Raw genomic sequence first — 144,179 nt, forward strand, 5'->3', positions numbered from 1 at the left:
CTCCAAGGAGGATGAGCTATGTCAGAGGTTCAACCATACTGGACAGGTCTCATCAGAGGAGCCAGACGAAGAGTGTCTCTGCCATAAACAATATGGGGAGATGTAATTTACAGAAACCTATACCGTATCGGCCATCACCCGGGTCAACAAGGACTGCACCAGGTGTTCTAGTTCCTGGACATCTGGTGACAAGTGGGCTACAGGACTCAGGACTGTTGGCTGAGCAACCAGAGCCAGCAGCTGCAGGACAACTGGAAGAAAAGTTGTTTACCTGTCGCAAATATACAAAGACTGAAAACAAAGCAATAGTTATCTGCTATTACAAATCAAGCTGAACAAAAAGAGGATATCTAAAAAGAATGCATCAGTTCTGGAAAGAACAACATCCAGAATCAGAAATAACAAAACAGAGGTTAGCAAATCAACATCAATTTATAATGCAAAATAAAGTATTCACAGAAGTAGAATTGGAAGTACTGCAAAGGACTACCTAGGGCAAAGAAACTGAAGCCTTGCTAGAAGTAGCTCAGACTGGGGGGGTGGGGTAGTCAGCAGTAGAGAAAGCCAGCATAGCTACTGAATTGTGTTCATTCCCAAATCAGGCACCCTTTCCTCTGCCTTCTTCTCAGAAAGAACAAACTGCTCTAAGTAAAAAACAAGAGGAACAAACCAACTAATGTACAGCAAGGCTGCTGTTATAATTGAATACCTTGGATGCAAAATCAACAAGCAAGAAAAAAAGCCAAACAGTACATCACCAAAATGGAAGGTCAAGTTAGAAAATAAGATCAGCATGCTAAGATCAGATGCAAGCAAGCTAGAACAGATGAAAGAAAAGAAGCTGAAGAGCAAGAAGACTAAAGAATACCTGTACAAGAAATATCACCTAGAAACAAGGAAGATCAAGGAAGCACTGGAGATAATGCAGCAAATAACACCCATAGCCAAGACCAGCAGACTCGAATTTCACACTATAGGCAGAATCTCCAATTTCAGTCGAATCAGAAATGTTTCTACTAATCCATCAATGGAGACACTGCAATGAACCAGTCAACACCTGACAAAGAAGAAACAGTGCAGTTCTGGGCACAGCTATGGGACAACCCAAAGAAATACAACAAGAATGCAGCTTGGATAAAGGAGGTGGATAAGAATAAAAAAGAAGCTGAAATGAAAGAACTTGTAATAACAGCAGAAATTATGCTTTCTCTACTGGAGAAAAGGGCAAGGAAATCAAGAATTGGTCAGCATCCGATGAAGATGAACTGAATGGTTTGGTAGAAACATCTGACTGGTCTACACCCACTCATTGCCAAGCAGTTTAACACTATACTGCAAGGAGGTGAAATTGAAGATTGGTTAACATCTGGCAAAACCTACCTGATAATGAAAGATCCAACAAAAGGGGCAACAAAAAGACCCAACAAAAGGGGCAACTGGCTGACTGTGCGACCAACCATAATAAATAATGCTTTGTCTTCCATTTGGCACGTCATGCTCTCATAAGAGGCTATACAATCCTGCAAATTTAGCTCCATTCATGTTACTTTGAATGGAAAGCAGGCTACAAACTGATTACATTATTATATTGGTATTGCAAACTGATATTTTCTGGTTATAATTAATAGGGAAGCATGGGGGTTTGGAGTTTCGATTTAGGTTATGAGTCTAATATGAGCTTTCCCCCCCTTCAAATCACCTAATCAGGGTCAAACTTCTAATATGTAATACATTTTCTTGGATAACTGTATTGGTCTGGACATTTTGATTTCTTGCTAGTGAACTGTTTTGGTGTCATGAATAAGCTTTTGGGCTTCTGTCCTACTTACTGAATTCAACAGTAAATATTTATGAAGCATACTATACTTAATATTGTTGTATGTTTTTAAACTGTTTTTATTGTTTCTGGATTTTGTAAGTGACCCTGAGTCTACCCACTGAAGCAATGAGCATGAAACTGAGCAAACTCAGGAAGGCAGTGAAGGACAGGAAGGCCTGGCGCGATATGGTTCATGGGGTCACGAAGAGTCGGACACGACTTAATGACTGAACAACAACAAATGAGTCTACCAAAGTGGGCGGCTATAACAAATTTAAATAAACAAATAATATATAAATATATACAGTATAATCCTGGTCACATCCTATTAACAACTAATATCATACTTATTTGATACAAAATGAAGAAGTGAAAGTAAACTTTATTTACAGTGAAAAATGAAGAATAATGAAGCAGAAAGCCCCTTAATTTTGGCTCCTTCAATTCATAATAACGGAGATATTTGTGTAAATTCTCTGATGGTTAAAGATTTGTTTTTTAATTGCCAAGCAACCTTTTGGCACATCAAGAGAAAACTGATGCCAAAGTTGCATTTCAGTGACCGTATCTAAAATTAAAATCCAGGCAACCAACGGGGCAGAGAACAGAGAGCTGGTTTGTGGGTATCTTGATGGAGGGCTAGGGGTGAGATAGGCAAGCTGCTCCCCTACTTTGACCAATCCTGTCCTGCTGTATGTGTGCTGAGTCAGACACTTTCTATGGTCTAGGACAGTGTTTCTCAACCATGGGAACTTTAAGATGTGTGGATTTCAACTCCCAGAATTCCCCAGCCAGCCATGGAATTAAAAATTTTTATTGATAAAAAATGAAGAATTTTGTACAGAATGTGAAACTACAGAAACATAAAGAGAAAATTAGAAAAAGAGAAAAAGATATGAAAAGATAGAAGAAAAAGTGAGAAACAGTAAAAGTCAAAGAAAAATATTTAAATAAGTGACTTCCAATCTTCTTTGCAGCAGTTATAAACATGGTTAATACTGTTTTCTGTCCTTCCAAACTGCATAACATAGTTCCCTTCTTCCCATAAACAACCTTTTTTAATCAGTGAATCCTGAAATCACCAATTCATTTTTGTCCGTTTTCAGCAAGAAGTCCATAAAGAGTTTCCAGTCTTTGAATAAAGTAGTTATTGTTCCTTCTCTAATCAAATAGGTCAATTTAGCCATTTCAGCAAGTTCTACCATCTTGACAATCCACTCATCTGGTTGAGAGCCCCTCTTCAAGGAAGACACAAACTGTGTGTGTGATACTTGCTCTTTTACTAACAGGATTCTTAAGCTAAAAGTTTAATGGCAGGTTCATCTGTTGTGTATAATTTGATTTGGGCTTATCGTCTCTTTGATTCTTAGTCACTGTGATTTGTAATTTATGGCTTTTAATTATGGATAGTTAGATAAATTATTATTTTAAATACCTATGATTTATATTATTGCATGAAGCCAGCCTATATGTAAATTCTATAGATTTAGCAAGTCTTCCTTTCTTGTGCTTTAACCTTTTTAAAAAAAAATTAAACCTTCGTAAAACACTTGGGTAAAACTCAAACTAAACAGATAAAGGGTTTGTTTTTTTGTATGTGTGTCTTTGAGTCAGTTTTTGACTCCTGGTGACTGCCTCAACTAGTCCCCGCAGTTTTCTTGGCAAGGTTTCTCAGAAGTGGTTTGCCATTGCCTCCTTCTTAGGGCTGAGAGATAGTGACTGGCCCAAGGTTACCCAGTTGGCTTTGTGCCTCAGGCCAAAGAAACTCATGGTTTCCTGGTTTCTAGCCTGGTGCCTTAACCACTATACCAAATTGGCTCCTAAGTAATTTGGTGGAACGTAAAAATGCCATCCTGATACCATTAAAAAAAATGGAATATTATGCACTAAGGAAGTTGATCCATTCAACAATGATAACAGAGTACTAAATCTCTGGGCTGATGAAATACAATGAAATATTTTCATAATAGATATTTGCTGGAACAAAATGGTTATACCAAGGTTGTCACAATGCTGCTGTGAATGTACTGGAGCAAAAAATGTAATCACAATATTAATGTATTATCATCAGAAGAAAAAGAAAGTAGAATCAAACATGAAAAGGCTGGAATTTATCTGAAATCCTGAATTAAGATTAGGTTTTAGGGCCATCATTAATGTAATGTTACACTGGCAAAAGAAGTGCCTGCATTGTTAGCAGTATAAAGGCCATAACTAACAAACTGACATATTGTATTAAAGTGTTCTTATGTCACACAATTCACAATGATGGCACTCTATATGTTGAGAAGACATTAGCTGGATTTGCACAATATGCTAGCTGAAATGTTAAGTGGCTGGTTTGTAGCTCAGTGTGTTATGTGAAGCCAAATAGCTGGGTTAACTCACCATACCATAGTTCAATTAACCATGAGATAGTGAAGGAGAGAGCAAATACAATCATATTTATTTGTTTGTTTATAAAAGCATTTCTGTTACTTTTTAGCCATAAAAATATATTAAAACTGAGAAGAATTTAATGGTTTTCAGGTAGAATTAAAAAATTTTTTTTTTATCATGTTTCAATCATTGCCTCAGGGATAATTCCTATTTGGAGATTCTATGGCCATCTCCTTCAGAGAGATGCATCCCCTCTGGACTTCCCAACCTAAGGACTCTACAATAGGTCCATGGTAAAAAAAAAAAAAAGATACCCTTGAATCAAGGCTGACTCCTGGTATCTGCATCTATGCAATTTTCTTGACAGTATTTATAGAAATGATTTGCTATTGCCTTCTTCCAGGTTGATTTTTCAACTTCCTAATCTAGCTGAAATATACAGATGCAAAATCATCTAACAGATCCTAAGAAAGGCAAGTTTTTAAAGTAAGGAAAGCCATTTGAAAATACAGTAAAGCTTTGCCATCTTTTTAAGTCAGATTACTCTGTTTGTTGAGATGTTTTTCATTTTGATGATTTTGTTCTTGGTTTTAGTCCTATAATAGCTGCCCAGAGTCACAGTCTGCGAATTGGGTAGCCGTATCAATTTTCTAAACAAAATAAGTAAAAATGATCACGTTAACATGATGTGCTTAAGTTGTGTTGTAGTTAGGCTTATATTGTTGTTTGAATTGGGATCATTGGTAAAATTGTGATTAAGATAAACCATCATAATCACAATCTATAACCATGGTTTGGTTTGGGCTTACCATGCCAAAACAGTGTCCTTCAACTTTTCTATAAATAAATTAGATGACGGATGCTCAGCAATTTGCAGACAACACAAAACTGGGAAGGTATTGCTAACAGATCTTGATAGACTATGTCGATCAGTGGTAGAAATGTAAGGTGTAGGAAAAACCAGATTCACAGGTACTAAAAGGTAGTATTTGGATTAGTAGTAGTACTTTTGAGAAGGATCTGAGTGTCCTGTTAGACCAGAGATTATGGAAGAGTCATAAGGGTCTTGGATTGCATCAGCAGAGGTATAATGTCAAAGTCAGAGGAACTGATAGTTTTGCTTTATGCTGTAATGCTGTGCATTCCAGATGCTGAGGAACTGGAAAGAGTACAGAGAAAAGCAATAAAGATGATTAAGGGCTTAGAAGCTAAATCCCATGAAAAACATAAAAAAGTAAAAACAGAAGGAACCACAAAATGGAGCTGCTGATGCAAGATCACCAGGTTTTCTTTTATCTTCTTCCCCATAAGTACAAAGAAAATTATTCAAATTGAAAATAAAGGTATTGAGGGACAGATGATAAAAGTGCTGGCAAGAAACTGATGAGAAAAAAGGCATATTGGCAGGGACTCCAAACATCATGTTGCATACTCCAAGCTTAATGTTACAAAGCAGACACACCTAATTTTTACCTAACAATCAGACAATGGGGGTGGTAGGACTTATCCAGGGTTTTTGAAACACATTGTTACCATCTTACTATCAATTAGATTATCTTTATTTACTCCAACTAGTAATCTGATTGCCATCTCTTTCCTTGTTGGTTTCAGATAATTATGTAATGAGATATTGAAGCCTGTCCAGATTCCCTGGAGGAAATACCATCACTGTGGTGCTGTTTCAGAAAACACCCTGACCTATATTTCCATCCATGGGATATGCAGTGGGTCTTTGTAAGAGGATAGCCAATTTATTAGCAGGTTCATATGGGAGAAAGGTCAGTAAAACTGATGCAAAAGTAGTAATATTTTCTTTTTTAAGAAGAAAAAGCCAGAAAGCATTTGACATCAGTTTCATAGTCTATCCCAGAATTTTTTTCAAGGACAGTCCCATGTAGTGTTACAGGTAGTCCCTGACTTACACCCATTTGTTCAGTGACCATTCAAAGTTATGGTGGCACTGAAGGGACTTATGACCAGTCCCCAAAGTTATGGCTGTTGCAGTGCCCCTGGTCACGTGATCAAAATTCAGGCGCTTGGCATCCTGCCTGCACTTATGACCGTAGGGGCGCTTCAACTCCCCCCACCCACCTATCTCCCCTCCATCTATGCCCTTTTGGCCCCTTGCACTCTGCGGCCCCTGTCACCCTAGCTGACCTTTGCCATCTTCTTGCTCCAGCTGCTGACCAGCATGCCCAGCCTGGACCTTTGCGAGGCAACTACAAGGCTTTGCGAGGCAGCACAAGGCTTTCTTCCCAAGGTTGCACACAGCAGTTTCCTCATGAGATCTGGGGAAGTTGGCCTTGTGTGGTCAGCAGCTGCCTTGTGAACAGCCAGGGCAAGTACACCTTGTCACCAGCAGGAGCAAGAAGTCGGTGAAGGTCAGCTGGGGTGGCAGAGTGCAGGGCAGCAGGGACCTCAAAGTGCAGGGTGGTGAGGACAAGTGTGGCTGGTATTGGACTGGAGCAGCTGTGGCTTCCTGGGGCATTGCAGCTTCCTGCCATGCTGCTGGGGCTTCCCAGGGCACTGTGGCTTTGCGCCACACTGCTGGGGCTTCCTGGGGTGCTGTGGCTTCATGCTGCGCTGCTGGGCCAGGCTGGGACGGCTGAGGCTTCCAAGGGTGGCTGCAGCTTCACACTGGGGCTTCTCACTGTGGCTCAGGGGCTTCTGCAACCCCAGAGCTGTGGTGTGCCAAGAAGCCTCTGAGACACAGCATGGCAAGCAGCCGCAGAGCCATGCTGTTCTGGGGCTGCTTGCTGCCGCACAAGACAGGGGCAAAGGGGCAGAGATGGGTGGGGAGATAGGTGGGTGGGGGGAGGTGAAGAGGGGGCAGTCCCTTACCTTACCAGGGCTTGGGGCTGGGAGGGACCAAGCCCGGAATGGTTTGGATTGGGTTGGGTCCTTGGCTAATGACCAATGGAATTGGTTAATGACAGCAACGGGGAGTGCCAGGATTGCCACCCCTCTCAATCTCAATGGCTTTCTCATAAAGGTAGGCCTGGTGGCAACACCTGGGGCAAGTGGTTCTAACTCCGAGATCTTGAACCGAGTACGGAGTCTTTCCTGGTCGCCCACCTCCCCCTTCTCTTCCGCCCAGCCACTTGGCAATCATGACCATTTTGTCGCCGGGTCGGCCAAGACTTTCAGGTTTCCATTCTTCCTGTGCTCCTATTCGCGCGGAGGTGCAAACTCCCACAATGCACCGGGCTTCTGCCCACCATACCCCGGGAGCGCGAAGAATCCTCTCAGGGACGGGACGGGGCGCGGCTGCGGGGGGACCGGCTTCGTAAGAGCGGGGAGAAAGGCTTGGACTGACAGGAGGGCGAGGACGAGCTATGGCGGAAGGAGGCGAGATCTCCGATGCCGATAGCGATGAGACGATGGTTGAGGGGTCCGTGGTTGAGAGCGACGTGGAAGAAAAAGAGCTTCGTGCAAAAAGGTGACAACGGCCCACGCGGGGGTGTAGGCGACGGTGAAACCTGCCTGCGAAAGCGCCTTGCGAGGACTTCACTCTTTACATTAATGTCCCTCAACTCGGTGCCGTTTATACTGCGGCCTCCACCATTTCCAGCAAGGCCTGGGGGAGAGTTCAGCTCTGGTTGATGGGAGTTGTACGTCAAACGCTTTAGAATTCTGGGAGTTGAAGTCCAGACGTCTTAAAGTTGCCAGAGTTGAGAAGCGCTGCACTAGAGGCTTGGGCGACTGCATTACTCTTTGAGGCGAGATGTCATATATTAATATTTACAATCCTAAACAAACCTATCCACAGTACTGAGTGTGTTGGTTTTTAGTCCCAGGAGGATTGTGAGTTCTGAAGTGTTTGTACCAATGTAGAACCTGTAATAAGAGCCTTTTTGAAGGACTGTGCAGACTCCTATTTATTTATACATTTCAATTTCAGTACTGCTGGACTCCAATAGCTGGATGGCTCACAATATAAAACAAAATATCAATAAAATAAAAATATAATAATGGAAATAACAAAATAGCAATCCGGACAACTAACATTGAAACATATACAACACAGCATCAAACACCTCTAACAAGGGGTCCATCGATCTTACCTCAAGGCCTGGGAGAACATTCAGGTCTGTAAAAGCATCCCAAAATGCCAATAGGGTGAGAGCCATCCGTATCTCAAGAGGAACTTCATTCCAGAGGGCAGGTGCTGTGACAGAGAAGGTGTGCTTCCTTGTTCCCAACAGATGATACCGATTGAGACATCTCTTCCATATTTACGGCTTTCACAGACACAGCCATATAATACCCCGCTTCAGTTCCTCAGTTAACAGGAAGAAAGACTCTTAAGATAGTGGCTAAGCTCAGATGCTTGAGTAGAATATATTCTAGTGAATACAAATACAATATCACTGAGAATGTTCATTATCAACATGAGATTGTGGCAGTGGAAGGAATAGGTCTAGAGCATTCATTTTTATTTCCTTTCCACTGTTTGGATATCTAAACCTCTAAATAGGGCTTTGGGAATTAAAAATAATGCTTTATGCTAAGTATTTTATAGGAGTTATATATTAGCTAGACTAGTGGGAACACATCATATATCATTTGGAACAGGGAAATCCATGGGGAGGTCAACAATGTAAAAATGACAGGCACAACTTGGTAGTTGAAGTCCTGCTCCTTTCTAAAGTGTGTTGCATGCATCATACAAACATAAAAAGGGTGTGGGGTTATCACCCAGTTAGCCTGCCATTTTAACATTGTTGATCCCCTGTAGATGTTCCTGATTTGGATATTACCCTGATATGCGTAATTAACAGTAGCATTAGGTAATTACTGAATAAATGTTCTATTTATTACTTCAGTCTTTTTTACAGAAAGGACAAGATTACTTTGGTTAAGATACAAATAGGTGAAAAATTAACTGCTCCCTATGAAAAGAAGTATGAAAATTTCACTGCTGTATGTTTGTGAAACAAGGCTTGTCAAGACAGTATTTATTGACTGCTCTGGTTTTCATATTGTATCCATGTATCTTTTTAATAAAGTGGCTTGCAAAAGTTCTTCTGAATATTAAAAAAAAATACAGATGGAATGTTCATACATGAGTTCATTAATTAAAAGTTTTTTTTATCAGTCATAGTTTGGCTGGTCCAAGACATTTAGTTCCTGAGACAGAATAAGATGAAGTCTCTCTCTGCCCTCCATTCTGTGTTTAGAAACTAAGCAAACAAAGAGTTCAGTGTAATTCAAACATTGGGAGTTGAATAGTACTGTATCTTCCATCACACTTTTGAGTACAGGCAGTTCTCCAACATCCTTAAGTTGCTTAATGTCTGTGGAGTCCTTGGGGTTCTCTGAACTTGGTTGTTTTCTTGCAAAGGTTTCATTACCTGGGTAGATAACATCTTCAGTGCTAGAATGGAGTGGAGTTTGCTCTCTGTTTATATACAGTGCCTTGCCCTGCCTGTGTTGGTGGTTTTTTTTTCTTCTTCTGGTAGTTCCTGTTGTCAACAGGCACATAGAGATAAACAACATCTACACTCTACTCAAAAGAGACAATAATAAAAAGGAAACAAAAGACCACAGCATCTCCTCACCAGCAATCATCACCCAAATAAGCAGAGATTAACACCAAGATTAGCACCAGACATACAATCAAGCAGTAAACAATACCCTAATCAAGGAAGTACCAGGAAAAAAAAACACCAACACAGGCAGGGCAAGCCTATATAAACAAGCCTATATAAACTCCACTCCTTTCTAGCACTGAAGATCTTACTAGCCGGGTAACGAAATGTTTACAAGAACACAATCAAGCTCAGAGAACCCCAAGGACTCCACAGTTCAACCCTGAACTACACATCTTCTCTTCTATGGGTGCTTATTATCTACTCGAACCACCTCCATGCAGTAATAACTGTTTCCCAGCAGTTTTATATCTGATACTTATTAAAATGTATGGCCTGGACTATCTGTTTTTCCATCTGCTCATTTAGAGCATTTTGCATCACATGCTTAGCTTGGTTAATGTGAGTGCATAGTCTGTTATATTACCTTCCATCCTGTGTGGTTCTTTAATTGTGGCTCTACATGTACCAGAAGCAGTTACTGTTTCTGGTTAGCACAAAACCATGTTTGAAACCAAGGCTAACTAACTGGAAATTGTGGCTGCTCTGAGTTCACATGAAAAGTGAAGCCTGACATAAGCCCTGGAACATGATTAAAGGGTCCTTTCTGTAATGGAATGTCATCTACAGAATCCTTGTAGTTGTTCCTTCTCAATGATGGCCCCTTCTGTGGAACAGCTTACCCCCAGTTATCTGCACTGCTAACCCCCTTCCTGTTAGGCTTTAGAAGAACTGTGAAGACCTGGCTGTTCAGGAAGGTATTTGGAGACAATGAGAATTAAGCTATCCCGTGAAGGGAAAGAGTGAGATGGTTGCACTTGCAGACTGATTAATGTAAAGATACATAACTTTCTTATGACTAGGAGCCCCACTGTTTTTTTTTAATGGCTTTGGTTGGCTGTGGGAGGTATGACAGACAGAATAATGATGTTCATAGGAACAGAAACCATTTTTTTTAGCCTTATTGGGAAAAATAAGTCTGATTTTGGTGGCAGAGGTGTTCAGTCATCCCTTCCAGCTCCCCAGTTTAGCCCAGGCTCCTGGATGTGAGATTGCTGAAGACCTTGTTCTTGGATTGGTTCTTTGAATACCATGTCTGCTTGTAATAAAACCTTGTTCCTCTATGATAAATTGTCCTTTAACTATTTTGAAAGATATGCTTTGTACAAAGTACCTCTTTGATCGCCCAATTAAAGACTGCATCTGGTTGAGAACTGGTAAAAACTGGAGCTACCAGAGACAAGTTGTAGCTAGCAATAGCCTTTGCTGCCAGGCTTTATACCAGAACTCAGTAGTAAATCACAGCTCTCCAGACACTTAGTCCCCTTGTTCATTATTTGGCTTAACTAAGCATAAGTCTCTCAGACATGACTCAGCTAAATTAGAATATTTATTGCACATAAGAATGACACCTTAAATATAACAATTGCTTGCCTAGTGCAAGAAAAGGGAGTCAGAACCTCCAGCCTTTTTGACTTAATAGATTCTTGGTCAGTCTCTTGTATCTTGAGATACAACTGAGATACATTTACATAATAGTTCTCTCTAGCTTGGGAATCTCTGGTTTCTGCCTTGCCAGTCTCAGCCCTTATATGTGTGGTGGAAGCTAAAACTAAGACGTGTTCTATATTTTTAGATTCTCTTTAATGGATAAAGACATGGTATTAGCAAGAGAAACCAGCATTACTGCAAGAGTAGCTAATGCATATGGAGGTAAGAGAGTTTTTTTTCTTTTTTATATTTTAATCTATAATAAAAAGAAAAGAAAATGAAATACAAAATTGAATAAAAATACAAAAAAAAATTAAACAACAGGCAGAAAAATGGAAAGTAATACAGATTAGAATAAATCATATACAATGAAGCTTAAGTCTTAAAACAATAAATTATTTTTAATATAATTTTTATTGAAAGTTTTAAAAACGAGTAAAAATTAATACAAACTAGAGCAAGAAGGAGAAAAAGGAAGAAATAAGCTAAAGTGCAAAAAAAGAAAAAAGGTAGAAGAAAAATAGAAAAAGAAAAGATATAAAGAAGTGGCTTCCGATCTTCTTTACAGCAGTTATAATTATAGTACTGTGCAAAAGTTTTAGGCAGGTATGAAAAAATGCTGTAAAGTGAGAATACTTTCAAATTATATATTGTAATTTGTTTTCAAATTATATATTGTAATTGTTTATGTTTATCAATTTACAAAATGCAAAGTGAGCGAACAGAAGAGAAATCTAAATCAAATCAATATTTGGTGACTACCCTTTGGCCTCAAACCAGCATCAATTCTTACACTTGCACACTTTGTACACTTGCACAAAGTCAGGGATCTTGTAGGATTAGAGTCAGGTGTATGATTAATCAATTATACCAAGCAGGTCCTAAAGATCATCAATTTCATATGTAGGTTGAAACACAGTCATTAACTGAAACAGAAACAGCTATGTAGGAGGCTTAAAACTGGGCGAGGAACAGCCAAACTCTGCTATTAAGGTGAGGTTGTGGAAGACAGTTTCATGTCACAGGTCATACACCACGGCAAGACTAAGCATAGCAACAAGACACAAGGTATACTGCATCAGCAAGGTCTCTCCCAGGCAAAAATTTCAAAGCAGACTGGGGTTTCAAGATGTGCTGTTCCAGATCTTTTGAAGAAGCACAAAGAAACGGGCAACGTTGAGGACCGTAGACGCAGTGGTTGCCCAAGGAAACTTAATGCAGCAGATGGAAGACACATCATGCTTACTTCCCTTTGACATCAGAAGATGTCCAGCAGCGCCATCAGCACAGAACTGGCAGAAACCAGTGGGACCCAGGTACACCCATCTAGTGTCCGGAGAAGTCTGGCCAGAAGTGGTCTTCATGGAAGAATTGCGGCCAAAAAGCCATACCTCCGATGTGGAAACAAGGCTAAGCGACTCAACTATGCATGAAAACATAGGAATTGGGGTGCAGAAAAATGGCAGCAGGTGCTCTAGACTGATGACTCCAAGTTTGAAATATTTGGCTATAGCAGGAGGCAGTTTGTTCGCTGAAGGACTGGAGAGTGGTACAATAATGAGTGTCTGCAGGCAACAGTGAAGCATGGTGGAGGTTCCTTGCAAGTTTGGGGCTGCATTTCTGCAAATGGAGTTGGAGATTTGGTCAGGATCAATGGTGTCCTCAATGAGAAATACAGGCAGATACTTATCCATCATGCTGTACCATCAGGGAGGCGTGTGATTGGCCCCAAATTTATTCTGCAGCAGGACAACGACCCCAAACATACAGCCAATGTCATTAAGAACTATCTTAATGAAGAACAAGGAGTGCTGGAAGTGATGGTTTGGCCCCCACAGAGCCCTGATCTCAACATCATTGAGTCTGTCTGGGATTACATGAAGAGACCGAAGGATTTGAGGCACCCTACATCCACAGGAGATCTGTAGTTAGTTCTCCAAATGTTTGGAACAATTTACCTACCGAGTTCCTTCAAAAACTGTGTGCAAGTGTTGTTGTTGTTGTTGTTGTTTAGTCGTTAAGTCGTGTCCGACTCTTCGTGACCCCATGAACCATATTGCGCCAGGCCTTCCTGTCCTTCACTGCCTCCCTGAGTTTGCTCAGTTTCATGCTCATTGCTTCAGTGATGCTATCTAACCATCTCATCCTCTGCCGTCCTCTTCTCCTTTTGCCTTCAATCTTTCCCAGCATCAGGGTCTTCTCCAAAGAGATCTGTCTTCGCATTAGGTGACCAAAATATCTGAGCTTGAGCTTCATTATCGATCCTTCCAATGAGCAATCAGGGTTGATTTCCTTTAAGATTGACTGGTTTGACCTCCTAGCAGTCCAGGGGACTCTCAAGAGTCTTCTCCAGCACCACAGTTCAAAGGCATCAATTCTTCGGCGCTCGGCCTTTTTTATGGTCCAGTTCTCACAGCCATACATTACTACTGGAAAAACCATAGCTTTGACTATGCGGATCTTTGTTGGCAAGGTGACGTCTCTGCTTTTTAATATGCTATCTAGGCTTGCCATAGCTTTCCTCCCAAGGAGCAAGCGTCTTTTAATTTCATGGCTGCAGTCTCCGTCTGTGGTGATCTTGGAGCCCAAATAAATGAAGTCTGTTACTGCTTCCATTTCTACCCCTTCTATTTGCCAGGAATTGATGGGTCCAGATGCCATGATCTTAGTTTTTTTAATGTTGAGTTTCAAGCCAGCTTTTGCACTCTCCTCTTTCACCCTCATCAAGAGGCTCTTTAGTTCTTCTTCACTTTCTGCCATTAGGGTGGTATCGTCCGCATATCTGAGGTTGTTGATGATTCTCCCTGCAATCTTAATTCCGGCTTGTGATTCTTCCAGCCTGGCATTTCTCATGATATACTCTGCATATAGGTTAAATAAGCAGGGTGACAGTATACAGCCTTGTCGTACACCTTTCCCTATTTTGAACCAATCGGTTGTTCCATGACCGGTTCTGACTGTTGCTTCTTGGCCCGCATACAGATTTCTCAGGAGACAGGTAAGGTGGTCTGGTACTCCCATCTCTTTAAGAATTTGCCACAGTTTGTTGTGATCCACACAATCAAAGGCTTTTGCATAGTCAATGAAGCAGAAGTAGATATTTTTCTGGAACTCTCGTGCTTTCTCCATGATCCAGCGAATGTTGGCGATTTGATCTCTAGTTCCTCTGCCTCTTCGAAACCCAGCTTGTACATCCGGTAGTTCTCGGTTCATGTATTGCTGAAGCCTAGCTTGTAGGATTTTGAGCATAACCTTGCTAGCATGTGAAATGAGTGCAATTGTGCGATAGTTTGAGCATTCTTTGGCGTTGCCCTTCTTTGGAATTGGAACATAAACTGACCTTTTCCAATCCCGTGGCCACTGTTGCGTTTTCCAAACTTGCTGGCATATTGAGTGCAGCACTTTAACACCATCATCTTTTAGTATTTTAAATAACTCAGCTGGAATACTGTGATCTCCACTAGCTTTGTTGTTAGCAATGAGAATTGATGCTGTTTTGAAGGCAAAGGGTGATCACACCAAATATTGATTTGATTTGGATTTCTCTTCTGTTTGCTCACTTTGCATTTTGTAAATTGATAAACATAAACAATTACAATATATATTTTTGAAAGCATTCTTACTTTACAGCATTTTTCACACCTCCCTAAAACTTTTGCACAGTACTGTATATACAATTAAGATTTACCTCTTTCTCTAAAGTTACATTGTGACTCTCTTCTTTCTATAATCTATCCTATCTAATCATCAAAACCATAGATTATAAGTTCATTTTTTTCTGTTTTACGCAAAAAGTCCATAAGGGATTTTAGGTAAGCAATAAACACAGATGTTGTCTCTTCTGTAATCAAACAGGTCAATTTGTCCATCTCAGCAAGTTCTATCATCTTCAACCATTCCTCCATTGTAGATATTGCCAAATCTTTCCATCTTTGTGCCTACAATAATCTTGCTGCAGTTATCATATATAAAAACAAAGTTCCATGACTTTTTTTCCAACTGTTTATCCATCAGTCCCAAGAGCAAAAGTTCTGGTTTCAGTTGTACAGGTGGTCCTCAACTTAAAATGACAATTGGGACTGGAATTTCTGTCGCTAAGTGATGTGGTCATAAAAGCATGACCACATCACTTAGTGACAGCAATCCCTGCAGTCCCGGTTCCTATCATTAACTAAATCTCATGGTCATTAAGCGAGGCAACTTCCTGCTGGTTTCCCACAACCAAAGTATTGGGGAAGCCAGCAGGAAGTTGCAAGTCCCAGATAGGCAGGTAAGTGGCTGCTGCTGGGTGGGGGAGGGAGTAAGGGGGTGTGAGGGGGTGTGCAAGAGGTGTCACACAGGTTGGGAAGGGTGCATAGGGATGCATGAGAGGTGTTGCGAGGGTGTGGGGGTGTGGCATGGTCGGGAAGGGTGTGTGAGGAAGGATGTGCAGAGGTGTAGCATGGGTTGGGGACAGTGCGCAGGGGTGTGGCGCAGGTCAGGAAGGGTGCACAGGGGTACACAAGAGATGCTGTGTAAGTCAGGGAGGCACATGGTATGGCATGGGTTGGGAAGGATGCATAAGAGGTGCCATGTGAGTTTGGGAAGGCGCGTGGGGTGCAGCATGGGTCAGGAAGGGTGTTTGGGAGTGCATGAGTGGCGGACACAGCTCAAGCGCAGAGGGGCTGGGGAGGGTGTGCCAATGGGGGAGACTAACTCCAGTGACTTGGGACCTTCCCTGCCGGCTTCCCCATTGACTTTCTGGGGAAGCTGGCAGGGAAGGTTGCAAATGACGATTATGTGATCGTGGGGTGCTTGGCAACCAGTTGTAAGTGCAAATAGGTTGCCAAGTGCCCAGATTGTGATCACATGACTGCGGGGGTGCTGCAAAGGCTATAACTTTGGGGACCGGTCTTAAGTCCCTTTGTTCAGCACTGTCATAACTTCGAATGGTCACTGAACAAATGGTCATAAGTTGAGGAATGCCTGTATATTAATCTTTAAAATCCTCTGAATCAGTGTATGCATTTGAGCCCCAAATCTAGCTTTTTTTGTATGTCCACCAAGCATGATAAAATGTCCCTTCTTTTTGTTCACATTTCCAACATAGATTTGAAGAACCTTTATACATTCTAGATAATTTTTTTGGTATCATATATCAATGGTACATCATTTTATAAGTTCTCTTTAAGCTTATGACATAGTGTAAATTCAATCCTTTTAACCACATATTTTCCCATTGTTCCATCTGTATATTATAACCAAAATTTTTAGCCCACTTTATCATACGTTCTTGTACTAGTTCTTCTGTTTCAAATTTCATAAAAGTTTATACATTTTAGCAATCACATGTTCATCATTTGTACACAATTCCATTTCAAAATCAGTTTTAGAATATTCAATGCCATAAATTATTTTGTAGACTTTGAATCTTTCTGATAACTATAAGTAGGAAACCATTGAAACCATGTCCCTCTGCCGTCAGTTCTCTTGATTTATTTTGTATTTCCTTGACAGAATTCTAGAATCTCACAGTATGTTAATCATTTGTGTTTGCCTATTATTTCTTGTCTATAAATTGCCTCTTGTGCTGAGAGCCACAAAGGTGTTTTTGGGCACAACCTGGATTTGTAACTATTCCACATTCTCAATATGGCATGTCAACATAGTGATTTTTAAAATCTACATTAACCTTAATTTTATCATACCACAGATATCCATGTCACCCAAATCTCAAATCATGTACTTCTAATTCTAAAAGTCTTCTGTTTCTCAGCAACACTTATTCTTTCATCCAACCAAACAGCAAGCTGCAAAATACAATTTCAAATCAGGTAAACCCAATCCTCCTTTTTCCTTTGCATTTTGTAACACCTTATATTTAACTCGTTTTTTTCCCTTGCCATAAAAACTTAGATATATCCTTTTGCCACTTTTAAATGATGCATCAGTTGTCAAAACAAAATCAATGTTCTAGGCTAAACATTCACTTTTATCACAGAAATTCTCCCCAACAATGGCAATTGTAATTTCTCCCATGTTAACATATCTTTTTTAACTTCATTCCATGTTTTAACATATTTTGTTTTTGTTTTTAATTGTTTTAACTTTGCATTGGATTTTGTAAACTGCTCAGAGTCTGTTGGAGTGGGTAGCCATAATCAATTCGACAAAATCAATCAATCACACTTGCAGATAACCTGTGGCAGGATTGAGATAAGGGTAGTTCATATATCCTAGCCCTCAATCTTTTGATGTCCTTCAGTACCATCAATTGTAGTATCCTTCTGGACTGGCTCAGAGAGTTAGAGGCACAGTGTTACAGTGGTTCTGTTCCTTATTTCAGAGTCAGTTCAAGTCAGCGTTGATAGCAGAGAGAGCTCCAGCCTTCAGCCCTTGTTCTGAAGGGTGCCTCAGGACTTGATTCTCTCCCCATTCCTATCTACATGAGGCCGCTAGATGAAGTTATCTGTTGGCATGGGGTTTTTGTCAGGACGCTGATGATACTCAGTTATATATCTCAACTCTTGGCCACCCAAGCAGTGCCACTGAGGATCTGTCTTAGTGTCTGGAGGCTGTGGGGGGTCAGAATGATGGGGAATGATGGGGAATAGGCTCAGACTCAACTTAGTGAGATCTTGGATTTTGGATCCACCTGGAGTTTTCCAAGGCTTTTTTTTAGCATACATTTGAAAAACATAATTGTTCTGTTTTTAAATCTCTAATCAGTGTCTGAACTTATACAGTATGAGTTGAATCCAGCAGTGCCCTTCTGTTTGCAGAAGATCCTTCAGTTCATTGAAAAGTGTCTTCTAATAAATAGTAGGAGCAAGATTTGCTCATACCAGAGAATCCCTAAATCTTCTGGAGCAGATTTTCTTCAGAAAAAAAGGAAATTGCAAAAAAAGTCTCTCTTCCATTAGAGATATAGGAAGTGCCCTTTCTATAGGTAGATCTAACTCATAGGAGTTTGGTTCAGATGCATGTATATGGCAAAGGTTTCGCACATTCTTTTTTGTTTCAAGGTAGCAGCTTATTCCTGCATCAAATGTCCTTTTGACTGTGCTTCTCTCCATAATAACTTGAGAGATATTTATGCATCAGAAAGCTCTTTAGGACTGCAATCCTATGCAAACTTCATTGAGAGTAAGTCCCATTGAAAACAGGATTTTACTTATGAGACCGTACATAAGACCATACAGCCAGAACTTTAAAAACCTGCTTTATATATCCAGAAAAAGCTATGTGCTAAAGTCCAGAGATGCTGAGAATCTGGCAGCATATACATATAAATTATTATTCTTGTTAAAGTCTTAACTATATGTATCACTATTTACAACACTGAGTGGGTAAAGTGTAACATCATGTGTTCTATTTATTTTATTTATTTAATCAATTTATATGGCCACTTAACTCTGAGCTTGCATCTGCTGTATTGTAATTTCAGAATCAGGGTTTACAGAAGTAATTGTCATAATTGATTGACAACTTTTTCAGGTTATTAGAATTTTCTGTAAGATATTGCTTTATGTGAAAATGAAATCCATACTTCTATTAATTATCTTTACCTCTAATCATAGAAAATCTATCCCCAGAGATTCCATTTAACTGCATCAACTTCTATACCCAGAGTCATCCAGGGCTAATTAATCTGGTATGTACCATGTTCACATGTGTTGTGTTGATTATGATTTAAATTATATTTGAAAATCTTTAGATCAAGAATGATTTTTACCTAGTATTATGTAGGAACAATGAACAGTTAGTGATACAAAATAGATGCATTGTAGGATCTTGTCTGGATATCATATTTTTAGAAAATACCTTATATTAAATATAGAGGTAAAAGCGCAGTAATTTAATGAGGTTTCTAGCTTCTTATCTTGCCCCCATTATTGTGGTGAAAATGATAACCTTACTGATGAAGGAAAAAAGGTTACATCCATGTATGGCCTTACCTTTTTTTTAGTAGTTGTAGAATGAGAAAGTGTATTGTTTAGAATGAACAGACCATCCCACAAAATGTCTTTGAAAGAATGGAACAAATCTGTAGTACAGAAGTTAACCATATATGCTTTTTTCATATATATAAAAAAATAAGTCTATGATCTCTGAGTGCTGTTGCTGAAATGGTATGAAATAGATGTTTAAATACATGTATACATGAATAAAAAGGTTGCAGTGCATCAAAATAATCTGCTTGTTTTGTGTGGGAAATGAGTTTGCTGAATGTTTATCCATATTACAGCAATGTGTGAAATGTGGACTATGTGTACGCAATTTAAACACCTAAGCACATGTGTTTAAGGATTATGGTTTCTAGGCATGGATGCAGATCAAAGCATTTTTCTGGTTTAAATATTTGCTGCAACAGAATCACTGGAATAAGTATAGGGCTACCTTAAGTAGGAGTATTTAGATTAGTGGATTTATTCCAAGGGAACAAAACTTTCAGAATCATGTTATTTTCCTGATTTTAATTACTATTCAATTATTATGCAGTTGTCTATTTTGCTAAAACAAGTAGGAAGCTATGTCTGGTAGTAGATTTAGTAAGTATGTATCTGTCAACTAGACATACACTGTATTTGATCTTTGCTCATCATGATGTGCATGATACCAATAGAAGCAAATATGTGTAGCTCAGAGTTGAACTGTGGTGTCCTTGGGGTTCTCTGAGGTTGATTCTTTTCCTGCAAACGTTTCATTACCCAGCTAGGTAACATCTTCAGTGCTTCTTAGCACTGAAAATGTTCAGTGCTTCCTAGCACTGAAGATGCTATCTAGCCGGGTAACAAAACATTTGCAGGAAAAGAACCGAGCTCAGAGAATCCCAAGGACTCCACATGATGTGCATGCTAGTTCAACTGGAATATTTTTTACACCTTTTTGTGTAAATGAATGTTTTTTTTTGGTCATTACCACCACAGCAGCCATTCTGTGAGAGTGCCCATACAGCAACATTCTCAAAAGTCCAGAAATACTTATTGTCTTAAAAAGGTTGGGAACCCTGTCGTGGTTATTTTAGCTTCAACACTTCCTTAGTTTAAAATATATTTACATATAATTTTAACAGGTAAAAATTAAATTAATTAGACTAGAAATAAAATATTACAAAATATGTTATAAATGTTATATGTGCTACACTGAGGAAAGATATAAAGATCCTATTCAATAAATGTTAATAGTGTAGCTACACAACTGTTACACAGAAGATCTACATAAAAATATTTTTCCACTTTTATTGAAAGTAGAAAAAATGCAACACAAGAACACTGAAGATAGAATTATACTAGATATACATTTGGATATGTGAATATTACAATGTGAGATAATATAATTTTAAGTCTTTATAAGTGTGGCTTAAGTGGGAGTAGATTTATAGAACAGCCTGGATTCTGGTTTTTTAGAAAATATGCATAAAATTGTATGACTTATTTTAATATTCAGTTTTAGACAAGGTTTAACTTGTATTGCAGACATTATAACCTATAAAATACACAGATCAACAATTATTGCTTATACTAAAGTTGGAAAATGAGGTGACAATACATCCTTGTTTGGAATAACTATCATTCATTTCAGTATGACTTACTGTTACAAAAATGTGCTTGGGATTGCAGCCTTAATTATTGTTTTCTGAACCAATCTTGTTTTTTCTCTTCCAGTCATATCAAGAGATTACTGAAGAGGAAGAATCTCAATCTTTGCTCCCGTAAGTACAATATCTCTGATAATTGTAAGTGATTTTGCAAGTGCTAAGTTGCCATATATATTGTCAATGGGTTGCAGCATCCAACTGAAAAATAGCACCATTGATCTTTCTCTCTCCCTCTCTGTATATAGGATTTATGGTATATTCTCAGTGCTGTAATAATTTATTTTTTTTGCTTAAATATACCTTCATCCAATAGATTCTAATGTGACATGCAGTGCTTTATATCATGGAGCACTAAAAATTATATAAATCATAATATGAACAATAACATGAAATACAGCTAATACACATCTGTACACATGTCTGTGTATTCTGATATCCAAATCTATCTGGAAATAGAATATCCAGGGACAATTCCAGGTATGTTTTAAAATGGATATAGAAGAGTTGGGAGACAGAAAGGCTGGAAAAGTTCCTGTGGCCCATAAAATGTCCTACAGACAAGTTAATTTGCCATAAACTCATCTCAAGAACTCTGCTTTCATTTCCTTCTCTCATTACTCCTTCATTTACTGCTTGATCCTGCCTGCTTACAGCTGAATGCCTGAGATAAAAATGACACAAAATCAGTCAGTAGTTCAAGCTGCTTCATTCCTCAAAAGGAAGAAATTGTAATAGTGAAAGCAGCAACCTACAGGGAAGAGCAAAATATTTATTTATGTGCTTGTTTCACTTATTTAGTACAAGGCTTATATTCCCCTCAAATTGCAACCAACTCTGAGTGGTTAGATACCTAAATGCATAAAACATAAACCAACAAAACCCACATCATCACCTGCGCCATCCACCAAGGAACAGCCCAATTTAATTTCAAAGTTCCCCTGCAAAAGAGTCAGTTTTACCCACCAGACACCAAAAACTTGCTGGAGAAGCCAGGTCTTAATTCCTTTTTGAAAGCTCAAAAGGGTGGGGCCAACCTGATCTCTAGGAGAATGGTATCCTAGAGAAGGGAGGTTGTGATTGAGAAGACCTGACCCTGCAGATGGGACTCTTCAGGGATAAAGACCAGAGGGAGCACTCTCTTTAAAGGATAAGAAAAAGTTGCTGGAAGTAGCTGTTCCTAAAGATGCTCACGCCCTGAGCTATGTAGGGCTTTATTTGATTTGCTGGTATATTGTAGACATACAGATGTAGAAAAAGAGAACTCATTGTTCATCCATAGGACTATGTGACATCTCTTAATATTTCATCTATGCAGATGTCTGTTAGGAAATATTTCAATAGTTGTGAAGAAGTAGTACAGTCATTTGAATGAATGGGTAACTTCAGAATTCCTATCTTGTTTGTTTACCTAGACAGAATTAAAAAGAGGAATTTTAAATATTATCATTGCATGCTATTTGGAAAGAGAAAATTCTAACTTTTTAGAAGGTACACATATATATCCTGATTGCTATCTCAGAGTAAAATGGATTCTTGATTGCTGTCTATTCACATACTTTCAGATTGCCCTCAGGGCTTATCTTAAGTATTTGCCCTTTAGTTCCCCCCCTCCCAGAAAAAAAAGTCCTGTTTTGTTCAAGACTTTCTTTTTAAAAGCCAAACTCTTGTGATCTCCTGTTTATCAAATAATGTGGAAAAATATAGACAAATTATACCCATCATATTTGCATATTGAAATTTCTATCCTATCCAGGAGAGTAACCCCAAGCACAATTGATGTATGTGATTCCTTTGTTGTACTATCCACATTCAGTGTTGCTTTTGGATTATCTTTGTTTGATGTATTTGACTTCTTGAATCAAGAATATAAGAAGAGATCTGTTGAATTAGGTCAGCAGCCCATCTTATCTAGTGTTCTGTGTCATACATTGCCTAATCAAATATATCTGAACATGAACTGTGTAACTGTCTTTCACTATTGCTCTTCAGCAGCTGGTATCTAGCCTAGTATTCTGTTTTTAATAAAATAAAAAGTGAAACCAGAAGCTTCTGGGGTGTCCATAAGCAGGTGAGGAAAGCAACAAGTGTTTCCTGATATTTTTTTCCCCAGTACCTCAGATGCTGGCTGCTCTCGGTCATGGAAATTTAATTACTAGACGTTGCTTAATTTTATAATGGAGAAAATGTATCAACATTAAGTAAGAAAATAAATGTGGTTCCTATAACTGCATAACTATATCCATTGTGTATGTAATTAAGTGTAAATTCTTGAGCCTTAAGACCTAAATCATCCCAAAACATACTTTACTTTAATCAGAATATTTTTTCCTCTAGGATTGAGATAAACAATGCTGTCAATGCTACAAATATTTGCCAGCTTGATTGTCTGTCAGCTGCTACTGTACATGGAGAATATAAACTTTGTATTGGTATGTTTTTACAATGAAGTTTAACTTGGCTAAATGTAGATATTATGAATACACAGAAAATATTTAAAAGTGGGAATGTGTATTTGTATTGAAACATCATACAGGTAGTCCTCAACTTATAACCATAGTAGGGACTGGAAAATTTGTCATTAAGCGTTGCAGTCATTAAGTGCGGCATTATGTGACCACAACCAATTTTACAATTTTTTTTGCTGCGGTCATTAAGTGAATCACAGTGATTGTTAAGCAAGACATGTGACCCCAACTTGTGGCCTTCCCTGCTGGCTTCCCAATGACTTTGCTTGTCTGAAGCCAGCTGGGAAGGTTGCAAATGGTGATTGTGTGACCGTGGGGATGCTACAGTGGTCATAAGTGCGAGGACCAGTTGTAAGTCACTTTTTTCAGTGCTGTTGTAACTTCGAATGGTTGCTAAACGAATGGTCATAAGTCAAGGACTACCTGTATAACAAAATAAGGAACTGTGTTGTTTTGACAATTCAACTTTTTAGAAATTGTGTTATAGATGGTGTTCCATTATTCTGCTTTCAGAAGAATGAGAAGTTGTATTATATATTTAATTAGATTCAACTATGCATTATGCAGAAAGATCTTATGTTACAGTTGGGCTTGGACTTTCTGGATTAAAGGAACAATGTGCTCATTCTGTGAAAAATATAAAAGCCATACATTAAGGTTAGTTGAGAATTTATTTGAGAATTCTCATAGATAGTTCCTAAATATTTCTTATTTAAGAGAGGAGTTTCTTATTTGGATCAGGCTCATATTGAGGAATTAGATCTAATAATCGATTTGTGCAAACAATCCTGATCACTCTTCAAAAAAGTCTCATGAGCCTGAAGCTACTTATGTTTCCCCATGACTGCTGCTTATATCACATCTAATTTGATCATATGTTTATCTCTGCATGGCTAATAAGTTAAGGAGAGGACTATATTAAGTAGTCAAGTGGATAAGGGCAGATTCCTGGTTCAAAATGACTTTTATCCCTACCTATGACTGTTTTTTAAGGTAGGAAAAACCATATAGAGTTCCAATTGTTGCATTTTCACATAAGGTCTTATTTTGATCTCTCTGATTAAGAGCTATAGTAGTAGACTCCTTGTAAAGCAGTTCCTGTAAGGAGTTGGCTTCCTGATAATGTAAACAGCAAAAATAATGAAAAATATAGTAAAAATGGCTGCTCTTCCCTGTTCATCCCATAACAAATTAGAGAATATTACTTTGGTTACCTTGATTGAACCAACAATGGAGTTTCAGATGGGAAAGGAATTGGCTTACTAGGTTGCGAGGTTTTTGTTTGCTTTTATCTTTGTTTTACCGTTTAAAAGCTGCTAGCAGGTTTTGTTACACTTGCAGAATCCAAACTCTGGCTATCATTATTCTTTTTCAAAAATGGATTGAGAATGGCATTTCTGAGCATGTCTATTATAGGGCAGTCCCCAGCATGCATTGGGGAAGGACATTGTCAACCAGAGCATTACTCTGCCCTGCCCTGCCGAAGTCTCATCCTAATACTTGTATTTGGAGAGGTAGAAAATAATTTTAGTTGAATTAAGTGTAAAATTAGTAGACGCACATTGGTAATTTTACCAAATAGATGAAGGGTATGCTTTTTTTCATATGGAACATTCATTGGTGGATAGTAACAAATAATTTCATATTCACCCTGGATTTAGAATAATCCAGGTAGTAAATGTAATTCTCATGTTTTAAAGAATGTTTAAAATAATAAATATAATGATAAATTTAAAGTATACTTACAAAAGTTTAAAGTATACTTGTCTGTTATTGTTCTAGGTTTAGATTCTAAAGTGGCTGGAGTTCTAGAGATGTCAGACGGAAACGTAGGTTTAGTAATGGTTTTCTGTTTGTAAATACGTAGTTACCTTTTGCATTTTACTATATTTAATGAATGTGTGTATGTGTGTGTGTGTGCTGTAAAGATAACAGTTCTTCATATTTAAGGACCACTTAAAATGACGGCATTACAAACCTTTAGTTGAAGAATATTACTGTTTTTACACAGATCAGAGGCATCCTATGAATCATATAATGACATAGTATCTAGTGAGATAGAGGTTATTATAAAGCATTCTTCAAAAAGTTTTGTATAATGCTAAAACTTGTAATACATTGGACCCATCAGGTAATCCATATGGCCATTCAAATTATTCATTCAAGAATTCATCCACCCTTCCTTCAAATTCCAAGGATGAAAGACAGTACTGTTGTTTTTTTTTAATATGTAAGGCAGCAATTTTGTGTGTCATATTGTCATTCTAGGAGGCATTGAAGAAAAAGGAGTAAGGCTCTCTTCAAACATTCACTGCTGCTGCCACGCACCGGACTTATTAAAAGTTAAAAGAAGCTGCCAATGATATCTCATCCACTTTATATAGCTTCCTCTGACCCTGTTGATCTGATGATTTTTTTTTCAAATTTAAGAAAAAAACTGTCAAAAGAGTGCTAGACACAAAATTGTTCTGCCAAAAAGGACAGTAAAACAAAGTGGATTTTTGAGGTTACATACATCACTATTTAAGGAATGCCCAGATTTTTATTCCTAACGTATTGTACATGCTCCCCATTTTTTTCCCCAGAACTCTGGCATTGTCCAGTATATTATAGGGCCATCGGATGCTTTACCCTATTTGGAATTACATATTTAAATTAATTAAAATATTGATATTATAGGACTAGATGCACTTATCAAGCTGCGTTATGAGCATCACTCTATTTAGGAATAATTATATTAAGTATGAAATAATTATTTGTGTACGTGAAATAATTATTTGTGTACATATGGCTGATGAAATCTTATATTTGTCTATGATTTCCCAGAGAAGTCATATAAAGATCATAAATGCAAACCACTGAAGATTTTAGGTCAATGTGTTGTGGCAGCATAAAACTTTTTATAAAAAATCATCCTTAATTACCATTACATTAATTTGTATGTAGAAATATGTCTATTGTTAAAAATTGTTGTAATATAAATGATAAAATACCAAAAAGAATAATTAAAGTTATGCTACAGGAGTATCTTTATAGAAACAGTATGGGTTTTTTTTTATGTAAGCATGGCATTTTAATTTCGTTTTCACAGACATTAAACAAGGATGATTCTCCAGAAAAAAGTCTTCTCTCAGATATGGATGCAGTAAAGTCATTCCCAAATGATATGCCAAAATACACAGAAATGTCAGTGGCTTTCCAAAGTGTTGGGATGATCAGTGACAAGAATGATATGGCAGATAATGATCCATTTCCTGAAGCAGTAGCATCTAAGGAGATTATAAATAGTATCATAGCTAAAACGTTTGGAGTGAAACATGTAATAAAACCATTTGATGAATTTGAAACCACCCAAATGTCTGACATGTTAGAATATCAGGATAGTACTTTTTCTATGGATACATCTGTAAATGAGGAGAGCAATACCTTGCCAGAAGAACTTCTCACAGCACTGAACACCTTGACAGAATCTGTAGTGCCAGTGGAAAACAGAAGTGGATATAGCATAGCAGAGAAGCAGCTAACACAGGAACAGACAAATGATGATGCCACAGAAATAATAGATACAGATTTAAAATCTCAATGTCATTTGCAATGCCATGAAGAACCAAAAGCTTTAATGATGGCCACGATGTCATGCACTTCAGACGAACATGTATGTAAATATATATAGAGAGAGGGAGAGGGAGAGGGAGAGGGAGAGAGCACAGACAGACAGAGAAATATATACATACTGTACATTAATCCATTAAGAGATTAGGAAACATTTTCTTTTCAGCTATGTTCACAAGTCTATGTTATTCTAACATTAGCAGTGTATATTTTAATTGACATGTCCATTGTTATGTTTTTAAAAAATGTATAATATCTTTCGTTATTTCAGAGGTACTGGCTAAAAAATATATTTAGAGAAGATTCATTAGAGAGGATTAGCACAGGCTGTTTTTTTCAGCCCCCTCCTCAAGCTCCTCCAAAAGGTTTCTTGGGATTGGGAATTTAGTCTGCATCTTCTCTCATAAATTGAAGGGTTGAGGGGGGACTGAGTGAAGGAGGATGCATAAACAATATGTTAAACTGACCTGCCAGATCAATTCACATAGGTGTGCTAAAGTTATCCTATATGCTCTCGTTCCTCTTTATGAATTTGATCACGTAGTTGGTCCATATACAGGTAGTCCTCAAGTTACGACCACTCGTTCAGCGATTCTTCAGAATTATGATGGCGCTGGTCCATGAGGCTGCAGCTGTTGCAGTGGTCACATGATTGCCATTTGCAAACTTCCCTGCTGGCTTCCCACAAACAAAATCAATGGGGAAGCCAGCAGGGAAGGTTGCAAGTTGCTCCTGTAAGTTGCTCCCACCACTTTTTCTCCTGCGGACCCCCATTATGGAATATGAGATCCCAAAGATCTCTTACTCCATAGCACCTCCTGCCTGCCTGCCTGTCAGGTTCAGCCCAAAGAACTCCACAAGACAGTACAGTTACAGTTCTATTGCATTTATTAGCTTCCACCTACAAGACAATCTTGCCAGACTGAATCTAAACCTCCCAAGCCAGCAAGCAAACACTGTGAATTCCTTAGGGTGGTACCAGCCTCATCCTCTTCACCTTCCCACACTCATTCTGGGGGCTAAGGAAAAACTTATCTCCCCGAGTGCGGCCTTCGCCATACCATTCCATCACGCTGCCTTCCATACCATGCACCCACCCACAGCACTCTCTGCCTGCAGCCCCCACTGGCCTGCCTGTACTCCCCAGCACCCTCCTATGGCCCTTGCTGTCCTGTCCACACTCCCCAGTACCCACCCATGGCTGTTCCCAGCCTGTCTGTGCTTCCCAGCACTCACCTCTGGCCCTTGCCAACCTATCCATACTACCTAGCGCCTGCCTGCAGTACCCCTGGCACCTGCACCCCACCTGCCCTCCTTACCTGGGACTCCCACCTCTTCCTGCTTGACAATCCACATAGTCCTGGGGATACGGCAGCTGCTGGGATTGCTGTCACAAAGCAATTCAGTCATGTGATGTTGCCCTCTATGACCGCATCACTTAGCGATGGTAATCCCGATCCCAACTGCCGTCATAACCCGAGGACTATCTGTATTTAAAACTTGGCAAGGTCATATTTTAAAAATCTGTTACATATATACAATAGAAATCTAGTTTGAAATCAAACATGTTTTTAAAAACTTTTCCATCATATTAATTGATGTACTGAATCATTATACTTTCCTAATAAGCTTTGGTCTGACGTTTAATGTGGAGATCTCTAAAGTAGCGTAACAGCATAGTGAATTCTGCTGTATATCCCCTTGTTTTCCAAATCTAGAATATAGCTGGAATTGAAGAGGTTTTCTTTATAGGTCTAGAATTGTTCCATGTTGAAATGTTGGTCATTAGTGATATATTCTTAAAACAAAGCAAACCCAAACTTCTTCATGTTTATAACAGGAATATCAGGGGCAAGTCTATTTTAACAACTTTTTCCCCCACCTGTCAGTTTTCTGTGTGCAAGAAGTTTAACTGAAGGAGAGGAATCCCCCACTGCTATTATATACTGTATAATGTCATGTGTAATATATCTCCTTAAAAAAAAACTATCTGAAAAATACCACAGAAGTGCAAAAAAATTGGCCAAAGTTCAGTGGTTGGAAACTTGTTTTACGTTCTCAAGTTCAATTTCTGGCATCTCTGGCTAAAGAATCTCATATAAAGAAAGACTGTCCTTGAAACCATGTAAAGATACAGGCTCTTTCAAGTTGAGCTCAAATCCTGGTGACTTTATGAACAGATCTCTGCCTTTTTTTTTTTTTTGGAAACAGTATAAAAATAATTGCTGTGGCTTTCTTCAGATATGAATTTTGTCTTCCCAGTCTAGTACTGGGCCCAGATATTCTCTGGTAGATTCCTGTCTAATGAAAGGATCATCTAGTATCGACCTGATGTAGCTTCCAAGCCCAAACAAGGTTGGTTGGGTGCTCCCAGCTGCTGAGACATTCAGAACATGTGTTTATAGCAGACAGTACTGAGTTAAATAAATTGAAGTAAAAGACTGCTTAATGTTTGCATATGTTCAGTATTTATGAAAGAAATATTTGATTTCTAAAGGATCTCAGTACCATAGAATAATGTTTTTAGGACAAGGTTCACTCTATAATCAGAAGTTTGATTTGAGTCTGGTTGCTTAATTGAAGCACACTTTTGTACCAATGCCAGCAGAACTTCAGAAACAAATAATGAGTTTTTGGAAGGAAAGAAGCATGATTTGTGAAGATTTGATTTTCAGGGTATGAATTTATTTGAGTGGGTCCCACATAATCAGCCTGGATATTTCAGTGAATTCTGGATTTTCATTTATAAAAATTAACAGGATCTTTCAACAATAATTCCATTTCATTCCCCATATGTATTTCCTTATTTTCTCTCCTCTGCCAATAGATATTCAGCATTGAGAGACCACTTGGGCATCCAGTGTTCATTCATCTTTGTTTAGATTTACCGCCCCTTGGGAATCTCTTGCTTTCTTACATATATTCCAAGCCTACTGATTTTGTGTTTTATATGGATTTTGGATCCTTATAAGGATAATATATACATAATTTATATATATACATAGTATATATATATATATATATATATATACATATTTATATATATAATAATATATGTTACATATATTACATATAATTATTACATAATATATACATAGTATAAGTTAGCTCAGCTCTTTCTTAGACTTTTATAGTTGTTAAAAACAGAATCCTAAAAAATGTGGCTATAAACTGGGAAGGGTGGTGCTTCCGTTATTCTCACACCTTATATTTTTTAAACTTACGTTTCTACCCAATCCTCTTTCTACCTTAAGGAAATTAAATGGACAGATCTCAAATTCTGCATGAAACCCAATAAAAGCCATAATCTACTTTGCATCAACAAAGAGATGTTGTTAACTGTTGCATTCTAGGCCTGGCTCCATCTTGGAGATGTGACCCAGAGTGAAGAATATGTAGCCTGCCCTGTGCTGCTCAGTGCACACAAACACAAAAAGATGCAAATGAGGGGAGAACAGGCATACACAAACAGTTCTAACATGTTATTTTGTTACGCAGAAAAAATACAGGTGTTTCCTATAATCACTGCTAGTAAAGAGGTTAGGAAGAATTCCAAAAGCCATGTTCTGCATGTTTTTTCTACCTTGGGCGTTTTATTTGTTTGTTTCCAATGAAGAAAGATACCCTGTTTGACTTCATCTGCTAAACCATTGGTTTTCAACTTGCAGTATATGTACCACAGATACTCAGACTCAGATGTGGTTGAGATGAATATAGAAATTTTAGTTAAATCTTTAAACATTAATATTAATGATAAATATAAAAGTAGCATGTCTTAAGAAAAAGTGGTATTTTTATTTCTATAATGGTTGGGGCCCACGTTCTTCAATTGAGTAATGGTGATGTTTAAAACATAAAAGGTTGAGAATTACTTTGCTAAACTACCACTTGCAACATAACTTTAATGGAGATTTCCTCCATCTTGGTTTTTGTCTGGAGAACGAGGAAGAATGGTAACAGCAAAGACTCCCCTAACTGTTGTTACTGACATAACTTACAAATGTGAAATTAATAACTGGTTTTGTGCAGGTTTCTAGGCAAAGTTCTGCTCTTCAAAATTGTTTTAAAAACTGGACAAACTAGCTGATTATGTTACTTTGCTTAAATTGGTCAATAAAAGTGATGTGTCTAGTACTAGGGATATGCAGCTATTCAAATCTGACCTGGGAAGGTGCTCTGGATTCTTCACAGGTGTGCTTGCTGTACCTTCAGCAGCCTGAGCCCAGAAGAAAGTACAACTTCTTTAAGATGGCACTGACAGGAACAGCAGATGTGCCCACACTGGATCCAAAATCCTTTTTCTTTGTGGATCCAAATAGCTACAAATCCCTATTGGTAACATAGTCAGGATAAAGGAACATTGAGCCAATATAAGTTGTTGACTTTCCATTTCACAAACAGCATTGTAATAACATATTTTGATTTTAGTCAGTTTTTGCAACTTGTAGTTACATGGATTTAAATGCATGGATGAGTTTCAAGAGTAAGTTCATTTAGTAATCTTTTAAAATCAGCTGTAATGTCATATCCTGATCTATATGCATAAGACTGAGAACCTTGTTAATAACTGGAGGTTGAGTCATGGCCCATCATGTCAGTGAGAAACGCAGCCACCCTGGAAGACATTTATGGGGTCCCCCCTAACCAACTTTCTAGACTGAACAAGCTGCTTGGACAAGCAGCAAAACGTATCAAGCCAAAAGAAAAGAAGTCCAGTTGCCATGACTCAACCTCCAGATAATTCCACCTGGATGACTGAGAATCTTCATCAACTTGTTAATAACTGCAAAAAAGATAGCTATAAGGCTAGCTTCTTTTGTAAAGTTGTTTTCCTTAGTGATTCTATAGCTTTCTATAGTTATAGAAAAAAATAATTTTAGGAAGAATCCTGGTTTTTTAAAAAGGTGAAATAATAATCTGCAACTGAAATTCTAGGTGTGCAGAAAGGTAAAAAAATTCATCATAATAAATATTTATCATTCTAACATAATCAGAGATATAAAGGAATTATTTTAAGCCCTTTCCTCAATTTTCCTAAATGAATAGATTATTTAACTAGACAAAAACCCAGCCCATATGCAGTATGAAGTTGTTTTCAGAATGTACATTATGTATAGAAGTATCAATATTTTCTACCCTTATGAATATGCCTTTTGAAGCATTTTGCAATTGATTTTTCATAGATTGATTATGACCAGTGTATGCATCCACTGTGCCATTCAGATCCTCAAAAAACTGCTTGTCATGATAGACCACCTAAAAAAGGAAATTCCATTTTAAAAGACATTTGTTCATGTGAGCAACTTTTCCAAGGAACTTCATGTATGTTAACAAAATCAGCCCACCAAAGAAAGAGCTTTGCTATAAATGATGTAGATGCTAATTCTAACTGCCAACAATTTCTAGAAGGAACGCATCAGAAGATGCACAGGTATAACTATCAGCTAAAGATATTGAATAGAGTATTATGTATTTTTACTTTGGGGAAGGCAATTTTAATTTTATATATCCAGTTTAGGGTATTTAAAAATGTACAGTTCCAGTTTAAAATTTAGACAAGATTAAACCTTATATTGGGCGAGTCTAATTAATTTCCAGAGGGAGTCCCATTTTAGTCAGTTACAGAAAAATCAGGGAAAAGTTTTAAGGTACTTTCAAAATGCATTTTGTAATTTCACACCATTTATTTGTCAGCAGATTTAATTATAAAGAGTACGAATCTTCGCAACTGGGAATTTGCACATGCCATTGCTCATTTTCAGATGCAAATACCAAAATTGAGCAAGTGAGGAAAAGCCAAAGAATTGCCAGGAAAACAAGTAAGTATTGTTTTTGATGGTCTGTTTATAGTTAGAAGGCAATTTACTTTTTTTTCTAAATAAGTTACTGTGGCAAAGTGTATGAGTTCATATTACAACATAGAAACCTGTACTAAAATGTTTAACTGGACTTCCCGTTAAGATGACGGAAGGAACAGGAGCCATGGATGGACTGTCCTCATTTTAGACATTTAGCATTTGAGTTGAATGTGTTGTGTGTCTGTATTGAATGTATGCACGTATGAGCGTTTGGGTCAGCGCTTGCTGGGCTCAGTGCTGGGAGGAGTGAGCTGGGAGACGGGCTGTGCTTGTTGTGCTGGCCACATTTGGAGAACTTGCTGCCAGTGCGTTTTGCCATTTCCTGACTGCTTGCTGCCTGCTGTTTGCTTGCCTGCCGTTGGCTTAGCTGCTGCTTGCTGTTTGTCACTTGCTGCTGTTTGCTGCCTGCCACTTGTTGAATGCTACCTCCCACTTGTTGCTTGCCTATGTTTGCAGCTGCCTGCCATAGGCCTGCCGCTTGTTGCCTGCTGTTTGCTTGCCTGCTCCTTGCTTATCTGCTGCTTGCTGTGTGTTGCCTGCTGCTGTTTGTTACCTGCTGCTTGCTTGCTGCTTACTTGCATTTGGAGGCAACCATTGGAGGCAGGCTTGTCTACATTTGCCTGCTGCCTGCTGTTGGCCTGCTGCTTGCTGCCTTCCACCTGCCTGCGTTTGGAGGGGAGAATTGGAGGCAGGCTTGCCTGCGTTTACCTACTGCCTGCCTCCGGCTTGCCACCTGCCGCTTGCCTGCTGTTTACTGCCGCTTGCCTGCATTTGGAGAGCGTCAGTACTTTTCTGCCCTTATTGCATCTGCGGATTGCCATCCCGCAGCCTTGTTTCATTTCATTTGGGCAAAGAAAGGTTTACTTTTCCAGAATGAGGTGCAGAAGCAACCAGCATAAATGCTTCCAGACTGCAGTGTACTTTGATATGTCATCTTCCATCAAATCTGAATGGTAAATTCTCACGATCTGGATTTAATCCCTATTTATCCATGGGCATGCAAGACCAATGTAGATAATTTATATGATTAGATAAAAAGTCTACCAGTATTGGTGTGGGATGGGGTATGGCCCTCTATAGACCTAGTTATGATCTCGGAAGCTTACCATAATGATACAATTATGCTGAGAGTGTTCTTGCCAGCACTAAGCTCTAAAATAGCCATAGGCATGATATATGGAAGCTTGGACCTATTGCATCCCATGTTCCTTCAGTGGCAAGGAGCTTCAAGATTAGCCCTGTCTCCAGTTCACTTCTTTGAGAGAAATGGAAGGGAGTTAAAAACACAGCATTAACAAAAGTATTTATTTATTTATTTATTTATTTATTTATTTATTATTAAATTTGTATGCCGCCCATCTCTCCCCAACGGGTGACTGGGTGGCTCACAGTTAAAATCAGAAACCCCATCAACAATTAAAAATCCCCCATAAATAGTTAAAATAAATTAATCCATTAAAAATCAAATATAGACAGCAAACCCCGCACATAAATAGTAAAAACATTCAAGATGACGGGGGGCATGGTCAATCATCCCACAAGCCACATCCACTGGTGCGAGCCCCCATCCAGACCCCAGGCCTTCTGGCACAGCCAGGATTTCACTCCTTTCCTGAAGGCCATGAAAGTGGGGGCACACCGGACCTCGGGAAGAAGATTCTGCCACAGCAGAAAAGGCCCTCTGCCTAGACCCCAGGGTCTGCAACATGCCCCTCCTGCTGGACTGAGTGGGGCGGGCTGAAGTAACCGGGGCGAGACAGCTCCTCAGATAACCTGGTTCTGTGCCATGAAGGGCTTTAAAGGTGATGACCAACACCTTGAATTGGACCCGGAAGCAGACTGGCAACCAATGCAGCTCGCATAACAGCAGTGTTATATGTGCCCTCCTAGGGGCATTCAGAACTGGCTGCGCCGTTGCATTCTGCACCAGCTGTAGCTTCTGGATATTCTTCAAGAGTAGCCCCATGTAGAACGTGTTACACTAATCCAACCAGGAGGTGACCAGGGCATGAGTGACCGTGCGGAGGGCCCCCTGATCGAGGAAGGGGCATAACTGCCGCACAACACAGAGTTGCGCAAAGGCCCTCCTAGCCACGACTGCCACCTGCTCTTCGAACAGGAGTCATGAGTCCAGGAAGACCCCCAGATTACGCACCGGGTCTGTCTGGGGTAGTGCAACCCCATCAAGAACCAAAGATGATAAACTCCTAAATCTTGAGGCTCCCCATACCCACAGCCACTCCGTCTTACCAGGGTTCAGTTGAAGCCTGTGGTCCCCCATCCAGGCCCCTATAGCCTCCAGGGACTGCGAGAGGGTAGTCACAGCATCACTTAGGTCATCTGGGATGAAGATGTATAATTGGGTATCATCAGCATACTAATGATACCTCATTCCACGGTGCCGGATGATCTCACCCAACGGTTTCATGTAGATGTTAAATAGGAGCGGCGAAAGCACCGAACCCTGAGGCACCCCACAGAGTAGGGGCCCTGGGTTGGACCTCTTGCTCCCTATCAACACTGATTGGGTTCGGCCTTGGAGAAAGGAGATGAACCAGCAGAACACTGTGCCACCCAGTCCCAACTCCTGCAGCCGACCCAAACAGATACCATGGTCGATCATATCGAAAGCTGCCGAGAGGTCAAGAAGAGCAAGGATGGATGCACTACTCCCATCCCGCTCTCACCAGAGATCATCCAAAAGTGCGACCAATGCTGTTTCTGTCCCATAACCGGGCCTGAACCCTGACTGATAGGGGTCCAGATAATCCGTTTCCTCCATGATCCTCTGAAGGTGCCACATGACTACCTTTTCCACCACCTTTCCTAGAAAGGGAAGGTGGGAGACTGGACGAAAATTGTCCAGAAGGGTGGGATCTAGTGATGGTTTCTTGAGGAGGGGGTGGACCAAAGCCTCCTTGAAAGGCTTCGAGAACAGCCCTTCCTGCAAGGATGAATTGACCACTGCCAGCATCCACCCTAAGGTCACCTCCTTGGTGGCTTTAACTAACCAGGAGGGACAAGGATCTAAGATTTAGGTAGCCGCACTAACAGCCCCGAGGACCCTGTCCACTTCCTCAGCCCAACAGGATCAAACCGTTTCCATAAAGCTGCTACAGAAGATGACCTAGATGGTATACGTGCAATGATAAAAGCTGGTGCAGAAGTTAACTTTTCATTCCAACTTATATATTCCTCTGGGCTCCTGTAAGCTTCACTTAGCATATTATCAGATATATGAATACCATCAATTGACATTTTATTTTGATAGTTAGTATACAGTATGTCTTCTTTTAACTTTATATATTAATATCCTGTCAATGACAATTTATCAGTGTGCAAATAATCAAGCAATTTGTTTCTAATTCCCTTACAGATGGAAAGTCAGTAAAAGTTATTCCAGAAGTACTCTTAGTGCTATCTAACAGAGTTATTCCATAAGACCTTTTGGGGACAAAATATGAAGTAATGAAAAACATGGCAAGGTTCCAAATAGAAAACAATGTTGTTTGTTTCTTCTTTAAAATGCATTAAGGAGGCAGGGTGATTACACAATAAAAGCTTTGTTTGGAAGTACCACAATCTCCACTAAGTAGCATGAGTTGTGTTTCCTAATCATCTATGCAATATGTTCATTATATTTCCTGCTACAGTATACATAAAAGATAATTAGAAACATGAAAACTGTTACATCTTTATATATTTCTAAAACAAAAATACACGGTGTTATGATTCATGCCATTTAAAGAATTTCATTTGTTTCATTTTTATTTTCTTTCTCAGGAAAGCAGACCATTTTTAATTGTTGTTCCAATGACTCCTCATGTAATTACATTCCACTGTCTGTAATCAACAGAAGAGACACTTTTGGTCAGACATTGTTGCATAGAGCTGCTACAGAAGATGACCTAGATGGTATACGTGCAATGATAAAAGCTGGTGCAGATGTTAATGTCCAGGACTATGCAGGTAAGCATAATATCCAACATAAAATTTGTTTTATAAAAATGATAGGATCGATCTTACTTAATTGAAGCAAGAATAATATATTGTACTGCATAGTCTATACAGGTTCAAAATTACCAGATTTCATTTTGTTCAATGAAACTCAGGTGTTCAGCTTTCAAATTGAATAATAGTTTCTGTAGATGTAAATTTTCCTGCAGGGCTTTAAAAGTTAATATAAGTGAAGACAGAATATAGACATACAGGCAAGCAAGCAGATTGTTCTCCACGTAATACATTCTGACATGTTTTGGAATAAGTGGGAATATCATTCACAACTTGCTAAAATTTAAAACTTGCTTTTGTTCAAAATGAATGAACAAGTTGAGTGGCTAAGTAGAACTTGGTCTTCCTAACAATACTTAAATGAGTCTAATGTGATAATATTAAGCAGACATTTTTGAAATTGGTGGGAATATTTAGATATCTGAATTGTACCGGAATGGAAATTAAAAGTCAGTAGAAAATAATTATGTAATGTTTGTGCTGGACTTCGTTCTATTAAAGAAAAATAATGTATTTTGGAGAAAATAATGTACTTTTCAATTCTATAGGGTGGACTCCATTACATGAGTCCAGTTTGGCTGGTTGTTTTGAAATATCAAATGAACTTCTAAAAGCAGGAGCAGATGTTAATTGTAAAGGATATGAGCAAGTAACACCATTACATGATGCTGTTAAAGATGGTCACTACAAGGTATAATTTATGTCCCTGAAAGTATTCTACAAAATGTTTTGCATGATGTTCAGGCAAATCACCTTGCTTGTTTCCTTATTATATTCACAGCAATTAAAAACTGTCATCCCGAATCTAGTGTTTTCCAGTTAGGTTGGGCATATATTAATTCCCTGTCAACATGTATTTCTCTCTGCTGTAGGATTCAGCTTCCAATTTGCAGGAACCTTAAGAATGCATCAGGTTTTGGGCTTCTCTGTTGCATCAAGTTGGAGTGCAGTACTCTGATATCTGTGGCTGCTGCATTATGTTTTGTAAATGGGCTATATTTCACTCCAAGTAATAGATGTCTTAGTGATCTTTTTCCTGTCAGATTAGAGGCTGTGTTGTAGAGTAACAGAAAGGGACATGTCATGTATCTTCTGTCTGTGATTATAGTATCTGATTGAAGAAGAGGTCATGTCTTGAGCTATCAGCTAGTTTGGGTCTTTGAAGTGCATTGTTAAGTCATACTAGCTAGATTAATAATGATTGCCTGATAAAGAACCTTAATTTTCTTCAGTTTTGAGTTCTTCTTTGCACCATCTAGGGGAGAAATAGAGAAATAATTCAACCATCCTGGAGCTCCATCTTGACGCAGGAAGCCTAAATTCTCCTGTGCAGCTCATCTCCTCCAAGTCTTGCTACAAGTTCTGTGCAATGCAACTGCTACAAGTACGACTTTCTTATATTAGAGAGTCTATTCAGCAGGGGGAGCCCTAAAGCTACTGTATTCCTGAATATGGCAGGGTTTGTTTGTTTTTTTTGGCCTCCAGATACCTAGCAAATTTTGCTTTAATCTATTTCCAGTTACTTGGGAATTAATTAAAATATGAATGTAGACATATATTCCCTAAATGTGATGGTATATTTCTTCTGAATATTTGTCATTTTTCTTATTAATCATTCTGACTTGTTGATTTATAAAGTGATTTTGTTCTAAAAATAATTAATTTTTCTCACTAACCACCAGTTTTGTAAATTCCTAAAGTAATTTATTGCTCCCATCTTGCTCCCTACATATTTGTATTCGACTTCTTACACATAGTATTAGAGATGCAAATCAAACTTTGGTTTTTAATTTTTTGTAAAAATGTTGTAGTACAGTCAAAAGGAGGTAGTTATCTCTCCTCTGTTATAGAAGGGTTTTTCTTTGATGTGTCCTCCAGAATATATTTCAGGATTCAATTCTAAACATATCTACTTCACTTAATGAGATTTCTTCGAGGCAGATAGATTTGTTTGTTTTCTTTTGGACAAGTCTTTTTTAATATAATGACAGTGGTAAAGCTGCCATACTGACATTTACCAACTCATAAAAGTGTAAAATTAAGCACAAATTAGATCTGCTAATTTATTGTGTTCTTTTTGCAAGTTCAAAATTAGGATAACTTTGTATTCATGGGTTTCTTGGTAGGATTTTTTCCCTATTTTCAGTATTATTCAGTGTTCTCACCATGCAGCTGCTTCTGTCATCTTTTATTCATAGAACTGTAGGATTGGAAAAGGTGTTAACTGAATATAACTCAGTTCTTCATTAATGAGGCTTACTATGATGTCACTATTGTTCACTCGAATGGGAACTGATTCATGCATAAGCTGAGCTTTAAATCCAAAACTAATACAGACTAGGCTTATCTAATTTAAAAATGAATATTTTAAATACTTTATTGGTTTCTTTTATTTCAATTTTTAGGCTTTTATTTGTTGACAGTTCCATAAGTCAGTGGAGTAATTGTTTATTTATCAATCAAATTTATATGGCCATCACACAAAGTTACAATTTAGTTTAAAATGCTAATTAGAAGACAGCACATACTTGGTGGCTTTGGAGCACAGCCAGAGACCTTCTTCCTTCTAAATATATAGTAATAATGCTGAATTCCGAGGTTAGCCAGTGGTATATAGTAAACCACGGAAAAGTTTCATGATGCTGGGACCAAAAAAATGAAATATCAGCTCAGTTCAATGCTCTTATTCCAGACTGCCTAGTGAATATACAGTAGCATTTTGTGTAGAATCATCCTTGCTTACTTACTTACTTAATTAATTCATCAAATTTTTATGGCTGCCCAAAAGTGACTCTGGGTGGCGAACAATGAGAATTTACATCTACCAGTAGGAAATTGCAATGCACACAAAAACTTTTGCTTTTATCTGCTCAGCTATCATAAAATTTTAAAGTGTGTCTTACAGAATGGCAATTCTGTATCATAAGAAATGGAAAGTATTGAAATCAAAATTTAGCAGATTTATATTTACTTCTAGGTAGCTGAATTATTGCTTTGGTATGGAGCTGACCCACTGTTCAAGAATGAAAGAGGAAAGAATGCCTTAGAAGAAGCTACTGACAAACGTATGAGGAAACTAGTGAAAAGTTATATAGTTCAATCTGGTAAAACATCAGCATCAGGTAGGAAAGCACTATGACATTCATTCTTTTCATACCGAACTGCAAAAGAGGTTTTGAAGAGTACATGTAAGTATGGGTTTTGTTCTGCCATGATCCCATATATTTCAGATCAATTATAAGTTATTAATTGCCAGAGGCAATTCATTTTCAGTTTTTGACTCCTGTAATGTCTTCAGAGTTCTAAAGGAAAAATATCAGACAAATATATTGATTGACTGAGTTTCACAATATTTATGTCCTCCTACACCAATCCTGACAAACTGGGCAGCAAACAATAGAAACAGAAAATTTAAATAAACAGTAAATAATTAAAAAGGTGTAAAAACTGAAGTATCCAAAATTCCTCTGATGGCCACTCACAGCTGATCAACTAGGGCCAAAAGCACACTGGAGTAACACCAATTTTAGATGCTTTTGGAAAGCAATAAAAGTTGAATATTTGGGGAAATGTGTTCCAAAATACAGAGCTACCACCAAGAAGGCTTGTTATCTAGGCCATACTCCATGTACCTCTTGAGCAGGGAGGCTCTCAACAGTCCCACTCTAAATGATAAGAGCTATGACATTAATTCTTTTCATTCAGAAATGCAAAAGAGGTTTTGAAGAGTACATGTAAGTATGGGTTTTGTTCTGCCATGACCCCATGTATTTCAGATCAATTATAAGTTATTAATTGCCAGAGGCAATTCATTTTAGTTTGCCAGACAGGCAAATTAAATTCTGGCAAGGTATTGCATGATATATCCCAGGGTGTGCCATAAGCAACTTTAACTGATCAGCACTTTGAATTTGGTCTGAAACCTACTGGCAACCAGTATAGTGACTGGGTATGCTTAAAAATTGATTAAATAAATAAATAAATTCAGCAGTCTAGTTACCTCATTTTGTACCAGCTATAGTTTCTACATCATTTCCAGAGGTAGCTGTAAATAATAATTATCATTATCATAATAATAATGATTTCCTCCAGTGAGGCACTACCTTGACATGGTTGTGGGGCTTGAGTGCTCCAAGGAGGATGAGAGCTATGCCAGAGGTACAACCATACTGTACAGGTCTCATCAGAGGAGCCAGACAAAGAGTGCCTCTCTGGTAAACAATATGGTGACACGTAATTTACAGAAACCTATATCGGATTGGTCATCATCCGGGTCATCAAGGACCATGCTAAGTGTTCTAGTTACTGGACATTTGATGACGTGGGCTATAGGACTCAGGACTATTGGCTGAGCAACCAGGGCCAGCAGGACTACTGGAAGAAAAGTTGTTTATCTGTCGCAAATATGACTGAAGACTGAAAGACTGAAAACAAAGAAATAATAATCTGCTATTACAAATCAAGTCCAATAAGAAGAGGATATCTGAAAAGAATGCACCAGATTTGGAAAGAACAACATCCAGAATCAGAAATAACAGAATAGAGGCTAGCAGATCAATGTCGATTTATATTATGAAATAAAGCATTCACAGAAGTAGAATTGGAAGAACTACAAAGGTCTACCCAGGGCAAAGAAACCAAAGACTTGCCAGAAGTAGCTCAGACTGTAGAGCCAAACCAAGGGGAGTTGGCAGTAAGCTATTGAATAGTTTTCATTCCCAAACCAGGCACCCTCTCCTCTGTTTTTACCTCAGAAAAAACAAAGCCCTCTAACTAAAAAACAAGAGGAATTGAAACAAAGAATAACTGAGCATCTAGAACAGCACAAAAGAACCGAATAAGGTTGCCTGCATTGAAGCCTGTTACAAAGAAACAGCTACCACAAGTATTAAAAGATGCCAATACTGTAATATCAAATATAAGCACCAGCTCACAGCAAGAAACAAACCCTCATATATAAGCACCAGCTCACTGTTCAGCGAGTGCAGCAGTGGGCAGGAGGTCTCACCTGATGGGTAGGGAGGCAGGGAGCTATTCAGCTGCTGCTCCTGGCGCTGTCCAGTGCCCTCCTGGTAAAGTGCTGGCTGGGCTTTGGGATCATGGGGCTTGGCTGGCCCTGCTCCATGCACTTGCCAGTGACGTTAGTGCTGTGGCCACCCCGCACCCCACCACAAGGAGTTGCCACCAGGCATTCAAACCTCACTTGGCCACACACGGGAGGCACTGCAGAAACATTCGCACCTTGCTGCCTGGCGGATTGCCCTCACTGGCAGTGGTGTCTGGCACAGAGAACTCATGACCCTGGCCCCTTCCCAGCAGAATGGCAGGGTCTGGGGTGGCACTGTCCAGATAACTCCCTCCTTTGTGCAAGGTGGCTACAGTGGAGGAACTTCTTTGTGTGGAGTACGAATCCATAGAGCATGCAGAGCCTCCCAGCCAGCAGTGGGCTGAGAGTACTGAAGGTGGGGAGGCCCTCCAGGAACCTGGCAGCTAGGGAGGCCAGGTGAAGAAGATGATGAAGGTCAGCTGGGGGCAGCAGCAGGGGGGCGGCAGTGGAGAGGCAATGACGGTGGAATGCAGCAGCGTCTTTATCTCAGCCATGCTGTGCAGGGTGGCCAAAAGGGCAGAGATGGGGAGAGGGAGATAGGTGGTTGGGGGAGTTGAGGCAGAGGCAGTTCAGGCAGGACAGGAGAAGCATGAGGTCCTCACCTAATGACCACGTGGTCCTTGCCTAACAACCGCAACTGGGATTGCCATTCCTAAGTGCCATGGTCACATGAGATTTCACTTAACAGCTGCTTCACTTAGTGACGGAAATTCCGGTCCCAATTAGAATAGTAACCAGAGGACTGCTTCTATATCTGGCTGAGTAGGAGATACAATAATGGACCTGACCCAGTGTCTAGAAGCTGTTAGGGTCTGGATGGGAAAAAGACTCAGAGTGCACCTTAGAAAGATGGAGTGATTGTGGGTTTGAAGGCCAACTGTGGGTTGGAAGGCAGATATTCCATCTTTAGCTGTGGGAGAGTCATATTCCCCTGAACAGAGCTGGCTTTGGGTTGTCCTGGACTCATGGCTACTGTTTGAAAAGCTGATCAAGGTCATAGCCAGGAAGGCCTTTACACAATTATATCTTGTTCACCAATTGTAGCATTCCTGGATCAGGATGTGTTGTGCACACTTGCTCATGCCCTTGTTACTTCAAGGCTGGACTATTGAAGTTCGCTCCAAATAGAGTGGCCTTTGAAGACGCATTTCCTACATTCACTACACAAAGTAAAAACAAGCTTAGCTGAAAACTTCCTCATTCATATATTGATGCAGTGTACAACTATAACAAATTAAGAGAAAAGGCAATCCAATATAATTCTATCTCCAAGAATTAAAATACTGTTAAGACATTAAATGCAACAATATTAAAAGAAAAACGTCATGTTTCTGGTAGTGAAAGAAAGACCATTTTCTTTGGATGATGAAACAAGGATAAATGACCAAAGGGGAAAAAAAATCCAGTTAACTCCATTCATGCAAGTAGCTTTTCTTTCTTCAAAGCAATACTGTAGTTTGAAGTATTTTCCATATACTTCAGACTGAACTTGTGAAATGACAGAATAGCATAGCATACTTATATAATTGGAAATATAGAAAGAGACTCTATTATCAGTAATAATAATAATAATTTATTTAAATTTATTGGCCACCCAACTTCAATGGACTCTGCCTCGTCAGAATGCTGCCTCATCAGAAAAGAAAGGTCAATATACTATTTCACATATATCATTAAACCCTATTATAAGCTTTATCTTTTGTAACTGATTAATAAATTAGCCTAATTTTCATTAAACCCATCTTTTGTATAAATATATCAGTTTGTTACAGCAGGGAGAAGAACTATGTGGTATGAAACACAGTGATGGGTTTCCTTGTATTAAAGTTGATACTATAAATGACAACATTCAGACTGATGAAAAATATATCTGTCTGGACAGATGGAGAAACTATTAATCCTACTAATGAAAAAATAGATTACCAGAAAAATACATGCATTGTTCAACTGTATACATATAACCATATACTGGCACAAAGACATAGACAATGAGCAGGCTCTGAAAGAATGTTTACAACTGAAAAGTGTTATTTATTTAAAATAAAATTTAGTACACTCAAAAAGGAATTGCACATGTAAGTGATTCAGACTGTACAATTCTTTTAGAACAATATACTTTAAATGCAGCCCAAAACTCAGATAAAAATACCTCAAAAGCTGTTGGAATCTGTCATGAACAAACAGCTCAAGTTAGCATGGAAATATCTTCAACTTGTGCATTTTCTCAGGATATTAATAGAGGTGAAATTTCTGAAAGCTCTGACATTCACAGCTCCAATGAAAAGTCACGGTAAGACTTTGCACTCCTGTTATGCATGAGGATATAATGCTAGATCCAAGAGGAGAAGAAAATGTGAGAACATGTTGCTTTTAGAGGACAGAAAATGATAGTAAGACGGAGAATAATATCGTTCTGATTTTACCTGTGCTAGACAAGAACAACTCAAGGTAATCCATTTGTCTATACACACACATGCGCGCGCGCACACACACGTGTGCACAAAGTGTGCGTCCTGAAGTTATACAAAGGGGCTTTATTTATTTACTGTTTTGTTACTTGATCTTTTCTGTTCTTTCTGGATTTGCTGTAAACCACCTTGAGAATTTTTTAATTGAGGGCAATATGGATATATTTGAAGTAAATACATAAATTAAAATAGACACCTGATTTAACTGCAAAACAGTCTTCTTCAGAAAACGGACATTCCACCAGTTACCTGGTTAAAAGGTTAAGAATGCAGGAGAAAAGGAAGTAAATCCAGTTTCTACCTTTTCCCAATTCTCATCTCTGAATAGCTGCTAGTTACAGTCATTACTTGTTTAAGATTTGTCTATTTGAGGGTTCTTACTAATGAAACAGAGAGAAAAAATTGTACACATGGCAACTTCCATATTTATAGTTCTTTATTTAGCTAGAGATGAATGCTGAAGACTGCTTCCACTTAAGTTTGATTTTCAGAGATGGTCTTGTATGATCATATATGTAGAATTAGTTATTATGCTAAGTGAAATTCACAGCTAGTTTACTGATTTTTTTCATAAGATCTTTGTGATAAAATAATGTACCAGTAAAATTTATGAGTCTTTATATACTTTTTTTATTATTATTTGAGTCAGTCTTGACTATCGGCGACTGCCTGGACAAGTTCCTGCAGTTTTCTTGGCAAGATTTCAGAAGTGGTTTACCATTGCCTGCTTCCTAGGGCTGAGAGAGAGTACTGCCCAAGATCACCCAGTTGGCTTTTTACCTAAGGCGGGACTAGGACTCACAATCTTCTGGTTTCTAGCTTGATGCCTTAACCACTACACCAAACTGGCTGTCTCTTTATATACTTACTAGGGTTTTTTTTTTTCTGTTTTCTCTTTTAGAGATGGTTGCAATAAAAGAAGTATTAACCCCATAAAGTTATTATTGCCCCAGTATTTGTTTTCATAAATTCCAGTAGGGTACTGAATATTTCAAATCTATTTTTTCCTTTCAGGGGAGGCAAAGAAAAGTTAATTACTTTTTACAGAAGTATTTTCTAATATTTAAACTTAGGATTTGTAAATATTTTAGAAATATGCTAATTATTTTCATGTTGATATGTATAGTAGTTCTATAGATATTGTTTCTTTCTTTTGAGAAAAGCATAATAATTCTATCACTTTTTAATTTAATAAACACTGAAAACAGAGAATCTGGGAAGATGTCACAATAAGGCAAAAGAAGAAGAAAATTCAAATAATACATCAAATGTACCTTTCCTGTCAGTTAAATTAAAAACTTTTCAAACTGAATATAATGGGAATTGTCAAAATGACCATCTGGGTTCCAGCAGTAATGTGAAGGAAGTTTCTTCGAGTCATACAAAGTTCAGTCAAACTGAAGAACGACAAATACCACAAATCCTAGGTAAGCAGTTAATAAATACATGAGGGCTGACAAACTGAAGTTCAAGCTAGATAAAACATGGCTATTATTAATCTAGCTTGATTAATTTATCTAGCTTGAACTTCCACTTATTAATGATCCCCAGTTCACAAAAATACATTCTGCTTTCCTGGAGGACATTGTATTTTGTCAGAGGTCTAAATTCATAGCTTGAGGATCATCCTTGAAGCAGTCATTTACAGTAAAGACCCAGATGATTTCTGTGAGATGGAGCATCTTTTATCAACTTAAGCTGGAGCTCCAGCTGTGGTTCTTGGAGACTTGACTGTAATAATCTATGTTCATATACTTACCATCAGGATTACTGTAATGCACTGTACATCAGGTTGCCACTAAAGACATATTGGAAACTAAAGCTGATGCAAAATAATGCATCAAGAATTGTGAAGAGTTGGTTTAAACATATTCAGCACTCTTCCCCTGCTTGGACTGGTTCCCACTTCATTTCTGAGCCCAACTGAAAGTGCTAGTTTTGACCTATAAAAGTCTTCATGGTTTATCACTTTGATAATTGATGGAACAACACTTCTGAGTTTTATGCCCAGCCATGACCTATGGTCATTTTAGAGTCCATCTCCACGATACATCCTTATTTTACTGTGAAAGGTGAAAGATAGTTACTAGACCAGAGGGCTTTTTAAATGTGATGCTTTTTCAATAGAAAGTTGCCTGGTACCCACCATTTTGTTAACAGAAAGACTTTTCTGTTCTCCACACATTTTAATTCATTAGTAAAATGTGTGTAAGTTTATAACATTAATCTAATTTTTGTTGATAGCTGTTGGATTGTAGCTGGTTTTTAGTTCTTTTTTAAAAACAATTTTATGAAGCTGATGTGATATTTTCAACACTTTATTATTATATGTTGGTCTTCGTGTTGTACAGTGGAACCTCAGTTTACGAACTTAATTCGTTCCGTGACTCTGGCCGCAACCCGAATTGGTCGCAACCCAAAGGAAATTTCCCCATAAGGTTCAATGTAATTACCGTTAATCCGTTCTGGCGTGGAGGACAGGGAGGTGGCTATTGCTTGGAGGGAGAGTCCCCCTCCCTACAACCATGTGTCAGGGGTGGAAAATGGCCGCAGACCACGTGTCAGGGGCGGAAAAATGGCCACGGACCACGTGTCGGGCAGAAAAATGGCCGCGGACCACGTGTCAGGCGGAAAAATGGCCGCGGACCACGTGTCAGGGACGGAAAATGGCCACGGACCACGTGTCAGGGGCAGAAAAATGGCTGCGGACCACGTGTCAGGGGCAGAAAAATGGCTGCGGACCACGTGTCTGGGGCGGAAAAATGGCCGCGGACCACATGTCAGGGGCGGAAAATGGCCGCGGACCACGTGTCAGGGGCGGAAAAATGGCCGTGGACTGTGTCACGGCAGGGAAAATGGCCGCGTATCCTGCTCGTACCCCGAGGCGGAGTTCGCAAACCGAGGTAAATTTTTGCGGCCAGAGCTGGTCATAACCTGAAAAGTTAGTTAACAGAGGAGTTCGTAACCCAAGGTACCACTGTATTTTAAATATTTATATTTGACTATTTAATTTGAATGGATGTTATTTAAATAGTATTTGAATGGATGTTATTTGCTTTTATAGCTGCCATATAAATGTAAATAACAAATAATGGCCATTCAAATGCAAAATCAGGAAAATAGTACTATGCTTGAACTTTGATAAACAGCAGGATCATAGCAGGAACATAATTACAGAGCAAGCTTTCAAACTCAGGTTCTCATCCCTTCATCACATATTTTTTATTTTATATAAACTGTTTTATGTTTATGTCACATATACAAATATGGAATCTCATTGAACTTTGTTTTTTATGTATAATTACAGATGTGATTTGTAGAAGTCTTTATTATTCTTATCTTAAATTTGTAGAATAACATTACTTGTAGTTGCATAAAACTCTATGCAACGTTATTTTTTATATAATAGTAAGCCTTTCTGAGTTCAATGGGATGCACACTCAGGTTAGAGTTGCGTGCAGGATTGCAGTTTCTTTCAACCATAGTATTGAAGGGGGCCTTTAGACTCCTTAATCTAAATTAAAGCATTCCAGATTGATGCTGCATAGCTTCTAGTTGAACAAATCCAATAAAGAGGAGCCCATCACCACTCTAGGTCACTGTCAAACTGTTTTTACTGATAGGAAGTTTTTTCTAATATTCAACTGGAAAATGCTTCCCTGAAACTTAAATCCATTCATTTGTGTTATGGACTCTGGAATGAAAGAGCAGGGATGTTAGTTTTCTTCGATGTCATGTTATTTCAGTGTGTGAAGAATACTATTACACATTCCTCAGTCAGCTTTTCCCTCTTCAGAACATATCCAATTTACTGAAAAATATCAGGATAAATTGGTAGAAAGCAGCATCCTGAGAAGTTAGAGGAAACGGCAGGCAATAACTTCATCAGTTTGTATTCTGGTAGATAGATGAATGGGTCATAGGCACCAAAAGACATTTTGTGAATGGGCAAGGTCCCTCCATGGCCACCATTTCTCAGAGTCATATAAGATCTCCCACAATTTTAAACATGCCTACCAGTTCAAAAAGATTGAGGACCTCTCATGCAGTACATCTATGAAAATACTTTCCATAGCTCCTAGTAACTGTTTAATATTTCTGTTATTCCTTCAGATTCTTCACAATCTAGGAAAAAGTCAAAAACAACTTGTAGTCAGCTGCAAAGAACTACAGCACCTAGAACAAACAAGAGAAATGCTAAAGGAGAAACTCATTTGCATTTAGCTTGTAAAAAAGGAAAATTATCTTTAGTGAAATCTTTGATAGCATCTGGGGCATGTGTAAATCAAAAAGATAATGCAGGTCTGGCATTTTAACTCACAGTTTGAACTTTTTCTATTGTATTGTACCCCATAAATGATTTAACTTATTTCTAACTGCAGCTGCTTTTCCTTGCTGCTATCTACTTAATTTAACAATGTCTAACAAAAGGATTAGTTAATTTGGGGCTCTGTTGTTATACTTATTTGATCAATATATTTGGATGTACAGGTAGTCCTCATTTAACTACTGCCCTGTTTAGTGACCATTCGAAGTTATAACAGCACTGAAAAAGTGACTTTTTTTTGGTATATAATTTTTATTCAGCCTTTTGATTACAATAGTAAAAACTAATGCAAACTAAACTTAAAGAAAAAAAGAATGGTAAAAAATAAAAAGTGCAAAAAAAAAAGAGAAAGAGAAAAGAGAAAAGAATATGATAAAGAAATATATGAAGAAGTGACTTACAACCTTCATTACAACAAGTATAGACAAATTTAGTAACTCTTTATCCCCTATAAGATTAGAAACAGATATCTTTTCATCCCACATCCCATCCCTTATCTATAAGCAAATCCACAGAACATCAACTTTTCAATCCTGGTGTCAGCAAAAAGTTCATAAAGGGTTGCCAGAACTTTACAAATAAATGTCTTATTTTAACCTTGATCAAATATTAACCTTGACCAACTTTATATTCCTTCCTTTTACTTCTAACAGTCTTAATCTTTAGTTCATTCAAATATTGTCGTAGGATTTGATTTCTCTTCAATTCAATCGCACAGACTTCTTCAAAGATTTAACAAGCCTCTTGTAGATCTAATAAGAAAACATTTTCCAGGTCATTCTCTTGGTTTGTCATTTATATTACCTCTTTAATTTTAAAACTTCAGCCAGTTTCTTTTGTCTATCCAATAAAGCGTCCTTTTCCAAATCATTCTCTTGGCCTGTCATTTAAAGTTTCACTTTTGGTACTTTTTCTGTATTGTCAGATAAAATTTGCTCCACGTCTGTCATTCCCTCACTGACATCTTTTGGACATAATCTATCCATAGAATCAGACATCATTACTGACACTACTGATACTGTAGTTACTAATTTTGGCTCCATTCTTCAGAGATCTCCTATATTTCCAATGTTATGACATTTTGTAAGTCCCAGTTAACTGACACCAAAAGTTGTTTTGTATTTTTTTTTTCTACTTAGAATCTTTAGTCCCCTCTAGTGTCCAGTTTCTAAAATCATAAAGTTGCTTATTTTTGTTATGAACCAAGATATCCAAAATAACACTGGTTCCCATGAGAAGCTGTTTTTTTTATAGTTAATTCCAACATCTTATAGTAAAAGTCAATATTCCAAATTTAACTGGACCCTTAATCCAATTGTAACTTTCTTAGATCAAAACCTTATTTAGCCTTTTGCTGTTTATTTCAAATTCTTTAAGTTCTTAAGCTTGTAATTAATTTTTCTTTTGTTCAGAACTGAAACTAAACTCACTCGGCGACTTTTCAAATTTGTTTTCCGAAGGTCTCTAATAGCTTTAAGATGGTTAATAGGCAATTTCCGAAAGTGATTAGAAAGTGAGGCTTGTGAATTTAGTGTCCTTTAAAAGACTCTGCCTTGGTCTTGCAAGATGGCTAATCCCTTCATTTCCTGGCACTCAGACCCATGGAAGACCTCTGTCCTATGGTCTCCTCACAAGGAGCAGCTGTCTGGAGGACACATAGGCGATCTTCCATCCTCTCCTTATCCGGAGAGGTTCTGAAGAAGCAGTCTACTCACTGGTTCTTTGGTCTTTGCCACAGTCGTCAGCTGTACTTTTGCAGAGACATCTTCAGTTCGCCATGCCTCCTCCAGAAATCCTGAAAAAGTGACTTTATGACCAGTCCTTGAACTTACAGCTGTTGCAGCATCCCCACAGTCACATGATTGCCATTTGTGAGTTTCACAGCTGGCTTCCAACAAGCAAAATCAATGAAGAAACCAGCAGTGAAATCACAAGTTGTGGTTACATGGTGTCTCACCTAATGACCGTGTTGCTTAGTGATGGAGTTGGTGGTTCCAACTGTAGTCATTAAGTGAGGACTACCTATATACCTCTTATTTGTGAGCTGTCTAGAGTCACTTATATAGTGAGATAGGCATCATATAAATTTGATTTATATATAAATAAATAAATTCACTGTGCATATATGCAAAATGGCTAATATCCATATAGTTACTTTGGGTGGGATTGTTTTTTCTTAAGAACAGACTACAAATTGCGTTCAAAATTTCTTCCTGTTACAGATCACATAATCTCAGAACAAGTTATGCAGTTCTTTGAGTTCAAGCTAATACTGTATATGATACAATTTTTAAAATATTATCTATGTGATGGCTACATGTATGTGTGAGAAAAAGATGTGACTGAAACATAAATTCAGTGTCATGCCTGAATTTGATTTACTAGGTTGGACACCAATTCATGAAGCTTCTAACAGAGGGTTTACTGAGATTATTGCAGAACTACTAAAAGCCGGCGCTGATGTGAACAGTAAAAGCCTGGATGGTGTTTTGCCCATTCATGATGCTGTTTCAAGCAATCATTTTGAGGTAATATGGTGTTAACCAGGCTTTGTCTTGTGCAGGATTTGCTATCTAGTTTCAGACCCTGGTTTTATTCCCATTTTAAGAAGGACTTTGAATTAACAAACGTAGTGGAAGAAATATGTAGCAGATGGTATGCATAAATTATTCATAACCAAATAAGCAAGATGCTGCTTTCTAAAGCCTGGGAAAGTTGGCTTTTTGGGTAGCCCTTAGTAGAGTAAAAAAGTAAGGTACTCTGAGACACTTAATTTTGAGATTTGGATTCATTTACTTCTACAATATTAGTTCTATCTTTCATTCCAATTTATCTGTTACCTTTAATATTCTTCCTCAGTTTCCTCAGTGTTGTCATTACAAAATCTGTTTTATTTTGTTTTGTTTTAACTAAACACATTTTTCAGTCCACAACATTCATGCATAAATACATTGACTGGATTCACACAATGTGAAAGCAAAACTCAAACAATGTATGAAACCAGCACAGTGTTTTGTGAACCATGATTTATGGCATTGTGTGTGGGTATGAACCAATTTTTGGTTTATTCAATAATAGTGAACAATCTACCACTTTGCACAAAGTATGAACCTAAAGATTGAATGTTGGCTTCTCTATTTAGATTACATGCTTATCAATGGTTAACTTAACTGTAGTTTACTCAACCTAATTATCTGAGTTCACAGAATATATTAAATAATAAATGTGGACTAAATAGACACAACGTATTAGGCTAATGTATTCTTGCTGGTTTATAGTTCAGTGTGTCATGAGAACATAGTCAAAGTCTAGTGTGGTATAAATGCATAATTACGTGTAAAGATAGTAATGTACTCTATGTCCTTAGCAGTTTCTCAGCCAACTAGGTCACAGAGGAAATTGTTAAGAAATGTGTTGCAGGCAGTACAACTGCTGTTGCTCCATGGCGCAAACCCCAATGAAAGAAACAACAATGGGGAAAATGCCCTGGATGAAGCTACTTGTGACCAAATTAAAGAGCTTCTTAAATCTTATGGTGCTACTGAAGTCAAAAAGACTGTTTTGATGAGTCAAGATGCTGGTATGTTGATGTCTTCATACAAATTGCAAACTGTTATGTCCTTTACAATACTCTAAAGATGATTTTTTAAAAGTTGTTTGTTTTCCAGAGCGCCAGATTTATTTTAATTAACTACTTATTGAATCCCTTTGAAATAAAGGAAGTAAGCTTTATCACACAATCTGCTACTGTACATGTACACTATGTACTGTATTGTACATACCTATCATACAGTCTAAGCTACAAACCAGTGCTAATAAATACAAACAGCAGAAAGTGGAGGCTGCTGTGCAACTTTGGGCAAATAACTGCTTTTTTCCTTCTGCCCTGCCTCCCCATCGGGTGATACATGCATTCCAGCATATTTCTTTTGTGCCTGATTTTTTATTGGAGAGATTGTCTGTCTCCCATGTCCTTGCCTCTTAGTTTATATTTCATACTCACTAAACCTGCTGTAATGAGCTCTTGAAAATGTTTGCAATATGCAGTTGGTGAGGACTAATCAAAGGACAAGCAGGTTGGGTCTGTAGTGTGTTGGAAATGGCTTGCCAGTTGAATGGGATGTGGTATGGTAGCATATAATATATTTTTATGTTCATTTGGTTAGCAAAAAGTTATATTTAGCGAGAAGACCAATTGTTAAGTTTCCAGTACATACTCACATGTTGAATATTTTCCCAGCTACCTTATTCTACCAACAACAACTTTTAATTTTCCTAGAAGCTCAGATGCTTAATCTGGTTTGTCTTCTTTCATACTTTATGGTTCTGTGTAGTCTTTATGGCACAAGATGAGCCCTCTGGTATCTCTTGAATTCTCACATCAGAAAAATAATAATCTATGGTATAAAGCTGGAATTGACTGAAAGCCCAAATATATTGATTTGCCTTAAATAATTTCTGTATCTTTTGTATTGTAATTATGGTTTCTTAATTTAGAAAAAAGAGAGCTATGCACATCTAGGCTTAGGAGAAAACCTAGTTGTTATGGTTGCCGTGAAAAGGAGATCCTGGTTTTACAGCCTAGTTTAGCTGGACAGAAATATAGCACAGTAAGTAAAATAGCTGAGTAGTTCATAGTGCAGTAGAATCATGTTCTCTGATTTATACTAGTGGACGTGAATTAAGCACAAAGATTGTGTGATGTTATGTTTCTATGATGCCTTTCAACTCCCCCCCCCCAAGAAGCTCACGAAGGTTAATTGTATTACAAAAAAGCAAAGCAAAATTTTGTGCTTTTTCCTCCCTAATATTAAAAGAGAGCAGGAGTAGAGCTGCCATTTCCCAAGAGAGTTGCAGTCCCTTAAACAGCTGCTAAAGATAACTGTTATTGCAAAGCAACTCATTATAAGAGCAGGAGAAGCTTGTTAGATCCCAGTGATAGAGGCAGAAATAGGAACACATATTTATCTAAGCAAGTCTTCAGATACAACAGCAATCCCATGAGATCTAAAGCTAAAAATTAAGTTTAGTAGTTTAATTTAGTCTTTATTATAGTCACTGAGCAGAATTCTGCAGATTAACAAAGTAATTAAATAGTTTCTGTTCCAAGTAAAATAAAATACAAACACAAAATTGTAACTAGATCACTGAGGTGATCAAGGTGCATCAAATTTTACAAACAACATAAAGTTTTGCCATATTTGAAGGAACAGAATCATATAGGTTTGACAGGAGTAGTTGTACATAAAAGAAATCAGGTTGTCTGGGTACTTCATCAAATAAGTTATGAAACAGGTCTTTTTGTTCTTATAGAAAGACAGTATAATAGAACATGGGCTAGTTTCAATGGGTCTTTCTCACAAGGGCATAGTTGTAGCTTGTATGGAACTTGTTTATATTTACTCTTGAGAACAGCTGTTGGAAGGGTATTAAAATGTTACTGTTCTTCAGAGTTTGGGGACTGTTATTTGGTTTAAATATTTTCCTGGCATGAGAAAAGGGGCTTGACTACTCAGAAACACATTCCTAGATAAGACAGATTGGTCCAATTGGCTTTCCAAGGCTCAAGTGCATTGCCTGAATACAGTAAGTACTCAGTCATCAAAACAACCTCTCTTTAGAACCCATTCTGTTGTATCGTATTACTTTTTGTTTGCAAGGATTATCTTTCCATGTTGATTCATAATTTGTAAGTCTGCTACTATCCCCATATCCTTACAGGTCACCTGTATTCAGCTGGCTATAATTAAACTATAGAAAATCATAAAGATTGCTCACAACAGTTCAAATTTCTCCCTGAAATTTCCCAGGGACTGACTCTTTATAAGGGCTCCAAGTTGCAGATGGGAACAGTTCAACATATGAAAATGCTCTTCTAGATGTTATTTTACATTTATTTTGAGCACTACATGAAACATTAAATTAAGAGTTGCTGTTCTGCTTCTCTTTGTATTTGTGGAAACAAATACTCAAAAGAAATACACTTTATGATTATAGTGCTGCATTCACTAATCCTTCCATAAATATAGGTAAAACAGTATTGTTCTTTTGATCACATTTCCTGTCTTCATTGAACTATTATAATCAGAATTTCTGTATGTTGAGTTTGCTCAGATTTCTTAAGGAGTTGCAGACAGGTGCTTTATTCATGTCCCTGAGGACTTTCTTGCCTTCAAATCAGAAGTGTGTGTGTGTGTATTCTTTTTTAAATTCAATTGCAAACTGTCTTCCTTTAATAAAGTTAACAATGGCTTGCATTTGACAGCACGAATCAATCAATAGAGCATTGCAGGACATAGAAGATAAGCAGGATAGACTTTTGCTATTTGAATTGAAATGCCAAAGAGATGCAGGTATGGATGAATCATGGTTAACTCATGTACGATTTGTCATGTATAAGAACTGATGATAGACCTCACATTATAGAGACTAATGTGGCAAATAATGTCAATGGTGGGGAACATTGGCAGGGTGTTGGAAGAAAAGGTGTGGTGTGGGGAAGCAGTGTGCCACATGACCAATCCAGCATCCTCTATATTTCCCTCTGCGGCAGATGATGGTGTGCTATTTGTTGACAATGGAGGCTATGTTTTTTCCTATTATTCTTCTGTATTGTCAGAAAGCTCTGTTCCTCTGAGCTTTCCAAGAACACAGGAACAAGATGCTCAGCACATGCTGCAAGACAATGCTTGGACATCAAAAGCAGATCAAACTCATATATTACAGAGCAACTGAATCAGAGACAACTTCCATATAAGACAGGAATATACCCCATCTAGTTTCAGAATTTTGCTACTGTTCATCAGGAGTTCTTCAAACATGAACTGGAGGATCATCTTAAAACTTGATGCCATCCAAAATAAAGGACAATACCATCTCACTACAATGCTCAAAGCACTCTCAAACAATTTCTACTTTAGCAATAGCCACTGTTGTCTATAGAAGCCCACAATGACATTAAAATGATAATTCATGCTTCAGGATGTCATCACATAAAAGATACAACTTTGTACTAGCATATTAACACATAGTTGTCCTTTGTTCCCCTGTGGACAAGAAGGCAAATAAGGAAACATGCATGATGATATTATCATGCAAATATCATGACTTAATTACTTGTATCAAACATCGGGACACACGTATGTAATGGTTGCATTTGCATGATTGGCATCACTCTGTATCTGTCATCAGTTTGCTGCAGATGCCACTTCTCAAAACTCTTCCTTCCAAATTTTGAATCAGCTCAGATGTGAGAGGCACTAGCACATAATAAGGTCAAGCTAAGTTTAGATTTAGTTAACTAGGAAACTGGCAATGTTCATATGAATGAATATTGATTCAAAAGCAAAAGAAATAAAAGAAATTATGCCTTAAAGAGTTTTTAAAAAATTGAAAGCAATTTTTCAATAATGACTAATTCCTGTTATATTTAATTTGACACAGTTTTCATTGTCTTAGAGGAATTGATTCCTTTACAGGTAGTCCTCAACTTACAACCATTCGAAGTTACAACAGTGCTGAACAAAGGGACTTATAACCGGTCCCTGAAGTTACAGCCATTGCAGTGCTCATGTGGTCACATGATCATGGTCTGGGTGCTTGGCAACCCATTTACACGACGGTTGCCAGTCACCCAGGATCACATGATCACATTTGCAGTTGTCAATGTCCTTTTTAGACTGTGGTGCCCAAGACTGGACACAATATTCCAAGTAGGGCTTAATCAAGACTGAACACAGTAGGACAATTATTTTCTGTGATCTGGACTCTATGCTCCTGCTAATACAATTCAAAATAGCATTTGTCTTCACAGCAGTTCCCTCACACTGTTGTCTTAGGTTCAATCTGTGATCTACTAGAACCCTCAGATACTTTTCATACATGCTACTGCCAGGCTAGGTCTCTCTCATCCTATATTTTGTGTCTTTCATCCCCCCTCCCCTGATACAGATCTTTATATTTCTCCTTGTCAAATTCATTCTATTTTGATCCATGCTGAAGCTTGTCTAGATCTTTTTGAATCTTTTCTTTCTCTTCTAAAATGTTAGCCATTTTGTTTTGTGTAATCTGTCTATTTCATAATGATTCCTTCAACATCTTCATCCAGATAATTAATTAATTAATACAAATTTTGAACAGCAAAGGGCCCAGGTCTCTGTGGGGTTATGATCATTCATCTAGTTATGAATCCATCTAAAAGTGGTATCATCCAGTTCATATTTTACCATTATATTAATGAAGGTATCATTAGACTTTGTCAACTGCTTTGCTGCTAAAATATACTATGGCGGTGGCATTTACCTGGTCTACTATGGTTTTATTGACTCTAAAAATGAATTAAGATTACTTTGGATGATTTAGTTGTGAGAAGCCCATCCTGGTTCTTGTTAATTGTTGCATTCCTATCCAAGTGATCACAAGTAGTAATAATCTACTTGAAAAGCTTGGCTAGTATCCATGTCAAACTGACAGATTTATAATTTCTTCTTTTTCCTTTTTTGAAGTTGCTGATGTTTATTCTCTTCCAGTCTTCTGCAACCTTGCCAATTATCCACATGTTTTCAAGATTACAGTTCACAGTTTTACAGTCACCTCTATTACTTCCTTTAGTACTCTAGAATGTAATTCATCTGGTCCTGTATATAGGAATTCACTTAACTTAGCTATGTGCTCTTTTATCCTGCCCTTGTATATCCTAAGCTACAGCTCCTTCCCTCTACTAGTGGCACAATGGTCAGCTAGGCTCTGAATCTCTTTTAGGAAAAAACAAATATAAATATTTGTTACAATGTTCTGCCTTCTCACCATCGCCTATTATCAAGTCATCACTTTCTCCTTGCAACAGACCTGTAGCCTCTTTGCTTTATCTTTTGCTTCTGATAGGCCTTTTCTCCCTAAACTAGCAAATAGCATTGCCTTGTTACTCTATGCAGATGACTCTATAGTTCTTTCTAGAACACCCATAGGCCTCAAAAGAACTATGAAAACTCTGCCCCAGCACTGTGATAATGATAAACTGGAAATAAACTACCAGAAAACTAAGATAATGGCTTTTGCCAATAGGGCAAAACTTCGTTCATGGAGTATTCGTGACATAGACTGGGCAGGTGACCAGTTTCAAGTATTTAGGTGTCATCCATTTCCTCCGGCTCGAGGAAAGCCCACTGTGAATATGCTGCAGCCTCTGACAAAGATCTGCTACTGCCATCTTAAAATTTTTTCGTTGTAAGGGAGGATCTTACGTTCCAGCCACACTCAAACTCTTTCAGCCCAAATCATTAGCTCAGCTGCTCTATGAGACTCTAGTTGGCCCCCTATCCTCATGTTTCACACCTCTGGAAAGAGTGCAATCTAAATTCATCAGAGTAGCACTCCGGATGCCTTGACGTGTTTCAAATGCACATCTACGCCTAGAAACAAGCATGATAAAAGTTGAGTCGAGTGTATCTAGCCTCTCTAAACCTTTGGCTAAAGCTCAACTTTTACCCCAAAGGCCTAGCAGCTCTCATTCTTCAGGATAACACTCAGTCCACATGGATTAAGGCCATTGACTTTTAAAGTTAGGCTATTCCCCACCATATATCGTCACTGCTGCCAGTTATCTTACACAGCTCGAAACACCCAGCCACCGGAAAGCCTTTTCTTTAGCTTGATGCCATGCTCTCCCCTCTTCGGTACTGGAGGGCAAATAAAAAAAAATACCACTGGCCATAAGGCTTTGTCCTTGTGACTCCGGAGAGGTGGAAACCAGAGACTGTGTCCTTCTTCGCTCTGTTTTCTACAGAGATCTCCGAACCAGACTCATCTTATCTCTGATTAGTAAATATCCCGGTCGCCCAGATTCAGACTATACACAAACGCTGCTCATAGATGAAAAGCCTATTGTCACAGCGTAGGTAGCCGGGTTTTGTGCTGCAGCAATGGAGATTCGCCAGACCCTGATGGGGTAATTTGTGTAATGTGTTTTATGTAACAGTAATTCATTTAAATTTTTATATATTAACATAATGGTAATTTTAGATACTTACATTTTACATTTTATATTTAACATAATCTTAGTGATTATATTTTCACCTAGTATAGGCTGCACCTTAGATTGCACCCATAGAGTTTAGTTAGTTTAATAAATGTATTTTAATTTAATTTTAACTTTTAATTTTATTTTGTCCTAGGTTGTATCATTTTAAGATAGACTATGTATACTTTCACAGAGCATCATCCTTGTACTGGTCCAAGACCACAATAAACTTTGATTGATTGATTGATTGATTGATTGATAGGCCTTTTTTGTTTGCCATTTTGGGTATTTCTCACAAGCCTTAGCTCATTCTGCACTTTAGCCTTTCTAAAACAATCCCTTTAGTTTTGAACTGTCTTGTATCCCTCTTTGGTTATATGCCCATTCTTCCACTTCTGATGATGATAATAATGTGACATCAAGTTGTTGTTGCCTCTTAGCAACCAGATAGATAGATTTTCTACATGATGATCTGTCTTTAACCTGTATTTCAGCTCCTCCAATGATGTACTCATCGCTACTGTAACTGAGTCTGTCCACCTTGCTGCTGGTCATCCTCTTCTTCTCTTTCTTTCTACCTTTCCCAGCAGTAAGAGCCTTCTCCAGAGATCTGGGTCTTTGCATAATGTGTCTGAAGTAGGATAATTTGAGCCTAATCATTGTACTCAAGTGAGAACTCTGGATTGATTTGTTCAATGATCCATTTGTTTGTTTCCTTGACTGTCCATGGTATTCTCAGGAGTCTTCTTCAACACCAAAGTTCAAAAGCAACAATACTCTTCCTATTTTGCTTCCTCAAAGTCAAACTTTCAGTTCCATAGAGTGTCACAGGGAACACCATGGCTTACACAGTTCTGATCTTTGTAGGTATAGAGACATCATGGCATTTGAATTTCTTCTCCAAGGCCTTCATGACTGCTCTACCAAGTGCTAGTCTGTGGCATATTTCTTGACTGCTTTTTCCTTTATTGTTGATGGTTGATCCTAAAAGGCAGAAGCTATCCACCACTTTGATATCTTCATTGCCAATTTTAAGGCTAGTTGTTCTATCTGTTGTGATTAGTTTGGTCTTTGTCTTTAATTTTATCCTCATTTTTTTCACTGTGCTCCTTGGTTTTTATTATTAAGGCTTGCAGATCTTTTGAATTTTCAGCTATCAGGGTAGTGTCATCAGCATAGTGCAGATTATTGATGTTTTTTCCTCCAGTTTTAAAACCATGTTCATCGTCTTCCAATCCAGCTTCCCTTAATATATATATTCAGCATATAGGTTGAATAAATAAGGGGAGAGTGTACAGCCTTTCACACTCCTTTGCTAACCTGGAGCCAGTCTGTTTCATCATGTTCTGTCTGTACTTTGGTTCCTGACCTGTATATAAATTTCTCATGAGGTCAGTGAGATGTTGTTGGATTCCCAATTTTCTGAGCACTTTCCGCAGCTTGATGTGATTGGCACAATGAAGGCCTTTCTATAATCAGTGAAGCACACAGTGACTTTTCATATTCTTTGGCTTTCTCAGTTATCCAGTGTGCATCAGCCATAATGTCTCGTGTTCCTTGGCTTTTTTTAAAGCCAGCTTGAATATCTGGCATCTCTTTTTCCATGTAGATCTCTAATCTGCATTGGATGAGCCTAAGCATTATTTTTCTTGCATGTGAAATTAAGGGTATTATAAGATAGTTTGCACACATTGTCTTTTTTTTTTTTTTTTTGGTATTGGAATGTAGATTGACCTCTTCCAATCTGTTGGCCACTGTGTTGTTCTCCAGACTTGCTGGTACAGCTTGTTAGAACCTTTACTGATTCTTCTTTTGTTGTTTGCCATATTTCAGTGGGTATTCCATCAGTTTCTATAGCCTTCCAACTTGGTAATGACTTGGTCAGAACTGTTACTGATTCTTCTGCTGCTGCTTGCCTATACATATCCCTTTTTATTTTCAACACTTTAGAAAGTTCTGTATGCATCCACACTTGTTCTTCAGATAACTCCCATTTTTTCCTTCTAGTTGAAATTGCTTGTAACTGTACCTTCAGTACCTGGTTTCAAAGGGTTTCCCAACTTTCCTGGACACTTTTCTCCAGGATTTCAAGCCTTTGGATCCAAAGTAGCTTCCATCTGAGTTAACCAAATACTTTTGAAATCCAGTATATCCTGGTCAAAGATCCAGTTGTTTTAAGGAGTTGTAGATGGTCTGCAGTACCTCTGAACTGAATGCAAAGTGCTCTACAACTCTAATAAATAACAGCACAGCTTTATGCATATTTGCTCAGTAATAAGCCTCACTGAAATCAATGTTTACTTCTTTTGCAAAAGAGAATGGATTCTTTTTACCATATGAAGCATGCAGTTGATGTATAATTTGAACAATTATTGTTGATGTATTTATATTTTTACCTTTTAAAATATTGAATACAGAATTGCAAAGAATTATCAAGCTGTAAAGAAAATTATAGAATAAAATTGGCTACAGTCAGTATGGTGTTTAGAATATTGGCTAATTTTTCTGCAACATATTGCCAGTGTAGCATTTTATTGCATCTGCAGCAAATGATAAAAATTCATCTCCATTCTTAAAATTTTGTAAAATTTGAATAGATCTGTACATCCAAGACTTTTCTCAGATACAGAACTCTTTGAATACTATACTTGCCAGACAGAAATCTGAACGAGATGAGCTTGCAAAGAAATACAGGTAAGTGGAAGAAAAACTAAGTTGTATTTTAGCTATTATAAAAAAGAAAACATCTGTAATTATAAAACAAGCAAAAAATAAAATAAAATCATCTATAATAAATTTAGTAATGATATAATCCATCCTGCTGCTAGAAAAAGTATCAAACAGTTAATGCTAGACAGGGATCTAGATACTAGGATTTTAGCTATTGTGATAATTACTTAATGACTTTTTTTAGAAATAAAAACATTTTGAATTTTTAAAATTTTGTATTGCATTTTAAAATATTGTTTACTTCCTTTCCATAGATTGGTAAAGAGAAATTGTTATTCATGGTAGTATACAGTATCTTGTATTCTCGGTTAACTCGGCTAACATTTTTAAATTTGATTTCAGAGCTTCTGTGGAATCTTTTAAACAGGGAGTGCTGAGAGAAAGGCTAGTAAAGCTTGCAGCCCGACAAAAGAACCTTTTGCTTATGGCACGAAAACAGAAAGAATTAGGGGGAAAAATACAGAATTATAAAAATGCAAAAAAAGAGGCTTTACAGCTAACAAACCAAGCCCCAAACACACTTGATTCTTATGAAAACAGCACTACAAAAAATGGTACTTCTGGTGAAACGGTACCATGCCCTAACATAATTATGGGTATGGAAAGCATCTGGGACATGGAAAATAGTTCTTTAAATCAAGACCACGCAGATAGATTTCCAGATACATCAGGAGGCAATGGAGAAATTAATAGTCAGGAGAAAGATTGTCCACAGCTTTTGGTATTTGAAAGCAAACGTAAGGAATATAACATTGCAGAAATAACATATTCAGAATCCTCTGATGCTACAGATTCAGCAACATTGCTTCCAAACTCTGTTACCTGTTCTACTCAACAATCAAAAGAAATTGATTATATATCGATGACACCACAAGAAAGCCAGAGCCTAAGTGCCATATCAAGATTGCAGATACTAAATAACTCAGCTACTGGAGGTGATGATGATGATGATGACAATAATATCTGTCAGCCATCTATTGAAAGTCAAAATATTTGCACAACATTGCCACAGCATTCACGTATAAACAATGTTTTCTCAATACAACCTATTGCACAGTTAGAATCCACACATAGCTTTGTTGGTATTCATCAGGATAACATAGCCCCAAGTAAAAAAATCTCAGTTAATGTTAATTTAGAATCTCCAGGGACATTTTCTCATGTAATATCACAAAATAGGATCAGTCAGAATTCTTCCCAGTATTCGAACAATCAAGATTCTGAAAAACAACTACATTTCAAGACAAACAAGAAGAAAAAAAATCAACTATTAGGTCTGCTTGAACTGGGAAAAATTAAACCAGGAGATGATGTTCTAGAATTCACACTACAGGTAAATAATTAATTTGCAAAGTAATATAGTTGCATATTAATACACAATGTTTAAAATCTTAATACTAAATATTGCATTCTACCAAAGCTCTACATAACAATTTTCTTAAGTTGATTTTCTCTGTGTGTGTGTATGCATACACATTTACAGAAAAAAATCCTATTCAATAATTACAGAAGAATTATAAATGGAAAGGTATATATTAATAAAGTTGTAGTGTTATTCAGTTCCAGCAAAGAAACCTGACTGAGCTTCTCTGGAAAAGCCTTGTTACATTAATTGGTCATGCTATATTAATTTCTTGAACAGATTTAGAAACTCTAATGTGGAATTTCAGTTGTTCTTTGTCTTGGTACTGAAAATAAGAGTTGAGAGAGGCTATACTTCTTTTGGCTGGCTTTTGTCTCTGGTTGGAATGATAACATGAGGTTTTTACAGGTTGGCCCCAGTGGACACTTTTCATTTACTCATTTTTCAGTAATAGGAAACCATTATCCCTAACATGTAAAAAAAGGATAGCTCATTTGTAACTTGCATGCTACAACAAAATATTATAAATGTTAGGGATAATGTAAATTGAATATTTAATGGATGGTGTTCATATGTAATATGTTCATGACAATGGAAAAGTACCCATTTGTTAGTCAATATACATATTTTCCACTAGGGAAAATTTCCACTAGGCCTTGAAAAATGTGGATCCTACAACAAGGTTTGATGTGGTATGTAAGAACATTAGAATAGACCTAAGGGATTAGGCCAAAGCTGGTTTTGTTTTTCCCGATAGCTGTACCAATGCCTCTACAGAGTTCATAAGCAGGAGATGAAGATTTACTCCTCTCCCATCTTTCTGCTCCTTTGGAAGCATTCTGCTCCCAGCTTGGAGATAAGACTGAGACTTCAAAACTAATAGTTTAGACAGACCTATCCTCATGAATTTAAAGCCATCTAAATCAGCAGCCATCACCATGTCTTGGGATAATAAATCCCAGAGGCTACTTATGCCCTATATAATGAATATTTATATTTTCTTTGCACACAGTCTCAGAAACATGACTTTTGCATACCAGTGGGCAGCCTACTGCCTCCACAGGAAGCTCCCTATCATATTCTGTCCTGACAAATACCAGAGAAATGTTATATATTTGGTGACATCTGCTATTTCCTACCAAGCAACTAAGTAGTTCAGAGGATCCTGAGGATTAAGGTGTATCTATATTTATCTTTTTCTGTTGAATTCAGGTGGAATTAGCATTTTTTGGCAAAAACCTTGAAATTTGGTCTTATGTGTCCTAGTTTGATTTCCAGTGTGTTTGAATAAAACATTCTGGTTTAAATGAAGCAATCAACAATATTCTACTGCTTATGATAAATCCTTCTGACTAGAGCCACTTTGGTAAGGAAAACTAGCTGACAAACCTAGATCAAAATCTACTTATTTTGATAACCTAGACTATCCTAGAATTTAGACGTACATTAAAAATCAATAAACATTTGGAAGATACCTGACCAAGTATTACATTGGAAATCGGAGCTGATTTAGTATTTTTGTCTAGTCTTGGGAGTGGTCTTTTCTAAAGGAAAACTCTGAAAATGAAACACATTCTCTGTAGTTAACATTTGTTGTCAGAGCAGAAATAATGACTGAGTAACCTTTTGGACTTCATGGTTCTTCATGCTTAACATTTGTGACAGCTCCAAGGATTGTGTAATTAAATATGGGCTTAGGAGATAAGAGCAAGAGGTTGAAAGGATAATATAAAAAGGTAATTGTGCTTTGAGATGAATAGATTATTCTTGTAGATTATTTATATACTTTATCTAGAATATTTGGTTATCATTTTACTTTTTCCAGTTGTCCAATGTACATGCATTAAACTTGTAAAAAATTAAGTTAAAGCCCTGGTTAGAATTTTGGTATTGAAGCTAGTTCACCACTTCCAGGCATGATTCACCACTTTTGACACTGCTTGCCAGCCTTTTTCCCTCTCGTGTTCTAAAATAGGAAGCACAGTACAGTGTTTTTGTAATTAAACATTAAGAGCACAAACTGAAGTGTGGTGTTGTGTTTCGGAAACTATGATATGCCTTTCTGCTATGGTAGGTATTGTGTTTCAGCATAATGTTAAAAAGCTCTGGGGCAAAACATAGATGCAATAATGACTCAACATACGTTGCCACTAAAAAATTCAGCCCTACTATGGAAGGTTGCGATTCTCTTTTTTTCTTTTTCTGTTATTGTTCTTTCTGTTCATAGGCAAGAGACAATACTGAGTATTATTGTGATAGCAGTGTATAGCAGCTGTTACTTACTTCTACAGTTGTCATTACAAATGACAGAATAGAGGAATTTAACTCAAATGTAGTTAAAGTTCCCCAAGTTCCCCAAGTTCTATTTTTATGCAAGCCACCAAGAATCATTTTTGATCGCGGTGGCATAAAAATATGTTAAATAAACAAATAAATCTTCTGTCAGAGGATAGGCTGCTATCTATCTAGTAGCATTAGCCAGAAATGATAAATAATCTAAAGCCAAGGAAGCCAAATATGAGTAACTGTGCTAAACCACAGAATTTTTAATACAGATAAGAGAGGGAGGGCTCATGGAGCTATGGGTTTCAGGTTTATTTTGCTTACAAGTACCTGCAAATAAATCATCTATAGACTTTGTGAGATTGCAAGAGTTTATGAAAGTTTTTTAAAATTTTAATTACTGTTTTATATTTATGCATACTTATTTAACTATTTTTATTAAAAACTGAAATATTTGCATATTTCCCCTCAAATTTAGGGAATTTGTAATTCTTAATTTTTTTTTCTTTTTCATTCAGGATTCCAAACATAAAGCTAGCCTTCTGGGAAATGGCAAAGTCCAAACTGGAAACAACTCAGTTTATCAAACTCCAGTTCAGTGGATTAAGGCAATATTAGGAAATGACATTTATGTAAGCTGGAAATATGTATACAATAAGGTGGGATGATAGTAATAATTTTCTGCTAGAGTTGTCCATTTCATTAGATTCTTTGATCAGATGCTTTGCATTCTAGTAAAATGAAAACTTCATCATACTAGGGTATCACAGTGATTTTAAAAATGTATTTCAGTCTGGAATGTGTCATTTGTGACTGTTAAAACAGAATTCAAAGCAGCCATCAATAAACACATAGAAATAAACCATATTTACACACCATTCAAATGAGACCAGTTGCTTGGGTGAAGGCTAAGACTAGGTTAGTACAAGGAGGATTTGCAATCCAAAACTGGATCCTAGATGGCAACAAAATGTTATGGAATGGCAAAGCATCTACACTCTCATAACCCAGGCATTAAAAGATTGATATATTGAGGAAGAGAGGTGAGCTGGTTGGTATGTGAAGAAAACCACTAGGATCTGATAGTGTACCACTAGTGTAACACAACTGCACTCACAAAGGCCTCTGCAGAATCCAGAGGTTTTGTCAGAATGACAAAAAACTACATCATATTGTAATGAAATCTGTATCCCTTATGTACATGTGTGTGACATCATGATGCACATGTAAAAGGAGTATAACATGCATTGTGATGCTTATTTAGTCATTTGTCTCTGCTTGCCCTTGCTGTGGAAACCAACATACACTCAACAAACCTGTGTAGCATTGATTTGAGAAGAGGGTTTTCTAGCTGGGGCTTCAAAGTAAGGCTTGACAAATGGAAAAAAATTCTAAACCTATCACCAAGCTCAAATGGGAAATATATATTTTAGTATATATGGAAAAAGCATATTCTATTATATAAACAACTCTTTGTTCAAATGGACATTTTCAGATCATTAGCTAAAATCAGAAAATAATTGCTGCAGATCTACTCTCAGTCACTCATGCCATAGTCACCTCCCGAATGGACTACTGTAACACTCTCTATGTGGGGCTGCCCTTGAAGAGTATTCAGAAGCTTTAGCTGGTGCAAAATGTAGCAGCGTGGGCAGTTATGTGTGCTCTAAGATCTGCACGTTACACCTCTGCAGTGTGAACTGCACTGGTTGCCAGTTTGCTTCCAGGTCCAATACAAGGTGCTGGTTATAATCTTTAAAGCCGTACATGGCATGGGACCAGGATATTTAAGGGACTACATCTCCTTGGTTACATCTACCTGCCCCATCAGGTCTGGCAGGAGAGGCATATTGCGGGCCCTGTAGGCCAGGGAGTTTCATTGGGCTGGACCTAGAAGGAAAGCCTTCTCTGACATGGCCTCCACCCTGTGGAACATCATTGCCCCCCAAGGTGAGGCTGGCTCTAACCCTGTTGGCCTTCTGGAAGGCCCTTAAAAGATGGTTCAGTCAATTAGCTTGGGAATCCCATGACAGAGTGGAGCCTGTTAGATGGTTGTATGACAGTTAATGGAATACACTCTTTGTTTGGCCACCATTCTGCTTTTTATTTTATTTTATTTTATTTTATTTTTAATTTAAATTGATTGTTTTAATGATTTTTTATGTATTTTGACTGTTTTATGATGTGCCTGCCCAGAGTCACTATGTGAGATGGGTGGCTATACAAATGTGATTAAATACATACATACATACATACATACATACATACATACATACATACATACACTGTATCATCTTCTATATTTGACACTGGGTTTTTATTTTCTTATACTTTACTTGCAGAAAATGTACAAAGGGCATCTATAATTTTGGAAAAGTTGAACGTTTCTTGGTTTATCATAAAAGAAAAATAAACAACCTTCAATAACTAAGTATAACATGCAAAATTGTTGAAAAAGATGCTTTGTAACCCACAGAATTGTGAGTGAAGAACCTCTCTTCATATTTTTAAAACATCCACAGTATTTTACAAAGCTTGTGTGCCTGCATTGGAACATGCTCTTAGCTGGGTGCAGCTCCCAAGGCAGTTACATAAGTGTTGCAAAAGATCCAGCTGTTTTAAGGACTCGAAGGGAGCCACTTCATCCACACTCCTGCTAATTACTTGTGAAGCACTTCTTTCAAGGGCTTTCTTCAGTTCAAATGACTAATATATTGTCTGCTGTTTTCAGGTCACATACTGTGGAACGCCATTATCAACAATTATTGCTGAAGTTCAGGTTTCTAAAGAACCAGAATTTCTGTTGCAACAAAAAAATCTGCTTGGTATGTATTGGCTGAAATAGTATTTCCAATATGATAAAAAGAAAAATTATCTGCTTTTTTTTTTTTTGTAAAGTTCTCTGACTTCTCCCACACCCTATTTTCAATCTTTAATGACAAATTGTGGATATAAAAGCATTATGTATTGGAGCTTTGTACAAGGCTTTTGGGATGTAGATGCAAAGCCACAGACAAATTTCTTAATTCTAAATGTTACAATCTGAAAAGCTAAGAGTTGGGTTGGGAACTTCTGACCCTCCAGATACTATTGGATTCCAGTTTGCATCAGGCCCAACCAAGATGGCCAGGAATGATGAGGCTGTAGGCTAACAACTGAAACATTGTATATTTCTCATACCTGTTAACATGATTGGAGCTTCCATAACTGTCAGTTAGTTATGTTGGCAATCCAACTGAATAACTTGGTTGTGCTTGATGTGCTGCTCTCCTCACCCTAACCCTTCCCATCCTGCTGCATCTGCCTTTTTATGTATTTGTTCTCTCATAACACTGCTTCTCTCCCATTAATTTTAATCCATTTAAAATAATAGGAACTCCAGTTCTGCATCAGTGGAGCTTCCTCCTGAACAGATGGGTCTTCTGTTTTTTCAGTGCCCCAATTTTTTAAATTGCACTAGAACCTGAGACCATGTCTTTTGAGTTGGTCAGATGACTGTGAATCAAGTACTGATCCTTTCTCTTTATTACACATAGCTGCCCCCTTTATTTATTTGTACCGTTTCTTCCTATGTTGCTTTTCTATTGTCACAGTGTGGCTGTAGATTCTTTGGCAGCTGGATGTGCTTTTATTGTTAAGGAAGACAGTTGGAACACAACACAGAGACAGTGGAGGCTTTTATTATTCTTTTTATTATATGCAACTATTATAGCAAGTAGGAACTTATGTGTACAAAGTGTCACTTTCTCCAAGCCTCTTTCTCAGGGCTGTTCACTAATAATCACCAGCTCCCTTGTTAAGCTACCAGCTTCCCCACTTTCTCCTCCTCCCCGCCCCTACAGTTTCTCACTAAGACAGATAGGAAAGGAATCAGCTGTATTACCATAGAGTGTGCTTAGTGTGTCTTGCCTTCTTGGATCTCATCAGCTGATCCTCTGCATAGTTATTGCATTATGCACCTCCCTCTGGGTCTTCTGCCAGCTCTTCCTGGTCTGGGGATTCCCCAAAGATACAGGCATCTGTCTGCAGCCAGGCTGCCTTGGGTTTTTGGTGTAATTCCTCCTTCTGTCTGGGTATTGCTTCTCTTCTATCAGGGGAAGCCTCCTGTCAGCTTCTCCCTCCTGGGGCCAGGAAATTGCAACTGCACAAACTCTCTTCCACACTTACTAGGGCGTTTCTTTCCAGTACAGGTAATCCTTAAGTTATGATGGTAATTGGGACCAGAATTTCCATCGCTAAGCAATGCCGTCGTAAAACATGACGTCACATGGCTGCATTGCTTAGCAGTGGCAATCCCAGCACTCCCTGTTGCCATCGTTAACCAAATTCCACTGGTAGTTCACCAGGGACCCACTCAAATCCAAGCCATTTCGGGCTTGGTCCCTCCCAGCCCCAAGCTTTGGTAAGATAAGAGACTGCTTCTTTTTAACTCCCCCCACCCATCTATCTCCCCCCATCTCTGCCCTTTTGGCCACCCTGCATCCTGCCTTGCAGGGTGGCAAGCAGCCCCAGAACCGCATCTGGGAAGCCCCAACAGCGCAGCGCAAAGCCACCACGCCCCCAGAAGCCCCAGCCACCCCAGCCTAGTCCTAGCCACAGTTGCCCTCACTACCCTGCACTCTGAGGTCCCTGCTGCCCTGTGCTCTGCACTCTGCCGCCCCAGCTGACCTTCACTGTCGTCTTGCTCCCGCTGCTGACGAGGCATACCTGGCCTGGCCCTTTGCAAGGCAGCTGCTGGCCACGTGAGGCCATATTCCCCAGGTCTCACAAGGAAACCACTGTGCACAACCTTGGGAAAGAAGCCTCATGCAGCCAGCAGCTGCCTCGCAAAGGGCCAGGCTGGGCATGCTTGGTCAGCAGTGACAGCAAGAAGACGGTGAAGGTCATCTAGGGCAGTATGGGCCGCAGGGTGCAGGGGGCCAAAAGAGCATAGATGGGAGGGGAGGCAGGGGGTAGAGGGAGTTGAAGCTCCCCTGCGGTCATAAATGTGGGTGGGCTGCCAAGCGCCTGAATTTTGATCACATGACCGCGGGGGTGCTGCAACATAACTTTGGGGACCTGTTGTCCATCCCTTCATTCAGTGCCGCCATAACTTTGAACAGTTGCTGAACAAATGGTTGTAAGTTGAGGACTACCTTTAGAATTCCTAATGCAGTCTCTCCAGCAGCACATTCTGCAATACTTGCTAAAACATAGCAACATATCTCTCTGTTTCTCTCCTATCTCTCACTCTTTTGCAGGTCAGACCACCAGCATGTCCCCAGCAACTGAGGTAGTGGGTTTTCCCCTTCAGGGCTTTATTATATAGAAGGCTTGACTGATGGAAAGGCTGCCTACATCTGTCCCACAACAGTCCTGGCTAGCAGGATCGTTCATGCTCATGAGTCCTTGTGACAGCTGTACTCCAAGGGCATACCTGAGTTTCCTCTCCCCTTTTTATTCTCTGCTTCTGCTGACTCATGCCAGCACAAGAGCAGCCAAGCCACGCCACTAAAATCCTTATATCACACCATTCTACTCGCTTTTCCTGCTATAGACCTATCTTTGACCACACTGAAAAAAGATGGGAGCTGCCTGCATCTATCAGTGATTCATCACTGGGGATACAAGGAGCTACTTAGATGTGGATCTCTATTCCCTGCTGTTCCTCAATTACCTGTTTTGATTTTGTATGCCCATAGGTAGAAAAGTGATCTTTACTTGTCTGTATCCCTAGCAGGGCAATTCTATATATGTGTACTTAAAGTAAGTCCCACTGAATTAATCAGGCTGCCTTTAAGAGAAAATAACAATAGCAGTTATAGCAGAAGAGAAAATAACTATAGCAGTTCTAACTGTGTATTTATATTTCTCCTAATATATGGTATCCTGGTAATAGATTATTTAATCATCAGACTGTTTTCAATCATGTCTTATGATATACTCTTCTATGCTTCCAGTAAAAGAAACTCTATCCCTCTGCTTTTTAAATATTACCCTTTCTCTTAGTGTGGACATCCAGTTGCCTACTCCTCCACCCGTGAACAAAGTCAAAGTTGTCTCTCGTTTCCTGTATTCGTTATGACCAAAGGATCAGAATTAACACTCAGTTTTGTGACTTGCTACAGAAGGGCATGTAACCAATACAGAGATAGGACATCTGGTCACAGTGAAATAACATTTGAAACCAAGACGTGTCAGGATCTGCACTGGAATTCCTTTTATGCGTGAGGCAAGGCAACACAGTGATGGCAATTTGTAACTACAGGAGAAATAAGAAGGGCTGGGCATTTTTGGTGACCAGTAGCACTCTGTTGCAGGCTGTGGTGGTTGCTGTCATGTAGTCAGTCTCCAAACCTGCACATATTTTAGCCATTGTTTTGATCCTGTGTGCTTGTTTTAAGATAGAGAGAGAAGATGAAATAAATTGTTCTTTCTTGTCCACCAGTCCTTAAGGAAGGATCAGAGCTCTCCTGCCTTTTTTTTTGGCACTTTGCTAGCTCCCTAATTTCCTAAACTGATCTTTGTAGCAAACAGAATCTTAATCCCTTCTAGTATACTTCAAATGCCTGCAAAAAGCTCTATGGGTTGATTTTTACTCTTTCTGTAAGTAGCTTATATAAGCTATAAGTAGCTTTCCTAGCAACTCCCCCTAAGTAAAACTGATAGAATCAGAACTATGAAACAGAAAAATGCAGAAGCACAGTTGTCCAAACAAATAGCTATAAATGCAGCCAGGAGGGAAAGCCAAATTTTTGAGAGCAAATTGCATTAGGAGAATAGGCCAAAGCTTGCTTCAGGTGTTCTGTGAAGCAACCCAAGTAGATCCTTTCCAATCAATCTGGAACAAAGAGTTAGTGCTTCAGACCCAGGAAAATATAGTAATGGACAGACAGGAAGTCAAAAGAAACTGACAGGCCAAGGCACTTGCGATACTATTCAAAACAAGTTATTTGGACTGGCAGTTGGATTGGGATAAAAGGTTTCAAAAGAATATGTAAATATACTTTGATTGGTCATTTCATCCAGGAAGAAATTCTATAGGACATGGTTCTGGGCAACACTGGTACTATTTTAACCACAAAGCCACTTCCTTCCAGAATACAGAATACAGTCCTTACACTATATGTTGTAGATGACTCCTGTTTTTTCTTCTTGGGCTACTGGTTCTTTTGGGTTATTTAAGATGTTTTGAAGGGCTTTAGTTGGTTTGTGTGCTACGGTGATGCCATGTGGTTGTAATAGTCTGTTGGTTATTTCTGAGACAATTCTGATGTATGGCAGTGTTATCCTTTTCATAGCTTGTATTGGTTATGCTGTAGTGGGTTGAGTGGTCAGGCATTTTTTGATAAAATTGCGTGGGTATCCTTTTTGTTGGAAGGTGTTGTATAGGTGGTCTGTGTTCTTTTTCTGCTGTTCTGGGTTGCTGCAGTGCATTTGTGCTTGTCTGAATAATGTTCTTACACAGCTCCTCTTGTAGGAGGTTGAGTTGTTACTTTGGTAATGGAGCACTTGGTTAGTGTGGGTTGTTTTTTGATAGACTTACGCTTCTAATTTGCCGTCATTTCTTCTGCTGATGTGGATATCCAGGAATTGTTGTTATCTCCTTTAGTATATTTGCATTGTTAAGTGAATTCTACTTTGGTTTCCTGCCTTACAAAATTTTATCTAGCTATCATTATCAGAAATGCATCATCATATAAGAAAGGAATATTTTCTGTTTTCCAAGCTAAATATAATAAATTCCTTCAGTCTTTATTTATATGTTTTCTGTAACCCATCTTTATTTTACTTTTCTGAACTTATTCCAGTTTGACTGCAATTCTTTTAAAAATGCAGCACCAAGAACTATATATTGTACTTAAGCACTTACAAATACTGTAGGGCAAAATGAAATGAAATTATCCTCCCTCACTTTGTACTCTCTTCCTTACCCTAAAGAACACGAAGCTATGGCAGTGACTTACCATATTTTTCCGACTATAAGACGATACTTTTTTCTAAAATCCTTACCCTAAAAACTGAAGGGCGTCTTATGCAAGGAAGTCAGCCAAGAATCACGCGGTTCCAAACTGCCCATACTTTGTTTCTGCAGAGAGGCTTCCTCCTATTGCTAACCTCCAATCACGTGTGAAATAGCCTTGTCTCCCAAACAGACTTCCTCCAATCACGAGCCTGATGTAACTGACGTCAGCTGATGCTGAACAAACCAATTAGAGGGCTGATTGCAGAGACAAGCTATCTGCAGTTTCACTCATGCTTGAATGTAATCAGTTAAGCAAAAGAGCCTGGAAATAGAGCTGCAGAGAGACGGTTTGGACCTCCTCCCACCGAGTGTATCAGGTCAATGTTAACTAATTACTAAATAAAAATGTGTTCTGCACTATCTTTAAAATATTGATTTTTTAATTTTGGGCTGGAAAAGTGGGGGTTGTCTTGTACATGGGGGCGTCTTATTGTCAGAAAAATACGGTATATTCAGTTCCTAATTAACTATAGTCCTGGGATTTTTTATATTTTCCCCATACAGGTAGTCCTCAACCTACAACCATTCGTTCAGCTACCCTTCAAAGTTATGACAGTGTGAATAAATGGTGGCTACGACCAATCCTTGGAGTTCCAGCTGTCCCAGTACCCTTGTGATCATGTGATTGCGATCTGGGTGCTTGACAACCGGTTCGCAGTGATTGCGGCAGTGTCCCACAATCACGATTACTATTTGCAACCTTTCCCTGCTGGCTTCCCCAGAAAGTCAACAGGGAAGCCGGCAGGGAAGGTCGCAAGTTGCTGGGATGTCTCCCCTCCAGCCCCCACAGCGCCTCTATGCTTGTGCCACACTGGCCACTTGTGCACCCCCTCACATCCCTGTGAGCCCTCCCTGACCTGCATCGCACCCTCATGCACCCTCGTGCATCCTCCCCAACCTGTGGCACACCCTTGTGTACCCTCCGCAACCCATGCTGTGCCTCTTGTGCACCGTCTTGCACCCTCCCCCTTGCATCCTTGCGTATCCTCCCTGAACCATACTGCAGCTCTCTCTCACCCCCTCACGCACCCTCCCTGACTTGCACACTGCCTCTCACACACCCTCTCACGCCCTTGTGCACCCTCTCTGACCCATACATTGTCTCTCGTGCACCCCCATGAACACTCCCCGACTTTCCCTCACACCCTCTACAACCCTCTCCGACCTGCATGGCGCCTCTCACGCACCATCCCCAATCCTCCCCCACATCCCCGCACACCCCTTGCTCCCTTCCCCATCTGGCAGCAGCCACTTAGCTGCCTGAGGGCCTGGGACTTGCAACTTCCTGCCAGCTTCTCACCTGACTTTGGTCCCAGTTGCCGTCATAAGTTGAGGACTACCTTTATAGTACTACAGTGCTATATCCCATCCTGCATTTGTTCATTTGATGGACAGTGTTTTGGCCTACATGTTGTTGCATTTGTCTTTGTGGAGTTTTGCCCCATTTTCTATCTATCAAAGTCATTCTGTAGTCTGTTTGTATCTACTATGATATTTGTGTCATCTGCTTATTATATTTGTGGATGACACAAAGTTGGATTCCCTTTTTACTTAAGTCATGTCTAAAGATGTAAAAAAATATTGGCCCTAACACTGTAGCCTACTTCCAGTTTGACAAGATGTCATTGATAAACTGTTTTTTCAGTGAGCTTTGAATATACCTGACAGTATGATCACTTAGTTTCCATTTAACTAGATGGATAATAAAACATGATGGGAGATTTCATCTGATGTTCAAAATCCACAGTGGGTAACAGATTTCATGACGCAAGATACTTAAAAGAAGCAGCATATGGAGAAGCAACAAGAAAACCCAAACGTCATCCAGGAAGCTGGATAACGTTTGCTTCAGAAAAATAGAAACCCTGTCCTAATGAGAATGAAAAGGACACAAATTCTGGCTGAAAAATATGGATTGATAATAAAGACTGCAAAAAAAAAAAAATGAGAGTACAGTAAGAAACATAAATGGAGATAATAAGAATTTTAAATATATTTAAAACAAAACCAGCCAGAGAAATAGTTGGGCCATTGAAACAACAAAGCAGTGGAGGGGATATGAAGATTGCAGAGAAAATAATTGAATGAATTATTTGCATCTGTCTTTACTACAGAAGGTATAGTATATTTCAGTCTGTACTGACATTCTCAAAAAGAGAATTTTCTTCTAAAAATTCAGATGCAAAATTTCTGACCTTCTAGCACAAATACCTAATATGTCACTCAAATAAGACTCAGTGCCAAAAAACTGGAGGGTAGCCAGCGTGACACCTTTTTTAAAAAGGGAGTCAGGGCAGAGCTGAGAAATTACAGGCCAGCTAGCTTGATGTCTGAGAGGCAAATTGGTAGAAGCATTAATGAAAGAAACAGAAGTCTTCCTGAAGAAAAATCAGCATGGAGTCCACAAAGTAAATCCTGTTTCACCAACATTTGATAACTATTTGAGGTATATGGATACTGAACAAATATTCAAAAAGCCTTTGACAAATTTCTCCTAGAGGATTAACTTAGCTGTGGGATAAGAGTATCTGGCCTATTCTGGATGGATAACTGGTTAAAAGAATAAAAAGTATCCTTTTCTACATCATATCTTTAGAGAAAAAACAATCTTGGAATTGCTCTTTTCAGATGTATGTAGAATATGTTTTATTAATTAAGCAGCAAACAGCTGCATGCTTTACTAGGGTAGGCTTTCACAACCAGTATCTGTTGGCTAGTATTGGGCTTCAGAGTTTAATGATTGTGGTCTAGACAACAGATTTCCTGACATTTCAGCAGCAACAGTAGCTAGTATCTTTGTAGGCAAGGTGGTCTGAAGATGCCAGCCACACCACTTCTGGTGAGGCCATGGTGAGCTAGATGTTCCTGCTGAAGTGGGATGGCGTTTACACCAGCAAAATCTCTCCAGAGAAAGGAGAGATCATGAGATTGCCTGTGCACACTCTGGACAGCTGGCCCTCGTGAGTAGTCTGCAGGAACCAAGGTTTTTGTGGTCGGCTTATGAGTCGAGCAGCTGGACTCATCAGGGATTCCATCTAAGCTCACAGTTGAAACGCAGCCTTTATGGACAAAAAGGTCAACCGAGCCTCATTTCTTAATCACCTTTGGAATTAGTTTTTATTGCTTTTGAAATACCAAGAATCTTAGGAACAGCAAGTTTTTAACGCATTCACTGGGTGAGTTTCCTTCTCCTTAGTGAAAGAAGTTTTAGATACAATTTTATGTTTTAAATACAATTTTAAGGACTTAGAAAAATATTACTTTTTGGAATAAACAGCAAAAGAGTGCTTAGAGTACTGATTTTGGAAAGTTAAAAATGGACTGAGGGTCCAGATGGATTAGGAATAAAAATTTGAAATTAATTAAATCCTTCCCATGGGAAATTTGTTGTTTGGGTTCTTTGAAAAAAAACATGATAGGATGGGACTTTGATGGTTGGACACTAGAGGGAACTAGAAGAAACTAAAGATTACAATTAAAGGAGAAGAATACTTAAATTTGACTCATTAAAGAATGGAGCAAAATACTTTAACAGTGGATGTTTGAAGGATATTTTTGAAAAATGGACTCAGAAATTAATTTTAAGAATGTCTGACACCATAGATAGATGGTGTGTTAATGGTTTCACAGAAGAGGAACAAGCTATACTGGATAAGACTGAAATTGATTTTAATGTGGATGTGAATATGACAAGGTACAAGAACGATATGGAAAAAGATAATATACTGGACATACAAATGAATGGTTGATGCCTTGATACTTAAAGGGGTTATACAAATATCAAATCAGAACAGTGATTTGGATAACCATTTTTTTACTGGATGTACAAAAGAGATCTGTTAAAGTTTTGAAGGATTCTCTGCGAAGGGACAAAGAAAAAAATGAAAAGAAATCGTTCTAGGATGTTATTTGAAGAGATTAAAAACCAAGATTGTTAAAAGTATAAGGAAGGAATATAGAATTGGCTTATTTGATCAAGATTAAAATAGATATGTAACTATCTCTGATACCCTTAATGGACTTTTGCTGATAAGGAATGAATGAATGAATGAGGCTTTTGGATTTCGTTTATAGTTAAGAGATGAGATATGGGAAAAAGAGAGCAATTGTTGTATTTTAAGAGATGGTGATAAGTTACTAAAATCATTTATACTTGTGATGAGGGGGGAAATTACTTCTTTATATACTTTCTTTTTTTCTTTTTTCTTTTCTACACTTTCTATTTTTTTATTATTTTTTTTGTGGTTTGTATTAGTTGTATTAGCTTTTCTAAATGTAATCTCTAATAAAATTATTACAAAAAAAAAAAAAAAGATGCCGGCTACAGTTGCCAACAAAACATCAGGAAATCTCTTGTCTAGACCATGGTCACTAAACCCTAAAGCCCAACACTGCTCAGCTGCATAATTGCTTGTCTAGATAGTCTCTATTCCTTCATACTTAAGACATACATTTGAAAAATATACCAGATTTCTATTATAATGTGCACAGATGAGGACCAAACCAGAGATGGTAAGGTATATATATTCCCCGGACAAACTATATTTTTTTAATGTCTGAAACAAAACATAACTGTGAAAAGCTATGAATCTGAATCTGTGATCACACTTCTGTTCAATATTTTTTTTATTTGGGTAGTATAGGATTTTCGTAAACTGTTGGCATCAAAACAATTTGCCATTTCCCTTTATTTATACTCCTGTTATTTTTCTTTTCTCCAAAGCATCTATCCTCTATTTACCACAGCAGGCTTTTGCTTTTAAGCAGTTGTTGCATTTAAATGTTTTCAATCTAGTCTAAACTATTAGACACAGATTTTACAAACTTCTGTATTTTCCTTTCATTTTATTAGCTGCATTATATAATTAAATCTGTGCATGAGGCATATATTACATAAATGTACATGCATATCATATAAATAAAACTAGAAGGCAAAGCTAAAAGAACAATAAGTATCCTATATAAAGTAGCAAATTGCATTCTTTTAAAGAATATTCACTCTTCCCAGCAATAATCCTTCAAACTAAAGCTTATTGCTCTTTAAATAATAAATATAGGGTATGCATTGTTGATCAGATCTTAAAATGGATCTGAATAGCAATATATGAAATAATGTATTTTCATTAAGAGTCTTCTTTAGGGCATGCATTTTAAATTAGGAAATCTTCTGGGGCAAGATTTTTCAGCCTCCTATAAAAGACTTTACCATGGGTAGGTTCCCATGTTCTTTTTGGGGGCTCACATCCATGCAAACCTAACATGAAAAGAACTGCACATGTCCAGATAATATATTAATTTTGAAGAGTTCTGAAAGAACCAGAGATTAACTACTTAAGTGGTTACAAATTTCTCTTCCTACCTTTCTTCTCCATCTCAGCTCAACAGGAGGTATGCAGTATATGTTCACATACACGTTTTAAAAATCAATTTCTTTAAGAACAACACATTTCTTTTAAGTCACTATTTCCCTTTACTGAATGCTATCATAAGACCAAAATGCCTTTGTTTTGTTATAATGAAAGGACTTGTCCTATCATATTCCTGTGATTGCTAACAATCTGTTAAGACAGATCAACATGTAAAGGAAATTATCCATAGGAAGCAGTTGTTCAAACATTTTGTGCTAGAAGTTTTGTGATTACTTAATGTGCTCATTTCCCCTCTTCAGAGTAATTGTTGTTATGTTGAGCTTAGATAACTTTTTATAAATTGCATTTAGATTGCCTGCATACACAGGAAAATATCCCTCCTGTTCTGAAGGTGAATGGAAAAAAATCCTTATCAGAAAGAAAATTCTACAATAGAAACAGTTGCTGAGGGAGGTGATTAGCTCCTCTTTATCAGAGGTTGGGCAGCCATTTCACTGGAAAACTATTTAAGTTCAGTTCCTGGATTGAGGAGGACATTGGATTGAGCAGTACCCTAATAGCCCTTTCCAGATCTGTGATTCTGTATGTAGAGATGCAGCAGAGAACTAGTTTCTCAGGAGTTCAGAGAAGGGAACAGAGGGACAAATATGAAAAGGGAAGGGGCAATGAATATCATGGCTGACATGAAATGTCCTCTCCTCAAAAACCTCCTATGGGGAGAATTCATATGTTGGTGATTTATGCTTCTGTTTTGGAACTTTCTGTCTTAATGTATTACCACTATGAAAAGAAAAAAGACTTGGTGACGTGGTTGTGATGGTGCCTTGGTGGTTGATGATGATTGTTATTGTTGTGGGGGCAGGCAGTACCATTATGGTGGTGATGGGCATGGGGAGATGTTGCTCTCAGAGACTTCCAGCTCTTTGTGCTCAACCCCGAGACCAGGCCATCAGAACTTTGGAGGCCTTGGCTTCCAAGAGGAGAAAATGACTGACCGATGCATCCTTGAAGAGCGGGGATGACACTGAGGTGGAGAACTGTGACCGAGCAGTGAGCGCATACCAGCAGAGCTTCTCCGGATAAGGAGAAGCTGAAGAGGTTGCCCACGTGTGCTTCAGAAGGCAGCTTCCCACGAAGAAGCCTGCAGAAAGCCTGCAGACAACTCACAAGTAAGAGCACCAGAAGCTGAGGAAGAGAGATCGTGCTTGCAGCCTCAGCAGAGCTTGTAATGGACACCAGGTCTGACCTAACTCCACTTTCTAAAATACATTTGCATTATAATTACTTAAAAGCCATAGAGATCTTTGGAGCAGCAGAGCAGTTAGATGTCCTGGTGAGTGTTCCTATGACCCAGGGCATCAATAAAGGGAAATGGAAAGAAATAAATACAAAGATTTAAAAATAAACTACAGCAAAACTCTTGCTAAGAGTTTGGACTATGAAAATTTAAAATGGATAAGGGGTTTGGCTGAATTTGGATTTTGCTTATTTTAAAGTATTTTTGAATTAATTTAAATAAATAAATAGCACATATTTTCATGGGAATGAGGACTGTTTGGATCTTCCAAGAGAAATTATTGGGGGATTTTTTTGAGCAAAACGTCAAGGGCCTGTCGTTAAAAGCATAGACTGTACAATGTGTCGAATGGGACTAATGAGTTAAGAACATAGAGAAAGGGAAAAGAAAAAGGAGAAGGCATCTTTTGGCTGTTGCTTTCCCTTGTTGAACAAATTAAGAGAGAGAGAGAGAGAGTTGGAAACAGCAAAAGAAAGGAGAAGAGGTACATTAACACAGCAAATACCAGGACAAGGCGTTACACCAGGGATGTTACAAATGATATTGGAGGAATGGAGGAAGAATATTATTAAGTCAGTGACATCTTTACTGGCTGAAATATTTGCAAATATGGAAGAGAAAATGAATAAAAAATTGGAAGAATCTGCAGTACAAATGTTTGGAGGAGTTAAACAAATTGGGGAAAAAATGGAGATCCTAGAAAATAAGATGGAAATAACAACCAGAGAAATGAATGAAGATTTGAGTGTGGCATCATCGGAACTAAGAGAGGAAGAAATTTGTCTGAGATCAAGAGTCATTTTGGAACAACCTGGGGAAGGCGTTAAGGAGAGAGCTGTCAAAGTTTTAACAGAATTATGGAATGGGAAGAGGAAGATGAAGGTACAGAAGTGAACAGCGTCCACAGAATTAATACAAAATATGTAAAGATAAAAAATGTTTCAAGAAATATGCCTGTGCACTCTGTCAGGAAGATGACAAGAGATCAAGTTATACAACAAGACTTTAATGCCAATTTAATTCTGCCTAAAGAAATATCTATTAGAAGATCACCTAAGAGAAAAGAATACAAAATCAACTTGTTTGGTTGGGGTAAAATAATAAGTATATCTTTTGTAAAAGATTGAAAACCTTTGATGGACTTTTTGCTGAAAATGGTTAAAAATGACTTGGGTGATTTTTGTTTTTGTTAATTAAAAAGGGTTGAATATGGGGAGAGGGGAAATATGTATGAAATTTTAAAGGGGAAAGGGAGAAAATATGCTTGTTTGTAACTGCTGTAAAGAAAATTGGAAGATGCTTCTTTTTTCTAATGTCTTTTTTTTTTTTCTTTTTTCTTTCCTACAATAAATAAAGTTCAAAATAAATAAAGAACTTTGGAGGTCTTGGGTTTCAGCTGCTGCTGATGAATACCAGGTCAGTCTGTAATAAGGCCTCCCTCACCCATTAAGCAATTGTGGATGAGAAGGCCAACCTGGTGTGAATTACCAAAACCTGGTTGGGTATGGGGGGATCCCCTTTCAGAAATGTGCCCGGGTGGGTTTCAATTGTGGCATCAGCCAAGACTCTGATATATAGGAGATTCTGGTGGCCCTCAGAGGCACTGTTGCACAGATGTGAAACCTTATTTGTGAAATTGGGCTATAAGGATCAGATGGGATAACTGCTTGTGTATTAGACTTGCTGCTGTGCAGCAACCTCTCTGCATGAGCTGTTTGACTCTGGCTAGGCTGTTGGTGGAGTTTCCCAAGCTCATGGTTCTGGAGGATTTGAGCCTTCGCTGGGCCCTAAGAGGCAGTTTAAGAGTACTTGATCCACGTTATTAAAGGTCTAATTCACAGTGTGTGTGTGTGTGTGTGTGTGTGTGGTGGGGGGAGTGTCTCACACCAGATCTGGCTTTGTCTCAGGGCTACGATGATGTGATCTGGAATTAGGGGATGTTGTCATCAATCCTTGTCATGGACAGATCACTCCCTGCTACCTTTGCAGTTTTTCAGGTTGACCCCTGCTGCAAGGAGGAAGAATCTATTCAGTTGGTTTGCCCCAGGCACCTTAGGGACCCAGTGGGTCCTAGAGGGAACTTGGGGTAGTTTCTGAAGCTCTGGTACAGACTTTGCCTGAGGCCTTAGTTGCTGTTTAGAATGGGCAATCAATAGTACCTTGGATCAGATCATGTCTCTGCAACTCTCTATGTAGGTGGATATTGGAGGGCCTCCTGGTTCTCAGAAGAACTTCAGGAGATGAAGTGGCATGAGAGAAGCCTGGAGTAAGTCTGACTGGGCTCAGGTAAGAGCCTATATTAAGGACTACTTTGGGGTTATAAGGGTGATGAAATGTTCCTATTTTTCTGCCCTTATTGCATCTGTATATAGTTGCCCAGCAATCTAGTGACTCAGTCCCTTCTAAGTAAGGAGAAGTTGGGGGGACCCTTGCAGGGCCACTGCAAGTATTATGCCAAGCATGCTAAGTTGCCAGGATTCACTTGGAGCTGACCTTTGACTGTGCTGATCCTATGGAGATGACTGGGGCTCAGTCTTGTTTGGTTATCTGGGCTGATTTTGATCTGGTGATTCCCAAAGAAGTGGACAGTATCTTTGGGATTGTGAGCTCTACTACTTCTGTATTAGACCTGGTTGATCAAGGCCTCTTGAGAAGTGACATGCGGCTATGTTCAAGCAGTGGTGAATGCTTTCTTGCAGAGGGATGTTTCCACTTGCCTTAAAAGAGATGGTAGTCTGCCCCATCCTCAGGAGGCCATCCCTGGACCCAGCAGTAGTAGACAGTTTTCACCCAGCCTCCAATCTTCCTTTTTTGGAGGGAGTTTCCCTTGTGGAGAAGTTGGTAGGCCTGCAGCTCCAAAGGGCTTTGGAGGAAGCAGATTATCTAGAGCTGTTGCAGTCAGGTTTCAAGCCAGGATATAATATTGAAATAGTATTGATCACACTTGTGGATGACCTCTGGCAGGCCTGGGGTGGGGTAGTGTGTTCATCCTGTCCTCCTTGATCTCTTTGAGCTTTCAGTACCATTGATCATGGTATCCTTCTGGACTGGCTGAGAGGGTTGGGTGGCACAGTTCTATGATTCTTCTTCCTCCAAGGTCAGTTCCATATGATGTTGGGAGGGAGGTTCAGCCCTAGGACTCTGGTTTGTGGGGTTCCACAGTGCTCAACTCTCTCCCCGCTTTTATTTAACATCCACATGAAACTGCTAGGTGAGATCATCTGTTGGCACAGGGTTAACTACTCAGTTATACTTTTCTGTCCCGGACCATCCAAATTATGCCATCAAAGTGCTTTCTGTAATGGTATGTGGGAAAGACCTTGGCTGAATGGACCAAGAAATGCTGCCTAGGGAATGATCAGATAAGAGACAGCATAGCCTGCAGCTGGATAGTAGCTGGGGCAAGAGGCTCAGAAGAGACCCTCCCTAGTTTCTAGGGCTGTAAAGGAGATGGTGGGAGAATTGTACTTTCAGACTTGCAAGATTTATGTCAATCTTACTAGGTAGACCAGACAGGAAACATGACTAGAAAAGCTAATTCTACTTTATAGTAAAGCTAAATAACAGAATCTTGCCTGCCCACTATCCAGCTGCACTTTCTCAGTGCCTGGAGGCTATGCGGATAGGGGAAAAAACAGCTTTGGCTCAAACCTGAGAAGACTGAGAGGCTGTGGGTTTTAGGGTCCCCCATATCTAATGACTTTCCATCATTAACTCTGAGTATGGGTCATACTCCCCTAGGCAGAGTTGGTGTCCAATCTGGAGGTTTTCCTGGGCTTTTGACTTCTGTTCAAGAAGTAAGCAGCAGCGATGACCAGGAGGGCCTTTGCACAGTTACATCTTGTGTGCCATTTGCACCTATTCCTAGATTGGCAAGCACTGCTCACAGTCACTCATGCCTTAGTCACCTCCCAATTCAACTATTGCAACACACTTTATATGAGGCTGCCCTTGAAGAGCATTTGGAAGCTTCAGCTAGTCCAAAATGCAGCAGCACATGCAGTATTGGATGTACTATGATACACCCATGTAATATCACTGCTACATGAGTTGCATTGGCTTTCAGTGAACTTCCAGGTACAATTCAAGGTGCTGGTTGTCACCTTTAAAGCTCATCCCACTAGATCTGGCAGAGTGAACATGCTCCATGTCCCATTGGTGAAGCAGTGTGACCTGGTGGGCCCCAGGAACCATGCCTTCTCTGTCACGGAAATTATCTTGTGGAACAGCTTCCTGCTGAGTTATGGACTGCCCTGACCCTATTAGTTTTTTGGAAGACTGTGAAAACCTGGCTCTTCCCCCAGGAACTGGGGCTGGAATATTGATGGAGTTCTGGCATGAGTGTGGCTTTGTTTGATATGTTAATAATGTAATTTTTATGGGCCTCAACTTAGTTTCTTTTGAAATGGTTTTTTATAGTCTAGTTATGTTTTATTTCTGTTCACTGCCAGATTTACTTGAGGTAGATAGCTACATAAATTTGTTAAATAAAATAAAATAAAATAAAATACAGATAAAACATCAGCTTCTTAACCAAGCACTTTGTCTGGATGCTCTGTTACATTATCATAATGAGTCTTGCATATTAGATATTGGTGTTCACATGATACCTTGAACCACATATTAGTCAATCACATTTTACTATCTTCCTGTATGATTATTTTATAGTTCAGTGTGTCATGTTAGTCCAGAAATTGAGTTGAGTAAACCATGGGTTAGTTAATATGGGTAAGCGTATTATACAAGTGCTATAATTAAAAGGTCTGTCTGAAAGGAGCCACTAATGCAAAATGGGATTTGGATAAAAATGTGTATATCTGTTAAGTATTTTGAGTTAGCACTATATCACACACTAATCTATATTACAGAACTACTCAATATTTACTAAGAATTTAAATGAGGCTTCATAAAACATTTGCATGCATTCAAGAAAATGACAATATCTCAAAACATATGGTATAACTTAGTCCTTTCACCTTGAGTACGATGGACTTTGTTAACCTAATAGGGACAAATGGACATGATTAATAGACTCGTGGTTGAAACTTATGGAATCTATAGAGACTGTAGAACTGACTGTGCAAATTTGTCTCATCTTGCTCACTACAGGAAAGAGATGTCTTATGTGCGTTTTATTTTTAATAAAAATAAAAGATAGACTTATTTAGTGTGTTTCATGTTTTTAACAGATTCTTCCTGTCAGGCTAATTCCTCAAAAACATCCAGCTTTCTACAGTTCAACAAAATAATGTTAATAACAGATGAAGAATTTCTGCCATGCCATGCAGGAGAAAAATACTGGGACTTCTATACCAACTGTGAAAATTTTGGATTTTAAACAACATCCTGAAATACATTTTTCCTTCCATGAGAAGTGACATTTTGTGTTTGAATTTTTAAAAATATTATTTTATTAATATTTTAAATTATAAAAATTATAATGAACACCTCCCTTTTAAAATCTGAAAAGAGTGAAACTTTGTGACTATAGCCTGTGGGAGAAAGGAGATTCAGCAATAATGTCAATAAAGATAGTGGAGATGAAATTTCACTCTTTTTCATTTTTGGAAGGACCCAATAATTTATAAGAAAGTAGATATAACTACTTCCCTGTCTCTCTTTTTACATATCTGTCAGCAGATGTAAACTAAGACTTTAAAGCACAGATGGACATTCTTCACATTATGTGACATTCTTCACATGAGCTCCATCATCCAGGTCATCAAGAAAATGTAATTTTAATGTACTGTTCAATGTAATGTATGAATTTTGGCAGGAAAGTTTATTTAAAGGAAAATTAACAAAATATTCAAAGAGAGGAGGTTTATTTTTACATGTGTTAGTTGAATACACTCAATTTCCTCTGTGCATTCATGCGTACAAACTAATAAGATTGATTAGATTTAATTAAGTCATTTTTTTTAAACCTACAATTTAATTTTATCTCAGAAACCTATTAGTAACAGAATAAAACTGTTTCACTTTATTGCTGAATATGAGAAAGTAAAGATAAACATCTTGATTCATATCTGCAGTAGTTAGCTGTTGCCTAAGCTGGAAAAAAAGTTGGTTGCGTTGTTTTATAATGGAGATCCTTATATGTTAGCAATGATGCCAGCTGTAATTTTTAGCATTGTGGCTTGTGAAACAGTTACCTGAATACTGGGCACATTTTTGAAACTCAAAAGTGCACAATTTTGAAGCTATTTATCTTCACACCAGGACAGTCCTGCTGGACATAAAATTACCTGCTTGCTATTTAACACACTCATGATTAAGGGCAATAGAATTAATATTTAAGAAGGGAAAACCCTGTGGGAAGAATTATGATCCATTCACCCAATAATTGAATTATACTGTCTACTTGAGATAATGGAATGTATTTTCCAATAGCTGTTTTTAAGTCCACAAATGGATGCTAATTATCAGTTCTTTGTTCAAAATCACCTATGAACATTTACCAAGCAGAACAAACTTTTTTTCCAGATAGAATAACCTCCTTGAACTAAGTATAGCATCAGCTTTATTCTATGTATCAGCCTCTGAAAGGACTGCACATGTCTTACATTTGCTTTTTTCCCTAGAATATCTGTAGCACTGCAAATGTCCTTTCCTTGGATTAAACAAAACATTAAAGCTGTTAAATGGAGATATTTGTGATCTCCAGCTTGTAAAGAAGTCAAGGAAGTGCTGCAGACTATTTCATAGCAGTCTTTCAACAGCTTGCTGTGAGGGATCCTAAAATAGTGGTACTGAAGTGATTGATTATTGGCTTAGGCAACAGGATAATATCAGATATTACCACAGGGCTAAAGGAAATAAAACTTTAGAAAGGAGTTATGTTTTGTGCTGACACTGTTGGAAACAACTCTAATTCAAATGTCAAAATTGTCATGAAATTAAAAAGTTACATTAGGATGAGGAGTAATATATTTTAAACAAGGCTAATTGAGTCCCGTTTGTCCTTTCAGCCCTGTTATGTTGTAATTGTGTTTTTCCTTTGTTACAAGAAGCATAATGGAAAGATGTGTTGACAATGCAGCATTAGTTCATATTCAAGTTTTATGTGCAGGAATGCCTGTTAAATGTATGAAGGATTTATTTTGGATTTATTTCACTGTTTACTTGACTAATTGTTTAACCTGTTTTATTTGTAAAACTCAAAACATTTAATAAATGAATAACATCAGCAATCAGGCTTTGTAGCAGCATTTTATATTAGGTTTCTTATAGATGAACATAATGTCAAGATCGAGAGTGATAAGTAGGAAGTAGGAAACTGACTAGATATTAGAAGTGGGAGAGACCATTTGTAAATCCCTATTTCATCTGTATTTGGTCTTACTAAAGTATAAATTCTAGGTTTATTATCTTTCTTTGACAGCAAACATTGTAAAACTTTGTGCATATGTAACAGCACAGAATTGCCTAGCGTAGTGACTGCTGTTTTCCTTAGGGATAAAATTCAAGGGCAAAGTCCAAGATACATGTGGCTGTTCATTCATCTTCTGCATTAATTCTAGAAACAATACTAGAAAGACAGAATGAAATTAAAAAGTACAATTTTCTAAAAAGGCAATGGAAATAGATATGTATTCATTATTGAAACAAAGAATTTATTCCATGTTTACATGAAAAACAAACAAGTAACAAACAGAATTCAGTTTGTTATACTTTGAATTTGAGCAATGGTTGAGATAGCAAAAAGGAATTAGCACAGCAAAAAGGTTCTGATTAATGTCTTGGAAACTCAACTCCTGTTAAAGCAACAGGTTGGATTTGGGGCCTTCTTGGACCAGGATGTCCAGCGTCCTCTACAAGGGGTTGTATTTGGTGACATGTTGGTGCAGAATGCGGCAGCTAGATTACTGGCAGGAGTACCCCAATTCCTAAGTTGCCAACATTACTTACCGGTATGCTTCTATACCCAATTCAAAGTGCTACTCGTAATTTTTAAAGCCCTTTGCTTTAAATTGCACATTGCACCAGGATATAATAATAATAATAAAAAAAATTATTACAGTCATAGACCAATACAACTAAAAATGCACATAACATGTCTACTTAAATATCTTAAATATAATGATGTCAAGTAAAATCTATATCATAAGTATAATTTGGCCACCTAAATGTTATTTATACATGAAGTCAAACAGCCTATCCTGTAATGTTATTTATTACACTACATGATTATTACTCCTTAAATTATAATATCCTACCATTATTAATCGTTAGCTAAAATAAGGTGATGATAAAATGATAATATCTAAAATTGAAATGTGTTGGTGATATTTCTGTCTGTTTTTTCATGATCACCTACTTAGTCCACCCGTACCAAATCGATTCCACTCAGCAAGGCCCCCTGACTCTCAAAGTAGTATTTTCAGGTCTCTTTGGGAACTGTTAATGCAAACTAAAATACTAGTTGGCTATAATCCATTACTGCAAAACCTTTCAGCAGCTTCCTATCCGATGTTGACATCTTTATTGCTGCCGTGCAGAACCTGGCTACCTGCGCTGTAACATAAGGCCGGTCATCCATGAGAAGCATTTGAAGATAATCTGATTCTTGACGGCCAGGCTGCTTGCTGATCAGGGGTGTGAGCAATTTACTCCGTGGGACTTGGTAAAAGATACAGCGGAGGAGAACATGGCCCATGTCTTCTACTTCCTTGGCATCACAAGGGCAAAGTCTTGCAGCTAATGGAATTTTTTTGTATTTGCCATCCAGCACCGCTGAAGGAAGAACATGGCAACGGGCTAGAGAGAATGCTTTCTGCTGACTGGGGAGCTCAAGTTGCGCTAGATATCTGGCAGCAGTGACTGTATACTTGCTACATGGCGGGGACAAAAAGGATGGAACCTTCCCTAAATCTGCTTGACGTTCAATATCTTCTGTCCTTTGCTTTATGGCCATTCTTGCTTGCTCATAATCCATTGCTAGAATCCCAGCCGAAGAATAGCCTAACTTAGAGAGGTTGAGCTTGATATCCTTTTTCCACAAGGATTGAAATGTATCTTGAAGGATAAGTGGAGCTAGGCCCTGCGGGTAGTGCTTTATTTTTAGCCAAAAATTCAGCGAAGCTAGGCGCACTGCACCAGGATATATCAAGCAATGCCTTGCCAGGAGAGAATCTGCCTATCCAGTCCAGTTCCTAGGGACGGCCTCTTGAGGGTCTCTCATTGTGTGGCTCATGGGGTGACAAATAGGCAACAGGCCTTCTCAGTAGTGGCCCCCACTGTTTGGGACACTCTTCCCCTGGAAGTATGAATGGCCCAAACCTTGCTCACTTTTTACAAACAAAACATCTTGTTCCAGCATGTTTTTGGCTGTTTCTTGTTCTTAGTGCCTTGTTATGTTATGTGTTTTATTTCTATTCTTTCTTGCGAGAGAAAATATCCATCGTACATTCTTTCTAACGTGAGACAGGGCTGGGAGGCAAGGGAAGTTCTGACAGATGGTTAGAGTGGTGGGATTAGCCATCTGTCAGAATCTGATTTCTGAGGAGGGTGGATCCAGAGATAAGGAAATTAAAAAATGTGGGTGAGTAGAGATACTAATATCAGTGTTAGTCTGACCCCGGAGAAGGCATTTTATAGCCTGATGTCACAACTGAGAACTTATTTTGTATTTCTCAAAGACTGTCTCTCCTTTTTGTCTATGTACAGAAAACCCCGGGTTAAGGGTTCTCTGACCCTGCATAAACACACTTTCCCCTATTAGACTTATAGCAACAACTTGCTGTTAAGAACATTGTTGTTTCTGATGTAACATCTTTGAACTGGCTCCCTCAAATCCCACAAGAACAGTTTTCCCCATCTTTGCCTGAGTCTTGCATTCTTTTCCTTTTTTAAAAGTTGTAAATTTAGCAAAAATAAGAACTTAACTCTCTAAACACTGCACATACTATTTACAGATAGGACTCATGTAACAATAACACAGAACATCTTCATGATTACAACACAGAGAAAAAGGATATCACAAATTCCTCTTTTTACAACTGACGGCATTTGCCTGTGAAGTCTTGTTCTTTATTAGAAATAAACAGAAACTTCAGCTTTGCAAAATGTGTTTTTGCAATGCTGGAAATTTTACAATGAGCAATGGATGGAACTGTATACAACCAAGCTGACTAAATACAAATAACAGCTTCCCATGAGACAGGCTAAAGTTGGTATGAAAGAGATTACAAATCCTTTATTTAAAGTCCCTACCCATTACTAAAAATGCCTGATTCCATTTTTTAAAAGTTCCACACCGTCCTGTTGTAATTTAGTTAGAAGTCATAGAATCATAGAGCTGAAAGGGATCTTGGGATTTTCTGCCCAGGACAGGAATCCTCAGACCATCCTAGATAAATGGCTGCCTAATCTTTTCTTGGAAATCTCCAGTGATGGAGCAACCCCGGCTCCAGGAATAGGCCGTTCTACTTTTTAATAGCTCTCAAGGTTAGGAAATTAGCTGCATTTCTCTCTGTAAAGCTTCCACCCATTGCTTCTTGTTGGGCACTGCAGGGAATAAATCCACATCCTTTTCCTTGTGACAGCCCTTAAACATTGGAAGACTGCTATCATGTCTCCCCTTAGTTTTCTCTTCTTTCAGTTAAACACACCCAGTTCTTTTAACTATTCTTCGTAAGATTTAGCCTCTGAGCTGCTCACTATCTTTGTTGCTCTTCTCTATAGTTCCTCAGCATCCTTCTTGTATTGTTGTAATCAAAACTGGACACAATATTCCAGTTGCAGTCCTACCAGTGAAACTTAGAGCAGAAATATAACTTCCCATGATCCCAACGTTATGCTTCTGTTGATGCAACTTAAGATTGTATTGGCTCTTTTGGCAGTTGCAGCACATTGCTGGATCATCCTTCTCACAAGTATGACCACTGAGCCATGTAATACCTATCTTGTACTTGTACATCAGATTTTTCCTACCTAATTACAGGACCTATATTTCTCACTGCTGAACTGCATTTTGTTGGGAAAGGCCCAGTGTTCAAGTCTATCGAGATCCTTTTGAACTTGAGCCTTTCTTCTGAGGTGTTAAAAATCCTCCAACTTTGGGTTGTCTGCAAATTTGCTGACCATCCCTTCTATTCCCTCGCCTAAGTTGTTTATAAAAATGTTGAAGAGCACTATAATGGTATGTGGGAGTGACCGTGGGAAACAGGGGGAACAGCCAGAGCCAGGGGAAAGGTTGGATAAGAGGCAGCTTAGTCCACAGCAGGAATGTGGGCATGGCAAATGTCTCAGAAGGGACCCTCCCTAGTTTCTTGGGCTGTAAAGGCAACAGGAAAGAAATGCAAGATTCTGTTAATGTAACAACCTTACAATAAAGTAGAATTAGTTCATCTGGGTGTGCTTCCTGTCTGGACTACCTCACAAGGCTGACAAGCATTGGGCCCAGAACAGAACCCTCAGGTACTTCACTGCTTACCTCTCTCCATATAGACATGGATACATAAGGACACATGTTAGGTATGGTGATTCAGCCAACTGTGAACTGTGGTAGGAGACCATCCATCTCACAGTGTTCCATTTTATCAAGAAGGTGGCTATGGTCAATTTAATCAAATGCCTTATTGAAGTCTAGGTACACTGCATTCACAGCATTCCCTTGCTCTACTAATCTAGTCTCTTTGTCAAAAAACAAAACAAAAAAAACAGTAAGCTTAGTCTGGCTCAACCTATTTTTAACAAATCCATGCTGGCTTCTTGTAATCAGCTGGTTCTTTTCTAAACACTTGCAAACCCACTGCTTGATCTTTTCTAGGATTTTCCCAGGCATTGATGTCAAACAAGCTGACTGGTCTATACTTTCCTGGTTCCACTTTCCCCCTTTTTTTTAAAGATTGGAACAACATTAGCTTTTCTTCAAATTCTGGCACCTCTCCTGTACTCTATGAGTTCTCAAAGATTATACCTAGTGGTTCTGAAATCACATCCACCAATTCCTTTAGCACCCTGGGATGTAATCCATCAGGTTCCAATGACATGAATTCATTAAAAATAGCTAGGTGTTACTCTCACCACTTTTGGCTTCTGTCCCCCATGGTACATCTTCTGACAAGTTGGACCACGTTTTCCTTTTGTGAAAAGACAGATGGAAGATAGAAATGAAGCAGTTCAACCTTCTCCCTGTGGTCTGTCACCCCCTTGCCATGTTTTCCAACCAATGGACTGACTTTTCTTTTATTCTGCTCATACCCAAATAAGCCTTTGTCTTTTTGTTATTTTTATGTTCATTGCAATGCTCAGCTCTTCCTGACCCCATCCTTACAGATTTGGGCCATTTCCTTAGATTGGGCTTTTGTCATATGCCTCTTTTTCTATTTTTTAAAACTTGTTTTTGTTTGTCAGGTCATCAGAGAGCTCTTTATGCATCCACACTGGTTGCATCATTTGTCTCAACCTTTTTCTTTCTATTTGGTATTGTTTGTGTTTAATTATCTTATTTTTCTAAATTTCTCAACCCTCCTGAACTGTTTTCTCTCCAGGACTTCCACCTATGGAATCCTTCCTACTTTTCCCCTTAGCTTACTGAAATCAGCTTTCTTGAAATCTAGAACACTAACCTGACTACCTTCAGTTCTTCCTGCCTGCAGTATGAATTGGAATATGAATTCTAGGATCACATGATCACTATTTCCCAAGGTTCCTGCAACTTCCACTCCTCAACCATTTATTCCCTGTTAGTAAGTATTAAACCCAGTGTAGATGATCCCCTAGTTCCCTCCTCCACTCACTGGACAATAAAGTTGTCTGCAAGGCACATCAAGAACCCGTTGGATCTCCCACATGCTGCAGAGTTCAACCTCCAGTTGATTTCAAGGTAATGAAAACCCCCATTACCTTAGTGGTGTGCTTCCTGAACCTCCCCTGGCTATCTGATTTGCAAAGATTTCATCTCTATCTTCCACTTACTTTGGTGGCCTGTAGTACATGCCTACAACAGTATCATCATTGTTTCTTTTTCTCTTAATATTCGCTCACATGCTTTTGGCAGGGTTTTTATCCTTTGGCAATTCTTTATGTATAATGCAACCCCCCTCCCCTTTTGTTGAGGTCTTCCCATATTGTTTCAGTTTCATACGTTTATTTGCAACCATAGGTTTTAGCAAAATCCCTCCCATATTGTATTACAATCTTGAGTTCCATCCCACCAGGTTTCTATAATACCATCAATGTCATATTTGTCATCTCCCCTTTCTCCCTGTTTGTTCCCCAGACTCTAAGCATGGGTGACAGGCATCTGAGCCCTTTAGTACTGCCCTCCTTAGGTTTGCCTGCTGGTTTTCCTGGTGTATTCTCTCTTTGCTATGCAGTTTACTACCTTTAGGCTTATGCTTTGAGTGTGGTTCTGGGTATTACTCTCCCTCTCAAGTTGGCCTGACCAAGATTTTTTTTTTTCCAGACACAGGCTTACAACTCTTGTGAGTCCATCTTTTACCAAAAGTCCTTCCTGTAGATACTGTAAACCATGTTCCAGGAATCCAAAGTCTTCTCAATGACACCATTTCTTGAGCCAGCAGTTCAAATCCAGAATCTCCTGTTCCTTTATTGGGCTATGACTTTCAGTTGGAAGCATGGACATAAACAATACCTGTGCTCCAAACCCTTGTGCCTTTCTGCCTAGCTCCTCATAGTCCTTCAATATTCTTTCCAGGTTCTTTCTGGAAGTATCATTTGTTCCAACATGAAACAGAAGAAAAGGATAGTGGTCAGTAGATCTGCTTCGTCAAGTCAGCCTCTCTGTCACATCACAGACCTTTGTACCTGGGCAACAACGCATTTCCTCTTAGCAACAAGTCACCCATCACCACCACATGCCTTTTCCTCTTTGGGGCAGCTGTTGGATTCCTCACCATTGAGGAAGCCCAAGCTTCTCTCCTTCCTGTTCCTGGAATGCTGGGCAAAAACTCTTCTCCAGAAATGCATGAGTTACCCTCTAGGGGAGGTCTTGAATTTGATTATGCAGCTCCAGTGATGGACTGCCCCTTGGTTCTCAGTCCTCTAGTTACATGCTACCAGGCCAGAAGCCATCATCTTCCTTGATGAGTCTCAGTATTGCCAGACATACCTTCAGACTCTCCAGCAACACAATGAGTTTGCACTTGGTGCACGTGTTGTTGGAATTCTCCTCAGGCAGGAATAGAAACATGGCACATGCCTTGGAGGTCACCAAAGAACGTGCCTCCTTGTCTATGCCTATAAGTCTTCAGAAGATTGTGCAATTCCAAATAGTTCCTTCCTTTGTATATTTCCTTCTCTAGGCTCTCCATAAAAAAAGGGAGGGGGAATTAATTGATTTGTTAAGTTCTGGCACCTAACAATGTGCAATCTGCTAGTTTGAGCTGATAAGAAGTCCAGCTTCTCTGCTGCTCACGGTGACCTTCTGCTCACTTCCCAGAATACCTTACAATTATGCAAATTATTTTGATAAGTTGGATGTGACAGCCATTGACCTCCAAGGAGTTACTCTCAGGTGGCTGAATACAGGAGGGCAGTCTCTCTGGTCCTTGGTAATTTTCCAGCTCCCCAAGGGTATGTTAAAATGTCAGAACTGTTACAAAACTGAAGTTTTTCATTTCATTTTTATTCTTTCCAACGCAAATGGAAAAAGATTCTGTGAAGAAACTTGGGACTCTCCCAAATCTGTGGACAGCTTTCTGAAAACTGAACAGAACTAGACCAAATCTGGTGTAGAGAGAAAAACTGACAAAAGAAAGATGGAGTTGAAAAAATGGGCTGCATTCAGCCCAGGCCTGGCAGAAAAGAAAACCCAGCAAGATCTCTTACTCATGGGAGGGGCAAGTAGGCAGCTGTCAGAAAGTGGCTGACTTCTCCATTCTAAGCCACCTTCCACTTCCCTCCAGCTCGTGCGACCAGGGCACCGCTATTTTGTAGGGGCTGGAAATATTCCACAAGTCAGGTTCTGCAGGCTTTCCTTAACTCGTTTAGGGGCAAAAAGGCGTGACGGGGATGAGGCTGAGAACGACCTCGCCCTCCAGGACACGGATATATTCAGGTCACCTCAATCGCGAGTGGGGCGCTTGACTGGAGGTGCTTTGGCGCCGAGGCTGCAAGGCTCTGTACGCCAGCTGTACTGCGGGATGGGATGGGATGGGATGGGATGGGATGGGATGGGATGGGGGGGGGGCTGAGCAATTGCCGAAGAAGCGAACCCAACCGGGAAGGTCTGCGCGTTGGGACGAGAGGACCGCCGGCTGCGGAAGACGGACCTTCTCCCTGCCTCCGAAGCAAAAACAGAAAAGAGGCGAAGGTGGCGCACCAGATCCGGCAGCTCGCAGGTGCGCTTGCGGGCAAAACCCCGCGCGCGCTTCTTCCAGGCCCGGGACGGTCTGGAGAAAGTGCCGCCGGCGCCGCCGCTTTGGTTTCTGAACTGAGGCGGCGAAAGCTGCGCTCCTCCCTTTTTGGTGTGGAGGAGCTGCCGCCGCACCTCCTTCGCCCACGTCACGGGAGCTTCACTCGCAGCTGCAGCTGTTTCTTCGCGCTTCCTTCCTCAGAGGCACCAACGCGGGCGAAGAGGCAGGAGGGGAACGCACGACCCGAGGAACGGCCACGTGCGCGCGCGGCCCGGCCAGGTGGAGGCAGCTTCCCCCCCCCCCCACCGGTCGGACCGCGGCGAAGTAGGAACCCGCGTCTCCCCGCGCCATGGCGCTCTGCTAAGTAGAGCTCACTTTTCAAAGCGGCAAGTAACTTTCCGCCTGCCTGTCTTCGCCCCGCGGGAACTCAGGGAGACGGGGGTACCCCTTAACTTGAGAAATCGAGCCTGGCCAGCCTTGAGCGTCTGCTTGGGAATATTATCCTCTGGACGGTAATGTAAATACCCTCCACCCTCTTCTCCCCCACCTCAGTTTGGAACTGGCTTGGCTTTGCTCTCCAGAACCCGGTTTCGGAAACTGTCAGGCAGCTCGTAGATGCTTCCTGTGATTGCAGAGGATGTGACTGACTATTTCCCGAACTTAATTTTAGCACGGCTGTATAACTTTTGCATCACTCTGCCTTGCACAATGCAAGATACCTAGTTTGGTAAAAAGGTTTCGTTTCTGGGAGGCTGGCCCTAAGAGGTTGGCTGCTGGAATAGCCCACTGGAGAAACACTTGTCTCTTCTCCTTTGGTTGTTGAAGGCGGTGCCCAGAGAATAACTTTACTTGATGATTGTCTGTACCAATTTTGACAGCAGGCTAAGTTATTAGCCATGGTTACCAACTACTATGGATAAGCCAGCATTTTAGCATAGCGTGTGGTTCACATTCAACAGTCCTCTGGTTTATTAATGTTAGCTTAGCTTGGTATGTAAATATAGCCCTTATGATTCCTCAGCATGTTGCATGAACATGCCTGTTCTCATGTAGTTGTCTCTTATGCAGTGGTAACTACCCTGAAGGACGTTTCCATATTGGTTTCTTCTGAGTATAAGTTTTGTCCTCAGAAAGAATCACTTAAGGAAGTTATCCAGGGTGCAGTCATATCCAGGCTGCTGACAAAGGTACCAAACCTGGTCTGCAAAAATCCAGTTAACTACTAGAGGATAGTAAAGTGTTGAGGGTTTTCAGTATCTCTTTGCTTCATCTAGTGATTGCCTCGATTTTTGCTGCATAGATATGATTGCCTTGGTGCTGACCTGTTGTCTGTCTACATAAGGAGCATGGGCATAATTTTCTGTGTGCAGTGCCAGGACAATACATGTGCCCAATTATCTAAAATCATTCATTTATTATTAATCATATGAATATTAGTGAAGTATTAATAATTTGCCGAGTTCTGGATTCCATGGATTAGAATAGGGTCAGAAGAGGGTGATGAGGAAGATGAAGGGGCTAGAAACTAAGTCTTATGCTGAGAGGGTGAAAGCTGTGCATATTTAGCCTTCGGTAGGTTATTAGGAGAATATGATGGTGCTCTACAAATCCTGAAATGATGTTTTATTGAAGAAGATCAGGATCTCCTCTCTGCAGGATATGGAATAATGGATTTAAGTTACAGGAAAGCACTTATATGTACTTATATTTTGTAGAGAATAAAAGGGTGGGTCTTAAGGTATATATAACATGAACAATGATATTGATAAATCTATGGAATATTTTATTTCAGATATCCTAGCTGCTACTAAATATTATTAAGTTTGGCTTTGGAAGCTGAGCTTTTTTCTGGATGAACTACCCAATTTTCTCTAACAGTGCTTTGTTAGATAGAAAGTAAAAGGATAAAATTAACTAATAGAATTTCAGTGCTTAGAGCCACATATGCTGAGAACCCAGTCAGGGACTCTTCAAAGGTCTTGAACATATCTGCACAGCCTTAGAATTAAGGTCCGGTACATCTGGATGATACCAAATTAAGAAAGGCTGCTGTAATGATGTGCCCACTGTGGCTGTGCAGTGCTTCAAAAATAATTTGGAAAAGATGCTTTGGAACTTGTGTGAGGATGAGCACAGGCTCTGCCTGAAACTTTTGAAGACAGGTGCAGTTTTTCCTAGAATTGCTTGTCTGCCCTTTGTACCTGCTATATGATTCTGTGCTCACTCTCAGGCGTTTCTCAGAGAGGAAAAGTGACATATTGGGCTTGGTTATTATGAATGTAAGTTTGATTCTGAGAACAGTTGGGTAAAGCTAAAAATTAACTAGACACTGTAAGAGGAGAGCTGTGTTAGTCTTCTGTTGCAAAAATTGGAAGCACCTTTTCCAACTAACAACATTTATTAAAAGGCATAAGCTTTGGTGAGCTGCAGCTCGCTTCATCAGATGTGTAGTGTGGCTAGACTGATGTGGGTTTTTAATTGGGACGAGGTGGGGAGGGCAAAGGTTGGAAGACAGGTTGGCTGTGCAGGTTACATGTGAGACAGATTACAAGTATCTTATCAATTAACATTGTGTTTGTTGAGACTTTCTAAGATTGGCTGAAACTTTTGATGTATATGAGTTCAACAATTTCATGTTCAATGGTGTTGTTAAAACCCCATTTCCCCAAAACAGTCAATAGATAACCTAGGCAGTTTTTAGATTTTCAAAGGAGATACTCGGAAGACAAATATTTGGGAGATGAGATTAAACAACTAAAATGATGCATTAGTGCAGAATGGTATATGAGCTAACTGCTTTCACTTTCAAACTGTCTAATTCTCAAAAACAGGAACCTCCATATAAATGTGTGGCCTGGGATGTATTAAAAGGGAAACCATAGCATGATCCTATCTGACATTAGATCAAAGGTCATTTAGAGCTATAAATCTAAATTGCTGGCTTGTCCTGGTTTATAAGAATATTGATACTAGCATAGCTTTCAACAAAATCTACAGCAAGCAATCAATTCAAAATAATGAAGGCAACTAGATAATACAGTGGTACCTCTAGTTATGAACGCCCCTCCTTACGAATTTTTCGAGATACGACTAGCTCCGGCCCCAAAAATTTACCTCTACTTGCGAACTCTACCTCAAGTTACGAACCGGATCCGCGGCCATTTTCCCTGCTGCCACGCGGTTGCGGCTTCCTGTGGGCGAGATCACGGTAGCAAGGAGACGTTCGGTGAGGCTTGTGGTGTGTTTTATGGCGTTTGGAAGGTTTTTGGTGTGCTTGTCAGCATGGCTTCAAAGAAAATGCAGAGCAGGCTGGCAACTGACTTTAGACAGGTTTTTCCCCAGAACTGAGCCTGCAGCTAAGAGGCAAAGAAAAGAGGAAACCCCTGAAGGAGATCTCCCCGATGTCCCTTTGGAGGGGGACTCTCCCTCCAAACAATAACTGCCTCCCCACCCCATTCTCCCTCTTCATACTGTGCTGTACTGTACTTTTTTTCATGTTTTTGAGGTTTAAAAATAAAATGCATATGTTTCAGAACTGTTTAGCCGTATTTACATTGAACCTTATGGGGGAAATTTACCTCGGGGTGCGACCAAATTTGGAGGGTGGATTAGCCGTGTGTACATTGAACCTTATGGGGAAATTTGCCTCGTGGTGCGACCAAATTCGGAGGGCGGAACGGATTAACCGTATTTACATTGAACCTTATGGGAAACTTTACCTCGACTTGAGACCAACTCGAGTTGCAACCAGAGTCACGGAACGGATTAAGTTTGTAACTAGAGGTACCACTGTACAAATCTTTACACAATAACATTATAAAAACATTACAATCTAATAAAATACAATGAAATTAGTCACCAAACCAAATTAAACAAGAAATCCATGCTTCACTAAAATTACTAAGAAAATAATGCAATGATATAAAGAATTTATAAACAATAAAATATCAATTTATTACCTGCTTAGTTAAGGATAAATTTTTTATAGTATTGCCCTGGCCATGGTAAGCTGCTTTGGCTGAAATAGATATATTCTTAAATACATTGAAATCAGTTGTCAGAAAAGTATTTGGGAGTTGGTGCCGTTGCCTAGAGGATATGTTTGTATGATAGAGCTTGTTTCATAATCCCTTCATTCAGACCTCAAGCCAGAACTGTAAAGATGTGCATGATGGCCAAATCCAGGTTCCAGGTTTATTGTTATCAAACGTGAGCTTTTATGCCTGTTCCTGTCTTATATAATTGATTTCTTTAGGAGTAATATATGGGAGTCAAGGATCAGATGTAATACGTTTCACAAAAGAGAAGGGGGAGCAGATGGCTGTCTGCCTCAGCATGCTGATCATTCACAGTGAGCTGGATAAGACAGCAATTCTGGTTTAATGTTATTCTTTTAACCACTGCCTGAATATATACATTGTGATAAGCCACAATGTGGTTTGCTTGATTTTGGCTTAGTGTGATGTATGAACCCATTCATTCTTATTTGCAAACTGTAGTTCATGGCTTGGTAGGATGTGAAACAGGCCAGTTGTGAACAGTCACTGACACAGAAGTTCAGCAAGGGAAGTTTAATGATTTTCAGTTTCCTTTAAAATTGCTCTTATGTTGTTCATAATATAGTTATTAAGCATGGTTAAATAGGAAGCGTTTTGGGTTTGAAAATCATAGATTTAGTAAGTAGCCTTTGTCTACTAAGAGTAGTTGCAATCTATAATATAGAAGGAGTTCTTGTAGAAATAGACAAGATTATATTTGTGGTATTCACATTGTCACTGTGGATATCACAAATGATATGATTATGTGCTATCAAGTCATTGTTGACTCTTAGTGTCCACATAGCTTTTCTTCATGATGATCTGTCCCTAACCTGGTCTTTCAGATTTTACAATGGTGCACCCATCACCCTGTAACAATCTCCCCACCTTGCTGCTGTTCATCCTCTTCTCTTTCCTTCTACCTTTCCCAGCATTACAGCCTTCTCCAGAGAGCTGGGTCTTCCCATACTGTGTCCAAAAGTAGGATAATTTGAGCCTGGTCATTTGTACCTTAAATGAGAGCTCCGAGTTGATTTGTTCAATGATCTATTGGTTTGTTTTCTTTTTGTCCATTATATTCTCAGGAGTCTTTTTCAATGCCAAAGTTCAACAGTGTCAATACTCTTTCTGTCCTGCTTCTTCAAAGTCCAGCTTTCACTTCCATGGAGTGTCACAAGGAATACAATTACTTCCACAGTTCTGATCTTTGTAGATACAGACACATCACAGCATCTGAATGTCTTTTCTAAGGCCTTCATGACTGCTCTACCAACTTCTATTTGATTGCTTGTTTCTTTACTGTTAATGGTTGACTCTAAAAGGCAAAAGTTATTCACCACTTCAGTGTGTTCATTGTCAGTTCTAAAGCTGGTTGCTCTACCTGTTGTCATTAGTTTGGTCTTCTTTATATTTAATTTTAGTCCCATTTTTTTCACTATGCTTCTTGATTTTTATTACCAGAGCTTGCAGATCCTTTGCATTTTTGGCTACCAGGGTAGCTTGATCAGCATAGTGTAGGTTATTGATGTTTCTTCCTTCAATTTTAAAACCACACTAATCTTCCACCCAGCTTCCCTTAATATATATTCAGCATATAGGCTGAATAAATAAGGGGAGAATATGCAGCCTTGTCTCACTCCTTTGCCAACCTGTAGCCAACCTGTAGCCATCTGTTTCGCCATGTTCTGTCCACATTGTGGCTTACTGGCCTGTATTTAGGTTCATTTAGGACAATGAGATGTTCTAAGATTCCCATTTTTCTAAGTGCATTCCACAGCTTGACGTGATTGACACAATCAAAGGCCTTTCTATAATCAGTGAAGCCCATACTGACTACTTTTTGGCCTTATGCAGTGTGCATCAGCAATAATGTCTCATATACTAAGCTTGTTCTAATCTAAAGCTAGCTTGAACATCTGGCATCTCTTTTTTCATGTAGGGCTCTAGTTTGCATTAGATGATCCTAAGGATTATTTTGCTAGCATGTGAAACTAAGGGTATTGTACGATAGTTTGTACAGTATCCTTTTTTGGTATTGAAATGTTGATTGATCTCTTCCAATGTACTGGGTACTATTTTATTCTCCAGATTTGTTGGCATAGCTTGGTTAGAATTTTTACTGATTCTTCTGTTGCTTGCCATATTTCTGTGAGTCTTCCATCAGTTCCTGTAGCCTTCTGACTTGGTAATGACTTGAGTGCTGATCTAACTTCATCTTCAAGTACTAGAGGTTCTTCTAAGTAGAGAATATCTTCTATCTTTGATGTTGACATCTCTACTGTACAGTATTTCAGTTTATTTCTTCCATCTTTGTTTGATTTCCTTTGAATCAGTTACTATCTGTCCATTGGCATCCTTTAGCATACCTATTTGAGGTTGGAACCTCCTTTTGAGTTCACATCTTTTGAAAGACTTTCCTTGTGTTTCCATGTCTGTTTCCATCTTCAATGTCTTTACAGATATTGTTGTAGTCCTGCTTCTTGTCTCTTCTAACACTGAAACTCTTTGTTAAACTGAAACTCTTCATTAAATTTCTTCCTAAGATTTTTGTCACTCTTGGCTTTGGCTTCTCTACTCTTCTTTGCAATTTTGATGGCTTGTTCTGACATCCAGTTTGCTTTCTTCTGTTTCCTTGGCAGTCTCTTTTCACATTCACCCTTAATGGCTTCTTTACATTCATTCTGCAGTTCCTCTGGTTCTCTATCAATGAGGTTCAGGACTTCAGAGTGATTCCTGATGTCCTCCTTGAAAGTGTTGGGTGTATGCTCAGGATCATATCATGGAAAATGGTTGGCTTTCTTCTTCTTTGGCTTAACTTGGAACTTGTTCATGAGCAGTTTGTGATCTGTTCCATAGTCAGCACCTTCCCATGTCTTTGAAAGTATAACTGAGCTCCTCTTTCTTTTAGAAATAAAATTGTCAGTCACAAATGGTATACTGTATACATAATTTTACATTTAAGTTTTTTTCCAACATAGATTTTCACATGCAGATTTCCTAATAAATTGGGCCTATTTAAAGACAAAAGTTTCTTTTAAGTGTCATGTGGCATCTAAGGATTTAAGACTGATTACTTAATCATAATTAGTTCCATTAATTATTCCTTGGCTTTTAAAGCTGCAACAATTAATTGTAACTGATCACTTAAAAAGGGTGCACAGACATTTGCTAGAACAATTTTCTTACTGTTCTTGGTGTGCATGAAATTGCAAATTGTAGCCTCACTCTAAGAACACTCTTCTGATGATGGACTTGAAATCATGATGGAGTATTAGCTAGATACTGACAAAATACTTGCAGTATTAATTATTTTATTAACTGCCACCCAACTTAATTAAAAAAATATTTCATTTTCTCCCACTTCTCATTTTTTCTTTTCAAATGGCCTGTATGAGAACATAGAGCTCTTTTACTGGCTAATCTAGTTGAAGACTTTCTATTCAACTAAGTCTACACATCATGCTAAAACATGGTTTGTCTTAATTAGAGTTAGTTGAGCAAGCCATAGCAGCCTTTCTCACACATAAATTAAATAAATAAATAAATAAATAATAAAATTCACAACATGTTAGGCTACAATATGCTTGGCTAGCTTGTAGCTTAATACGTTGTTCAAATCCAGCCAAAATATTGACCCCTTTGGGCCCATTCACATCAAGTGAGTTAAAGTGCTATTCACCTATCCCTGAGCAGGCACAAAACAGTGCCAGCATAAAATTTGCTGATCCCATTGCCAGTCCCTATTCTGCCTTATTTACATCTGTTCCATGTCACTGCTGAATGGCATTGTCCTGATCTGTGAACAGTGAATACTCAAGGTGATTGGTTTTCTCTGCTGGCTTTGCCATCCCTGTCAATAGATCTCCAGCCAACAGGAAAGTATCTACCAATGAGAAATGCAGCATAATGGTGTAGGTCTGACTTAGGGAATATATCTGGCTTCTTTAGGCAGATTTATCTGCTCTTCCTTCTATAACCAACCTGGCATAGTTATTTGTGGGATATTTGAAGGACCACCTTCTCCCAAGGGTATCTGCCCATGCTACATGCTCTGCAGGGAGGACACACTTCAGGTCCCTTCTCTGAAACGATGTCACCTTGTGGGACCCAGGAGGTGTGCTTTCTTGGTGGCAGCCCTGCTCTTTGGAATGATCTGGCTCCCCTGCCCCACCCCAATGTACAGCTGGCCCCAATCCTGCAGGCCTTTTGAAAGCCAGTAAAGGCCTGGCTCTTTTCCAGGTTGCTTGCCTCAGCAAAAATGGCTATATACTGTGAATTCATTTATGGTGTAAAAGTGTAATTAAATTTGAATGCTCATTCATATTTTTCCTTAAACAAATTCAGGTATTGAAATGAGCTCTTTAACTAAGTTTAAATGCATGCTAACCATATATTTGAAATATAACATTTCAAACATCCTGGGATAGTCTGTAAGGAAGCTTTTTTGTTTATAACAATTTTCTGAAATAACATTTTTCTTTGGGTGTGTTTAAGCAATACATTTAAATCCTGTTTTTAAAAAATGCAATGTTAAATTTGGAATATCATTTTTCAAATAATAGCAGCATAACAGTGAGTGAAAATGGTGACGATGAAGGGAATTATGATCTAAAATGAGTCAGATACGACTATGCTCAGAAAAAGGAGAAGCTATCTTAAACAGCTTAAACAGCAAGGCTATGCAGTAATCTGGATTCAAAAAGAAAAACGTGATTCAGAGACATGTGGGTGCACACTTTGTACCTCCTTAAACTCAACATGTATTTTCTCAGGATTGCACTGCAACTGTATGAGTCTGAGAAAAAGCCCAGTTTTTAAGGGGTTGCCAACAGGTGTGATGTGTGTCCCCACATCCATTCTGAATCATCTTTTCATATCCAGATCACTGTATAAGGGCTCCCTTAAATAGTGTAACCCAGCCTTTCCCAACCTTATGACCACCAGTGATAGTGGAATATAATTTCCATTAATTCCATCAACATAATCTAATGACAAGCTGACAACCTGAGATTCAAAGTAAACATATGTTTGAGCTGACACCCAAAGTCTAGATATTTGGTTTTTAAAAGGCATAAAATGTACATGATATATGCCAAATTTTAAGTAAGTAACATTTTTAGAACTCAGTTCAGAGAAAATAGAAGTTATAATTGACAGAAACCTCAGTAGTGTGTTCTTCTAGTCAAAGTTAATAAACACTTAGAACACTAAGACATTACAAATCTGTTTACTTATGACAGCATTTTAAACATGTTCATTCATGTCCTATTAAATTTACTGGGAAATATTGCCTAGTAAATGTGGTTTGGGTTGTGGGTTCTTTGGTATAGTTTTAAATGTCATAATCCATCTATTTATATGAATTAGTCAGAATTACTGTTAAGGTCAATAACATATTAAGTTTTTACATGCACAAATGTCAGTAAGCTGTATAATAGACTTGCTTAACTATAGAATTGTTCTTCATGTACACATGTACACAGGGAACAGTTTTAAATAGGGTGAATATGATGGGGGACAGCTCTGGGTCTTCCTCTTAAGAAATATTAAGGAAGTCAACACAAAATGTGTACTGGAATACAATACTGAAATATTGCAGCATCAATATTTTATTTGGTTGCAGAAGTGTAGACCAGACAAAACAAAAAGAAATGACATTTATGCCATGGAGGAGATATAAGAAAATAAAATACTTACAAAAATAATAGGAAAAATTGAATAATAGCAGCTACCAAAAATCAAATAATTTAAGTGGCTTATGTTAGAATTTAAGGGTTTACCATAAACCATAAGAAAGACAGCAACAAGGAATTTTGTGAAGAATCTTTGAATACTGGCAAAGGAAATTAAGATTGAAAGTGGGAATTACTCTTGTTGACTATTATTGTCAGTAGGTCTTTGTCTTAGTTTGTATTCTGATCTGTGTGTGGTCAGCAAGATTATGAGTCTTTAAATCTATGTAACTCTGTATTCTTAGTGTTAATAGATTAAACTTTGATTAGTTATAACATGGTTGCATTGTTCAGTTCAGAGGACAGTTGTATTACAGGGATCAGGTAAAGTTGTAAATGATCAGCTCTATGTGACAAGAATTGTGGGAGCTTCTCTTGAATGAAATGCTAAGTGTCTGAGCTGCAAAGCGTTTAGCATGATAGCATCTGTGTAGTTCTGAACAGCAAGATTCAACATCTAAAACAACTGCAGGAAAATATTAGTTCCTGCTGTAACAGCCTCAATTTTGAAATGTAAATACTTCATTACTGCAATTAAACTTTGTTTTTTGCTTTTCAAACGGTCAGGGGTATCCTCAGGGTAGAGTTAAAAAAAAAAAAAAGTCAAGATGGAGATCACAATGGTGTGATCAAAGTTTTGCCTATTTTTATGTGCATCGCAGTGCGCATAAAATACAGGTGGAGCATCAGTTGGAAGCATGACAATTGTTTAAACGAAGTAATATTATAATGTAAATTTTAAAATTGTGTGTGAGGTTGAGTGTACACACACATTTATGGGATATCTTTGGATGACATGTGAAGTCACAGATAAGGCTTATCCGCTTGGGCTGGCCTGCTGCTCTCATGTGTGTCTTCAAGATACTGCTGAGCACTGCTGTGCAAGAACATCCCCCGGCTCGCTTTCTAGCCCTGTTGTGGAGGGGTGTGTGTGTGTGTGTGTGTGGAGCTTATTGTGTCTTCTATATGCAGTCATAAGGAAAATATGTTTTCTTTCCGGTCTGCATCATTTTAACATTGCATTAAGTTTTTTTCAGTGTTAAAAAAATTAAGTAATCATACAGCTGTACTTAAAAATATGCTTAAGCACACTTATCCAGTTTTAAAAACTGATTGAAGGAAGTGGTTAAAGTGCTATGCTGCCCCAAATGTGGAAGTCAGTTTTAATTCTGCTTATTACTAACAGGGGAAATTCACTAATTGGATAGAAAAGACTATTGTAGAAGTACCCTCAGTGGTGATGATTTAAAAACAAGATGATATATTGAGGTTATTTGTTATTGTTTGAGTGTGAGATAAATGTTTTGGTTTAAAATATGGATTCATAGAATAATGTGAATCAGTATAGAGATATCACAGAAAAATTATTTTTTTCACAGGGTTTGCTGCAATATTCAACTACATCTTTAGCACATGAGCAGGCACAGATAGAATTATTCCCCATCATTTTAATGGGTGGACAGTTTAGTATATGCAAAGGATACATAGAAATAGGTCTGCATTATCATGGTAGCAATACACTGTAGCAAATATTTTGTATATACTATGCATGTGGGTATCAGAAGGACGATAGAAACAAGAAACCATCCTCTTATTACCAATTACTTCTTCTGATAGTCATAATTTTCATCTGCAAGCATGTTTTCTCCATTAACTGAAAAAGCCAGTGGTTTAGCAAGATTTGTTTGCTTGCCGTACGGCATATGCAATAAAGAGTGAAATAAAAAATAAATAAGAGGCAGTTGAAATTAATTATGCTCAGTAGCTTTCTAAATACATCCCAATTATTCAAACAGCTGCCTTAAAATGCTGTTCTTTTTCTGTTCTTTATGTTACAATGTGCTACTTCATATAATACTATAAAGTATTATGTTATACTGCATAAAGCAGTGTTGTCCAAACTTGGCCACTTTAAGATGAGTGGACTTCAACTCCCAGAATTCCCCATGGCTGGCTGGGGAATTCTGGGAGTTGAAGTCCACTCATCTTAAAGTGGCCAAGTTTGGACAACACTGGCATAAAGTAACAACAAATTTAAGTTTATGCTAAAGCTCACATGACACACACACACACACACACACACACACACACAGATAAATAGAGATTTAAAATGTTTCTTGTTTACTACAGAAGAGTTTAGAGAGGAAATCAAGAATGAAATGGTTGTTTATAAGAATACATATTTTCAAATATCTTAACCTTTTTCTCCTATTTCCTTCACAGAGAGAAATGCTGCTCCTTCTTCTTCATATAAAGATGGCTGCACATTTGATAGAACGTTGTTAATCAGAGATACCTGATAATTGATACAAGTAACAGAAAGATGTAAAAAAAACTATGCTGTTGTGATCAGGTAGGCCAGATGGTGACTGCACAGTTTCCTATATTACATTAAAAAAGGGGGGGAAAAGGTAAAGAAAACTTCAAAAGATAGGTCTAAAAATGTGAATCTGAAACTTGCTGAAACATACTTTGCATTTCACCTTTTACTTTTTTTAGTATGTTAATGTACAGTATATGTACCACTATGGCAGAGATTTTGTGATATTTTATAATAATATTTTGTACTGATTATGTTATAGTAGTGTATGGCACTTATTAAACCAGTGAGTATTGATAAGTGTATTATATAAGGTAGATTTTTTTTTCTTTTTCTTTCTTTCTTAGTTGGGATTTTTTTCTAATCTTTTCCTTTTCCTTTTTGGAGGGGGTCTATTATTTTTTTCTTTAAGTTAAGATTGTTTTGTTAATTCTGTGGCTTCTTTTAGTGTGTTTAGGTGTTTTGTCAATTTTTTTGTAATTTGTAAATAAAATTTTAAAAATTTTAAAATTTACACTTCATAGTTTGGATACTCAACTGTCTAATAAACAAAGAAGTAAAAGACACTATTTTTGTCTTTGGGGAAGAACTTTTGGACATTTTTTCCAGTTTTTTTCCTCCAGAATCACCACAGCTTGATGTAAATTTCCTTCAGTTAAAAAGCTGAAATTTCTAATTTTGTACTGCTTATCCTAGATCACAGATTGTTAGCCATGCAAGGTAGACCAGACAAGGAAGCACAGCCAGATGAGCTAATTCTACTTTATTCTAAGGTTATATTAATAGAATCATGCAAGTCTGAAAGTACATTTTTTCCCAGTCCCTTTTACAGCCCAAGAAACTAGGGAGGGTCCCTTCTGAGCTGCTTGCCCTGCTCACTTTCCTGCTGTGGGCTAAATTGCCTTTTATCTGACCATTCCCTTGCCTGCGTCCCTTTGCCCTGTCTCACATGGTCATTTCCACATATTGTTACACAGATGGACTGGGCCAACACAAAATGTATATAACATTCTTATGAGTTGCAAAACTAGGTAATCAGGTACAATATACGGACAAAGCTTTCTACTTTTAATAATGTCAGAAAAGAAACCAGGAGTAGTTGGAACAGAATTGGAGTAGTCTGTATTAGTCCATGGTAGCCAAAAATCCAGAGTCTGGTAGCACCTTTTCAGACTAACACATTTTATTAAAAGGGATAAGTTTTCATGAGCTACACCTCACAGAGCATTGCTGCATCATAGCTTAATAAATCAAAAATATATCTTAATAATTATGGTTACTTTAGAATCATATAATGTCCCTCAAAAGAAGAACTTAGTTGTATCTCCTAGGTCCCAATACTGTTGTGTTTCTCAACAGTAGGGAACTGCTTTTAACATCATAAAGTGTCTTTAACATCATAGTAGTCTTCCATGGAACCATGGAATAGAAATGTTATAAATCAGATCTCTAGATTTATGCATACCATAGCATAATAACATGACCAACTGATGTTGCCAACAAACAGCATGATTTAACAAGCACAAATGAATCTAGAATACATAAAAGCAAGACAATTAAAAGCATAATGTCTTCAGTGAAATTGGCATGTTCTTGCTAATGTATTAAACTTGCTTGTGATTCAGTTGAAGTGATACTGTGATTAAAATACTTTAATGTTATTTAGCACCTCTTGTCCAGAAAAAAATAAGGTAAAGATGCATTTGCACCTTACATCATACAGTACATTTCATACTTATATGAGAATATAAAAGAACAGATGGATTTTTTTAAAAAAAAGTAAGTTTACAGCTTAAAACTCTGCGTGTCTCCTAAGAAACAAGGGCTATGTTTAATGGAGGTAACCTCTGAGTAATAAATATAGAATTGGGATTTACTTTTGAATAGACATGTATAGGATTGTATGATGGTAATCTGTAAAACATACCAAGTAGGGGCCACTTGAATTAAGTAAAAGGCACATAGAGATAAACAACATCTACACACTATTCAAAAGAGACAATAAAAATGAAACAAAAGACCAGAACATTTCCTCACCAGCAATCATCACCCAGATAAGCAGAGGTTACCACCAAGATTATTAGCAGACATACAACTAAGCAGTAAACAATACCCTAATCAAGGAACTACCAGAAAAAAACCCAAAACCCACCAACACTGGCAGGGCAAGCTACTGCATATAAACAGGGAGCAAACCCCACTCCATTCTAGCACTGAAGATGTTACCTAGCCAGGTAATGACACATTTGCAAGAAAACAACCAAGTTCAGAGAACCCCAAGGACTCCACAGTTCAACCCTGAGCTACATATATTATCTTCTATTAGAATTTTTACAGTCTGCTTAAATGTTACAAGAAGTGACAGAAAGTAGAGTGGGGCAACCACTTGAAAGCCTCTGTCCATGGTGCCAGACACCAGCAAACTTAACATTTGGTGAGTGTTGTGGAGGAGGGGGAAGGTATTTTGCATAAAGGATGCCATAACCCAAGAAAATATCTCATTCATTACATTACATTAGTCTGATGGATCTGCAGTTGAAAGTTTAATCAGTACATTAAATAGGAAGTTATGGAGTAGGGTAAGGATTAATAGTTCCAAATTTCAGTTAAAACATCAAAAATTTACTAGCTTATTAATGTAAAATCTGATACTGATAAAACATCTTCCATTAAAACTGTAATTCCAAGGGAACTTGTAGCAATACACTTCTTATATTTGCATTTCTTTCTTTCAAATAATTATCTTGATGTAGGAAGTTGCAAAGAACTGATATGTGATTGATCACATATGACACTAGTGTATGCATCACATACACTATATGTGACATACATATACACATACATATGACAGTAGTGTATGCATCACATACACTAATCACATAGTATCACATGGGTTGCTTTTCATTTCCAGAAGTTACTTCTATGAGGAAAAACCTGTAATATTTTAGGCTTTCTTACAGTGCGTGAACATTGAGGTAATTGTTGATAGCATAATTAGAACTGTGACAAAACAAGGCAAAATTTACCAGAGACATTTGTATTTATGTAATGTGAGTGATCACGATACCAGTTGGTAGCATGACTCACTGGTTACTATAATGATCCTAATTCTGCCATTTGTTCACATGAGAAAACTTTCTAAAAGACAGGGGAAAATGGAGAAGGAAAAAGCCTTTATACTTCCTTACCAATACGCCCGTAAGAATGAGGACATTATTCTTGAAGGAAAAGTTTGGCAGAAGAGGAAAGAGTTTCATTTAATACCCATTAAATACAGACATTTACCAAAGCAATACTCTCTGGTCTCTTATCTGTAAATAAGTTGACAGAATTGAGCCACTGCAGGGGTCCTAATCTTTTGAGGGTCCATGAACATGTCTGCTATGATAGTGTGTTGCAGGCATTAAAAAAAATGGCTCAATTTAACATCTGCTTTGTTGGAAGATGTATTAGGACCCCTTATGAGGAATAGATCTGTCCTTATGGATCAGGGTGGGTAAAGCCGTTGGGCATGTCTTGCTATACTACAAATGTCATACAGATATATGTAACATATTATTCCTCTTAATTGCTCTCTGTTTTATAGTATATTTTGGTAAAATTTAAGTAGCAAATAGTTGTTTCTAAGTAAAGCTAATTTTCTAAATGATAGTATCTTCCCTGAAAATCAAATGCATCTGTGTAAGAGAAAATTTGCCTCATTGTCCAGTTGTTAAATAGCATTGAAGTAAGTATAGAGCAGATCTAGCTAGTGTGACCAGTGGTAAGGCATGAGGGGAGTTGTAGTTCAGCAACATCTGGAGGGCCACAGGTTTCCTATCCAACTATACCACATTGTCTTTGAATTCTGTCCTGATGTCTCTGCATATATCTAGGGTTAAAATATCATGTCTCACAGTTAAATCCAGACATTATGTGCTTTAAAGAAGGAGGTGCCTTCATTCTGCATTGTTTTTGCTGCAAACGTATGATTGTATTCAACATTTATTCCAGAGCCAGTCAAAAATTAACTTGGTTTACTCTTTATTCATTCATCAGTATATCTGAGGTCAAAGTGCTCAGCTTTCTACAGATTTTGAATAAACAATACTTTCTTTCTGGACATTGCTGAACAAGCCATTATACTGCCAGTTTCCATGTATGTGTATACTCTGCTGACAGTGTGTTTTAGAACTATCTCAGATCTGTTTCAACAAATTAGAGAGGAACTGATCAGTTGTTTGATGTTTCTTTACTGCTGACCTTTGCCCAGGCACTTAATATATTAGAGGTGGAATATTGCAGCCTTCTGGCGATATGCACATGGTGTTTTTTTTCCCTTATAAAGTAGTTTCTAAATGCAATATAATTGGGACAAGGTTGTTGTAAATCTACCTTTTCAATAGCAGTATGTAACATTTTTCAGGTTGAAAGCTACAATTGTCCTTTGAGTGATATGCCAGATATGAGAAACTAGGGAAAATTAATGTAACCGTATTTAATATGGTTATTTCCCATACCTTTAAGAAGTTTCCTTTTCTAAAAACTAAAAATTACAATTGTTGTAGGGGCTCTGTGGCTGTACGCAAAGCTTTATTGGGGCTACGGGTTAATAATATATCTTTTATACAAATGTAATAGCCCATATATATAGCCGTAGGTCTTCAGAAAATGAAGGAAATGTATTAGCACAATTTTAGATTAAGTAATACTCAGCCATTATTCAACTTCCTGTTCCTACAAGCATCTACATGTTAGGGCATTTTATTCTTCAAAAGTCTTTTTCATAAAGTGTCTGTTAGCCCAAAGAAACAATACATCTCATTAAAATAAAAGGGAAGATACTAGATAATACTAGATAAAGTATAATATTGAAATCATTCAAAACTACAACTGATATAAAGGTAATACATTCCTCAAGTTGCGATTGCCTTATTCCAGAATGCTTTTTTTTTTTTTTTTTTTTAACATTACAAGCTAGCCCACAGCCCTGGTGTCACCTGATAGTGTCCCACTGAAGAACTAACCAGGTCTGACACTCCTTAGGGGATTTGATATCAGCCAGAATCAGCTAAATGCTGTTACCTGACCTGCGTACAGCTTATGTAAAGTCATAGAATTAAGAAAAACCTCCAACAAATAGCAACTGCATCTTCTTTTGTGTTGAGTGGATACAATAAGAACACTACTCTGTACATTTCTTCTTTGTCAGGAAATGGCCATTTTTATCAAAGTTTCATTCATAGTTTCACATGCATTTTCAAAATCCTTCATGTTACTACCTAGATGTGGCCCAAAGTGATACATTTAACTGACATTCAATCACTGTATGTATTTTTTTCTAAGTTTTGTGTTTTTTAAAATAACAACAAAAAATGTTTATTGTCACTGGCAGATCACAGATAAAGGGGAAGGCAATTTAACTGTCCTTCCCCAACCTAATGCCTTTCAGACATTTTAGACTAAAATCTACTATCTCTAGCAGCATGGCCAATAGCTGGGAGTAATGGGAATTGTAGTTCATTACAAAGTGCAACTCACACTATGTTATTTTCTTGCTTCCTTGTCTCAATAACATCAGAGCCATTGACAGATTTCAGGAGGTTCCCTCACCATTGCTGGACAGGACAGAATGAAAGCTGGGGGTGTTATGCCTATTTTTAACATTTCAGACATACTAGAGCCAATCAACAAGATCCTACTATTCATCACAAGGTGAATGGCACACTCCTTGCCTGTCCACCTGACATTATTTCCTCTAATATTTTGGGTGGGGGTTACCTCCAAAATTAATTTTTATGATACTTTGTATTCTGTAGTGCAGGCATGCTATGATATGTTTCACTTTTGAAGGAGCAATTGAGGCAGTTTCTGATAGGGAAGGAGAGAGGTCACTTCTCCTGCTTAATGGGATGGAGAAGGGGCAGTTATGATCAGCAATACTTAGAGAAAGTATGGCAAGAAAGCAAGTGAAAGGATTTGGCCAAGGAGGCCATAGATGATCCACTCCTGAGGTAAGGCTGTAGAAGATTTTGAATCAAGAAAACAAACTTTTACACAGCATTACAGTATCCTGCTGGCAGTCATGAGAGAAATACAAGAAAATGTAGAAACACATCATTTTTGTTATCACAGAAACAGCTATCTTGCCAGCTTTTGTATCATTTATAAACATATAGAATGCTCTTTAATTTGTCTTTAACTCTTTCTTTTCACAGAATGAAGAAACGTAAGTGCTTCTATAATTCAGTACGATGGCGTGTCTTGATACTGTTTTTAACAGTCGTGCTGCTCTTGCTGCTTAAACTTCTCAAAGTTAATTGGATTTTATTCTTTCACAAAGATATTTACTTTGTAGAACCATTTTTAAGTGCATCATCATTTGTGAAAAACAGGTACAGCCACTTAAAAAAAAATCCCCAGTATGAAATTAATTGTTCCTCCATCTATGATCAAGATCCCATGGAGATTGGAAAGTCTTTACAGATAAAGAGAAAGAAGATTATTGATCTAGAAGATGAAGATGTTGTAGAAATGACCAGTAACTGTCAGGTATACCGAGCAATTAGAAAATATCACCTAAAGACTGTTTCTCCAGAAGAGGAGGAATTCCCTTTAGCTTATTCTCTGGTTGTTCACAAAGATGCCATAATGGTTGAGCGGCTCATCCATACAATATATAGCATTCAGAATGTCTACTGTATTCATTATGATCAAAAGTCTTCTAACACTTTCAAACATGCTTTGGAGAATCTGGCCAAATGTTTCTCTAATATTTTTGTTGCATCCAAATTGGAAGTGGTAGAGTATGCCTATATTTCAAGACTGCAGGCAGACTTGAATTGTTTATCTGATTTACTGAAATCTCCAGTTCCATGGAAGTATGTAATTAATTTATGTGGTCAAGACTTTCCCCTGAAATCAAACTTTGAGTTGGTATATGAACTTAAGAAACTAAATGGAGGTAATATGTTGGAGACCATCAGACCAAGCAGTAGTAAAAAGGAAAGATTTACTTATCACTATGAACTTCAGAAAATGTCTTATAGGAAGATGCCTGCAAAAACTAGTATTTCAAAGGATCCACCTCCACACAATATTGAAGTTTTTGTAGGCAGTGCCTATTTTGTTTTATGTCGAGCTTTTGTACAGCATATTCTTGGCAGTTCCTATGTTCAAGATTTTTTGGAATGGTCAAAGGACACTTATTCACCTGATGAACATTTCTGGGCAACTCTTGTTCGTGTACCTGGAGTACCTGGACAGATTTCAAGAGAAGCTCATGATATCACAGATCTTCAGAGCAAAACGCGTTTAGTAAAATGGAACTACCTTGAGAACTATCTGTATCCTCCCTGTACTGGTGCACATCTTCGCAGTGTGTGCATCTATGGAGCTGCAGAATTAAGATGGCTCCTCAACTACGGGCATTGGTTTGCCAACAAATTTGACTCAAAAGTGGATCCTATTTTAATAAAATGTTTGGCAGAAAAGATTGCAGAACAGCAAAACGAATGAGTTGGCTTAGCTTCTGAAAAAATGATTTATATACAGAATATTTACAGATGTCTCCTATCAGTATAGAATAGTTTTGAGTGGATCATCTGGTATTTTTAAAGTGAGGAATTGCTGGATGGAGCCTTTTTGCTTGTCAGACACATTTCTGTAAGGGACTCTCTGGTCTATCTTGGCAAAATGCAGATATATTTCTACATGTGCAACTAAAATAAGGCATTCCCTAGCTGAGCACTGAGCAATTGTCTCTATTTAAGATCCTTGGAACATAGATTACAGGTAGTCCTCGTTTAGTGACTGCTCATTTAGTGACCAGTCACCGTTACAATGGTAATGAAAAAGTAACTTTATGACCAAACCTTGCATTTACAACCTTCACAGGTCTGTAATGCAAAGGAAAGCTGAAGGAAGATCATAAGCCCAGTTGCAGTTTCACTTAGTGACTGCTTTGCTTAACAACCAAGTTGCCAGCCCCAATTGTGGTCACTAAACAAGGACTACTTGTACAACCTTCAGTAATAAAATGGTTCTCAATCCTTTTAAGTTTGGCACCTCCTCCCATTTACTTCCTATGTTCTCCCTTTAACTGGCATAGATTGTTCTTGCATGCAGCTTGAATGCTAATCCACAACTAGAAGAAAAAAGAAAGGAAGCAAGAACAGGATTGCTCTGATCTTTCAAAGCAGGGAAACATTAAGACAAAGCAGCAATCCTTCCTAGAAGAGGTTAGAATGAAATTGTATTGCAGAATAATTAGATCCAGGGCTCTTTCTCATGGCCATGTTAATGTGCATTCCTCCAGTCCTTGAGTTAGCAGAAAACTACACCAGCATAATTTGCACTGCCTGGCAATCAAGCTCAAATTTGCTTCAGTAACAAGGCTTGCAAGCAATCTTTACAGTTTTACTGTGGGACAATTTTAGGGCAGCTGTTGGTAAATTCCACTGGCGTCGTTTCCCTTCCACGCACATCAGCAGTCTGCAAGGGAAATTGCACTCCATTCCTTAAAATGTGGCACAGCAGTTTGGGGTGAGTGTAAGTGGCTTCCTGGGACAGGAGCTTGAGCCATGTTTCAAGCTGCCAGAGTGACAGGTCCCTTACGTGGAAGTGCCCTGCACTGGTAACCTGAATCTGAAGATGGATCTACCAGTCTTTAGAAATGCGGATTGCAAAGTGCAGGTCACAAAGGGTAGCCCCAGTGACTGAACAGGAGTTTGGCAGGTGCCAGCTGCAGACCGCATCAAGGCCACGGCTGTGAATTAAATTATAGATCATTAGTATGCCAAGAACTGTGTTGGGAGAAGATGGAAAACACTACTTGAAAACTGGAATAGCTAGAGACAAATTTAGGTTGCCCCCATAGTGAACTGGGGATGAGATAAAAGCTGTGTTATGAGGATGTATCCTCTAAAAATGGATAGTGGGTTAACTGTCTGCCACTGTGAGCAGGAAGCAAGGATGCGATCCCAGAAATGCTAGGAAATGTTCAACCCTTTGAGAAAGTGTTCAATCCTCCCTCAAGTTTTGGCTGATGTGGAGAAGTTTGTACCTGCATAAATTCTTGTCCCTTATTAAACCTTCGTTCCTACCTCCAGTCCCAGGACTATCTACACTTTCAGAACCATTGGTTTACCTCATGTAAAACATTTGATCAGATTTTATCTGTAGTTTTGCTTATTATCTTATTTACAGGGACTGAGCTGACATTACTTTGTATTTTGTTATAATCACGGATGAAATCTATGCAAAATGAATGAAAATGTTACTAAATTGGAGACTCAGTAATGAGATGTATGTTGTATGGTGCTTAAATCAGCTTTTCTATATAATTCAGGATGTATGTACACTGGGCAATTATAATTTACTTATTTAAATAAGGCTTATTTAATCATTTTAATATATTTGAAAAACTCTCTGGACTTAACACTGCTCAGTAATGAGAGATGCTTTTCCTCACATGAATTTCTTCTTCCCCAAAACTCTGTAAGAAAGAGAGATACTGCAGTCAGCAATGCTGGTTAAATGCAGTTCTCTCTTCCTTCTGGTGCCACCACTGTTATTGCAAGTAAGCAATAAGTACTACAAATAAAATGGTGCACAATTCCCACAGACTTCTCTTAGGCAGTGCATGGCACAGCACGTATTGATGATGAGACATGATGCACATTTCCTCACTCAATCCCTCTTTTTTAAAAAATTCTTTCAAGCTTAAAGCTTTAAAAAAAGCTTTGCGTCTGGAGGCTGTCTGGATGGGGAACAACAGGCTGAACCCTGGCAAGACGGAGTGGCTTTGGGTTTGGGGTCCTGTCGGTTCTGGGACTATACCATCTTTAGTGCTGGATGGAGTGGCCCTGCCCTGGACAGACCCAGTGCACAATTTGGGGATTCTCCTAGACTTGAAGAGCAGGTGGCAGTCATGGCTAGGAGGGCCTTCGCACAGCTCCGTGTTGTGCACCAGTTGTACCCTTTTCTGGATCAGGAGGCTCTGCTACAGTCACTCATGCCCTACTTACCTCCAGATTGGACTACTGTAATGTGGTCTACATGGGGCTACCCTTGAAGAATATCCAGAAGCTTCAACTGGTGCAGAATGTGGCAGTGCGGGCAGTTATGTGTGCTCCTAGAAGAGCACACATTACACTTCTGCTTTGCGAGTTGCATTGGCTGCCGATTTGCTTCCGGGTCCAATTCAAGGTGCTGGTTTTGACCTTTAAAGCCCTTCATGGCATGGAGCTGGGTTATCTGAGGGACGCCTCTTCCCAATCACATCAGCGTGTCCCATTAGATCTGGCAGGGAAGGCATGCTACATGTTCCATCTGCCAGGAAATTATATTTGGTGGGTCCCAGGAGGCAGGCCTTCTCTGCTGTGGCTCCCTCCTTGTGGAACATTCTTCCCCCTGAAGTGAGGCTCACCCCTTCCCTGCTTTCATTTAGGAAGTCCCTCAAGACCTGGTTGTGTCATCAGGCCTGGGGGTCTTTGGGAACCAGAGACATTCTTAGATGGCTCCACTGTAATTGATACTCTGCTCTCTCCATGGGGTTTGTATATTTTAAAATCTTTTAAAAAATCTTTTTAAAAATTGTGATGTTTTTATTTTAATAATAACTTTTTATCTTTTTATAATGCCTGTTTTTATTCATTTGTTATTTTAATTGTTGTACACTGCCCAGAGTCGCTTTGTGAGATGGGCGGCTATAAAATGTGAAGTATAAATAAAAATAAATAGATAAATAAATGAATAAATAAATAAAGATTGGCAAACCTGAACAAAGGTTAATATGCTCTACTCCAGTTTTCCCTTTTTCTTTGAAGAATATACACTTTCATATCTGTTTTCATTATTTCCTTTTCAACCCCATCCACAAATGATCGTTTTTATATAAAATTAGTTTTTCCCCTGTTATGTTTGTATGATTCTTTAAAATAGAGGTGCAAGATTGTTTTATAAAGGAAAGAGGAAGCATAGGAATTAAGAACATTAATTTTTGTTCCATCACTTTTTTAGCACCTTCCGTAACCTGATAAAGATCAGTGGGCTGGGAATGTTGGAAGTTGCAGAGGGTCCAAAAGAGGTGCATTACCCAAGGAACCTGAGTGAAATAAATAGTATTAATGTATATTCCCATTTCTGAGAAGAAATTGGCCTTGTATCAGTAAAATAACACGCCTCAGGCTTTATCTGAGGATTATTTGCAAGTGTACATACATACCAATCCTGCTGTTCCCTTTGGGGTATCATCAAAAAGAGACAGAGAGAGAGAGAGGAGAGAGCAATATTATACAAAGTGCAGAAAGTTTAAGAAGGATGGTTCACAAAAAAGTAAAGGCATGAGATGCAAGAAAAGAAAAAATGTAATTTCTAATTTACATCAAAACCATTCACTATACTTTCTATGTCCCAAAACATCCTTGTTTCTACCATAATGATTCATACATTGCCTTCTGTTCTCTAAACTTCTCACCACTCCTTTTGAAGATCTGATAAATTCCACCTAACTGGTGCTTTCTCAGCTTTCCCATTTCTCTCAACCTATTCACTCTTCCTTCATATGTTTGGCAATTTGATCTTTTTTCTGTATGACCAAACCACCTCAACTTACTTCTTTCAAACTCAGTTTTGTATTCATGCTACATTAACTCATTGCATTCATTCTTGATCCTCTCTCTTTTATTTTATCATGCACAATTCTCAAGTAAACCATTCCCACTGTATTCAACTTACTTTTATGTTGCTCCTTATATACCCAACTCGGTCCAATTAATACTTGGCTTTCAAAATAGTGACAAGCCTAGAATCTTCCCATTGTTTTGAGACTAACTCCAATTTTTTAAAATCTGAAACCAGTAGTGATTTAATATTCTTTATATTTTAAAACAGCCTACCTTAATCTTGCATTCAGTATGTGGGCTGGACAGCAACTTCCAGAATTCCTAGTTTCTAAAAATTCTGTGAATTGCAGTCTCAACACATCTATAGGGTGCCAAGCTGATAAAAGCTGATATAAACCACCAAAAAAGTTATTCCTGACTATCCTTGGTTAAGACAAAGTTAATTCATAGTTTTTACTGAATGTATAATTAACTGCTATTGCACAAGCTGGCAGCTTGATGGACAGGTGCCTAAAATAATTTTTTGAAAACTTTGGAATCAGTTGCTCACCCTGTTTATGAACTTGTCTTACATGTGGTCTCCTCCCTCAATTTTGAATGCAAATGGCAAATTCTGTGCTTGATTTCTTCAGGTTCTAATTAGTCAGGTTTTAAACTCCTCGGACTGATATTAGGTGCCTTTTCCATGCTATCTCAAAAATATAAGAAATTTGATATTTTATTGTGGCAATATTTTTTTAAAACATAAAAATACTTCAGCATTACAAGGAGACAGAATTCCTCTTATTCCAAATAGAAGTGTGGTTGATCTGACCTTTTGGTATTATAATTTTGCATAGCATTTTAAAATGAGTAATGAATATCTCTGTTCCCTTTCCTTTAGATAAAACATGGTATACATTAAAGTATAGCTAAGAATAATATCATTCCTGAACCAAGGCAGATCCACATGTCTCTGAATTTGGAAAGGTCTGGATTCTAAAGTCACCAAGGAGTTGGAATAGCTTCTTTAAGAAGAGAAGGGGGGGCGGGGGGGTTTTAGTTTAAGGAACAAGACCTCTACAGAATCATGACTGATAACTTGTATGATGTAGAGTGATAGGCTTTTTAAATAATTATTTTAGGCTTCCAAATATGTTGGAATAAAACTTATATTTTTCACTCAACATGGGCAAACTGAGTTGACCAGAAATGATAAGAAATGTAATATTATTAAGTCTGGAGAGTGTCAGATAGAGGTAGGCTGAGATAATGGAATGGGGATGCTTTTCTTATTAATATATAATACTGGAACGCCAATGAACCTGCCTGGTAGAAATTTCAATATAGACAAAATGAAACACTGCCAGAAGAGATACAGCAGACTTCCCTAACTTGGCTCCTTCCAAGTGAGTTAAAACTGCCTCTCTCAGAATTCCAAGCCAATAGTTGATTGGAAGTCAATTAACTCAGCTGGAGAGTAACAGGTTGGGAAAAGCTAATCTTTGTAAAAATAGTATGTATCTGCTTAATAGTATAAAACCAGTCTTCCTGTGGTGGCTGAGGATTCTGAAAATTGCAATCCCCAAATATCTGGGGAAGGAATATAAGAAGTAATTCATCACTGGAGAGGTTCTAGGGATTACTTAGGTTGGTTCTCCTTAGAATCAAGTAGTTATGAGCCTTTTGTAATATTTGCCTTTATTTGAAACATATAGATCAAAGGTAGTCATAATCAACAGCCAACCAAAGTACACCGATCCCATATCACATCTCCTGAGACTCAGCCAGTAACCTAATCTGTGTATACACTGTTCTTCTGAAGGATAGATCTGGATTATCGCTAGGTGAGAGGTTGAAGGAGAAACATAGGCTGTTCCAGAGGCGTGTCCAGGCATTCTGAGCAATTAGCTAAATTTCTTAACAAAATGCATTGAGGGGTAACTCTGCTGAGACTATACAAAGCTTTCATCTCTATTAACCCAATTAATGGAGCCTGAAATTACACTGATAATAGCTTGAGTTTAGAAGAGAGCTTAAGAAAATAGTTTTAAATATCCTGCTTTAGATGCCTTCTAAAAATCCTGCTTTAAATAGCTTCATTAAAAGTATCTTCTTTCTGATTAGTTAATATCCTTTGAGACTCACTGCTGTTTGAACAACAAGAGAAAGTAAGAGGAAACATTTGCTAGTGTGTTGAAGCAGTGAAATGTTCTAATACTGTGCTAAGCCATACACCATAGTTTATCAACTCTCATGGATTCACACAAAAGACTAAGGATGTGGGTAGTCTATCTCTGGTTACTCTTGGAGGAAACATTTTCTAGACTTGTACTAGAAAAGGGAGGATAGTGCAATCCTATTACTGTTTGTCTTTCAGCCACTTTTGATACCACTGGCCATGGTATCTTACAGAATCAGTTGGGAGTAAGGGAAACTTTACTGCAGCACTTCTGCCTGCATGGTTGATCACAACAAACAGCATTAAGACTATACCATCTCGTAGCCAGTGCAATTCAATACCTATATGAAGCCACAGGCAATCATTTCAGGAAATTTGAAGTACAAGTAATTTATATGTTCAAGACATGCAGCTTTATTTCTCATGTTACATGTAAATCAGGAGAGAATCCATGCAGGTCTTTGGATGGTGTCGGGATTTAAGGGTGAACTGGAAGAATGCTGGTAAACTAAGTTTGAATTCTTGTAAGAAGGGTCACCTACGAGCGGCTGGTTCCTACATCCAGGAAAGAGGTGGTCAGCTTGTGCTGGATGAGGTCGCACTCACTCACTGTTTTAAAAAAAAGTCCTGTGAGTCTAGTTTACAGAAGAAAGTATACATACCTCTAACCATATTAACAACATAATGAAACATCAAAATTAATTATCCTAAGAAAACATATGAAGGCAAAAGGCCTGAAAAATTATATTGTAAACAGAGCATTGCTAAAAAAAAGACCACATGGTACCTTAGCACTTTATCAAAAATTTGTGTAATTCTTTTAGCCAGCCCAGTGCTGAAAAGTCTGCAATTCTTGATATATTTATAGAATTGAAACATTAGAGATATTCCAAATATTTGCATCTTTAACAATGATAGATCCAGAATCTTATTAATAATCCTGTTGATTTCAACTCAAAATACAGCAATAGTAGGGTAAGTCCAGACCTTATGAATTAATGATCTAACTCCTAAATTGCAATAAGGCAATTACAAAACAAAACAAAAAACAAAACAAAACAAAAACAAAAAACCCTCATTAAATGTTCTCTAAGGTACCCTAATACATATGAAACATTTTTGTCATAATAACTATCTGAAATCATAAGAAGCTAACATATTATTTAAAGCAGGACCAGGACATTCAACCTGGGTATTATGTCTTTAAGGAGAGTTGTTAGGTACCTAGTAATCCTGTTTAAGGTGCTGTTACCATTTGGGGAGGAACAAACCACAGGAACATCTACTGGGCTGTTGTGAGGAATTTATTCTTGATATTTGACAGATTAAGTTGCTCAAATCTGCTTGGTGTTAGATTCCAGTTGGACAGATCCAGTTGAGGTGCCTGTTTCAGTCAAACTTCAAACCAGGTTACAATACAGAGGCACCACTGGTTGCACTTGTCAACCTGTGCTGGAGCTGGGATGGAGATCGTGCAGCCAATGTAGTGCTCCTTGATCTCTCAGCAGCTTTTAATACCATTGATCATGGTATCCTTGTAGACCATTTTCCATCACTGGTCTTGGATGGGGTTGTACTTCCCCATTTGAGACTGGTGCACAATCTGGGGGTTTTGAAGAGCAAGGGGCAGCTGTGGCCAAGAAAGTCTTTGTACTGGTACATCTGGTGTGCCCTTTCCTTGACCAGGAGGCTCTTCAGACTCACGCTTTAGTCACTTCATGGATTACTGTAAGACAATCTACAAGGGCTAGACCTTGAAGACCATTCAAGAACTATAGTTGGTCAAAAATACAGTGGTGTAGGCAGTGATAGGTACGCCTTATTAGGCCCATGTGACCCCACTGTTATATGAGCTGCACTGGCTGCCATTTAGCTTCCGGATGCAATTCAAAGTGCTAGTTATCACCTATAAAGCCCTTCATGGTATGGCCTGGTTACTTGAGGACTGCCTGTCTCCAGTTGTTTTTATCAGTCTGGTGAGAGTGGGCAAGCTTCAGGTCCCATTGATTAAGTGGTGTCATCTAGTGGGACCAAGGAAACTTGCTGTATCAGTTACAATGTCTGCCCCCTAGAATAATAAACCCCTGGAGATCTGGATGGTTCTCACCCTGGTAATATTCAGGAAGCTATTAAAGGTCTGGCTATTCTCCCAGGCTTTGTGGTAGGGTGATGATTGTGCCCCTGTTGAATAGGTTTTTTGTTTATATGTGTGTCATCGGCCCACTCATTATTTCTTTTCTGTTTTTTGTATTATTTTTTAACAGTAAGCTGCCCAATTCATCAGAAGTTGGGCAGCCTCTAAATTGTTTCTTTGTATAAATAAATAAATACTGCCAATTTCCTCATCTTTCTTTAATTTCATATAAATTATTGGATTAGAAGCTACAATTAACTCATTCAAAAGCTCCAACTTCTTTAGAACAACAGTAGCAGTGACATCTAGATCAAATGGACCAAACAACAAATGCTTGAATAAATTGCCAAGCATGCAGCAGTAAATCAAATGTGTGTTTTTTTTTAATTCTGCAAAAGTTTTTAAAACTGGTTTTCTCACAATATGGTTGATGCAAGGTAAAACAATTATAACAGGCCCAGATTACTTAGAAAATGGATTTCTGACATTTTTAAATTAGAATTATCCCATTGTGTAATATTTTTAACTGATTGAAACAGGAATAAGCTCATCACAGTGACTCATGCATTGCCAACCTCACATTGTGATTAATGTGGTCTATGTGAGACTACTCTTGCATGATATGGAAACTGCATTGATACAATGGCTAAGCTAGCCATAGCAATATGCCATAATCACTGCAAGAGCTGTGTTGGCTATTAATTTGCTACTAGGCCATATTAATGCTTTAGGTGACCTCTCCAAGGCTCTAAATAGCTTGGGGGAGGATACTGGAGAAAATATTCCACATAGATCTGCCTGATCATCATTGTAATAATCAACAGAGGATCTTCTGATCATGCTACACCCTGTGAGTAATTATTCAACACCAGTCAGGCAGATCTGAAGGCCATCTGCTGGGAGACTCGTGGGCTTCCTTGTGCAGCTGGTTGGCAAACGTGAGAACAGATTGCTGGGCTAGATGGGCCAGGAGTCTGATCCAGCAGGGCGCTGCTCGTGTTCTTATGAGGAACTTCTCTGTCATAGGAGGAACTAAAGCATGCATCAACCTTATTTCATATTAGCAGATGGTGAAATATCATGTAGTGGTCTGACTTATGTTTTACATATTTTTATTGTTTTATATGGTGAAGGGCATTATTTTGATACACAATTTTATATTCTATATATACACAATTTTATATTTTATATATATACAGTATATATATGCTTCACATAATGTATAACCATACCTGTAACAGTGCACTCTATTTTATTTCTAAAGGGTTAACTTGCTTTTGCTTTGTAAAGAGCACTGGTTTCTCCCCCTTATCTCTTTGCTGAATGCCCGATTGTCTTCGAATAAGCAATTAGCTGAGTACAAGCTGTTTGTTTACCAAGTTTGCAACAGTTGTGGGGCCCTACATTCTAGAGAGAGATAAGAAAAATCTTGTATGCCATTCCCTTGGTAACCAGAAGAAAAAGTTACATTTAAGTTTACCTTCCTAAGAACCACCTTTCACTTGCTCAGACCGTCCCAAAAATCCCTTGTATGGGTATGAGGGGATGTACTATCTGATTACAGATTTAAATGTCTATAAAGCCTCTGATGTTTGTTTTGTGAGGTGTGATTTCATCAACATCTTTTGTTAATGTGTTGATTGGGGTCACCCAGCTGTGTCTTGATCAATATACATCTGTTATCTTAAAGAAGCCTCGTCTCAAGTCTCTTTATTTGGCTTTATTGAGACTTGGGAAATAAAAAGTGCCGTACAATGGTTTATTTCAAATTGTAAACATGTATTTTAATACATACGATCTACAGATGTACACCCACTCCTTGTGCAAATACGATGGTAATAAAAGGTAATAAAACGATTATTTTCCAACCAATGTGCCCACTTACAATTTCAGGTGCCTGACATCAACGTATGGTGGAGTGAGAGTAATGCTGGCGTAGATGTACAAGAAACTTCATCTGAATGAGACAGCAGCACCAGTGATCTTTGCAGAGTCTTTCTCTCTCTGTCCCTCTGTCACATCTTCATTTAGCCACTGTTACATTTAACAACCAGGTTGTTGGAACGGAACTTGATCGCTACAAGGAGTGGGTGTGTAGTATTATGTAAAAGTATCCTTTTTTGTGTGCCTGCATGTGAGTCCATGCATTTTTCTTGGTAACATTTTTTGGAAGTGGCCTGATGAGACCTGCTTTGATAACACCTTTAGATTTCCAATTTATCACTGAAGGACCTTTATAATTTAATCTTTGATCTTGTCTTTTACATGACTGTTTCAGGATACCTAGCTGATTCATTGTATTTTTATACTTGTTTTTAAACTGTGTAAACTGTCCTGGCTATGTTTACTTTTGAAAGATTTCCATAAAATCATAAATATAATTAAATTCATGCATCACATTCCAAATTTGTTTATTCTCCCCAACTGATTGGAACAGTAAATACGTGAGTAGTCTTATTCTAAAGTTCCTAACAAGAATTCCCAGGTAGTTATATAAATAGTTTCTATAACCAGCATTCCTTAGATTACATTTTTTCGAGTACAATCTCTGATACACAAGATGTGAGTCTAGTTGGGCTGGGTTAGTATTTTGTCATCTATCCATCTTTAAATTAAGATTCATGGTTTATGTTGTAAGTATCAGTCACATTATGTCTCCTCTGGAATGAGTTCCAAATCAGTGAAGTTTAAACTAAATACTTTACAGGAATAAGTTAATTATTTTATTAATTATGACTCTAAATGGCAATGATTGGCCTGTTTGCAAAGCTTTAGAAGCATAACAATGATTTATCACATATGATTATATTACTTTAGAGCAGCCGCTACAACCCACTCAGCCATACATCATGTTAATACATTGTTTGTTTGTGGCTTAGCACAATGTGTCAATCAGCTTAAATATACCCAACTCCAGAGAAAAATTTTGGAATTTTCAGCTTGGTGGTGCCAGCTTTGTTTCTGATAAAAGTTATTTGCAGTGAGGGAAGCTTTTCTAACCATGCAGATTCAGCAAAGAGAACACCTTTTATCTTTTAAGTTCCATTAGGCTGCTTGGAAAAAGTGCTGGCAAGTGAGGACAAAGATGGGTAATGCAGAGTTGTCAGCATGTAAGCCGTAAAAAAAGGATTTCGGCTCCTGGTTGTATTGGATTGTAAGATTCTCCTGGGCTGCTGTCCATTTTAATTTTGGTACTCATGATGAAAATTAATCTTTTGATTTATTTGAAGATTGTTTGCTGCCCAGTCACTTGCTGAGATGGGCAGCCATACAAATTGAATAAACAAACAAACAAACAAACAAACAAACAAAAATGCAAAGAGAAAGAGGCCATATGAGTTCATAGCATTTGTTTCATTTTTGAAAGAAATCAGGGTTATGGTAGCAAAGCTGGTCTTACAAGATGAGAAATGCTATATATATTGGGCCAATCAAGCCAATGGATTGATTCCATATAAGGTATACATTTGAAGAATGGGCACAGAGAATCTTCTTTTGTACTTGCTAACTGGGTTCGCTCATTGGTATTAAGCCATGGGTTGTTTACCCATGGTTTGTTGATTAGCCACAGTTGACTGGCTTTAAACACTGCACTAAGCTAAAACTGAGTTACATTACAGATTAGTAGGAATCTGATGAACTAAATCTCCGCTGTATGAGCTACCATGTATGTTCTCTGGATAAAGTTAATAAAATATCAATTTTTTCCTTACCTCTACATTATGTGAAGACAGCCTTCCTCTATAATACTGGCTAGAGGATGGGGGATTTGTAACTCATTTGGAGGCACAGCTTTAGGAAGCTGCATTGAAGCATCCAAGGCTGCCCATAATCTCACATTCTCTATCCTATACAGTATTAGATGTTCCCACATTTGTTTACTCCAAACTTCTAAAGAAACTTGTGGTGCACAGACCAGTCTCCTAAAACAGATCTTGCTTTTAATTCAGAAGTTATTTTTTGTAGAAATTAGCCGGCAAATGTTCCAGGTACCTTCTCAAAGAGCTTTCAGGAACTGGTGAAAGCCATTCCTTGTTCACCTGCTTGCAGTCAGGGCAGTTCTGCAAAAGTGAAGACAAATAGTAATGGCTTGGAAATAATACAGCTAGTTTTCTCTGCAGAAGGAGGGGGCTTTCTCCCTACTGCCCCAAATAGAGATAAACTTGTTTTCACAAATGAGAACAACGGTTAAGCAGCTTTTTCAAATAATGGCTTTACTCAGGATGTCTCCATGGAAAATAACTGCAAATTCCAAAATAAATCTGAAATGAGTATGATGTTGCCTAGACATGTATTTTGATTTCTCCTCCCTTCTTGATTTATAAGTGCATTAATATAATGGGCCTTTTTAATAGGCCATGTCAGCTGTTCCCATCACTGTTGCATAATGTCTTGGGCCATCAAGAATTATAGTTTATATTCTGAGAACCACCCATAAAGTTGTCATAAATTATACAATGGGCAAAACCTAAGGTTTAGGTATCATGCAGTCACTGAACTTTTTGCGAAGGAGAGGGTTAGTCCTTTGCCCTTTCCTAACCCATTGCATCTACCTACCTACCTATTATTACATTAATATTCAGCTTATCCTATCAGATCTCAAAACGGTATATGTGGTAGTCTCCTCTTACTTTGTCCTCATAACACTAATCTTGTAAGATAGATGGGTCTAAGTTGAGAAACTAAGAGATATTTGAGTATAATTTTGACTAACAGCAAATGTTCATTAACCACTAGATGTTAACTGGTACTACAGTACTACAAAATTTCAGTCTAAGTCAAATAAATTGATATACTCATGCTGTTTTCCAAGAAAGTGAAATACTGTCTTGCTGATAGAATCGTTATGTGTGTATCTGCACACCCATAAATATAGTTACAATATTCTAGCTGACAAGGCAAAGAAAGTATACCTAGCACTAGGAAGTATTGGCTTCTGCTGAAATGAAATTGTGAGGTCTTCATGAAGACAAACTTGGAAACTTAATATTTACATACATACATCTTTTTTTTTTAAAAAAAGGGTAGACTTATTAAAACACACAAGAGTACTGAATCACATCACACATTAAGCCATAATGTGGTTTGTTTGTGTCTTAGCATGTTGTGTGAACGCAACCATTGCAGTTTTTAAATGATGGTTTATTGTTGAATGCATTCTATAAGCCCACTCTTGTTTTTAAACTATGTTCAGACTAATTCATGTGTATCTTGTCTTAGAAAGACAGAAACAATACTGTGGATTTCCAACAATTGTAGATCAGGGTGCAAAAAATGTTTTAGGGCCTTATGTTGTCTACTCCTGTTTTAATTAAGCAAATTGACAGTTTGAGAGATTCCGGTTCTGGTAATTGGAGAGATAAAGCATCTTCCTCGACTGCTTTTCCACATGCCTGCTTTACCTTCTTTGCATTAAACTACCTTAAGTGTTGGATACATCATCCCCATGCACCAAACTGATTCTGTAATGGTGCAGTATAGAGGAGACATCACTTGCTGTCCAAGTTTCTATATAAATTCTGCTAGAGTTAAAACTGGAATAACCAAAGGTCACTCTCATGCTAACAGTGCACCCTGGAAAGTCCTGTGCCCTTTTGATATACAAATAGAAATAGATAATGTAAATTCTTGCCTGTTGTTCATATCTTTCAGTCTTCCTGCTTTTGCTTGCCTTTTATCCTGTTTTTGATGTTTGCTGACGTTTAATAAACATCAAACTATATTTTTGCTAGCTGAACTGCATGGTGTGTGAGTTTGCTGTGATACTGTATGGCTATAGAGACTGACTGGGAATGTGCTAGGAACTAAACTGGAAATTATGCATAGGAATTTTCCAATGTTAGGAATAGTCTAGCCGAAGAGATGCTGCCATGCAACAATAACGTTATCTATGAACATGATTATATTAAGTCTGATGATTATATTATGAAAGAGAACCTTGGACATTTAAGTTATTTTTCAGAGCAAACACTGATTCATACTAAGGCGTATCCTGTTTCCATGTTTATTGCAGAGAAATAAAATGAATCAAAACATTATGGACTGAAGGTTATTCTGTTTGTTTTACAACATGCAATATTGACAGTAATATCAACTGACTTTTCCGTTGTACCTATTTTCCCGAATTCAAGGACAAACTAGGACTTGCTAAGTAACTTTTTTTTTTAGAAGATTGAAGGCATGATAGTATAAATGCTGGCAATTTGCAGGGTATTTTTGATACAGCTCACACACTATATTCGGTGAGTTGCAGAATCCCCAGCCATAGCAGCAAAATAAATATTCATCACACCCAGTGCTCCTTTATCAGCCAATAACCAAATGCCTTGTCCTGACTCCTCAGGTCTGTCTCTAAACAAACATCCCTTCCCTCTTCACAAAAATAAAATAAAATAAAAAATAATAAAATAAACTGTTTAAATTGCTAGTGCTTCCCCGATGTATCTGTGCTTGCTGTGATGGCAAAGTGCTCTTGCTTGCAGAGTTTCTGCTGCTGGGATGCTGGTAACTCTATATTTGTACTCTGTTGTCTAGCATGCCAGCATGCTGCTAGGCCAGTGACCTGTGACTGGACCATGCCTTCATGCCCCAGGCAGTCTTCAGGGGGCATCTGAAGCCCTGAAGTAGCATGCTCCATCACGCCTACCACATCACTGGTGGAGGAATATAGCAAAATTGCCTGCGATGGCAAGCTAGTAATTTGATCGATGGGGGAGCTCCTATCACCCCAATATTGAGAGTACACATTTTTCTGGAAAACCCCTTGACTGAAATTAGGCACTGGGTATACAGGCTGTTTCCTGCAGAAAATCTGTGCCTGGTATAATCAGTAGAAATTCAGCCAGTGAAGGATTTCATTTGGTTCTCTCCCCTTCCTAATATTATTTTACAGAGGAAAATTCTGCTGGATGAACACGCTTATCAAATGCTGTTAAATGTGCTATAGTTTGGGGAAGCTTAGCATCATGCATGAACTCAGTCTATGTTTAGTTAGTTTTAATTAAGTTCAGTCTCACTGAGTTCAATAAATTGTTTCTAAGCATGATTAAGGCTTAATAATTAAATCAATAATAACATAAAATGATGGAGCGACTATAATAATTATTTTTCCCATACCCCTGTGTCTGCTTTTTCCAGCACAAAAGCAGCCAGTTTAAAGCATGTATATTTGGACCTCAGTTATTGCAGCAAAGATTTACTGGGAAATATCAGTTCCTCTTCCTGACACTTTTTTTTAAAAAACAAAACTTTGCCCATCTTTAGATTTTTAAGCCAAGGATCCCCAGCATCTTAACTAAATGCATATTTGAATGTACAGTATGCATTTTAAAACTGTATGTAATTGCGTCAGCCTAGCTGTGAAAAATCAATCTTGGTAAAAAATACTTTCCAGCATATCTGGATGAGGCTGGCATTACCTTTTGGCATAACAAGGACCCTGCTCGGAGCAATGAATCAGGGCACGCAGCAAATTGAGGCCAACCTCCTTTCTGCTGGCTTCCTGACAGGCCACCTGAAAAAGCTACTTCATTGTGGCCAAATGCATGCAACTTTCTGGAGCAGCCTGTTGCCTTGTCGGGCTATTCTTTATGCCTCATGGGTGGGGGACACAGAGTAACTTTGTGAGATGACCACAGTGCTACACAAACAACGGCTGTGGTCATCTCATATTGCATCACTCTGAGGACCCCTGAGTGTGAGGCACACAGTATAAAACAGCTGGAAAATTGGCTGGCTGGAGGTTAGCAGTGGTGTTATTGTCACTGGGCAAGAATTATGCAATGGGAATAGAGAACAGAACATGATGGAACCTCTTCCCACCTTAAGTAGTAGGTTTTCTGGAACCAGATCTGTTTTTAGGAATGTAAACATTCTGGCAGGAACCAGTCTCTGAAGGAAAGGATTTTTGGAACTGGGAAGCTGCCACGGGACATGCCTTTCTGTGGGCCCCTTGAACAGCAGAGACATTTGAACCAACATGCAAACTTAGAAATAATTTAAAATTTGCATTTTGAATTTTTCAATGCGAGTCACATTTTTTAAAAAAATAGATATTAATAAAAAGTCTGGATAAATATGCATACAGATTACATTAGATAAGATTTTATTTATGTCAATGACCATCATAAAAGAAAAAGTACAATAAGTTCAAATGTACAAATATGACATGAGTAAACAAAATAAAATAAATGATACCAATAGTCCATACTATTCCAGGTAACATTCTTCAGTAAAAATTTGTATCTGAATCTAAAAGGGGAAGTAAGTATTCAATTTATAATAAAATAATTCGACAATACAAACCTAAATCATCCTATAAAATGTTAATATCTGGGTATTAATCATAGTTAATGAAACATAATTATTAAAATAAAAATACAGGAGTAATTACTAGTGTAAACCTGAGACCAATTCCTTATGCCTATTCATCTCTGTTATATAAAGCTTGGTTACATTTTATGGGCTAGGACTTTTCTTATGTGATAGAAGAAAGTCAACATAAAATTCCTCAGGCCAGTCTGGAATATGTTACAACAGATGAAACAGGAGCCTCTTTTAGATATTGTTATAAAATGGACAATGTAACAGTGTGTGAAGGATAGATTCAGTTGACCCCCCCCCCCAGCACAAGGGCAGATTCTACTAGCCACAGGGACTAAATTTCCTATATAGAACTACCGAGCATAAGTTATTGAACCCGGCCCTAAAAGAGAACCTTAATTGTGATGGAGATATTAATGAATTGATAGAATTAGTTGATTTCCATTGGGGATGTTAACTGCTGAGAAAGAATGGGTTATCAAGCACTGCTTGGGTCTCATTAGACATTGTATGGGGATATGATACTCCTCAATAGCCACATCTAATGTATCCTCCTCTGCAACCTGCAACTATGAACTGAACAGGAGTAAGCAATTCCGGAACATAACATCATGTCGTGCATTTTATTTCCAAGATTTGGCAGCCCTTACAATCTCTATGGTGTTAGTAATTTATAGGATAATTTTAAGAATGAAAGGAGAAGATAGGGGAATATTATAGAAAAACTAAAATGAGATAACAAATACATTTTTTCTGGATAGAGTATAAACATCCATTGTGTTTCTGCTTTTAATAGTACATTTAAAAACTGTAAAAGCTTATTAAAATGTTGCTTGAGGCATTACAAAGAATTATAACTTCTCCACTAGGAAAGGCATTTTGTCCAGCTTGACAGGTTATAAGCTACTAGAGAGAAAGCAGTTCACAAAAGTCTTGTGAATGACAGTGCAGATATTGTGCTTTCAGGCCAAAGATAAGGCAGAATTATGTATTATGACCTGATCCACACCTTATGTTAAACTATAGGTCTACAGATTAGGTTGAGTCTACAGCTCTCAGAATTCCCAGCAAGAATGGTCTTTGTGATCCAAACAATCTGGGGAGCATCAAACTGGAGAAAGATGAAACAGCACCCATCTTGAAGGAAGTAGGAATGGAGGGCGGGAGGAGGACTGAAATTATTACTGCATCTTGTGTATTTATGGCTTAGAATCTTGAGAGAGTTTTGACACTGTGGCTTATTCAGTAAATCATCTATCTATCACTGACCTCAAGGAGGCTTTCTTAAACAAAGAAACTTTAAAGAGTTCTCTTGTGCAGAATAGTTGAACTGCAAATTTCATCTTTTTGTTGGGATATTTTGGACTCCCTTGCAATGGGCTATGCTGGTTGATAGTGACAGGAATCCAACACTTCTGGAAGGCACCAAGTTGTCAACCTTTGATCAAGGGAATCAGTGCTATTTTGTGTGGGTTAAATAGGAACAAAGTTTTTTTTTCTTCAATTATACTTTCTGCATCAATCAATTTAATTTCTCTGAGAATTTATTGTTCGCAGTGCCCCAGGTCATATACCGATATACTTATAACTCAGCATTATACTGATACGACCATAGTCCCAAAAAGCTTATATGATGATACAATGTTCATCTATAATGTCCACCAGGCTTTTCATTTTATCATACAAAAATTGGGTGGCCATTTCATAGCTATGTATATTTTTGAAAGATCCATGCTCAGTTTGTATAGCTCAGCCCTGTCAAATTAATATGTGCACTTGAAGTTTCTCTGAAACGAAGAGGGCTTATAGTATGTTGAGTTGTTTATGCATTTCAGGGCCTATTCCCTTCTCAGTCAGAAGATCTTCCAGGATATAAATCAACCAAAATGCCTTCTGTGATTACATCACTTCCTCTGAGGCTCATGCTACTGTATAGGCAAGGCTAAACTTTGTTCCTATTTTAGCCACATTTATGTGCATTCCTCTAGTCTTTGAATTGGCATAAAAGTATACTGGAATAATTTGCTATGTCATATCCTGCCTCAGTAACAAGGCTTCGTTATTTATTTGTCAGATTTGTTTGTTGGTCAGATTTATAGGGCTGCCCAACTCCATGAAGACTCTGGATGGCATATATGAAAAACAGTAAGAAACTGTAACAAAGAAAAAAACTAGTGAATGTTCAGAACAGAAAAAAAATTCAAACATTTAGAATCCTATAAAAGGCTCATCAACCATCCTGTGCCAAGGCTTGGGGGAAAAGCCAGATTTTTAAGACCTTTTAAACACAATCAAGATAGCAACCATATGGATTTCTGAGGGAACACTGTTCCAGAGGGCAGGTGTAGTGACAGAGAAGACCTGCTTCCTGGGCCCCAACAGATTACACTGTTTAATTAGTGAATCCGGAGCATGCCAACTCTGTCTGATGGTACAGGATGGGCAGAAATGATCAGAGACACTCTCTCAGACAGTTTGCAAATAGTGCTGTCCTTACTGCTTTAAGCCAGACAATTTAAGGGCAGCAATTGGTAGAGTCCCCTGGGTGCATTTCCCCTCCCACAAGATCACTGGCCCTGGGACAATCTACCACCAATTGCTTTCCTTAATACTGGATGAGGTGGGGATGAATGTGAGTGTGGACCTGTAACAGAAGCTTCAGACAGCTTTCAAGTTGCCTGGTGATGCTCATATTCACAAGGAGCCTTTGTAGTATCTGAGTGGTGCTTTGCAAAGTGGGTTAGCTATTATGTGTCCAGCCTTTCCTGCATCCCTAGCAAAAATGGCCATGGAAGGCAGAACCTGGTAACTGCAGTGGTGAGAGTGTGCTCCCAATGCGAGCTGAACAGCCAGTGCTACATCATCACCGGCGTTGTCAATGAGATGTTGTAAATTGTTCATACAGTAAGAACTTGTGTTATAAGAGGGAGAATACCGCTTTAAAACTGGAATGGCTAAAAACAAATGGCTGCCTCCACTGAAGACTGGGGATGAGTCAAAGGCAATATTCTTATTTACACATATTAATAACACATTTCAAATGCCTAAAGACTGGAACCATTCTATTACTGTCCCACTTTTCAAGAAAGGTAACAGCATGGACCTTTCCAATTATCCAATTATCCTGCTAAGTATTCCCAGCAAATTATATGCATGCAAATGTCTGGACTGGCTAGAACAGGATAAATTTCTAGTAGATGAACAAATGGACTTCAGGGAGGGTAGATGAATGATGGACCAATGTTCCATTCCACAGTTGCTAGCAGAGGAATCTGAGCATGCTTATCCCCTCACTCTATATGTTGCCTTCCTTGATTTAAAGTCAGCCTTTGTTTCCATCCCCAGAGAAAGACTGGTTGAAGATGTTTCATTCCTCTATAGATCAGAGATTAGTTTGCCTATTTAGGATGCTGCATGAAATCACTGTTACACAAATTATATGTGGTAGTAGTGACCATCTCTCTGCAGGCACACAATCCAGAAAGGAGTGAAACAGGGTTGTATTCTGGTCCTCCTTTTTTCAACATTCATGTCAATTCAATGGTCACCACCATAACCAAGATAGAATTCCACCCTTCTAAACTTAATAATAAACATCTGGCTGTGCTTCTCTAGGCCAATGGTGTAGCCATCTTTTCTCTAACCCAAGCTGACTTTAGAAGAAGTCCACAGCCTAGCAGATTACTCCATGGAAGAAAGGCTCACAATAAACTATTCCAAAACTCAAATTATGGTCTTTTCAAAGGAATGGAAACGCTGCAAATACCAGTGGGAGATAAACAATAATCTCATAGAACAGGTCTCATCCTTTAAATAGCACAGTATTCCAATCCTGGGGAGTCTGGCATGAACAAATTAATTCTATTTCCCATAAGGCTAACAACTGTGCTAGGGCCCTGTTGGGTTTCTTTCATACCGAAGGAGGCAAGAACATGCATGTGGCCATTAAACTCTTTAAAGCTAAATCTATTTCCCAGTTGTTATATGGCTCCCAGGTGTATGTATATAATAACCTAAAGTACAGATAATCCAGTCCAGATTCCTAAGAGCGCTATTCCTAGTACATTGCTGTATCTCAAAGAAGAACTTTGTTTAGAAGCTGGGATGATCCCCCTGGAATTCAGGGCTTGCAGACGCCAGCTTTATTTCTGTCTCAGGTTCCACTTTTCTAGAGACTCCATGGCTGTCATGATCCTCCTCAGTACATTTTCTTCTTCCTGGAAAGCAAGAAGTGATTTGTGCCTGTGTGGCTTCTAAGTACAGCCCTTCTGGCAGCCAGTGTTTGTCAGAGCTGCCTAGGTAGAGCAGGGTGAATTAAGCCATGGACATAGCCCATATAAATAGGAAGCCTTTCACATCAGCAAATATCTATTCAGTATTACCTACCTAATGCACTGCAGAACTTTCCCCATAGCTTACTTTAATGATTTGCCCTCTGCAATTTTGGAGGGAAGGTGTAATAATACCTCTTTTGCAGAGTGAACCTGCCCCGGAGACCTGGAGGAACCCGAAATTCAACATGTGTGTTTCTCAGATGTTCTTTATATAGCAACTTGTGCCCTATCCTTACAGCTCCACCTATTAATAGTAGTCCCACTAGTTCTAAGGACTTCATTTGCTTCCTATTGTTGAACAGCAACCTTAATCTCTCTTAGAGTTGTAAAATTTATTTTGGAACCATTGTTTTACACAGGAAACTACTCCCTTAACTTTTAGGACCCTATTAATACACAATTTATTTATTTTTCTTTCCAAGTGTGTTTTATGTTGTTTTATGTTTTAGGCCTCTGTTATATTTTACCAGTCACTGATTCTGGTAAGATTTATACATACACATAGACGTAAATGTATATGTATATATGCACATACACACTTGCTCAGCAGTTTAGTATTTAGTATGTAAGCATTTTAGTTTTTATTCATATTTAGATTCCTCAGTATCTTCTTATCTGCATTTATAGCATTATAGTTCATTACTTTACTCATTTCTACTGATTTTAGAAAATGTCTGTGGTTTTTAACTTGCACTTTGTAACATCTTTTTAAAAATTGCACAAAATACTGGTCAATTATGGTAATAAAGTTAGCTAACTAACTAACATCATGAGGATATGTCCTCTAAAAATGGTGAGTTGTTTTGAATTGGGTGGCCATAGAGGTCGAAGAAATAAATGAAAAACAAATCTTTGTGCTCAGTCCTCAGTTGGATGTGAGGATGGGCCCAATGTCTAGCTTTAATGACTATACATTACCAATGGATTGTTTTGACTATTCTCTGATCTTTGTTGTTAAAAAAATATCAGAAAAAATATTTATTCTTCACAATTTTATTACCTTCTTCCAAGGAGTTGTTTAATAGCTCCCTCTTGTGGCCAAAATCATTTAAAGCATAGAATGAATTTTGTACTCTTCCCATCTTATCATTGGAAATAAATCTGTCCATGAGATACACAATCGAACTCTTACTTTATTATATGGCCAACTTTGATATGTGTTGAATTTGTGGCAGACCCACCAGGATTGGCTGTGAGTTATACAAAAGGATTTGGCTGATGGTTTTCTCAGCCCTACTCAATCAGGTTGGACGATATATTGCTTCGTATGAGTCAGCATAGGTACTACCTACCCACAGTTACTTTAGTTTGGGGATAATCTCTCTCCAGATTATACAGACAACTATAGGCACTAGGTTGGGGTTACAATAGGTCAACTTCTTTATGGATTATTTAGAACAAATAAATAATGCTACCTACCTACTCACCTCCTGCTACCTAAATCTCTTCTCTATCCAAAATTAATAAATGACTCATTTATTATCTGGATTAATAGTTTGTGGCCCTGGGAAATTTAATCAGTGCTTTAATAACTTTTGTCCCACTGTGAATCTGAGTCTAGCCCACTTTGTCCAATTGACTTTCTCAACACCATCACGACACCACACTTTCTGGATGCCACCTTATATAGTTAGAGATACTTACATGCTTCATCTTCCATTCAGAAAAAAAAGCCCCATGATTTACAGCAAAGTCCTATCAAATAACTACAAATGTACTTAGACCTATGTGACAGAAACACACAATTTAGGGATATAATAAAGCATTTCTCAAATTGAAATGCCCACCCTAGGAAAAATAATCTCTACATCAGATCCAGATGATCTGGACAAATAGAACACCATCTGACATCCAAGCTACCATAGAGAGTAAGGAAGATGACCTTGATGGACATATATAGGAGCCATTGTCTAGGCAAAAGGGGCTGAAGCGTTTTTTTAAGCCCAGAAGAGCAGGATAACATTCAGAAGTGGCTCGGGCAGATATGATCAGGTACAGCATAATGAGACTTGCAATATTCTGTTATTATAGCCAATGTCAATAAAAGTAGCTTTAGTCTTCCTGTGGAATTGATTTCCTGGTCTAGTTTATCTAATGGGGCTGACAGCTACCAACTAAAACCATTTAAATATTTCATCAGTAATTTATTTCTCCTTTTGGACAATGACACTTCCTGTCCACAGTTCTTGGGTACTAGGCCCAGACTTGTTCACAATTTCCCAAACTAAAACAACAGTAGGTCACATCACCATGATATAATCATTACACTCTGAGGCAGACCAGATGCAAACTCTACCACATAATCACACTTGTACTACTTTTACAGAACTTAATAACATTGTCTACAAAAACAACATCATTGCCGCAAAACAGACTATGGGAGATGTTATAGCTGTCTACAAATACAGGTGAAACTCGAAAAATTAGAATATCGTGCAAATGTTCATTTATGTCAGTAAGGCAACTCAAAAGGTGAAACCAATATATGAGACAGATGCATTACATGCAAAGCGAGATATGTCAAGCCTTACGTTGGTATAATTGTGATGATTATGGCGTACAGCTTATGAAAACCCCAAATTCACAATCTCAGAAAATTAGAATAGTGTGAAAAGGTTCAATATTCGAGGCTCAAAGTGTCCCACTCTAATCAGCTAATGAATCCATAACACCTGCAAAGGGTTCCTGAGCCTTTAAATGGTCTCTTAGGCTGGTTCAGTAGGAATCACAAGCATGGGAAAGACTGCTGACCTGACAGTTGTGCAGAAAACCATCATTGACATCCTCCATAAGGAGGGAAAGCCCCAAAAGGTAATTGCAAAAGAAGTTGGATATTCCCAAAGTGCTGTATCAAAGCACATCAATAAAAGGTTATGTGGAAAGGAAAAGTGTGGTAGAAAAAGGTGCACAAGCAGCAGGGATGACCGCAGCCTGGAGAGGATTGTCAGGAAAAGGCCATTCAAAAGTGTTGGGGACTTTCACAAGGAGTGGACTGAGGCTGGAGTTAGTGCATCAAGAGCCACCACACACAGACGGATCCTGGACATGGGCTTCAAATGTCGTATTCCTCTTGTCAAGCCGCTCCTGAACAACAAACAACGTCAGAAGCGTCTTACCTGGGCTACAGAAAAAAAGAACTGGTCTGTTGCCCAGTGGTCCAAAGTCCTCTTTTCTGATGAGAGCAACTTTTGCATCTCATTTGGGAACCAAGGACCCAGAGTCTGGAGGAAGAATGGAGAGGCACACAATGCACGATGCTTGAAGTCCAGTGTGAAATTTCCACAGTCTGTGTTGATTTGGGGAGTCATGTCATCTGCTGGTGTTGGTCCACTGTGCTTCATTAAGTCCAGGGTCAACGCAACCGTCTACCAGGAGATTTTGGAGCACTTCATGCTTCCTTCCGCAGACGAGCTTTATGGGGATGCTGACTTCATTTTCCAGCAGGACTTGGCATCTGCCCACACTGCCAAAAGTACCAAAACCTGGTTCAATGACCATGGGATTACTGTGCTTGATTGGCCAGCAAACTCGCCTGACCTGAACCCCATAGAGAATCTATGGGGCATTGCCAAGAGAAAGATGAGGGACATGAGACCGAACAATGCAGCGGAGCTGAAGGCCGCTATTGAAGCATCCTGGTCTTCCATAACACTTCAGCAGTGCCACAGGCTGATAGCATCCATGCCACACCGCATTGCGGCAGTCATTGCTGCAAAAGGGGCCCAAACCAAGTACTGAGTACATATGCATGCTTATACTTTGCAGAGGTCCGATATTGTTCTATTTCCAATCTTTGTGTTATTGATGTCATGTAATATTCTAATTTTCTGAGATTGTGAATTTGGGGTTTTCATAAGCTGTACGCCATAATCATCACAATTATACCAAAGTAAGGCTTGACATATCTCGCTTTGCATGTAATGCATCTATCTCATATATTGGTTTCACCTTTTGAGTTGCCTTACTGACATAAATGAACATTTGCACGATATTCTAATTTTTCGAGTTTCACCTGTATCTGAAAGGCTGTCATATAAAAGATGGGGTAGAATTGTTCAAAGTTAGTCCAGAATGTAGGACAAGTAACAATTGGTTTAAATTATGAAGAAGTAGATTTTGGTTGCACATAAGAAAAAGTTCTTAATAGTAAGAGTTCTTCAACAATGGAACAGACTGTTTTGGGAGGTGCTGGACTCTCCTTTACTGAAGACGTTTAAACACAGGTTGGATGGCCAACTGCAGGGATGTTGTTGTAGTGCATTCCTCACTAGCCCTGGGGAGTAGACTAGATAATCCAACCCTTAAATTCTAAGATTCTATGAACATTTTAACGTGATGTATGCCATCATCTGCTAGGAATGCTTTAGCACAATTTATATTGGATAAACTGACCACCCCTAGAGAAAAAAACAAACAAGGACACTTATCTTACATTGATTGATGACTGATTATGTGCCATCAAGTTGGTGTCAGCTCTTAATGACTGTGTAGATAGACCTTCTCCAAGATGATCTGACCCCAACCTGGCCCTTTAGGTCTTCCAATGGTGCACCCATCACTATTGTAATTAAAGTCCATCCACCTTGCTGCCAGTTGTCCTCTTCTTCTCTTTCCTTCCACCTTTCCCAGCATTATAAACTTCTAAAGGGTATTAGGTCTTAACATAATGGGTCCAGAAGATGATAATTTGAGCCTGATAATTTGTGCCTCAAGTGAGGACTCTGGACTGATTTGTTCTATGAACCATTTATTTTCCTGGCTATCCATGGTATATTCAGGAGCCTTTTCCAATACCAAAAGCATCAATAATCTTTCTATCTTGCTTCTTCAAAATCCAACTTTTGTCTCCATGGAATGTCACAGGAAAAACCATTGACTGCATGATTCTGATCCTTATAGGTATAAACATGTTATGGCATCTGAATACCTTTTCCAAGGTCTTCATTGCTACCCTATCAGGTGCTAGTCTGCGATGTGTTTCTTGACTGCTGAATCCTTTACTGTTGATAGTTGATCCTAAAAAGCAGAAATTATTCACCACTTGAGTATCTTCACCGTTGATTCTAAATTGGTTGCTTTTTTGTTAGTTTGATCATTATATTTAATCTTAGTCCCAATTCTTTACTATGCTCCTTGATTTTCATTACTAGAGCTTGTAAATCTTTGCATTTTCAGCTATCAGAGTAATGTCATTAGCATAGCTCAGATTATTGATATTTCTTCCTCCCATTTTAAAACCATGTTCATCTTCTTCCAATGTAGCTTCCCTCAATATATTCAACATATAGGCTGTATAAATGAAGGGAGAGTATGCAGCCTTCTCGCTCTTTTGCCAGCTTGAAGCCAGTCTTTTTCTCCATGTTCTACTCAGACAATAGTTTCTTGTCCTATCTATAGGTTTCTCATGAGGACAATAAGATATTCTGGGAGTCTCATTTTCCTAAGTACATTCCACAGCTTGAAATAATTGGCACAATCAAAAGCCTTTTTATAATCAATGAAGCACATATTGACTTCTTTTTGGTGTTCTTTGGCTTTCTCAATTATCCAACATGCATCAGTAATAAGGTCTCTTGTTTCTTGTCCTTTTCTAAAACAAAGTGGAACATCAGGCATCTCCCTTTCCATGTATGGCTGTAATCTGAGTTGAATGATCTAAGCATTATTTTGCTACAGTGTGAAACTGAGGATATTTACGTGTGTCAAGTCTCCTTTCTTTTGATATCTAGACTGACCTCTTCTAATCTGTTGGCCACTGTGTTGTTCTCCAGATTTGCTGGCATAGTTTGGTTAGAATCTTTACTGATTCTTCTGTTGCTTGCTATATTTCTATAGGTATTTCATGAATGCCTTTAGCCTTCAGACTTACTAATGACCAGAGTGCTGATCTAAGTTCAACTTCTACTATTAAACGTTCTTGTAAATACAGAAAATCGTCTAAGTATCATGAACATTGACATCTGTACTATACAGAATTTCAGTACACTTAAACCATCTTGGTTGAGTGTCTTTGAATCTGTCCACTGGCAATTTTAGCATAAGAATTCAAGGTTAGAACCTCCTTCTGAGTTCAGAGATCTTTTGGAAAACTTTGTTTTTCCATCTTCACAGATATTGTAATACTGCTTGTTTTTTCAAACAGCTCTCTCAGATTTTTCCTGAAATCTTTATCTTTTTTTGGTTTGGCTTCTCTTCTCTTCTTGGCAATTTCTACCATTTGTTCTGACATCCAGTTTACCTTCTTCTGTTTCTTGGTCTTTGATTGTCTCTTTTCACATTCATCCTTAAAAAATTGATTTCATGGCACAGTTCCTCTGTTTCCTATCAGTGAGGTTCAGAATGATTCCCGATGTTCTCCTTGAAAATGGTTGGCATATGCTCCAGATCATATTGTGGAAACTGGTTAGCTTTGTTCTTCTACTTTAGCTTGACATGGAACTCAAACATGAAGAGTTTGTAATCTGCTTCATAATTGGCTCCTGGCCACACCTTTGTTGCTGTAACTGAGCAATTATACTTCTTTGTATTTATTGTACTCCATCTGGTGATATCCTTGTAAACAGATGTCCTTTTGGTTGTTTGAAGACTATGTTAGCAATGAAGAAATCACTGGATTGAAGAAATTGGTAAGTCATTCGCCTGCTCCATTTCTCTTTTCTAGGCCATACAATCCACCTATGTTTTCCTTCTTACTATTTGCAACTTTGGCATTCTAATCTCCGATCACAGGCAGCACATCTAGCTTGTAGGTTCTGTCAATTTCAGATTGAATTTTACCAACTCATCAACCTTTTTTTTCTGCATCAGTTGTTGAACCATGAACTTGAATAATTTCATATTAAAGACTTATTCACAAAGTCTAATTAATATTATTTGGTCATTGACTGTGTTGTATCCAAATACTATCTTTGCTATATCCTTCTTGTATGAAAACATGCTGTTCCTTCTTTGTTTTTCATGACTTGAGTAATAAACAGTATGATTTTCTGACTAGAATTGTCCCATTCCAGTCCATTTCAGTTCATGGATGCCTCAGATATCAATGTGTAGTTGACTCATTTCATCTTTCACTGTATTTAGCTTTCCAATGTTCATGCTTCTTACATTCCATGCTTCCACTGTAATTCTTTGTAGCTTCAGATTTTCTTTTCTTGCATGGCAACTTTAGCAACTAGGCACCCAAAGGCTTTAATCTAATCACATCATAAACAGCATTAATCCTCTAAAAGATCCTCAACTTTTCTTCAGTAGCATGTTGGATACCATCTGACGTGAGAGGTCCATAGTCAAACACTTTATATTGTCTATCCATGTCATTTTCTTGGTAAAATACACAAGTGATTACCATTGCCTTCTCTCACGTAATATGAAATGATGCCTTTCCATTGTCACTAAAGATACTATCTGCCTCCACTATATTCCTATATTGTTGCTGTCCAATATAGGTGACCCTGTTGGGAGTATATACTCTTGGTATACACTCCTGGCATTGTTCACTCATCCCTCCTAGGAATATACCATCACCACCACAATGAAGTAGCACAGCAGGAAATGGCAAAACCCAAAAAGCAGTGAAGGAATATTTCAGTTTTCACTCTGTTGTTGATCACACCTTGTTGTATGGTGTACCTCTATTACAAAACACTTTACTCAGCAATTCATTATTTTTTTTCAAAATTGTATAATAAACAGCAATCTGATCCTGCAAAAGTTGAAGAATATTTCAATGGAATACAACATTTACAAAAAGAGGCTCTTAGTCAACCCATAACAGAAGATGAAACCAGAGAAGCAATTAAATAATTAAAAATGAATAAAACTCTAGGACCTGATGGTATCTCTGCAATCTATTGTAAGATATTTCAAGTAATCCGCACTAAAGCTTTAACTAAAGTAATGAACAAAATTGAGGTATGTGACTAACTCTCTTCATCATGGAAAGAGGCTTTTATTTCCTTGATTTACAAAGAAGAAAAGGATTCGACTCCTCCTGAAGCATACAGACCTATCTCATTACTGAATGTGGATTATAAACTATGGATTATAAACTGTGGATTCACAGCAATCCTTGCTAAGAGGCTAAATGTTTTCTTAACTGAGATGATACATCCTGACCAGAGATGCACGAGATATTATATCACATATATTTTAAATGTTACTGATAAACCAGAAAGACCAAACGTTTGCCATGATTTTTCTTGACGTTCAAATAACCTTTGAGAATCTGGAATGGATCTTTCATTTGCAGTTCTAAAAAAAAAAAAAGGGCTGTAACCCTATTTTTTTTTTACAGAGATACAGAGTTTTTATAAAGAACAAAAAGTTAAAATTATTGTGAATGGTCTTACTTCATAGCAATGACCTATATTGAACAAAACAAGGTTGTCCCTTCTTATTTATTTTTATTAGCATCTGAACCATTGACAATCCAAAT

General features: G+C 38.3%; 3 protein-coding genes across 3 annotated transcripts; all 3 read left to right on the forward strand.

Moving 5' to 3' along the window:
- The first annotated feature begins 7,168 nt into the window (after positions 1-7,168).
- Positions 7,169-86,985, forward strand: ANKRD31 (ankyrin repeat domain 31). The gene is made up of 19 exons (XM_088130366.1): positions 7,169-7,637; positions 11,426-11,502; positions 18,840-18,913; positions 20,928-20,974; positions 32,635-32,756; positions 36,579-36,764; positions 37,355-37,497; positions 39,784-39,928; positions 45,590-45,808; positions 48,495-48,683; positions 51,094-51,236; positions 52,129-52,288; positions 53,206-53,318; positions 54,974-55,061; positions 61,324-61,420; positions 61,799-62,789; positions 65,621-65,761; positions 67,834-67,927; positions 84,963-86,985. Exons 1-19 carry the CDS (start codon positions 7,534-7,536, stop codon positions 85,109-85,111), a joined length of 3,282 nt encoding a protein of 1,093 aa, XP_087986492.1. The 5' UTR covers positions 7,169-7,533; the 3' UTR covers positions 85,112-86,985.
- LOC148213753 (uncharacterized) lies at positions 26,369-26,998 on the forward strand. The gene has a single exon (XM_088129902.1). The coding sequence runs from the start codon at positions 26,369-26,371 to the stop codon at positions 26,996-26,998; it is 630 nt and encodes a 209-aa protein (XP_087986028.1).
- A 7,987-nt stretch (positions 86,986-94,972) lies between the features above and the next one.
- GCNT4 (glucosaminyl (N-acetyl) transferase 4) lies at positions 94,973-117,980 on the forward strand. The gene is made up of 3 exons (XM_025165531.2): positions 94,973-95,611; positions 107,092-107,221; positions 113,386-117,980. Exon 3 carries the CDS (start codon positions 113,387-113,389, stop codon positions 114,683-114,685), a length of 1,299 nt encoding a protein of 432 aa, XP_025021299.1. The 5' UTR covers positions 94,973-95,611; positions 107,092-107,221; position 113,386; the 3' UTR covers positions 114,686-117,980.
- Positions 117,981-144,179: the final 26,199 nt, after the last annotated feature.

This window comes from Python bivittatus, unplaced genomic scaffold (assembly GCF_059951505.1).
Source record: "Python bivittatus isolate LINGU-HERP-01145 unplaced genomic scaffold, Pbiv_v1 ctg000850_np1212, whole genome shotgun sequence".
NCBI classification, from domain to species: Eukaryota; Metazoa; Chordata; class Lepidosauria; order Squamata; family Pythonidae; genus Python; species Python bivittatus.

Coding starts and splice junctions, on each gene's coding strand:
- ANKRD31 (XM_088130366.1), top strand. CDS start 7,534: ATGGCGGAAGGAGGCGAGATCTCCGATGCCGATAGCGATGAGACGATG. Junction 37,498..39,783: donor TTAAAGATGGTCACTACAAG/GTATAATTTATG, acceptor ATTTACTTCTAG/GTAGCTGAATTATTGCTTTG. Junction 48,684..51,093: donor AAATCAAAAAGATAATGCAG/GTCTGGCATTTT, acceptor TTGATTTACTAG/GTTGGACACCAATTCATGAA.
- GCNT4 (XM_025165531.2), top strand. CDS start 113,387: ATGAAGAAACGTAAGTGCTTCTATAATTCAGTACGATGGCGTGTCTTG.
- LOC148213753 (XM_088129902.1), top strand. CDS start 26,369: ATGGGTTTTTTTTTATGTAAGCATGGCATTTTAATTTCGTTTTCACAG.